At 38.1% G+C, this 121,896-nt stretch overlaps 1 protein-coding gene across 1 annotated transcript; it reads left to right on the forward strand.

Annotated features, from left to right (window-relative positions):
* The first annotated feature begins 77,339 nt into the window (after positions 1-77,339).
* Positions 77,340-118,323, forward strand: TRHR (thyrotropin releasing hormone receptor). The gene is made up of 3 exons (XM_005563929.5): positions 77,340-77,578; positions 78,124-79,000; positions 115,216-118,323. The coding sequence occupies exons 2-3, from the start codon at positions 78,212-78,214 to the stop codon at positions 115,621-115,623; spliced, it is 1,197 nt and encodes a 398-aa protein (XP_005563986.1). The 5' UTR covers positions 77,340-77,578; positions 78,124-78,211; the 3' UTR covers positions 115,624-118,323.
* Positions 118,324-121,896: the final 3,573 nt, after the last annotated feature.

The raw sequence follows: 121,896 nt of genomic DNA on the forward strand, positions 1-121,896 counted from the left end.
ACAAGAACCAATAAATTTAAAAAGCAAAAGACTGGGTGAGGTGGCTCATGCCTGTAATCCCAGGACTTTGAGAGGCCAAAACAGGAGGATCACTTGAAGCCAGGAGTTTAAGACCAGGCTAAGCAAAAACACAAAGCCCTGTCTCTACAAAAAGTTTAAAAAAAAAAAAAATTGAAGTGAAGAAAATTATGAAAAAAGATAGTCATTACAATACATTATCTGATGTTAAAATATTTCAAGGACACAATAATTATATGTGATATTACTTCGCGAATAACTGCAAAAACATCTCTTCTGGGTCTTGTCCTAAAATAAAAGAGGCACTATTCGCTTATACAACTGTGATCAAGTGCCTTGTCAGTGTCTCTTCTATTTTGGGCAAGAATAGTTTCTGCCTACCCACCTCGTGACACTCCCCACCCCATACAGTTACATCAGTTGGGGGTCCCAGCAGGAAACAGATGGCACAGTCAGCTGGGAACTTTGCAGAGATTGTCTAAAGAAGGGGCTGTGTATTAAAGTGTGGCAGGGTTAAGGGAACCAACGCGTGATTTTGAGGCACACAGGAACTAGCAGTATTTGGAAACTCTTCTGGTTCACAGGCTTGATAGGACTCTAGAGGGAAAGGTGTTAGAGACCCTCTGGGGGCTAGGGTCATGGAAGACAGGCTGCCTGACAGAAGTTGTAAATTATAGAGGGATATAGTCACTCCCAGAGCCATGGCAAAGCCAAGAGGAAATGGGGGAGGAAAGCCAATATCCAAAATGTTCTCCCCTCTTCTGTCTTCCAAGCTTCAATCAGTGGTTTTCCTTGGTCGATCCCAGTAAGGAGGCTGAGCCCAGGTGATAGAATTGGCAGAGGTCAGTCTCTCAGGGTACAGAGAAGGGCAGAGAATCATTGGGGAGAGGACTGTTCACAAAAGAGGATAAACATACACCCACCCTACCCACTTCCACCTCAAGAGCTACAGTGAGGAGTAATTGTCTAGGATCCTACCATGGTAATTATTTGGGATCATAACATGAAAACCCTTCTTCCTTGAAAATATTCTCAGAAATAATCTCCAAACCTTGCTTTCATTCCACTTCAGTCCCTCACTGCGTAGTCAGATGTACCCTAGAGCTTCTCATCTCCTGCAGCTGTGCCTTTTCTGCATATTGATCTCAAGCATTACACACTTTGACTTCCTTTCATAACCTAGTATCTCCACCTACACCCAGTTATTGCACTGTTAAAGCTCTCCAACAAACATACATGCATGCGTGTGCAGATTGATTATCCATTACACCTTCCTGTTCTCATTTTCCTTTTTTCAGATTAGATTCTATAATCCCAGCATTTTAATTTTTCCCTTAAAATACCTTCAATTACCTGACTTCTTGCTCCTTTTCTGGAGCTCATTGTCAAGGATTGGGAAGTATCTATTTTTACTCTATTTCCAAGCTAACAGGTTAGCCTGCCACAATTTCATGGATGCTGGCTGAAGCCAAGTCTCCTGGATCAGAAATAAAGAACAGTTTTATTACTCACAGCAGTAGTGGTAGCCAGAGGGTCAAATTTTTCCTCTGGCTCCCTCAGCTTCTGTTCCCACAGGGTAACACAAAGAGGATAAGATAATACAGTCCTTGGATTGCATCCCAGGAGAGGAGACCTACTCTTAGGGGACCTGCGTTGTGTATAATGAGCATTAGCATACCCATTGTAGTCAAGATATTATGTTTATTAAGCTAGACAGTAAAATCTAATATGTCAGCCCTTTATTCTGGAGGGAGACATCATTTCTATTTTCTGAGTCTGTTCACTGCACAAACATCTTTCAAAAGATAGTCCACAACAAAATAAACTAGTGCCCCTGCTTACAAGCTGTACAGAAACACCACAGTTCCATGAAAACTTTTCTCCCAGCCCTCATCCATGCCTGTGTCAAGCAATTAAGTCACCCAATTGTGTTGAGAGGTTTCACCCTCTTGCATCATGGCTCTCTCCCTTTCTACTGGATTATGACCATCAGCCTACAAATTCTTTCATTTCTCATTTTAAAAATAAAACCCCCAATTTCCTTCCATCTACCACACAACATCATTGCTCCTTTTCCAAGAAAAACTTCCTCCAAAAAGATTGATTATGCATCCTCTTCCTATTATAATTTGCTCTATGGACCTCTCTGTCCAATATTCTTCTTAATGACTCCTGTCAAATAAGCATGCTGTCAAATTCACAGATATTTCTCCTATTTCATCTGAACCTACCTAAACACATTCAAAATAATCAACATTCTTTCTCCTTAGAAATTCTTCTAATCTGGCTTTTGGGAGATCAGCATTCTCAGAAATTTAAGCCTCTGAATGCTTCTTCTCCATCTCCTTTACGGGATCTCCTTTCTGTATCCACAGTGCTGGTTTCATGAATGTGCAACCCACACAGTCACAACCCCCTCCCCAACCCCCCACACCACTTAGAAGGCCCTCAGGCTTTATTTAATGCCTCTCATTGCCATGTTGAAATTCTTGATAATTTTTCAACAAAGGACCCTGCATTTTCGTTTTGCACTGGTGTTCAGAAATTATGTAGCAGATCCTGTCTATCTACTTGATTTAATGTAGTGCTTTAAGTCTTCCCTTCACCCTTCAAATTCACTTTCTAGATAATTTCAACTAGTTCTATTGTTTTAAATACCATCTTTATTCTGGCAATTCCCATACATTTTTTCCACCATAAACTTCCTCCCTGAGTTCATTGTATATGTCATATATCTTCACCTGGATGATGAATACCTACTTCAAATTTTTACATAAAACTAAAAGCTCGTGATGTTCTCTTCTCTGCAAAATTTCCATCTCCAAATTTCCCCCATATAAATGACACTACCATTCATCAAGTTGCTGAAGGCCCAAACCCATGCCTCATCTTTTATGTCTCCCTTTTTTCACCCTTATGTCCCTTCTCTCATCCATAGTCAAGTCCTGTCAGTTCTATTTCCAATGTGTACCTTCAGTCTGTTTACATCTGGACATACCCACTTCCCACACATCCAATCCACGTCATGGCCATTTCTCCCCAGACCACTGGAATAACTTCTTAGATTTTCTTCTCCACTTTAATTTCCCTACAATCTATTCTTTGCAGAATAGCCAATATAATTCATTTTCTTAACTTCATATTTTAAAATGTTCAGAATTACATAAAAACCAAAAAAATAATTTTCATATCATTATTTCAGATTTCCCAAATAAGAACATTTTTACTACATTTACTGTATCATTCTTTCTCATATATATGTTAAATTTATGTTACATGCATACATTAATAGATACATAGAGTATATAGATACATATTGATATGATTTGGCTGTCACCTCCCAAATCTCATCTTGAATTCCCACATGTTGTGGAAGGGACTTGGTGGGAGATAATTGAATCATTGGGGCAGGTCTTTCTGGTGCTGTTCTTGTGATAGTGAGTAAGTCTCATGAGATCTGATGGTAATTATAAAGGGGAGTTTTCCTGCACAAGCTCTCTTTGCCTGCTACCATACATGTAAGATGTGACTTGCTCCTACCTGCCTTCTGCCATCACTGTGAGGTTTCCTCAGCCAAGCAGAACTGTAAGTCCAATTAAACCTCTTTCTTTTGTAAATTTCCCTCTCTGGGGTATGTCTTTATCAGCAGTGTGAAAACTGCTAATAATGCAGTAAATTGGTACCAGTAGAGTGGGGTACTGCTGAAAAGATAACCAAAAATGTAGAAGCAACTTTGGAACTGGGTAACAGGCAGAGGTTGGAACAGTTGGAGGGCTCAGAAGAAGACAGGAAAATGTGGGAAGGTTTCAAACTTCCTAGAGATTGTTGAATGACTTTGACTAAAAACCTGACAATGATATGGACAATAAGGTCCAGGCTGAGGTGGTCTCAGATGGAGATAAGGAACTTGTTGGGAACTGGAGCAAAGGTGACTCTTGTTATGTTTTAGCAAAGAGACTGGCAGTATTTTGCCCCTGCCCGAGGAATTTGTGCAACTTTGAACTTGAGAGAGATTATTTAGGGTATCTGGAGAAAGAAATTTCTAAGCAACAAAGCATTCAAGAGGTGACTTGGGTGCTGTTAAAGGCATTCCGTTTTATAAGGGAAGCAAAGCATAATAGTTTGGAAAATTTGCAGCCTAACAATGCAATGGAAAAGAAAATCCCATTTTCTGAGGAGAAATTCAAGCCGGCTGCAGAAATTTGCATTAGCAACGAGCAGTCAAATGTTAATTCCCAAACACAATAGGGAAAATATCTCCAGAGCATGTCAGAGGTCTTCATGGCAACCCCTCCCATCACAGGCCCAGAGGCCTAGGAGGAAAAAATTGTTTTGTAGGCCAGGCCCAGGGTACCCATGCTGTGTGCAACATAGGGACTTGGTGCCCTGTGTCCCAGCCATCCTAGCCGTGGCTGAAAGGGGCCAACATACAGCTTGGGCTGTGGCTTCAAAGAGTGCAAGCCTCAAGCTTTGGCAGCTTCCACATGGTATTGAACTTGCAGGTGCACAAAAGTCAAGAATTGGGGTTTGGGAACCTCTGCCCAGATTTCAGAGGATGTATGGAAATACCTGGATTCCCAGGCAGAAGACTGTTGCGGGGCAGAACCCTCATGGAGAACCTCTGCTAGGACAGTGCAGAAGGGAAATGTGGCATCAGAGCCCCCACACAGAGTCCCTGCTGGGGCACCACCTAGTGGAGCTGTGAGAAGAGGACCACCATCCTCCAGACCCCAGAATGGTGTAGATCCACCAACAGCTTGCACTGTGCACCTGAAAAAGCTGCAGACACTCAATGCCAGCCCATGAAAGCAGCTGGGAGGAAGGGCTATACCCTGAAAAGCCACAGGGGTAGAGGTTCCCAAGACCATAGGAACCCACCTCTTGCATCAGCATGACCTGAATATGAGACATAGAGTCAAAGGAGATCATTTTGGAGCTTTAAGATTTGACTGCCCCACTGGATTTCAGACTGGCATGGGGCCTTTAGCCCCTTTGTTTTGGCCAATGTCTCCCATTTGGAATGGCTGTATTTATCCAATGCCTGTACCCCCATTGTATCTAGGAAGTAACTAACTTGCTTTTGATTTTATAGGCTCATAGGTGGAAGGGACTTGTCTTATCTTGGATGAGACCAATGGACTATGGACTTTTGAGCTAGTGTGAAATGAGTTAAGGCTTTGCAGGACTGTTGGGAAGGCATGATTGGTTTTGAAATGTGAGGGCAAAAGATTTGGGAGGGGCCAGAGGCAGAATGATATGGTTTGGCTCTGTCCCCACCCAAATATCATCTTGAATTCCCAAGTTTTGTGGGAGGGACCTGGTGAGAGGTAACTGAATCATGGGGGCAGGTCTTTCTGGTGTTGTTCTTGTGATAGTAAGTCTCACGAGATCTGATGCTTATTATAAGGGGGAGTTTTCCTGCCTAAGCTCTCTTTGCCTGCTGCCATCCGTGTAAGACGTGACTTACTCCTCCTTGCCTTCCACCATGACTGTGAGACTTCCCCAGTCACGTGGAACTGTAAGTTCAATTAAACCTATTTCTTCTGTAAATTGCCCAGCTTGTGTATGTCTTTATCAACAGCATGAAAATGGACTTATATATATATATATATATAAAACTGTTACTGCTTAATAAATATCATTTGAGAATAAATTGAGGACATGAGATTCATGAGGCTTATTTACCCATAAACACAGCAGTGTACAGTTCCCTAAAACAAAATGTCCTTTTAGCTAAAGACAATCCAGAAGTTAACATTTTAATATTGATTAAAATTTTATTATCTAATCTACAGAACTTAAGTAAATTTGACAATTTGTTCTAATGATATCTTTCATAGGAAAATATTTTTCTTCTGGTCCAGGAACTAGGCCAGGATCCACTTTGCATTCCATTGCCATGATCTTTAGTTTTCTTTAATCCAGAACACCTTGTTCTGCCAAAAACTAAGGAAGTGCTCAGAATGATGGAGGCATGTCAAAGAGTGCAGGAGCCAGCTGAAGAGGTTACTAGTGGTCAAATCTCGGACAATTGCAGCATCAACACGACTCATTATAGTAATGGATTATAACCCATTGAATAAAATAAGCATCCATACTGATAAAAATAAACAAACCAGTAAATTTAAAAAATTGGAGAAAAGAGAAAGTCCTTCTGCAAGTAGGTCAATCACTAAATACAGAAGAAATAATGGAATTTGAAAATCAGCAACAAATGGAATACTATGTACTTGGTGCTGTGCTGAGTGCTGGGGTTACAACGCGTCTAAAAAACACACACCGTAACCTCATCATGGAGATGGTAAGGTAACATCCAAACTCCACAGGCATCACACATAGGCCCTGAGGCCTGGTGCCCATCAGGTTTCTCCAGTCTCAGTAACTTCCTCATGACTCTTTTCACTCCAGCCATGCTAATTAATTTCAGTTTCCTTCATGTGGCAAGCAATTTCACTCTCTCTATCCACACATTAACGGCTTCCTTACATTCATAGTTAACAACAACAGCATTACTTGTGGCTGGGCGCTATGGCTTACACCTATAATCCCAGCACTTTGGGATGCCGAGGCAGGTGGATTGCCTGAGGTCAGGAGTTCAAGACCAGTCTGGCCAACTTGGTGAAACCGCATCTCTACTAAACACACACACACACACACACACACACACACACACACAAGTTAGCCAGGCACGGTGGCATGTGCCTGTAATCTCAGCTACTCAGGAGGCTGAGGCAAGGGAATCGCTTGAACCCAGGAGGTAGAGGCTGCGGTGAGCTGAGGTCGTGCCACTGTGCTCCAGCCTGGGTGACAGAGCGAGACTCCATCTCAACAACAACAACAACAAAAATTAGCTGGGCCTGGTGGTGTATGCCTGTAGTCCCAGCTAAATGGGAGGCTGAGGCAGGAGAATCACTTGAATTCAGGAGGTGGAGGTTGCAGTGAGCTGAGATGGTGCCACCGCACTCCAGCCTGGGCAACAGAGCAAGACTCCATCTCAAACAAACAAACAAAACAAAATAAAAATAACACCAGCATCACCAGCATTACTTCTTCTAGAAACTCATCTTTATTTGTCCATACTCCTGCCACAAATCTCCATACTCCTGCCACAAAGAAGTGCAGTTGTAGATAATAATTTTTCTGGCTTACCTGGCAAAAGAAGCAGTAAGAACATGGGGTGGGGTAGTGAAAGCAGTCCCTATACCAAGCAAGTCCTGTGTCATTTTGAGGATTATCCTGCTCTTTCTACTCTTCTAATAACTATTGAGTTTCCAATATCCTGTAATAAATCTCTACTTAAATCAGTTAGAGTGGCTTCTGTTGTCTGCAAATGAGAAAGAACATATAACATGAAAGAGGTCTATTATGCATGAAATGTTTGTTTAGAATAAGTAGAAAATACACATGATTTAGCCTCAAAGGGTATATAACATTTGGATTTGGAAAAAGGGAAAAGAGCAGTCCAGGTGAAGCAAAGACACAGAAATAGGAAAGTGCAAAAGGCATGCAGGAAGAAATGAATTGTTTCATTTGGCCAAATTAACACGGATATGGACAAGTTGGAAAACATAATAAACAATTTGGAACCAGATTTATAGCATATTGAGTGGCAAAGTAAGAACTTCATTCTGAAATAAATTAACCACTCTTCCTTATGATAGGTATCTCTCATCTTTTTGGAATTACTCTTTTTCCATGTCATTGAAAGGAGGATGCAAAGCTTAGCTCCATCACTGATTTCTATTATAAATCTAATCTCACCAGGCAGTAAATAGCTTCTGTACTCTTTACTAAAGATTTGTTGTGTCACAGGAACAAATATAATGGAAGAACTGATATTTCAATTATCCCCATCCAACCACTGCTGAGCTATGTTCCATACCACCCATCTCCACTTTTTTTCCTCAGAAGTTTCAATTCTATACACATTATTTTTTATGAATTAATGTAACAGCCACTTTTTAAAGTATAAACATTGTCCTTCAGTCTGAACCCTTTCATATAATATGTCTATGAAGGCATTTCTTGAGAACAATAGATTGCAAATCTTATAATACCATGGTCTCCATCCTTTCACAGGTGTATTTAGCTCCTACTATTGATCAATAATTGGAGAGAAAAAAAATGAGTAGCAGTAATGACCATACAACTCTATGATTTTTATTATTGTTACCATAAACACTTCAGAAGCAATGACTATTTTTTCCATAAAGCAAATACCTTATTCACTTAATTATTAAAACATTGAAACCTCTCTGATCAAACGTGGGTGAATTTACCAGCATTGCTTTATAGAATATTTCATATTAACATGAAGCTTGGAATTATAGAAAAATTAGAGGTTCTTTTCTTTCCTCGGTCTTCAAAGGGTTAAAAATATCTGTTTGTCTTGCTTTGGAAAATAAGAAGCTTACCATTAGTATTACCACTTAAACTAAAATGCCTATCTATTCAAGCTAAAGAATGTTTCCTCTAAATAATTCAAAATGTGGGTAGCATACTTCTCATTCATGATGACTGGTACAACTCTTGATTTCCCAACTCTCAAGAGCAGGCAGTAAGAGCAGCACTGTGCTCGCCATTGGTATGAGAGTCTTAGAGAGGACTGACTCTCAATACAAAGCTTCCAGGAATGAGAGGTGGATTATACATGTGGTCCAGTCCACTGAAGTTAATGAGACTACCAAAGGGTAACTCTTTAAAAGAAAAATACTAAGATGTCCTGCTAATTTGAAACTTTCAGGGTTTTCTTTGAAATCTACTAGGTTTTCATGCATCTTTTTTAATCAAAATTTTTCTGCACATTCTCTGTAATTCAAATAGGTTCTTTATATTTATGTAATGTGTATACACACACACCTATATATGCATATATATACATATATATGCCTCTTTGTATTTTTTAGTATTTTTTATATTCTGACTCCTGTTATTTTGACTTTTGATGTGTCTGCAGTTTAAGTAGGAGGGATTGTGGAAGATCTTTTCAAATGACTGAGTCCTTATAAGCGAACCACTACCAAAAAGGACAATACATCCTCTGCTAACAACACTTCTCTTCCTTTTTTCACTTGCGTATTCTGCTTATGTAACCTCCTTTTGAGAGAATCAGAAGAGAATTCTGTCTAACACTCCACAATTTGATTCTCAGAACTTTCACATATTTAAGGATACTTTGAAGAACAAAAGAAAAAGAAGGAGGAAGCAGAGGAGGAAAGGCAGAGGAAGAAGAGGGAAAAGAAAGAAAGTTAAACAAAAATGTGTTTTTACCTTCAGAGTTCATATCCAAAATCTTTTCTAGGAAAGTCTCAAATATTCCTTGGAAGTGGCTATATATACATATCTACCATAGACAACAGCCAAGTTTGGCAAAAGTGGAAAATTGTGTGCTTTTCCCCCAATGATATCCTCATTCTGATTTCTGATGATCCATCTTATCCTGAGAGTGGTGATTTAGTACAATTGTAACAGAGCTCTGTTACATATATAAGTCCAATCCTGGCATGCTGCTGTTACATAGTTGTCCTTTATTTACAAGGATGAACCAAAGACTGTGAGTAAAGTGTGATCATAACTCATTGATTCCAAATGTTCTGTATAATCAATATCTCAGTTCCCTGAAAGGTTATTATATTTTCAAAACATGGAACCTGAGATAGTCGCATTAAAGTAAAGCAACAACTCTATTAAGAAAAGGATATGTTTAAATAACCTGTCTTTGACATTTCAAAAACGTGACAATATAATATAATATTGGAAGTTCAGAAATGCATTTTCGATTATCAGAAAGGCATTACATATGGTAAGAAGAAAGATTAAAAGTTCTTAAATGGAGAAGTAACAAGATCTGGACTATCCCAGGAAAAAATAGCATTTTTAATTTGGAAAAGGTATTTTTGGTGAGTACTTCAAATGGACTGATTTTTGAGAACCAAGGAAACCCTTTCGTCCTTTCCTAACACAGGGCGAACTCCCCACCTGACCACTAAGTGGAGGGAAGGAAAGTGTTTTGGTAGGCTAAATTAGTTCTCAACCCACACACTTCCTTTCAAGAATTTTCTGACCTAACTTGCCTAGAAGTCATAGCTATTCCTTGGATATGCAAAAGATCATTGACAAATATCCTAAAGATATTAAATTTTTTCCTAAAATATGGACTTTTTTAAAGGAGTCATAAATTTTACAGAAAATTGACAGAAGTGTTATTAGGCATTGGTCAGATCACTTAAAGTCATTTTGCCTTACCAAATATCAAATAGAAAACCAGTACTTGACTTGTTGACAACTCTGACTTTGTCAGGGAACCTGAAGAGATTTGTTGGTTTTAGAGAAGATACATCCTTTTCCCATCCCCAGAGTCTGGTCTAACTAATTCTAATATAATTCTCATTTTCCTGGTCTGAGTCTACCTCAGCTAATGTGACATAATGAAGTCTGCAGGAGAGAGCATCTATAAAAAGAAAAGACTTGTAAGAAAGAAACCTTTTACTCCTTACCCCCTTTTTCTGCCTGGCATTCTGAAGAGATGTCTGAAAGTACAGTAGCAACCAGTCACATGATCATGAGACAGTAAGCAGAGAAGAACCTATCTAGCAACCAGCTTTCTCTGGATTTTTTGTAATGTGAAAAAATTTGCTCCCACAAGCCACTATAAATCAGATTTTATATTATTTGCATTTGAAGGCATCCTGGACTGATATAAGAACCTTCAGGTAAACAATTATATTTTAATACCAGTGTTGGCCCACGTCAAAGACTGTCAGAAACACACATGTAGTCAAATAAAGATAAATTTATTGTCTTGTCGCAACAAGGGAGGCACACATCAGAGGGATCTCAGGGGTATTTTAATAAGAAAGTGTTGACAGGGACTTATTATAGGAGTTGGGTGTTTATTGGGCGATTTTGATAAGAGATTAAGGAAATGGGCATTTGCTGTAGATTGTCTGCTCTCAGAATATAGAGGTAATTCTGTGGTTGCATATTTTAACAAATCTTATCTAGGATATGGGGGAACAAAGTGAAGTTAGCCTGTAGTTAGTAATCAAGTAGTCTCTCATACTAGGCAGGAAAGGGGTTTCCTGATGTTTTCTGTGGTTTGTTCAGTGTTCCTCTGTTGGTCTCTAATTGGGCATGATTATGCAGAATTCTCATTTTTGTCTTATTTCATTGTGGTGTTCTGTGAAATGCTTTACGCTCAAAGGAGAAAACACCTTGACATGAATGCCAGCCCAACTGCTAGAAAGACTGAGACCTCGCTGAGAATGCTAGGCCAGCTCTGTGCACTCATACACACTGCTTTGTTCTTTATTATTTGATTTTTTGTATGATGTATAGTATTAATCCCCAACTATTTCTGCATGTTTAAAATGCAGTTGTACATATTTACTTAGGACTTTGTTTTTAACTCCAAAAACTCCAGATGTGAAGTAATGGGCATCTGAACTAAGGAGGTGACAAAGAAGGTAAATAATATATTTAGGTTTTGAAGTACATTTTTTATGAAGAATAATTGTAACAATAAAATAAATGTTTGTGACCGGTTAGATGCATGTAGAAAAGGGAAAACTGGGACTGACTTTAAGGTTTCTAGGCTGGGAGACTAGATAAATAGAAATGGCAGGAACCAGAATAGGAAGTATGAGCGATAAGAAGACCTGGGGCCAATATGTTAAGTTCTGCCTTAGAATGTAAAGGTTGCAATATTTTTAAAACCTCCAGGTGAAAATTCCCAAAAGGCTTTAGGAAACTGAGCCCTGACACACAAGCCAGAGGCTAGCACTAGAGAAAATCTGGGAGGAAACCGTGAGATTCTCAAGAAATGGCTTGTGGATTGCTGTGTGCATTCATCTGAATGTGCAATATACATCATAAATATCCTAGATTTTTCTTTATGGAAACACAATAATATACAAAAGGTTGAATTGTTTTGCCATCTTATTAACATGACAAGGAAAACTGTGCCAATACTCTCTCATTCTTGACCCTTATAGGAAACTTTACTAAACTAAAAAATGTTATCTTTGGTCGTGATGCCCATTAAATGCATTTACCTCTTGAACTGCATCAATGTTTATGTACATGTTTGTCTTTACTGGTTCTGTCTATGCCATTATCATTCAACATAAAATTTAATCTTCTACAGGAAATTAAACTCTGCTTATTTTTTCCCCTAAGGAAATGATTCCAAATGGATATTTCATCAAAGGCGCTTGGCATGCTTTTCACGGTAAGTAGCACAGCCAACAAGCATGTGAGTTCTTAGTAGTGGCTGGTGACTGTCCTATGTTTTGTTATTCAGGCCAAAGAAAACCTTATCATTTGTTACTTGTTTTGTTTTGTTTTGTTTTAATATTACTGCCAAACCAACAGGCCCCAACGTTATGACTGGGAACAAGTGCCTTACTGTGTTTCTGACGAGTTTTATCAAAAAGAGCATGATTCTTCTGTTAATCTCAATTACAGACAGACCTCATTTCTTTCTTCTCTTTGATTTGAAGTGGAATTTGAAAAGAGGTGACTCACACAGTTCTTGTTTTCAACTATACCTGCCATGTATCAATATTGGTGAGAATGATTTCTTAAAAACAGAAAGCTCTAAAATATTGGAGAATGTCAGAATTTGCAAATTCTTTTCTTGCAAAAACAATTTCTAACTGACCATGTAATAGAGAACCATATACCTGGAATGAACAGGCCAAATTCAACTTGCAGTCATCTTTCATTTGGGAAGTGTATTAGGCCATTCTTGTGTTATTGTAAAGAAATACCCGAGACTGGGTAATTTATAAAGAAGAGGTTTATTTGCTTCACAGTTCTGCAGGCTGTACAGGAAGTGTGGCACCAGCATCTGCTCAGTTTCTGAGGAGGCCTCAGGGAACTTTCACTCATGGAAGAAGGTGAGGTAGGAGCAGGCACATCACATAGCCAGAGCAAGAGAGAGGGGGGAGGTCCCAGACTTTTAAACAACCAGATATCCCATGAACTAATCAAGCAACATCTCACTATGACTAAGGGGATAGTGATAAAGTATTCATGGGAAATCCATGGCTGTGCTCCAACCACCTCTCACCATGCCCCACCTCCAAATTGGGGATTAGAATTCAACATAAGAATTAGCTGGGAGAACATTCAAATCATATCAGGAAGTGTAGTTTATTTCTAATTAACTTAGAAATTTATTTGAAGTAAACTTGATTATCTTCAGGTTGGATTTGAGCCCTTTAGTATGTCACAGTCCCCATCCTTCCTATTATTTTACAACTGGCTGCAGCATATATTTAGAGCTCCCTTGCAAACTTCCTTCCCTTTATTAGTAATGAGCAGATGAAGTCAGAAGTGCAACCATGATTCTAATTTCTGGAACTGATTATCTCCATTGATATCACTTGTGGCAGAATAAATCCTATACGTTAGATACCTTTGCTCAAGCAAAAATTATATCCAGAGCACTTAGCATAGTGTTACAGAGCATGCACCCAATATATATTTTTGAATGAATGACTTTATTTGGCTATTGAATAGCCTTTGGGTCTGGATGAACTTCTTATGTTACAGCCTAATTTGCATAGAAGATACCAGAGCCTTATGTTTGCTGATAGCTAAGGTGCCCTGATATGTTTGATGAATATTGAACTTAGATATACCTATCTTTGAAACTGACACTGTATCCTTTATATTGACGAGACCCCCTGTGAAGTGATAAAAATAATATGTAATCTATCTAAATGGTTACTCCTTGTCTATAAAGGTGTATTATATATTATCTCATTTAATGATAACAAAATCCTGCTTATATGCATTAATGTACCATTTTGTATTAGATAAAGGTGAAATTCAGAGATATTGAGGGTTTTTCTCAGTTCACACAATTCCCAAGTAACAAAATCAGACTTCAAACTCAAACAGGCATCTTGGTTTTTCCCCAGAAGCAGTTGTGCTCCTCTTGTTTCTATGATTAATTAGGACCGTTATGTCCAGGCTTTTTGTTAAGAGGACACATTTTAAGTGTTGTCCCTCCTCTTGGGATAAATGAGAATTGGGGAAGGGATGATCTACCCATCTTCCTATTCACTCCTCCATGTGTTCATCGCATAACAAGGTAGATGAGAATCTCTCTCCCAACTTCCATTTTACTCAACCTTCATTTATCTTTTTACTTATTCTTTATTTTCAGCTATTTTAATACACTTGCTTCTATACTAAACAAGTTTATGTACCAAATATTATAAGGAAGGTTGCAAGAGGGAGCACACAGGTGGTTCACTCCAGGCTCTGCTCCTTCTAAATATATCTCTGGAGGTCTTGTAAGATTCCAAACTCAAAGAATTTACTTGAATCCAGCAATATTAATCCTGCTCTAACCTGTTAGCTATATAATTTCTCCTAAACTGGGTTGCAGGTGAGTATCTGAATACCCTTTCAGGTCTACATGAATGTTATCTTAAACTATTCTTAAATGCAACTGATTTCCATGTATTTAGATTACTACCTAAAAAAAAAAAAACAAAGTGAAAGTATTAAATGTCAGGAAATAGATTCTTAAAGAGAACTTAATCTGTGCAGGCCAGAGAAAGCTAAGAGAAAAAAAATAAGAACTTGAGAACCCATGTTAAATTACTTTAGATATACCTGCTGGTAGCAAATCGGAGGGTGTAGAGGGGGCCTATTGGGTCTGTGGCTTTCCTGAAATGGAGCTTATTAAACTACATTTATGACTATTAAAGTCAGAATAACAGAGTTGATCTATGACAGCCTCTTTAGAAATATTAGATGTGAAACTTAGCAGAATAGGAAAATCTCATAGGATATTCCTGAAGATGAGATACAGACTAAATCTGAAGAGTGACTTCATAGCTGGTAGAACAATCATGCTCAAAATGTGACCACTGAGGCTTTTTCTCCCAGTCTTTCTACTCAGATGCATTTCACCACATGCTGTGCTTACCCCAGACAATCTCCTCCTAGATCCCAAAGAGGTAGCCTTGCAGAACTTAGCTATTATTTCCTCAAACACTTCATCATACATAGAAATAAGATTTGATCATTAAAACTATAAATATGTGTATATATATAATATACTTTATATATATATATAAATTCTTAAAGCAAGATGATCTGTCAAAATATCTCTGGCTTATTTTGCTTTTTCACTAAAACATACTATCTAAGCTATGCATTTATCAATATAACTTTGCTTCTATTCTACTACAGCAGGGTAACTGTAAGCCCAAACCTTCAGTACAAAGAATGAACCCTGTTTAACTTTCCCCAGAGCCTGATAAAAAGATCCTTCCTGGGCTGGGTGCGGTGGCTCATGCCTGGAATCCCAGCAATTTGGGAGGCTGAGGCAGGTGGATTCCCTGAGGTCAGGAGTTCAAGACCAGCCTGGCCAACATGGTGAAATCCATCTCTACTAAAAATACAAAAAATTAGCTGGACATGGTGGTGGACACCTGCAATCTCAGCTACTCGGGAGGCTGAGGCAGGAGAATCACTTGAACTCGGGAGGCAGAGGTTTCAGTGAGCAGAGATCACACCATTACACTCCAGCCTGGGCAATAGCGAAACTCTGTCTCTAAATAAATAAATAAATAAATAAATAAATAAATAAATAAAATCCTTGCTTTAAACAGGCTGATCCATTCCACAATGTCACCTATTCCAAACCAGCTTTTACTGAGTGCTTTCTGTAGACCAGCCACTGTAGTCAATGCTTTACATACAGTATTTCATTTAATCTTCACAACCACTCAATGAGTTAGGTATTATGTCCATTTCATAAATGTTGACAGTATGGCACAGAGAGAGTTAAATAGTTTTTACAGGATAACTCACAAAATAAGGGACAGAACTTGTTAGCTGAACATCGTGAAAGAGAAACCATGTACTTTTAACCATGAAGCTGTTATAATGTCTTAGAAGAAGAAATGTACACAGTGCCTGGGAAGCTATCAAGCACTTTGAAGATCCCCAAAAGGAAATGAAAGAACAGCTGATAATACTGTACTGTCATAGAAAAAGTCTTTAGCGAGGCATCTTGCTGGGTAACCAGATGTTAGATGTGACTTTTCCTGTGGAGTTGGAATATTGGCCCGGCTCCAAAGGCAAAAACAATAAGCAATAAGCACTGGACCATCTACACATGACCTGCCAAGAGAGTGACCTCAATTTTGTGATGCTTAGTCCATTGTCCATCTCCAGGCTATATAAGAGAGGTAGATAGGATGAAATTGGTTTTAAAATCTGTACAGATAATTTCTTTAGAGGAGAGTTGTGAGATTGTTGCCAGGCTTCACTGTCACTGATGTTCTCAAGCCATGTGAGGGTGATTTCAAAGGAGCCACCCCAAGACTGCCGCAGATCTCTGGAAAAATCAAAGTCCAAAGGTAGGGGGCTGGCCAATGGAGGCAAAATAAGTTTGCCTGGAGGCCTCTGAACTTCCTCAACAATGAGACTGGTGTGGACCCTATTAAAGGAGCTAGACTTGAATACCCTGGGAACTCCCTGAAGGATGTGGTGATCTAGCTAAGGTACAGGGCAGCCAGCAGCTGAGAAATCACTTTCATTAAGGAAACTGCTAGAGATGCCTCCAGAGGAAGAAGACACCTCCAAATATCTACAAACGTAACCATCAGAGAAAGAATGATTGGGTGTCTGACATCTTAGATGGCATAAACTGTACTCATAAAAACCTCCCTCCATCCCTTTCCCCTTCACTCTGCTGCCCTTACTCTTCCCCTATAGCCTTTGAAGCAGAATTATAAATGAGGGAGGAAAAGAGGCCAGGCAGTTTTAGAGAGAGGTGGAGAAGCCACTAACCCTGGCTTCTCTTCCACTACAGGTCCCTAACCTGAATCCAGGCTCATGAGGTGGGTTGGGGTGGGGATGAGGAGGAGTGTAGATGTTTATAGACTGAAAGAGGGTTTGGAGTTTTAATATTAGGCTACACTGGATTGTTTATTATCTTAACAATTGAGACTGTCTACGCAAATAATTTAGAATGAGCAGAGAAGCTGTGGAATCTACCTAAGCTTTCTTGCAGGAGCAGAGAAAGATAAGCCAATAGAGTGGGCTTGCAGAGGCAGTAGTGGAAAAGGGAGGCTATGATAAAATTTTACTCTTACAAACTATAGCTTACTTTAGAAAATGGCTATAGTTGAAACAAATCTTTAGTTAATTTTTCCTATACCAAGACCCCAGTTTTGCTCTTAGTTATTTGAACAGTTCTCACACCCACTAGACTTGATTCCTGACTCTATTGTGATCTTTTCCTTATCTTTTCTATTACTTTATATTTTCTTCATTTCCAGATTTGGTTTTCTGGCTCCTTTTCTGTTTCTGAATAAATCAACTTCTGCCTCTACTACTTGATGTCACTCATTTCAGAATTTAAGATGAAATCCAAAATAAAATTCCTTATTCTCATTATTGACTCATACCTAGAAGAGAGTCTAGTTCCTGGTCTCAGCTCCTTCACTTTTGCTGTGTCCTAATAAATTCACTAACTGAACTATTTCTAGACATCACAAAAATGGAATATGAGTGACTAATATGAACTGACCAAACCAGCACAATATTTGCTTAATCTTCGATCAATGAAGCATGTAAGTAATTCCTAAAGAGTGATTTTCTAATATATTTTCCCACTTGCTTTTCTTATTTGTATATTATTACATTGACACCATGAAAAGGGCTCCTCACATACCTTCAGATAAATGAATGGCTATTATTTATTTATTCCCTACAGTGGGCTCTGTACTATACCAATGCTTTAATATAGCTCCAGATTTTTCTGATCGAGAGAGCATTAGAATTTGGCAAAATCTTGATTACAGAAGCAATATGTAACAGATGTTGGGAGGAACAAAGTTGTTATAAGTCAAATTCCAAAAGTCATATTTAGGGATTCATGAAGAAGAGTAATTCAAAATGTTAACTGAGAAATGAGATGGATAAAGACAGACAGAGGAAGAGAGTTTGGCTTTGGCCAAGATCCAAACAGTGGAAACTGCCAGACACAATAAATTAAAGCCAACGCTTGGACTTGTCCCTGGTTGTAGACAAATATCTACTGTGGATCACTACTAGAGGGGTGGACTCCACTTAACTTGATGCCTGTATTGCTCTAACTGGCATCAGTTGGAACTTAAAGATTCATTATCTAACTGGGGATGACAGGATACATAGTCCAAAGCTCCCTTTCGAAACTTTGAGTGCTTGTACCACTGATAGATGAAGGGCACTTTGAAGGCTGGTAAGAAACACAGTTTTGCTTTCTTCTCACAGGCTGCTTGCTCTCTCAGCCATGTGCTTGCACTCGACCTCAGAACCTGGCTGGGGAGAACTCTGTAGGTCATTTTATGTTAACTGAACCTGGCTGGGGAGAACTCTGTAGGTCATTTTATGTTAACTGAGAATTTTACAAAATACATGAGCTTCTCAGTGTTGCATAGGATGTTTCTCTGTGGTTCCTAGAGATGGAGTTCACCAAACAGAAGCACTTTCTGCTCCAGCTGTGATTATTCTAAGGATGGGAGAGTGTGGTGTGGGTGGAAAAGAACATTCAGGAGTCCAGTGATACATTTGCAAGTTGTTTCTATGACTACCAAACATTTGTGATCCTATTTATGAATTCTGCAACAACTAATTTTATACCCATGATCTTTATAATCATTGACACTTATAATTCAGCAGTATCAGATATTAATTCAAAAGTATCTATTGGGCATGTAACATGAGTCAAGCGAGGTCCTGAGAGTATAAACGTGGGCAACATAGACACAAATCCTGAACCTCACAATCACCTTTCTGACTACCAAATGGAATTCAGCAGAATACTCATCCACTATAGATTCTGCTGGGTAATAACAGTAATAGTGAAAATGAACACTTACAATTGAGCAACAAAATAGTATTGGATCATAACCCAAAGTATAAAATAAATATCCATAGTGTACACTGATATAGATGATTGAATAAGTAAATAAGTGGGAGAGAATAGACAGATTTCCTGTGAACAAATTTCCAAATAAATTATACAAGTACTTTACCACTGAAGAGATGGAATATAACTTCCTACTACTTAAGTGTGGGATGTACATGGTGACTTCCTTTTAAGGAATACAGAATAATAAAAGGGGATGAAAAAGAGTAACTTTACAGTGGTGAAATCTGACAAACACTACATCAACTAGGTGATCAAGGTTCAAACCCACAGGGATAAGTCATGTTGATTGTATGTACCCTTTGTATAATGTAATAAAGATGGTACCTTACCTCTGTGGTCTTCCTTTCCAGAACACATAATTCCCATCTAATCCTGACAAATTCCAATGGAGGGACATTCTACAAAATAACCAACTAGTACTTCTCAAAACTGTCTAGGTCATCAAAAACAAGGAAAATCTGAGAAATGGTCATAGTCAAAATGAGCCTAAAGAGACATGATGACTAAATGTAATGTGGTTTCCTGGATGAGATTCTAAAACAAGGAACAAGAAAAAGGACATTAGGTGAAAACTAAGGAAATATGAAAAAGTATGGGTTCTAGTTAATAATAATGTGTTGATATTGGCTCAATAATTGTAGTGGATGTATCATACTAATGTCAGATGTTAATACTAGGGAAAGATGAGTAAATATTTTATGGAAACTCTTCATTCTCTTCATTCTATCATCACAAGTATATATTTTTTATAAATCTAAAAGTGTTCTAAAATAGAAAAATTTTATTTTAAAATAGTACCTTCAATTCCCTTTAGAATTTCCAGGAAACACTCATATTCATTAATATATTTTAATTTCATAAATTCATGAAGAATGGATCTCTCCATTGTGTCAAACACTTTTCTAGGCACACAGAAAAACACAGTGCCTAACCCCCAAAAGTTTATAACCTAGCGGAACATGGATAGGAAAATTGGCCTGGCAAGTATTATAATGCCCATTTTGTAGATGACTAAACAGTTGCTTAGAGAGACTGAGATTTGCCAAAGCTACATAGCTTGTAAGAGGCAGTACAAGAACTCAATAGTAGGTTTTATGACCACAAATTAGTTTTTTATTAAAATAAATGTATAACTGGGAGTAATACATTTTGCCTGAGAGACTTTATTCTAACATAGATTTCCAAGACCATGCTGTCTGCGTGCTGGTTTGTAAAAATAAGAAAATGTCTTTTATTGTGGGCCCTTGCCTCATAGGGAATTAGGCATGCTTTATCAGAGCCAGACCTCTGAAGTTCTTATTCCTGAAACTCCTTGATTGATGTAAAACAAAAAGAGTTGAATCTGGTGCAATAAGAGACTCCTAAGAACTGTGTACCTCCATCTTTTAATCGAATATTTCATCAGGTTGAATTCAGATAGCATCTGGAATTCATTTGCTTCAAGTCCTAGTTCTTAAAGAGCGAGCAGAGCAACTAGAATATGATGAATATACCACTGGCTTGGCATCAGAAGACATGGATTCTAATTCCAGCTCTGACACTGGCTAGTTTTATTAGATTGATTAAGTTAGTTAGTTTTATTAGATAGATTAAGGTGGCCAAATCTAACATATCAGGTAGCTAGGACTGCAAACAGATGTGTCCTCATTTCCTGTTATTTTTTATTTTTCTTTCATTGGCAATTTCTATATGAGTGCCAGGGTCAACCATAAAGTTTACTTGGATGTACTCAAAGCCCTTTGTGGTCCTTTGTAATATGTTTGAACTTGAGAATTTAATCTGACCTATGGTTTGAAGTGGTTGGAAACATTTAAGTCCCCTTATATGGCTGAATAATCCGTTAAAGCCTTTCTATCAAGAAAGCTGAGATGTAGAAAAAAACAATATAGTGGAAATGAGCATTATCTGACATTTTGCATCTCCTTAATTTGCTTGATTTTTGCCAAATCCTAGATTTATGTAGGGGGTGCATGGCAACATACTCAAGCTTATGTACATGGCACTTGAGGTCGGGGCATGGAAAAATACTGCAGCACTGTGTCTATGTTATTTGTAAATAAGAATGTTAACTCCTTGACCCTGAAAACAGGACAAGGAGTGGAGTGTGCAATAAGAAACGCTAAAAACAGCCTCCTAAAAATGTGGTTTGCATGCTTTTACAAGGCCATAGGCGTCTCATGACCCGATCTCAAAAAGTCACCTAGTGGATGTTTGTAGTTGAACAAGCCCTTTCAATAAATACTTGGCAGGTGGATTCTGGGGTGGCACTCTCTCAGAAGAGCTATCCGCCTCCCTGCTCAGCTGGAATTGTCTAAGAACTCATTCTTGGTGTTCACTGCAAGCTATAAGCTCTGCAGATTTATAGTATCCAAGCTTTCAGTTCATACACCAGCTAAATGGCTGCATCAAAATTACCTCATGTATAAACTAACAATACTGATATCCTGACCCTATAGCAAAGTACTGAACCAGGTCTTCCAGCAGTGGGACCCTGGGATCTACATATTTTCAACACTCAGACTATCAACTGGATTTGGGATTTACTAAGAAGGTTCTCTTTGACCCAAGATTTTTTTTTTTTTTTTTGAGACCGAGTCTGGCTCTGTCACCCAGGCTGGAGTGCAGTGGCGCAATCTCCCCTCACTGCAAGCTCTGCCTCCCAGGTCCACACCATTCTCCTGCCTCAGCCTCCCAAGTAGCTGGGACTACAGGCGCCCACCACCCTGCCCGGCTAATTTTTTGTATTTTTAGTAGAGATGGGGTTTCACCGTGTTAGCCAGGATGGTCTTGATCTCCTGACCTCGTGATCTGCCCACCTCGGCCTCCCAAAGTGTTGGGATTACAGACGTGAGCCACTGCGACCGGCCCAGATATTTCTAAGGTGTCTAATCCTGGCTCAAGTTACCACTGGTCTAGATTTTTCCCAAGGGCCAGTTTTGATCTACAGCAAGGTCATAGTACCACAGTAGAAATTGATGTTTAAATTATTTCAGTTTATCCTAGGAGTAATGCTAACTCCTAGAGACGGAGCAGGGCTAAAGGATAAAATGGAGAAAAGCACATCATTGGCAGCTTTTACATACCAGTCTATGTGGAGTTCCTCCATGTGTGAGATGAAAAAAATACAGATCATATGTAACTTATAATCCTCTTCTATCTCGTAAAGAAGATGCACCCTGGAGACTTGAGGATCCTTTGCAGACTGCAAAGAATGATGGATGGGGGATAAATGTTTGGAGAGAATAGATAAAGTTCAATGGGACTGCACAAAAAAGATGGAATAAGATGAAGGCATTAAACACAGTAAGGGAAAGACTGCAGCGTGCAAAGCCGAGCCCTGGAGGACAAGGGGAGAAAGGAGATCTGAGACCAGGAACTGGTCTCTGCATAATTAGAATACGGACTAAGCTGCTTTAACAAAAAGATCCCAAAATATAGTTACTTAAATGAGTTGGTTTATTTTGCTAGCATTTAGCAGTTTAAGAAGGAAGAGTCGGGAACTTAATCATTTCTAAAGTTGTTTCACTTGTCCCTACTTTTCAGAATATGAGATTTGGGGAAAAGAGTCTAAGATAAACAGCTTTAACTTTGACAGAATGACGGCAATTGCACACGTCATTGTTGTTCGTGGTTAGTCACATGGTTACATCGTTGCACCTGGATGCATGAGAGGCACAAATATTAAATCCCAAACTCATCATTCTCTTTAGGAGGGCAGCCATGTTCTCAGATAAAACTTGAGGCTTCTGTTACTGTTAGGAAGAAAAGCTGTATGGGCATATTATTACCATGAGCAGTCTCTGCCCACTCAACAGGAAATAACTAATTGAGAGTTTTGGAGTAAAATGCTATATACTGTGCCATGTGAAGACCCACCTTGAGCTTTCCTCCAAAACATTTAGTGAAATATATATTGTTCACTAACCTTTTGCAGTAGTTTCCTTCTAGTAAATGTGAGCAGCCAAGTTCTGCTTCAAGGTTGGCACAATGGCAATGACAAACGCTCTGCCCAGGGATGGGGAGAAATGAGTTGCACATGGATTATCTTGTTTTATTTTCATAATAGCCCCACTGAGGAACTATTGCCATCTCCTTATTAGAAGAGAGAATGGAGACTCAGAATGCAAATCACAACCTGGAGCCACACATCTGGGAAGTGATGAAGTTGGGATTCCAGCTGCAGGGCCCATGATCCCAAAGCCCTGTATCATATCATGATGCCCCTCTACTTGCGGCATGTTCTACCTTCTTTCCCAAGGAAAGGCAACAAGCCTAATTGGGCCCAAGGATGTGGGTGATTTCACTCCACCCCTGTACAACTATTCTTGCTTTAAGTTTTCCCAGCAACCAAACCCCTTATAAAGAAAATCCAAACCACCTTAAGCAAATGTTTTTAAATGAGATAAGAACATATTACTTAATTTGGAAACTTAGCCTTTAGATAGCCTTTATTCCCCCCAAAGATTTGACAATTAACCTTTAAAAACATTTTAATTCAACAAAGTGATAGGCAAAAATTGGTAGGTAATTAGTCAGTGTCTGTTCAGGGACATTTAAATGTGATGAATAATGACACAGTTACATGTTAAGTTTGCTTTCACAGCTAATTAGGAAACACATATATCATGTCACGGGGGTGAGCATAATCTAAGGTTTCCATGATTATACTGTATCCATTAGCTAAAGAACTACTTTTAAAATAATGAGCATGCTTCTTAGTGTAAATAACTTTGGCTCCAGGGTAACATTCTACCCAAAAGGGCATAACATTTCTCTTGACAAATCCAGAGTCCTTCTGCCCAATTAAAACTAGCCATTCTGTGGGAAGCCTGACTTGTCTTCCCAGTTATGTACAAGATTCCATTATGCTCTTATTTCCTCTGGTAAATGAACAAAGGTGAATATTTAATTGAAAGCTGGACACTATAGGCATAGACTAAGACTATGTAAGGCTTTAAAATTGTACATAGTGTCCTGATACTCTGCACAGAACTCTGAAAAAAATCTACTCTAACAAAGTCTTGCTGAAAACAGGAAACAGTCTCACCAGGGTCAAATATTAAGGTCATAGAAGAAATTATGAGAAACTCTAACAGAAAACTTTTTTTCTCAGTGATATTTGAAAGTTTCTGTTTCTCAGAAGAGAGAGGATTTATTTAGGTGGTGACTACATCACCATTGCCCTAAATAACGATGGAACACTAATCTCAAGAGGGTCTCAGAAAAGAAGATTTCTGTGGTTACGGTTGAGAATGTTCCATAGTCTACAAACTACTTGAGATATATAAGATTTATCAACATAATGACTCTGAAAAATTCCTTAATATTTACGTTACTTAATGTAGTATTTCCAAAACTTGTTTGACCACAAAAACCTTACAGAAAAAACTCTATTAATATCCTTCCCTTCATTCCCAATCCCCATATTTTCCAACTAACAATCACAGGGAGATTTTTATTTAAAGCATGAATCAGATCATGCCACTCCTTTGCTCAAAAATGACTCCAATGGCTTCATATCAACTCAGCATAAAAATCACAGTCCAAACCAAGATCCAAACCAAAATCCACAAAGCCCTACATTATCTGGTCTCTTACTTTGATCAATATCTGCCTCATGCATGCCTTCATGGGTCACGCTGACTACCTTGCTGCTTCTGGAATATGCCACACACCCTTTTGTCTTAGGGATGCTTCCCACTGCTATCCTTTTGCTTCACTCACTCTATTCTTAACTCTGCTGAAATGTCATTTTCCCACAATGTTTTTTTTTCCTTTCTAAAGAAAACATCCTATATAAAACGAACTCCTTCTTCATATGTTAACCTTTTACTCTCTCTTATTTTTCTTCACAGTACTATTAGCTACATGATATTTTATAGAATCACTTGTTTATTAGCTTATTTCTCGTCTCTCTTCTTAGAATGTAAACTTTTTGAGCAAAGATCTTTTCTGTTTTGTTTGCTCCTTTATCCCCACTGTCGATCCCTGACACATAGCAGGTGCCCAATATGTAAGCATTGAGTGCATGAGTGAATGAATGAGTATCCCACAGGACCAATAAGCATCCCATAGAATACATTCAGGAATTGATGGTTGTCATAATGCCAAAATGACAGATAGATTTGATTAATTCAAACAAGCAGGAAAAGAAAAAATTACAAAACCAGTTATTTGGTTGATAAAATTAATGCAGAAAAAATGTTTTTGCTAAATTTTTATACTGTGTGGAGTTCCATAACCATTCCACAAAACAGTTTCAATCTTTTTTTGTTGAAGTATATGATATTCTAACCCCTTAGAGGAATTTTCTACTGTTTTCATAGCTGGGAATTTTTCTGCTCACAAAAATGATGTAAAGTTCTATGAATTACAACCTGGCTTGATCTCTACCAGAGAATATTCAAAGATTCCATGACCTTCAGTGAGGAAAAATGCAAAAGTACTTTTCTGGCAACTGAAATCTACTAAGTAGGTAAAATGCCGAACTTTGTTGCTTTGCAGTTCCAGAAGTCTCACATCAAGAAATCAGTGGTCTAATTTCCCATTATTTGAATTATGATTCTAATGACATTGTGCACTCAAAATTATTAGAACCTTTGAGAAATCAGAGAAAAAGCAATTAAATAAAGATGTGTTTCCTTAAATATGTCACGAATTGAGAATGGAGTATTATTCACAAACATCATTAACATTATAAGAAATTACTGCCTTAGCTTCGAAAGAGTCACTATCACTGAAGAATTGTCTGCTTAAGAGTCAAAATAAAGAAACAAGCATTGAAAGTTACTACTAATTTCTTCCCTCAGAAAGCTTTGATTTCTAGCTGCCACTTAAAAAGAAAAATTGTTACCGCACTCTCTTTGCTTGGAAACCATTTAGATATTGCTTTTTCAAACACAGGCTTAGGGAAATTTGATGAAGAGACTCATTTTTCATAATTATGTGAGCTGTAGTTAGTGAGCAGGAAAGAGTAAAAGCTTTTATGTAAGAAAATGTCATCAGTATCCAAAATTTAGGTATGGATTGGTTCCTTCTTGATGGCAATGACGGGTTGGAATCCAAATCAGTCTAAGGACAGGAGAATAAAAGAGGTTATGAGGAAATAGGGTAAAGCAACAGGATACTAATTTAGAAGTTTCAACTGAGGCATAGAGAAATGCTATAAAATACCAATAGCATATAATGGGCCAGGTCCTCTTCTAAGAGTTTTTCTGACTTTAATTCTCACAATAAAAATATGAAGCAGGAACTTCTGTAAAACCTTCTATAGACGATGAAACTGAGGCACAGACAGGCCAAGTAACTTGTTCAGTGTCACACGGCTATTGTCATGAGTCTCAAATTCCAATTGAAACCCAGGCATTCTGGTTTAGAGTGAGGTCAAAAGTATTGCATAAGATACAGAGATCGCTCAAGACATAACCACATGCAGAAATTTATTAGGAATCAGCTTGCTGAACCCTCGTTTTTGCAAAAACAAAAACAAAAATTTATCTACAAAGGGGTGATGAGAGTTCCAAGAGAGCACAGTGAGGAAAAGGATTTTGTGAGGAAGATTTCTTCGGCATAGTCTACATTTTGAGCATCAACCCCTCTTTCTTCAGGTGAGAATGGTGGGTGGGTCCAGCCTTCTTAAGACAAGTCTAGTGATTGAGGGAGGGTTAGAGAGAGTGATTCAACAAGGCCACTTAGAGAGCCTTTGATATCAGAGACACAGTGGATCGAGCTCTGACCTCTGTCCATGGAAATCTGGAAGGCAACAGAGACAAGCACAGGAGTGCTTTGATGGTAGCAAGAAGGCCAGTTTCTGCAGCCTGGTGAAAGTGACTCCAATTGTTGAAAATGACCCCTTAAGGTGGGGTCACAAAGCTTGTGTGATTTTTTTTTTTCCTGTAAAACAAAAAATTAACCTGGAAAATACAGGTATTTGTTTTTTGTTTGTTTGTGCTGTTTTCCTAGTACCTAGGATAATGCTTGTTCTATTGTTTAGAACAGATGTTCAATAAACATTTATTGAAGGACTGGATGAATGAACAAAGCACTGTGGAAGGAGTGGCCAGCAAAAGGTGAGCCACTGCCACTTCACAGGAGATCAAGCTAGACATACTATAAAGGAGGCTCCAAAATACCCATTCCATCTTCAGTGGAAAAAGATTCAGCATTTGTATATCTATTACTCAGAAGGTTCCTTTTAGATTAAGACATTTGTGAGTATCATGTGATTTTTTTCCATCAATTGCACTCCCCATTCTACCCTGGTGAGTTACTCTACTCTCTCACTCTCTGTATTGCTGTTGAGATCTCTAAGGAGGAAGGCAAAGAGGAGATGGCCCTTTTCGCCAGTGATCTTGGCAGGCTGGACGAGACTGTGAGGAGACAACTCTTAATATCAGATCAATGTCAGGTTTTGACTATTTTTGGAGCCTTCTGACTCTAATTTCTGAATGGATATTCTTTGCACTTAAAGTAACTGCAGGACTGAAACTGAAGTTATAGGTCATGTTAGTGTTGCTGGAGCCTGGCAAGGGCCACTGGGCGTGTCTCTTCCCGGTTCTACCCACGTGCAGTGATGTCACACCAGTAGCTTGAAGTCAGTCGTGATGGGAGTATTTAACCATGGAAGTCATCAGGCACTACAAATTCACCACCCCACCCTCTTGGCCCTGACCGAGAGCCACATGCTATATATTTAGCAGTGTTCCATTGGTTACCCAAAGTTTATCCATGAGGAAAGAAGACAATCTATTATCAGAACAGTTTGTGGCAGACAGAAATGAAGTGGTATTTGATTATGGTTTCTCCTATAAGTTATCTGGAAATAAGTTATTTAAATTCCAAATATTTGTGGGTTTTGATATTTTTTGTTATAGATTTCTAGCATAATTTCTTTGTTAATGTAATCTAAATGGTATATATTCTTTGACATTTATTGATATCATAATCAATTTTTGTCAATATTCTACATGTACTTGAAAACATATATATGTGCATTCTGTAACTGTTGTTTGTAAAATACCATCTATGCCTGCAAAGTTAAATTTGTTATTCTACTGTTCATTCCTCTATATTCTTGCTAATTTTAAAAATCATCCTGACATGTCAATACTTGAGAGAGATATTTAATACCCCACTATGGTGGTAGAATTGTATATGTCTGTCTGAAATTCCTTCAAGTATGTACTTTTTAAATATGAACACACATATTTAGAATTTTTGTAGCTTTTTGGTGAATTGAAACTTTTATCAATATGTAGAGATCTTATCACTAAGAATGCTTTATATCTTACATTCTATTTTGCATAGTACTAATATAGTAATACACAGCTTTAAAAGCTTGTGTATTACTTGTTCAATATTTTATTTGTTCAATATTTTATTTGTTCAATAAATTATTTGTTCAATATTTACTTTTCTATTACTTTATTTTCAATGTTTTATGCTCTTATATTTTAGGTGAGTCTATAACTGAATGATTATAAAGATACTTGTTGAATTCAACAAAAGTCGTGCTTTGTGAAAAATTTTTAGCCTCAAATGAACATAAAAGAAGGGCTAAAAGTCTATGACCTAAGTATATAACTTAGGAAGTGAGTAAAATAACAAGTAAACCCAAAGATTTTTGAATGAAAATAGAATAAAAAAGAATAGAAATCAATGAAATACAAGAAATGTTTTTAAAAATGGCCAAGAAACCTCCAGATTCCTTGAAAAGACTAACAAAATGGACAAACTTCTGGCAAGGCATATAAATTGAGGAGCGGGACAAAGAAGAAACAAATAATGGTAAGAATCAAAAAGGCCAAAATAGTATCTATGAGTGAGTCTCAGCCAGGGATGATTGACTCTTCCAGAGGATAATTGACAATGTTGGAAGACATTTTTGACCATCATTATTTAGGGAGTGTTACTGGCATCTAGTGGGTAGAAGCCAGAGATGCTGCTAAACATCCTACAATGCACAGGGGAGCTTCCACACCAAAGAATTATGCAGCGCAAAATGTCGGTAGTGTCAAATTTGAAAAATCATGCAATCGCTATAGATTACAATGATATCTAATAAATAAATTAATCCCATCAACAACTATATGCCAACTTTGAACATTTAATTGAGAAAATTTCTAGGAAAACATAATTTTAAACGGACTTAATAAATGAAAACTCTAAATTATTCTTTAACAATTAAAAAGAACCAAAAATCTTTCCACAAAGAAATAACTAGATTCAGATAGTTTTGCAGGCAAGTAGAGTTAAATTTTCTAAGGCACCAATCTCCTACAAACTCTTTTAAGGAAGAGAAAGATGAAATATTCCTAAATTCCTCTGTGAAGAAAGCAAACGGGAGAGCCAAGCCAGACAAAGAAAAACAAGCTCAATTTCTCTCCTAATCATAAGTACAAAATATTCTACACCAAATAAGAATTGTTTCAGTTTACCAATACGTACAAGTGATGGTACATAACGAATAACTTGAGTACATTCCAGGGAGGTGGAAATGATTTATAAAATTTATAAATGTAATTAACTATGCTAACACATTACAGAAAAAGCCACAGTACCTTTTTCATAAACCCCTCTGATAAAAATAATAAAAATGAACCCAAATTCAGGATAAAACCCTCCATAAATTGCAATAATAAAGGATATCTTAACAACAATATACCCTACAGAACACATCACCCTAAATTGGAAAAAAAAAAATAGAAAATTGATGAGATGCCATTTTCACCATTTTTATTAGCATTTTATTGGAGGACTTAGCCAAAAAATTAAAGCAAGAAACAGTAAGGAAGTTTATAAGAAAGGTCACTGAAAATTCTTAAGAAAACATTTCTTTGCAGGCAACATTATCATTTACATAGGAAGTCCAAAAGAATCTACAGACAATTTATTAGAAATAATTAAAGAGGCTGGGCGCGGTGGCTCACGCCTGTAATCCCAGCACTTTGGGAGGCCGAGGTGTGTGGATCACGAGGTCAGGAGATTGAGACCATCCTGGCGAAGACGGTGAAACCCCGTCTCTACTAAAAATACAAAAAAAATTAGCTGGGCGTGGTGGAGGGCGCCTGTAGTCTCAGCTTCTTGGGAGACTGAGGCAGGAGAATGGCGTGAACCCGGGAGGTGACAGAGCTTACAGTGAGCCGAGATTGCGCCACTGCATTCCAGCCTAGGCAACAGAGGGAGACTCCATCTCAAAAAAAAAAAAAAAAAAAAAAAAAAAAAGAAATAATGAAAGAAGTTACTAAAGTGGCTCTCCATTTTTATACAATAGGAATGACTCTTAAAAGTCATTTTTTAAAAAACTTCGCTTTGAAATAATACCCCAAAAATAAAAGGTATAGAATTAAACTTAGCAAAATACTTGAAAAATATTTTGGGAAATGTATAGACCTTATTGAAAGACATTTTACAATACTAACAAAAGAGGTTAGCGTTTATGAGAGGTAGAGTTGATTTTAAAATAAATATGAAAGGAGAATGGGTCCAAAATATCTCAGACATTACTAAATAGCCAGGCTCATTTTGAAGCTATGGCAATTATATCTTGGTACAGAGACAGAAAAATTGGCCAGTGGAATATAGAATTCAGAGACATACCCAAACAACTGTGAAACTTTGGGCATGCCAGGTCATTTGGGGAGAAAGGCTGTTCAATAAATGGAATTAGAATGGATGCAGTGGCTCATGCCTGTAATCCCAGCACTTTGGGAGGCCAACGCGGGTGGATCACTGGAGGTCAGGAGTTCGAGACCAGGCTGGCCAACATGGTGAAACCCCGTCACTACTGAATAAAAAAATACAAAAATTAGCTGGGTGTGGTGGTGAGCATCTATAGTCCCAGCTACTTGGGAGGCTGAGGCAGGAGAATCGCTTGAACCCAGGAGGCAGAAGTTGCAGTGAGCCAAGATCGTGCCACTGCACTCTAACCTGGGCGACAGAGCAAGACTCCATCTCAAAAAATTAAAAAATAAAAAATAAATAGAATACAGTTATCAACAGGAAAACAGATAAAATCAAGTTCTTCTTTAAACCATACTCCAAAATTAACTCCAAACATCTCAGGATTTTAGACATCAGTTTGGCTTTGCCTAAAGTTGAAGATATGCAGAGCTTATGACCCAGAAATTTTTCTGCTAAGCATATACCTAAGAGAAGCTCTTGCACATATGTACCAGGAAATCTATACAAAGATGTTTATAGCAGCCCTGTTGCATGGTAGCAGAAACCTAGAAACAACTAAGTTCAAAGGAAAATGAATAAATAAATTCTGATATTGTGGTGCACATACATGCTAAAATGGAGCAGTCAAAACAAATGAACTAATCCTAGACACAAAGGCATGGATGACTCTTTGCAATATAATTTTAAGTGAAAAAATATGTCACAAAAGATTATGTGCATTATTCTACCTTTTCTTATAAAGTTAAAACAACTAAGGTTTTGGGTGACTAGATATAATAGAAATATATTATTTAAAAAGTGAACAAATGATAAGCACATTTGAGATAGTGGTGCCTTTACATAGAGGAGAGAAAGAGGGACGAGATGGGAAAGACACATATAGGGAGATATTAGCCATTATCAATATTCTAATTTTTTACATTTCTGGTGGTAGTTGTATAGGTGATTATCCTAGAGAAATGGTTAGGAAATGGCCTTATATGGACAATAATGAGCGTGGGCCATAAATCATGAATCATAATTAATTCAATTCTATGGATCTGAGACCCAGTTAAAAAGAAGAAACCTATGAAGGAGGCACTACCATGAAATCCTTGTTACAGGAGGGGGTCACTGAGACACAGAGATCTAGTAACATGATAATAAGCAGTGGAGCCAATGTTTTTAACCCAGGTGGTCCCATCTAAGGCCAATGCTCTTAGTCATATGCTCCAAAAAGAAGGAAATTGCTTCTTAACTCGTGGTAGTATTAATATCTGGTAGAATATGTAGGTATAAAAGAGAAAATTAAAGAAATAAAACAGAATATGAGTAGTAGCAGATATATCAGGAGCAGACAGTACCTTTCAATTGACATAGAAAGTCCTTGTACTATAATTACTAGACTCTGGGTAAACAAAAAGGGCATCAAAGAACCTATGCAACTCACAAGAAAGAGGAAGACTGAAGATTTGAGGATTTGGAATAAAGAGCAGCACAGGAGAAATTATTGGAAACCAGAAAACGGACCTTTGAGAAGAGAGATATTAACAATGCTTAGCAAGAAAGCACTGGGGGTAATAAATAAGCTACAACTGCAGAATATAAGTTACCTATTCTGAGTCATACATATGAATGAAATATCAACTGGAGTTACCCTATATACCAGTATTTAACTAAATTTTTATAAAACGCTGGATTTCCCTCCCGCCATATATACCAAATTCAAAAGAATTCTTGATAGCGCACATTTCTCCTATTGCCTACATTGTGAATTGCTGCACTCATGAATTCTCAAATTCACTCACCTCTTACTTCCCCGGACTATTCTCTTCTCTCTTTTCTTTGCCATCCCAGACACAGAACACACCTTCTTTTACATTATTTCTCCCAAAACTATCTTCATAAGGTATTTTGTATTTTACTTTAACACAATAACCAATTTAAAATTTAATATTCAACATCCCTGTTTAAAAGTCCTTTAGCTGGGTCAGGCATGGCGGCTCACACCTGTAATTCCAGCATTTTGGAAGGCCAGAGTGGGAGGATTGCTTGAGGCTTGGAGGTCAAGACCAGCCTGGACAACCTAGCAAGACCTCATCTCTACAAAATAAAAAATTAGCCAGGTGTGGTGGTACGTGTCTGTAGTCCTAGTAACTCAGGAGGCTAAGGTGAGAGGATTGCTTGAGCCCAGGAGTTTGAGGTTGCAGTGAACTGTGATGGCACCACTGCACTCCAGCCTAGGTGACAGAGTCAGACTCTGTAAGTCCTTTAGCTTTCATGCAACCAAGCATTCCTTACTGACTACCTTTCTCCATAGGTTCCAGCCAGTGACTGTTCATACTTACTCCCTATATTTTTCTTCCCCTCCCCTCTAACTTCTTCCTTACAAACTCAACTTCATGTTAACTTCTTAGAAAGCATATTTTAGCTACCTCTTCCTCCATTATTTAATAACATTGCCCACTCTGTCACAATATCCCATCAAGGTATTTTTTCTAAACAAAGACAATAACTTTCTTAAAGGCTTATCCTTGTACCATCTAATACATCTATACTGAGCTATACTAATAAATAGCTGCTACCAAGATCCCTTATTCCCCTCCTACAACTTTCCTGGATCCTCCACTGGAAGCACAGACCTCCTCACCACAATCCAGGAACTAAACAGATAAAATGCAGCACAGCAGACGACCTTGATCTTACTTTTCAACATTTAAACAATATTTTCAATGTCAACCAATTATATGTATGTGTGTGTGTGAGAGAGAGAGAGAGAGCAGCTATGATAAACATATAGATTGATAAACATATAGATAATATAGATGGATGGATAAATTGATGGATGGGTGGATGGATGATGAATGGGTGGATATATTTTGACATCTGTTTTGACATCTTAACATTCCTTGCTCCTTTCTGTTTGGAGATAGATCTTTACTCCATTATTTACAGTCTTCCTAGATGGTGCATCCAGGAGACTAAGGAAAAATATGTGACCCAAATTAAACAAATCAGACCCTGACTTTGACTTATTAGGATTGCCAAAGTAAAAATATTGCATGGAATATACTTATAAATTACATAATAAAAATTTAGCATAAGTTTATACTAAAATTATTGGCTGTTTATCTGAAGTTCAAATGTAACTATGTCTTGTATTTTTATTTGCTAAATCAGGCAATTCTACCCATAATTCAAGCCATAGCTGCTTGTCACAACCAGAAGCCTCCTGGAGTGCAGATACTCCTCTGCTGCTTTCTAAAGCAACTGGCCATTGGTTTTTGCCTCCAAGATTCCCTAGCACTGCCCAGGTTCTGTACTGCCTTGGATCTGGTTATTCTGCTATTCCTTTATTTTTATTTTTTATTGAGACAGAGTCTTGCTCTGTTGCCCAGACTGGAGTACAGTGGTGCAATCTCGGCTCACTGTAACCTCCACCAGCTGGGTTCAAGTGATTCTCTTGACTCAGCCTCCCGAGTAGCTGGAATTATAGGCACGCGCCACCATGCCTGGTTAATTTTTGTATTTTTAGTAGAGATGGGGTTTCACCATGTTGGTCAGGCTGGTCTCAAACTCCTGACCTTGCGATCCACCTGCCTCGATCTCCCAAAGTGCTGGGATTACAGGCGTGAGCCACCACTCCCAGTCTCTACTATTCCTATAATACGTTGAGTATCCTTTACTCCAGTTTTCTTCCAATAAATTTCTTCTTTCTTTTTTTTTTTTTTTTTTTTTTTGGTCTGGTATATCAAGCTTTGTTTTCTATGGTTTGTAAGTGAAAAACTCTAGGAAAAATCTTACAGCCCAGACACAAGTGGTAGCCCCACTCTGGAAACAGCCAGGTTTTTTTGGCCCAAAGAGGATATTTAAAACTGGATTTATTGCCACTAACATCTGACATAGGAATATTTACACTAAAAATCCATCATTCTGGCTTCTCCAAAACCTCCAATCTGGCAATATGAGTCTGCATTCCCACATGACAACTGGCTGGATTGGAACAGTTGTTTCCCTTAGATGGAGCATATATTCATTTACTTCTATTGTCTGCCAGACCCTGTAGGTATTGGAGTATTTGATCCATGCTATTTATAATGCCTTCATGCTCCCTGGTTTTTGTAGTTTGCCTGATTCATTCAGTTTAACTCAATAAATCTTTTCTTAGGACTTAAAGTCTACAGCATCAAAGAACCTCTTGGTCGAATAAAAATGACAGACATGTCAAAGGAAAGTTTCATAGGTAATGTGGTGAAAGAAACAATGGAGATAGCTACAGGGTAGTGTGGGAACTGGTAAGGAACATTTTGTTCCACGTGGAATCTCAGACAAGGTCCCTGAAGGATGAATTCCTGGCAGCAGAGTAAGTTGAACAAAGGGAAAAGGCATGAAACAACAGACAGAGTATGAATAAATACAAGTTTTATTTTTACTATCAGATGTAGCAATTTCTGATGCCACAGCTCCATTTAACCTCTGTTAACCTTTAACTTCCACTGACTAGACATTAGCCCTATTTGCTTATAGGTTTTCCCTCTACCTTAGCCTACTCCAAGATATACTTATTGGTTCTACCAGTCTTAATTTCCTATCCATCTTTTTAGTCACCCTCCAGGAAAGTGTGAGCCTCCCTCCCAAAGAAAAGCATCATGGCACCACCTCTAGGCCAATGACTTTTCAGGGGACCAAAGCCATTGAGTGAGTCAAATGCCATTAGGACTTATTTCTCATTTTTTCCTTGATCTACCTGACTCTGTACCTTGAAAGTCAGATGAGAGATCTATGATTTCCCTCCAATAAGTAACAAATCTCTTTAAAAATGCCTTGCACTTGTAGCATCAAACGTCATAGATAAGTATCAATGAGATAATATTGGTATACATTTGTTCCAGTTGTCTTCCAATGCTTAGAACCACGTACAATGATACAGGTCTTCTATAGTATCAAAAGGAAGGACCTTTGTCTTGTTCACTGCTGTATCCACAGTGCTGAGAAAAGTATTTGATGCATAGCAGTGCTTAACAAATAGCTACGTAGTTTAATAAATGACACAGCATTTTTCATGAGCAAAAATATGTAATTTTTTATACTTCCACTTGCACAGCTTTTAAAAATATAACTGCAATCATATTTGTCAAGCAAATAAAATTAGTGTGACTGAATGATTTAAATATAGACCATAAGCATTCCTTCTTTTTGATATTTAGAGAAGAATTTGCTTTAAATCACAGGCTTACTTTAAAAGACAGTGCATCAGTTGCAACAAAAATTCTTTCAATCTTTTTACGTGATGTAGAGATCCAAGCAACTACGTTCCTGTCTTTAAGTTGTGAGGTTTATCAAGTGGTAAGCTGGGAGTTGTTTTGTTGTGCTATTGTTAAGGATTTCAAGGAGAGAACCAAACAGCTATATTAGCATTTTACTCCCTTTTTTCCCTATGACCTATCTAGTTACAACCAATCTTGTTCTAGAAAGAATTGAATGTGGCTTGCAAAGTTACATAAAATACATTTAGCATAAATAAAAGCAGAGCAAAAGGAAGAAACAAAGGAAACAAAATCCTAGTAGGAATGATGTTACAGTGCATATAATAGAACTACATGATTGCTCTACACAATTTGACCCTAAGTATTCTACCAGATTCACTAGAAAATGGAAACCTGCGCAGTTACTCAAAGCACAGCATCCATAACATGGAAACAGCAATTTGTTAGGACAAGTACAATAATTATTGCACTAAAATCAGAAAGGAGAATGTGTTCAGTAATGTTCCTACATTTTACCTCAATATAAGCTGATGATCACAGTACAGCACAATTTAGTAAAAGCAATTCTATAAGGAGGAAATGCCTCCTGGTGGCTCGCCTCTTCCTATTTACCTGTCAGAATTGGCATGAGCAGCTGAGAATTATGCAGTAGCTGGAACAGTACCTTATATAGAATATTCCTACTGATTTTTGTTTTCAGATTACCTTTCATTTTTCATCAATGTATTTCTAAATATCAAGCACAGAAATAAAAAATAATTTTGTATCTTCAACAGTGCCATTCAAGAAAGAAAAACCACTAGTCTTGATTTACTTTATAAGTTTTTGTTTGCTGATATATAAAGATAACTATAAACTTTACCACTTAAAAACTCAGAAATACTCCACTACCTCCTTTCTATTTGTAGAAAAGTCTGTGGTATTCATCACTGCATTAAGTACAGCATTTAAAAATTCCTATTGTTATTTAATTATTTATGACAAAGATGCATAAAAGTTAAATTGTTTGACAAAATCATGATGAATAAGCAAATAACAATGTTTTTTAAAAAGAAATTTTACTTTTTGACATATAACAGTTTCAGCTTGTAAAAGTAAAATTAAAAATACAATAGCTCAGTTTTTAAACCAACTATCAGGAGAAGAGTGGAACTTTTAGGTTTAAATTTAATAAGCATTTGTCGTGCAATGCTATGTGCTAAGCACTGCACTAAAGATTTTCTTTCTTTGTTTTTCTTTGGCAGGGGGAGCGGAATGTAGTCTTGCTTTTTAACTCAGGCTGGAGTTTAGTGGTGTGATCTTGACTCACTGCAGCCTTGCCCTCACGGGTTCAAGCGATTCTCGTGCCTTAGCCTCCCAAGTAATTGGGATTACAGGTGCTCAGCACCACACCTGGCTAATTTTTGTATCTTTAGTAGAGACGAGGTTTTGCCATGTTGGCCAGACTGTTCTCAAATTCTTGGCCTCAAGTGATCCTCCCACCTTGGCCTCCCAAAGTGCTGGGATTATAGGTGTGTGCCACCACACCTGGCCTAAAGATATTCATACATATAAACATAGCAAGTATCCTGGCAATAACCCTGTACAGAGGGCACTATCATTCCTATTTTACAGATAAGGAAGCTGAGGCTCCAATGCAGAGGTCAGCAAACTTTTTAAATAAAGGGCCAGAGAGTGAATATTTTAGACCTTGTGTGTCATTTTGTCTCTGTCACAACTGCTCAACTCTGCTGTTGTAATGTAAGAGTGGCCATAGACAATACTTAAACTAATGGTTTTGGTTGTGTTCCTATAAAGCTATATTTACAAAACAGATGGCAGGTCCTTGGGCCATAGTTTGCATATGTATTAGTCTGTTTTCACACTGCTGATAAAGGCATACCCAAGACTGGGCAATTTACAAAAGAGGTTTAATTGGACTCACAGTTATACTTGGCTGGGGAGGCCTCACAATCATGGCAGAAGGCAGGGAGGAGCAAATCCTGTCCTACATGGAAGACAGCAGGCAAAGAGAGAATGAGGAAGACGCAAAAGTGGAAAACCCTGATAAAACCATTGGATCTGTTGAGACCTATTCACTACCACGAGAACAGCGTGGGGAAAACCACCCCCATGATTCAATTATCTCCCACTGAGTCCCTTCCACAACACATGGTAATTATGGGCGTACAATTCAAGATGAGATTTGGGTGGGGACACAGAGCCAAACCATATCATTCTGCCTCACCTCCTGCCAAATCTCATGTCTTCACATTTCAAAACCAATCATGCCTTCGCAACAGTCCCCCAAAGTCTCAACTCACTTCAGCATTAACTCAAAAGTCCACAGTCCCAAGTCTCATCCAAGACAAGGCAAGTCCCTTCTACTTTTGAGCCTGTAAAATCAAAAGCAAGTTAGTTACTTCCTAGATACAATGGGGGTTCAGGCATTGGATAAATACAGCCATTCCAAATGGGAGACATTGGCCAAAACAAAGGGGCTGCAGGCCCCATACAAGTCCAAAATCCAGTGGTGCAGTCAAATCTTAAAGCTCCAAAGTGATCTCCTTTGACTCCATGTCTCACATCCAGGTCATGCTGATGCAAGAGGTGAGTTCCCATTGTCTTGGGCAGCTCCACCCCTGTGGCTTTTCAGGGTGCAGTCTCCCTGCTGTCTGCTTTCATGGGCTGGCATTAGGTGCATGGTTCAAGCTGTCAGTGGATCTACCATTCTTAGGTCTAGAGAATGGTGGCCCTCTTCTCAGAACTCTACTAGTCAGTGCCCCAGTAAGGACTCTGGGGACTTCAACCCCACATTTTCCTTCTGCACTGCCCTAGCAGAAGTTCTCCAGGGGGGGCCCAAACCCTGTAGTAAACTTCTGCCTGTGCATCCAGGCATTTCCATATATCTTCTTAAATCTAAGTGGAGGTTCCCAAATCTCAATTCTTGACTTCTGTGCACCTACAGGCTCAACACCACATAGACGTTGACAAGGCTTGGGGCTTGCACCATCTGAGGTCATGGCCTGAGCCCTACATTGTCCTGTTCAGCCATGGCTGGAGTGGTTGGGATGCAGGGCACCAAGTCCCTAGGCTGCACAAAGCTCAAGGACCCTGGACCCGGCCCACAAAACCACTTTTTCCTCCTAGGCCTCTGGGCCTGTGATGGTGGGGTGGCAGTTGGGGCAGGGGCGGCACTACCATGAAGACCTCTGACTTTCCCTGGAGACATATTTCCCATTGTCTTGGGGATTAACATTTGGCTCCTTGTTACTTATGCAAATTTCTGTAGCTGGCTTGAATTTCTCCTCAGAAAATGGAATTTTCTTCTCTATTGCATTGTCATGCTGTAAATTTTTCAAACTTTTATGCTCTGCTTCCCTTTTAAAACTGAATGCTTTTAATATCACCCAAGTCACTTCTTGAATGCTTTGCTGCTTAGGAATTTCTTCCACCAGATACCCTAAATCACCTCTCTCAAGTTCAAAGTTCTGCAAATCTCTAGGGCAGGGGCAAAATACTGCCAGTCTCTTTGCTAAAACATAACGAGAGTCACCTTTGCTCCAGTTCCCAACAAGTTCCTCATGTCCATCTGAGATCACCTCAGCCTGGACCTTATTGTCCATATTGCTATCAGCATTTTGGGCAAAACCATTCAACAAGTCTCTAGAAAGTTCCAAACTTTCCCACATTTTTCTGTCTTCTTCTGAGCCCTACAAACTGTTCCAACATCTGCCTATTATCCAGTTCCAAAGTGGCTTCTACATTTTCAGGTATCTTTTCAGCAGTGTCCTACTCTACTGGTACCAGTTTACTGTATTCCTTTGTTTTCATGCTGCTGATAAAGACATACCTGAGACTGGGCAATTTACAAAAGAAAGAGGTTTAATTGGACTTACAGTTTTCCACATGGCTGGGAAAGCCTCACATTCATGGCAGAAAGCAAGGAGAAACAAGGCATGACTTACATAGATGACAGCAGGCAAAGAGAAAATTAGGAAGATGCAAAGTGGGAACCCCTGACAAAACCATCAAATCTCGTGAGACTTATTAACTACCTTGAGAGCAGTATGGGGGAAACCGCCCCCATGATTCAATTATATCCACTGGGTCCCTCCAACAGCATGTGGGAATTATGGGAATACAAGTCAAGATGAGATTATGAGATTTGGGTGGGGACACAGAGCCAAAGCATATCAGCATACCTTTGAAAGTCATAAGTAACTTGCTCAAGATCACTCAGCTAATCATTAAGGGAATCTGGATTCAATTTCAGTTTTTTTGCTTTGAAGACCAATGTTGTTTCTACTCTCCTAAAGCTTCTTCAGTACCTAGACACCCATTTAAAAACAAGTAGTTATTTGTGAATAACTTTTCATTAGTTGTTTTCAAATGTAGCCAAAATTATATACCAGCACACTTGTTAGAAAAGTGTTTTAACATATTCAAGCAATAATCTAGTAGTAGTTTTATTCACCTGACTGACTTTAACTATAAAGAGATGCATAGGTTAAAAGTTAAAATGATAGAAAAAGTGATACCATGCAAGCCCAAGCCCCCCCAAAAAGCTGGAATGGATATATTATTTTCAAAGTAGATTTAAGAATAAGGAATATTATCAGACATACAGAGGCACATTTGATAACAAAGAACTCACTTATGACAACCCTAAATATTCACCAACATTAGTAGAGCTTCAAAACAGATAAAGCAAAAAAACTGATACAACTAAAAAAAAAGAAATGGATACATTTACCAATTATAGCCAAAGATTTCAACAGTTCTCTCTCAGCAACTGATAGAACCGGTAGAAAGAAAATCAGTTAGGTTATTGAAGACCTGAACACTATCAACCAGCGTGGCCTACTTGACATTTATAAAACATTTCACTGAACAATTGAAGACCACACATTGTTTTCAAGTGTGCAGAAAACATTTGTCAAAATAGAACTCATCGTGGGTTACTTAACGTTCTCAAGAACTGTTAAAATAAAATTGAAATCCTGCAAAGTACACACTCTGAACACAAAAGAATTTAATCAGATAGCAATAACAGAAACATATCTTATAAATGCTTAACAATTTGGACATTAAACAACACAACTCCAAATAACATGCATGTCAAAGAAGAAATCTGACATAACATTTAAATATATTTTTAATTGAATGAAAATAAAAAACAGCATAAAATTTGTGTGACTGCCACTAAAGCAGTGCTTAGCAGAAAATTTCAAGCATTCAATGCTTATTTTATCAAATAAGAATTGTCTAAAGTCAATGACCTAAGCTTCCACATTAAGAAATAGAAGAAGAAGAGCAAATTAAACCTAAATAAAGCACAAGGGAAATTAGAAAGAGCAGAAATCAATGAAATAAAACATTTAAAATTTAGAGAATATCAATAAAACTGAAAGCTGACCAGATACAATAATAAAGTGGATAAACCTCTAGCCAGAGTGACTGTGAAAAAGAAGACTAAAAAGTGCCCTGACCCTTATTTCACACATTATAAATAAGTTAACTCAAAATGTATCATACCTTTAAGGCTGGGCATGGTGGCTCACGCCTGTAATCCCAGCACTTTGGGAAGCCAAGCAGGTGGGTCACCTGAGGTCAGGAGTTTGAGACCAGCCTGGTCAACATGAGAAACCCCATCTCGACTAAAACATACAAAAATTAGCCCAGTGTGGTGGGGCATGCATGTAATCTCAACTACTTGAGAGGCTGAGGCAGGAGAATCGCTTGAACCTGGGAGGCAGAGGTTGCAGTGAGCTGAGATGATGCCACTGCACTTTAGCCTGAGTGACAAAGCATGACTCCACCTCAAAAAAAAAAAAAAAAAGGATCGTATTTTTAAATTTAAGAACCAAACTATAAAGCGTCTAGAAGAAAACATAAGAGGAGATCTGTGACCTTGGGTTATACCATTTTCCTTAGATAGAATACAAAGAACCATAAAAAAGCTAATAAACTGAATTTTATCAAAATTTTAAAAACTTGTACTTCAAAAGACATCAAGAAAGTGGAAAAGTGCATTAGGAACAAATATTTACAAAATATATATCTGATAAAGTACTTGTTTCTAAAATACATTGTTTTTTCTTTCAACTGGAAAAGAAAGACAACCCAATTCCTTTTAATGACCATAAAGATTTGAATAGATACTTTACAAAAGAAGCTATAGGAATTAGCATCTGAAGGGTTCAAAAACTTTATTAGCCATTAGAAAAGTACAAGTTAAAAACACAACAAAATACCACTACACACATACTGGAATAGCTAAAACTAAAAAGACTGACAAAACCAAGTGTTGGTAAGGATGTGGAACAACTAAAACTCATACACTGATGTCAGAAATAAAAAATAGTATAGTCATTTTAGAAAAGTTGAGCAGTTTCTTATAAAATTAAACATACACTGATACTATGACCTAGCAATTCTACTCCTAGGTATTTTCCCAAAAGAAAATTAAAAACATATGAACACACAAAGTCTTATATTTGAATATTCATAACAGCTTTATTCACAAAGCCCCAAACTAGAAACTACTAAATGTCCATCAGCTGGTGAATAGATATCAACAAATTGCAGCATATTCGTACAGTGGAATATTGCTCAGCAATATAAAGGAACAAACTGCTGACACACAAAACACGAATGAATCTCAGAAGCATTATACTAAGTGGAAGAAGTCAAATACGAAAATGTGTATATTATATAATTCCATTTATATTAAATACTAGAAGGGCAAACCTGTAGCATAGAAAGCAAATCAGTGGTTGCCAGAGGCTGGGAATATATAATGTAGTCAATACTCATTGCGTGATGCATTTAACATGGATTAATTTTATTGTATGTAAATTATACCTCAATAGAGCTGATTTTTGAAATGTGTGCATACACGTTTACACACACATACAAATCTATACACAGCCAACCTATCTGCCATATCCTTACTAGAGTATTTATTGTAAAACTACAATACATTCTCCAATGACTCTTTGTTTTTTTAGAATTATATACAAGCCCCTTTTCCATGTTATTTACATAGGGTCCTTCATGTTCAGTTTTCTGTCTTTCTAAATAGCTGTGTTTCCCATTATTACTTTAATTTTTCCTACTCCCCATCTACACGATACTACTTATATTCTCAGAACCTGCTGTGGCGTCTTATGATTACACACTTCGGGACATACTGTTACCTTTTCCTATAATGTCCTTCAAAATTCTGCCTAAATATCAATTCATTTATGAAGTCTTCCCAGCTCAGCACACCACAGTTAATCTCTTTTCTATAGTGTTTTGTACATTAATTATGTGTTTTGCTTGATTGTAGTTTTCCTTATATGTGTCTGAATCATTTTTTGTTATTCATTTAAGTATTTTAAGTTAGACTCGCTACCACAGATAATCATTTATTAGATAGTAATGTTGCTAGTTCATTTCCAGAGTCACAGCATATGGTTGTGCAAATGCAGAATCCCATTCACACTATAATCTATGTAAATGGTGCCTCTGCAGCTGTGCAGCATGTTACCTTCACGGCCATAGCTAATGGCTGCTCTGGATCATTCATTAGTTATATTTATTGAGTGTCTGCTATGTGCTAAGCTCCAGATCAGTTTTTGAGAATACAAAAGTTGGTAGGGAACTTAGAACCTACTGGGGAAAATGGACAAAGGGACAGGTAATTACAATATATTATAGTTAGGGTAAAATGGTGTGCTAACTCCAGAGAGAGACTTCTAATTCAAAGACCAGATGAGCATCAGATATTTTCCTCTAACCTTTTTCTTCCACACTTGCTTTTTATGCCTCTGTCACCCACTCAGTGTTCCTGTTCCACAGAGGTGATAGTGGTCAAGGCAGGAATGGCCTTTCCGGGCCCCCCGTGCCCCCGCCACCGCTTCTTTTGTGAAGACGAGGCGGAACCCTTAGAGTCGTTGGCTTATTGGTTTCTTAGGTAAATTAATCTAGGAGGGAAAAGAGCCTTTTGTCTGTGACTATTGTAAGTCTTTCTAAACATATGGTCAAAGTTATTAGACTAACAAACTCATCCCATCAGGAGCAAAGCTAAGAAGAATCACAGTAAAGAAAAAGAATGTAGAAGCCACCCTCCATCAGAGTTGTAAATCCCCTAGGGGAGGAGCCACGAGTGTCTCATTCATTGCTATACCCCTCTCCCACCCACACTCTGTCCACACACTAGTGCTGGATCGTACTTGAATGTCCAAAGAATGAATGGATGATTGAATCACAGATGCACGTATTAGCCAGGGAATGTGGGCATTTCACTGAATGGGAGAAAATGTTTCCAGTAGAGAGAACAACATATGTGAAACCATACGCAAAAGAAAAAATAAAAGCTAGGAAAAATATGACAAGTTCTAGGAACTGCAAATAGACCACTCTGGCAAGAATTGAGAGTAAGGCGGTTAATAAATGATGGAAGCTAGAGGTATAATTCTGAGTCAGAGCTGGTCAACACAATCATCTGGCATCACAAAGTTATTGAGTAAACGGCTTCCTTTTCCACGGGGTGGGTTGGCATTCTTTAGCATGTTATAAAGTTGAGTTAATAAAGCATTAAGCCACCTTCTACATATAAGTATGTATTTATGGGGGTATCACAAGAACTATATCTATCATTTTGAATATATGCAAACATAATACTTTAAAACACATAACAATCTTAGGAACTTTTCCTAGCTGTCATGGTTGGGAAGCCCATAAAATCATCCTTTAATTTAAAAATACTGTTAGTCTGAAAATTAACATTTTCTTTCTTGTGCCTGCAGCAATGGCTTCTGAGAGTTTCATGTTAATTAAAAATGTCCAATTACAATAAATGCCTCTAATGAAGATGTAAAAGAACAAAAATAAAAGCAGAAGGAATGGGAACACCAAAAAAGAAAGGTTCTAAAGGGCAACCATTATTTAGTTTCTTGTAATTGCCCTTAGGAATTTACTATCTCCCTTAAAAGAAGGAAATTTGAATTATATAATTTATTGGTAATAATTGTACTTTAGGAGGATTTCCAGTGATTCACACAAATGGAAAAACAAGCATATACAAGGCCATGCATTTTCTTTGTCTGAATACTTAAGGGTAATAATATTAAGTTTAAAGTACACTAGAAAAAAAAGAGTTAATCCTTCCCTATTACTCTAGATCCCCATTGCCTTGTCCAGATACACTTGAGAAAGACGTACAAGAAGAGAAATTGTCACGTGTCAGCTCTTATTAATTTTAACCTATGAGCTTATATTTTAACTGCTGAAAAAGTTTTGAATTTCTCAGCTTTAATTCTTAATTACTAGAACATTAAAGCAGCCATCTCTGGATTCATGTGGTATATTTCCAGTGTCTATTTCCTGACCAGCTCTTAAGGAGCAATTGAAAGTCTTGGGCTCTGGCTGCACTTGAAATTACACAAGATTTGAATTAAAGTCTATTTGAATGAAACCTATAAGCACAACATTTTCTTTCAACATATTAACAGTTGTCTAAGAATGGAAGAGCACATTCAAATTGATGGTCTGTATAAGCAGACATTTAAATTCAGAGGCAGGGAAAACTTTAATAAATGTGTCCTTACTAATAACAATCGGTTTTTTGGTCTATTTTTGCCCATAAGGAAATCTAGAGCTGTTAGGAAACATATTGACAGGAAGTCAATGTAATAAACATATGCCTACTATTTGTTTACTGTATGTTAGTTTTTTTTTTAGTTCCATGATATAATTATCACACTACTATAAGTTAGATAGATTGGTAAAAATTCAAGTATATCTAACTCCAAAGCTTCTGCTTTCTCCTCTATACCCACAAGTGCCAAGCCTATGTAAGCTATAAAACATGCAATTAATGGTTTTGAATATGCATCAACTTTATTCCTAGTACCCAAATGTCAGTACCTTTCTTTCTTTCATAATAAAAAAAGATACTTCATTGTCATTGGAAAAGTCTGAAATAATCCATCCCTATTTAAAAAGCCCATTAAAATATTCTGAAGAGAAAAGACCAAGAATGAATATTTCTCTTAAAGTGTGTGACTGCATAGTTGAAGTATACTCTGTGTACTACAGCTCTTATGCAAATATCCTGTAAAAATAAATTGACGCCTGTAGCTCTCAGTACGAGCAATCATGGAGAACATTCGTCTCCATCTTGAATATCAAAAATTATAAAGAACCTTTCTAAATGAGCATCGCTATAATAAATCAGACATTAACTCTCATATTCCAATAATGAAAAATCTACCTCAGCAAAATTCCATTTAAGAAAGAAAAATGATACAGAATGAACCACAGATTTCCTCAGGAAAACTGTGTGTACAGAGGGGAAAGGAATAGCTCTACAGATTTGACATTTTCTTTCCTTCAAATCTTATTTAGGTATTTTAAGGAGGTAAAGGTAAAGGAAACTAGAAGACTGCTATGGAAGGTAGGACCCTACCTGATAAGAACACAAGGAAAAAGGGATAACAATGCATTTAAGATGCCATTAATAATGCAACAGTCAGTATTCCTTCCAAGATTTCACCTCTAACCTTCCTCCTCCTTCTGCTCCTTCCCTCTCCCTTACTTCTTACACAGTTGGAAGTGATTTTGTTATTAGGAAGTGTGGTAATGTTCAGTTTTTGTTTAATTTGGAAGAAAGAATTTAGTTGAGAGATGTATAGTACATGTTGTTTTGGGAAGTCTCTTTGGGCACACATGTTCTGTGGTTGTACATGTTAGTACCCATGTCACATGTCCCATTAGCATCTAAAATCTCCACCCACGGGTGTGTTTTTTACTATTATAATGAGCAAAAGTCTACTCAAGGGCAAGGTTTTGGAGGAGTGTGCATGGTTATCTCCGACTCGGACCTAATAAATCTCCTTTAAGACTTAAAAGAAAACCCAACCACAAGTAGCCAGTATAGCAAAAGCCAGTATAGCCCATTGCCTTTTTTTACTGCCAGTGAACACTACTATCAGAAGACAATGTCTCCAAGACTTCTTTTCCCAGAAGACTCCCCTGCCTACTCATGTCTGATTATTTGACCACTCTATTTCAAAGAGAGAGCCATCCATAAACAGATGTACCCTCACTTCCTGCCACACCCTTGACTGGATGCAGCATAGAAACTGAGCACATCGAATCTAGAACTATTTGGCTTAATTTGTATTAAAGCTTTGCCATAGACTTGCCTGTTTCCCCATGTATTATATAAATGGGAATAAGAATCTTCTTCACAAAGTTGTGGTGAGAATCGAATGTGAAACATTTACAGTGCCTGGGACTTGCACTGTAGGCTTGCAAACAATGTTAGCTAATATTTTGAAAGAGTTGTAAAGTTAATTCGCCAACTCAATATGGATGTAATTATAGAATTGCATTCATCCTTTCAATTTAATTCTAAAAAAGTGGTTTTGTTCCAAGCTTCATCAGATTCCCACTAAATAATCAGGAAAAACATCACACCTGTCTCTGAACAATACTTCAAACCTCACTGGTCACTAACTTCCCTTCCCTTAAAGCTTTTCCATCCTTCTAGACTTTATGATCCTGTGTTTATAATCTGTTGAAAAGGGAGCATTTATACTTTGCCATCTTTATTTCTTCCAGCTCTTCTTGGGAATAATATTATCATCTACTTATTAATTCATGCTCAGTCACAATCTACCTAATAGCATGCTAATCTTTTCATGGTTTCTTAATACACGCACATGGCCATTGCAACCAACAATTGTTTTGCTTTGTTTCTTATGTCAAGTAAACAATCAGGTTTACAGAAGGTGATGCATTCATCCCAGTTTTCTGGGAATTTTCTAGATTTAAGAACTGAAAGTCCCACATCAAGAGAACCTCTTAGGTCCTACCCAAACTGGAACAGTTGATCTTTCTCCATGATTCATATTGGACAAATTTATTCCAATTTTGTCTATAAAATATCCAAATCATTAGAATATGAAGCAAAGTGAAAACGGCATTGGACTGTTAATTCCTAATTTCTGGTTTCAGATAATGTCCTGGCTTTGCCTTTCACTCTGCCTAAGTTTAGCAGGTCAGTCAAATATGAAAGGTTTTCATTTATAAACTAAAATAGGAAATGTTAGTCCTTACACAGCAGGGCTGTTGTGAAAATCCAAAGTAATAATGGCCATGCAGACAAAGTGTTAATAAAGACAAAGCTTCACATGTGATCTCTGCTGATCTTAAAACTCAGTACAAATTTGCCAAATGGTGCTCCTATCAATTCATGGTGGTAACTAAAACTATGAAGTTAAAATCAAGTATTTTATGTGAACGTTTTGTTCTTTTTCACAAATATTTCATGTCCAACCATATCCATAAGCAACTTTATTTTATATTTAGTCAATAATAAAAATTCATACCCCGTGTGGTATTCCAATATTCTCTGCCATATCTCCAATATTCCAATATCTCCAATATTCCAACATTCTCTGCCATATCTCCAATATTCCAATATCTCCAATATTCCAATATTCTCTGCCATATCTCCAATATTCCAATATCTCCAATATTCCAACATTCTCTGCCATATCTCCAATATTCCAATATCTCCAATATTCCAATATTCTCCGCCATATCTCCAATATTCCAATATCTCCAATATTCCAATATTCTCCACCATATCTCCAATATTCCAATATCTCCAATATTCCAACATTCTCTGCCATAAAAGAACATCCGATCCCTCCCTTAAGCATCTGTAGTACAGATGTCTTCTCAGTTCACAGGTGACAAGAATACATCATTTTAAGTGTTAGTTTCACAAGTGGGCATTTTCTCACATAGTTTTAAAGATATTGTTTTTCTAGGATAACCATTTTAAATAAGTGGTACAATGTGCTGATATGCACCTGTCTTGTAAAAGCAAACCTCTGGTTGTCCCTTTATGAACTATGTGACTCTGAGTTAGTTGTGGAACTTCACTGTGCCTATATTTCTGCTCTGCAAAAGAGAAATAATAATAGCATCTACCAAATATGAGTGTTGTGAGGACTACATGAATGGATACAGGTGAAAAGTCTAGAGCAGCACCTGGGATATGAACAGACACTTCTCAAAAGAAGACATTTATGTGTCCAGTGAACGTATGAAAAAAAAAAACTCATCATCACTAACCATTAGAGAAATGCAAATCAAAACCACAGTGAAATACCATCTCACGCCAGTTAAAACGGCAGTCATTAAAAAGTCAGGAAATGATCGATGCTGGTGAGGCTATAGAGAAATAGGAATGTTTTTATACTGTTGGGAGTGTAAATTAGTTCAACCATTGTAGAAGAGAGTGTGGCAATTCCTCAAGGATCTAGAACTAGAAATACCATTTGACCCAGCAATCCCATTACTGGATATATACCCAAAGGATTACAAATCATTCCACTATAAAGACACATGCACACGTGTGTTTATTGCAGCACTATTTACAATAGCAAAGACATGGAACCAAACCAAATGCCCATCAGTGATAGACTGGATAAAGAAAATATGGCACATATACACCATGGAATACTATGCAGCCAAAAACAGAATGAGTTCATGTCCTTTGCAGGGACACGGATGAAGCTGGAAGCCATCATTCTCAGCAAACTAACAGAGGAACACAAAACCAAGTACCGTATGTTCTCACTCATAAGTGGGAGTTGAACAATGAAATCACATGGACAGGAACATCACACACCTGGGCCTGTCAGGGGATGGGGGGCTAGGGGAGGGAGAGCATTAGGACAAATACCTAATGGATACGAGGTTTAAAACCTAGATGATGGATTGACAGGTGCAGCAAACCACCATGCAACATGGATACCTATGTAACAAACCTTCACATTCTGCACATGTATTCCAGAACATAAAGTAACATTTTTTTTAAAAAAGCAAGTATTTTATCATTCTTCCTGCTTTGAGCCAATCACTGCTGTAGATTCCAAGATGTTGAATAAGATTGATTACTGCCTTCAGAGAGCAGTATCTGAGGATTATAAATGTTTTGGTGGAGGTGATCCTGGGTCACAGTGTCAAGCAAGGCTTTCATAAAATTACCATGCTTAGTCTCTCCATTTACCTTCAAAAGAGGCTTACCTTTCTATGCATTCGTTTCCCCATAAGCTTCATAGAATCTCCTGTTGAAAACCTTAACCTCAAATTACGTCCAGGTTTCAAATATGTTTAATCTTCAATAACTTCTCTACCAAAATAAGATATCAGGACTTTTGACATTTCTGGTATACACCAGAGTAAAAAAAAAAAAAAAAAAAAAAAAAAATAGCTTTTGTTTATATCTCAATGCCTTATTTTCTAAATATTTTTTGTTAATAATGTGCTTCCTTAGTGCCTCAAATCAAAAGATTTTGTGTTTTCATCTTAACGTTTTCAGAGATTGTTTTCTGCAAGGAAATGTTGCCAGAACATCAATATTTGTCTCATTAGAAAACTAAATAATTGGTTTCCACATAATACAGTAAAAATGTGAATACAATCAAGGATGTCTCACTTAGCCAGCTAAGCTGAAATGTCCTCTGTAGTTACCTGAGGTCATGGTGACCATCTGGTCAGACACAGCACTCCTCACCTCCACATGGCCTCTGCTGGGGCTGCCTTCTCACCCTCTATGCAGCACCTCATGAATTCTTCAGCGTGGCTCACCCTCATCACACAAAGGGAGATGAACAGTGACTTGCAGCTGTTCAAGGTGAATAACGTGCAGTTAGTCAAGGCGGAATGATTATTTCCAGCTGAAATGAAGCCCATTCTATCTCAATTGGCCTTATTAACTGCTAAACTTTTTCTTTCATGCCCTTAACAACATGGAACATACTACTCAGTTTTCTTCATTGGAAATTATAAAGGAGACTTGAAGATAATAATCAGATCTTTTACTTTTTTCTACCTTGTATTATGTGTTTAATCATGAAGGACAAATGGGAACGGCAATCTTAGGACTGTGCAGGGGCTTCAAGGAGGTTTACTCAGCAGATGCAAGGCTTGGTGCCCACCTCCATTTCCACTGACCGACCAGTAGCCAAAATGACTGTTCAGTTGAGCCCCATCACACCCCAGGCTGCCTCCTCAATTTCCTTTGTGATCTGGTCCAGGAACCAGCAGAAACTATCACCTGAGAATCTGATGATCATGAAGTTATACAGGCTTGGAGCTGTGTCCCTCTAAGCAAAAGACACTAAAGCAGTCCATTTTCTACCTTGTTTAAATCTCTCATTAGAGCTCTTCACAGATACAGATTCGGTAACGTACGTAGGGTTTTACCACATGGATGCTCTCCTGTTCCCCCTTATGCTCATTTACACTCTTTCCTGACACATTTCAGGCTGCCTTATCTTGTCTGGCTCTCCCAGTAAAGTTTTCTTTTACTCTCTCATCAATATGTAGAATAACGCCTTCGTTTCGTTTAATTTTCTCATATTGTAGAGGCTAGAATTCAACAAAAGTCATCAGTTACTGAATTCTAATGATTCCTCCTCTACGGAATTTTACCACATCTTCCTCCTCTTTTTCATCCCTTTGCCACAATCCTAATAAAAACAATAATGACTGTAGTTTTTGGAAGATCTACCCTGAGTCAGGCACTTTGCACATATCATCTAGAAATCCTTGCTACTACCATGCAATGTAGGGGTTATTCCTTCTACTTGATTTTTCTTTATTTCATTTATAGTCTGATGTGTACATATCATATATAATTCTTTTTTTTTTTTTTGGAGACAGTCTCGCTCTTGTTGTCCAGGCTGGAGTGCAGTGGTGCAATCTTGGGTCACTGCAACCTCAGCCTTCCAAGTTCAAGCTATTCTCCTGCCTCAGCCTTCTGAGTATCTGAGATTACATGCGTGTGCCACCAAGCCCAGATAGTTTTTGTATTTTTAGTTGAGACGGGGTTTCGCCTTGTTGGCCAGGCTTGCCTTGAACTCCTAACCTCAGGCGATCCGCCCGCCTTGGCCTCCCAAAGTGCTAGGATTACAGGCGTTAGCCACCGCACCAGCCTATAGATGTTTACTGAATGTCTCAACCAACTAGAATGTTGGTTGAGAACTAGAATGCCTCCATGGGGGCATTTGTTTTGTACATTACTGTATGCCCAATACCCAGCACAATAAACACCAGGTTGGAAAGACCAAATCTATTGTCCATCATTTAAATTTCAGTGCATAGCACAATGTCTTACATTTATTATCCAATAAATATTTGTTGAATTAAATAATCATGTAGGAAGGTCAAAAATGACAGAGGACTCCTGCTTTTCCACTCTGTCTAGTTCTATTTTATTTTGGGCATTTTATCCCTAATTGGCACACCTTACATTTATTTATTCCTCTTCAACTTCAAACTATTTTGGAAGGGTGCATTGTATCAGTTAGGATGCAACCACAAAAGCAGAACAACTAGAGCAACCTATAATGTTTTGAAAGAACTTGTCTCAGGGATTTGACCTTTTGCAATTGTGCAAGTTGGCAAAGTGGTCTCTGTAAGGGTTTATTCTTTGTACTTGGTAACAGAGCTTGAAGTTCACTCATGCATTAGTCAGGAAAAAAAAAGATGAAGGTAAAGTGAGTGTGTTAGGTTATTCTTGCATTGCTATAAAGAAACACCTGAGACTGGGTAATTTATAAGAAAATAAGTTTAATTGGCTTATGGTTCTGCAGGCTGTACAGAAAGCATAGTGGCATCAGCTTCTGGGGAGGCCTCAGGAAGCTTCCAATCACGGCAGAAGACAAATGGGGAGCTGGTTGGGCGTGGTGGCTCACACCTGTAATCCCAGCACTTTGGGAGGCTGAGGCGGGCAGAGCACAAGGTCAAGAAATCAAGACCATCCTGGCCAACATGGTGAAACCTCATCTCTACTAAAAATACAAAAAATTAGCCGGGCGTGGACCTGTAGTTACAGCGGCTCGGGAGGCTGAGGCAGGAGAACTGAACTGCTTGAACCCAGGAGGCAGAGGTTGCAGTGAGCCGAGATTGCGCCACTGCACTCCAGCCTGACGACAGAGTGAAACTCTGTCTCAAACAGCAACAACAACAACAGCAGCAACAAAACCGACAAAGGGGAAGCAAGAACAACATCACATAGTGAGAATGAGAGCAAGAGAGAGAGAATGGGGCAGGGAGGTGTCACATACTTTTAAAGGACCAGATCTCAGATCTTGTGAGAACTCACTATTGCGAAGACAGCACCAAGCCAGGAGGGATCCATCCCCATGACCTAAACACCAGGCCCCACTGCCTGCATTGGGGATTACAATTCAACATGAGATTTGGGTGGGGACAAGTATTCAAACTATGTCAATCAATCAGGGAAAGCAAGAAAAAGCTAGAATCCCTAGATAAGGGCTGGAGTCCACAAAGACAGACTGAAATCCATGTCAGTTCCTGTTGCCTCTGACCTTGATGATGTGGTTGTCTACAGAAATCCCAGCCTTTCAGCATGGCGTTAAGCACACACATGTGGTCCAGGATTCCAAAAAGCTGAAGGAGGATCCAGAGGAAGGTGGAGTAGTTGCAGGTCTGGCTGCTGCCTCACACTAACAAGATGACCCCGTGATATGCAACAACATTGTGTAAGCTACAAAATCCCCAAAGCTTTGCTTCTGCTTTCCAAATATTCTAAGAGATCTTTCTCATGGCCCACTCTCTCTGTAAACACACAGGCAAGGGAATTCTGAGAACTGCTGTTCAGCCTAGGCCAGCTGACCTTTCTCAAAGCTGTCCCCCACATCTTCCAGTTGGTCATGACAACTTTGTGTTACATTCTTTCTTGTCAGTTGTTAAAAATTCACCCTAATTTAGACTAGAAACTTGAAGAACAATGTTTCATTCTTTTAGAAGAAAATTCTTATTAACATCTTAACTATACCAAACCATTAAACATTTGATTGAATATTCACTTAAATCAACTGCCCTTTGGTTAGAACTGAGTTTGTCTGTAAACAGCATTAAGCCAAAAAGATGAAAAAAGAAAGCAAAACAATTTAATAGCCTTAAACAAAATAGAAATATATTTGTTTCTCACACAAAAGAAATAAAGAAATAGGAAGGCTAGGATAGGTCTGCCTATGAACATCAGGGACTTGGTTTCTTCTATCAAGATAAGTCTCAGCATCTTCAGAGTTACGTCACGCTCCATGAATAGCTGTTAGATCTCCAGCCACCACACCTGCTCCCCAGGGAAAGAGAAAATCCGAAGAGCTCACTTCCTAGCTTACTGCTTCCTTTAAGCCCTTCTGGAAGTCCCAAAGAGCAACTTCTATTTACATCTCAGAGCTTAAAAAGAAGCTGGGAATTATAGCCGAGAGGCATGCCTGTTGCTTAAGGGAAAATGAATACTGGGAGGCAGATAGCAACATTTGCCAGGAATAAAGACTGTCTACACAAATCGTACTTACCAAGATGAAACATTGCTTTCTTTCCTAGAGACGAAAATGTTATCAAATATAATGATGAGCTTTACACAAGTTAATTTTGTGACAGGTGGCTTCATTTAACATTGCCGACAAATACTTTTGAAGCTCTGCACTTATAATGGGAATGTTATAAAGCCCTCAAACTTTTAAGCTGAAGCAGTGGGAATAAAAGATACCCAAATTTTGCAATCAAAGGCATGAAATTACTGTAAACGTTGTGCAGAGTGTTATAAAAGCTCGGTGGGACTCTGGATGCTGGTTAGCTGAGAGTAGCAACCACATGAACTAGAGATTCATTCAAAGAGGAGCTTCAATAGGGCCAAGGCTGGCACATTGCAATCCACAAGAAACAATCATAATTTGAACCAGATTGTGGAGAGTGCAGGGGCCAAACAAGGGTTCATTCATTTATCTGAAGGCATTTCTGCATTTAAAAGAAAGAAAGATCCCTAAGAAAAGAAACTTGACAGGAATCCTGGGGACCTACAGAAATAGAGGGAGCTATGTAGAATTTACTTTGACCACAGAGCTACTATGTTTTATATCACAGCATGTGAGCCTGAACTACCCATTATTCGTCTGTGGATATTAAAGATAATTATTCATTCTACCATCACAACATTTTCCTAGAAGCATAATCTTAATGAAACCAATACAGTGCTCCATCTTTGCTTTTACTTCCTTCCTTCTTTAGCATTAAAAAAAGAAAATTAGTTGGTTGACATTAGCTTGTCACTTAGCCATGTTGATTACTATATAGAGCATGTGACCACAATGTAATGGGGCTAACATCTTACAAATGTAGTGGCATCTATGCACCCTAATGAACACTACAAAATAGCTATGAGGGAAAAAGACACAGCTAAGGTGGTTACCATGGTTCAAAACATTTGGGAGCTCATCTTTTAGAATTCCACTGAGACTGCGGCATTTTTTGGCACTCAACATGTGTGCTTCCTTTTTCCCCTCATGCTTGGTCAATGAGAAATAAATGGCTAAAGGAGTTGGAGGGATTTCGGAATGAGTCTCTTCTATACTGTAGGCATCCAGGAGACCCCAAGCATCAAGACCAAGAGTAGAGGCTCCAAGGATAAAGCATGCAAGTTCAAATCCCAGCTCTGCTCCATGCTAACTGGGCAATGCTGGGGGAATTTCTTACCACCCGCTTGCCTCAGTTTCCTCTTCTGCAAAATGAGATACTAAGAATAGCCCTACAGCATAGGGTCTGAGGTAGGGCTTAGGTTTCCGGTAGGGTTAAAGTTTTTTTAGCTCTCAGGTTAAGGTCCCTGGGAGTGACAAGAAGAGAAATATGGTATCGGTGAACAAATATATACAAATGCTAAACTTCTGATTTTTTTCTCACAAAATATTCTTAAGCAATTAAGTCTGAACAACCAAGTATGTGCTGTTAAAAGAAAAGTGGAGCACCTTTATAATTCATTGTCTTAAATATTTTTAAAATCGCAAGTTCCCAATAATGTAAAGAAAGAGCAGAACAGGGCATTTCTAAACTCACACTGCTGCTTTGAAGACAAATTAAAAGTAACTGAAATATTAAGGGGCAGTCTCTAGTTCCTCTTTTCTTTCCTTCAAGACTGTGCAACCCAAGCTCTATGCTCTGGAATGATTTTGCTGCCTTTCTTCAATAATTCAATGTACATGGAGCTGTGTCAACCTGACAGGTCAAATTTAGTTTGAGGGAACAAATTAGAAAAATAGAATCAGTTATTGGATAGTTTTAAAGACCTTTAACTCATTTAATTACAGGCTTTACTAAGGTTATTAAATCCATCTTTATTCTCTATTAAGAACTGAATGATTATCCCCAAACCGCCACGTACAAATAGTCCTGCCATCTGCTTTAGTTATGAAGCCCTGGTTTAGATAAATCCCTCAGGACAGAAGAGTGACTAAGCATGCCTGCCAGCGTCGCATGGGTCTTGCCATGAAACTGTTCACGTGCTTTAGAAATGTTAATTTGCATTTGAGGTTTTGCAGGAATATGTGAATGCACTTTTTGGGGGGTGGCTATAAAAACAACAGTTTAGATCAAAAGCGTTTGTTTGTTCGAATTCCTAGGTAGACCTGGATTTGAAAAAATTTCCACGTGGACTCCTGATGATCTGTGTAAGCACTTTACAACTCATGGCCATGGGTAGCATGTTCTGGTAGCTGACCTTGGCCATTGCCATTTCATTCATTATTCAAAAAGATACATTTGCTTTCAGGCAACATATCCTTGCCTATACAACATGAATAGTTATGGTTATGAACATATCTTTCTGGTTATGAACATTGTACAAGCATTACCTGAAAGTGAGCTTGAAGCAGACAGAGGGGAAATCTTTATTAATGCACAAAACAGGATTCTTTCAAATCTGAGATGAAAGACTGTTGGGAAGTATATATTTGCAATGGATTTCAACTATCACATTTTTTCTCATTATTTGCTCTTTTTTTTCAATTTCAAAGTGTTAATCTGATGGTTTGAGAAAGATTTCCTTTAAAAAATATTTTAAGATGTTCATGATTAACTCACTGTAGGCAGTTCAAAAGAAAATCTCTAGTACTCCTTTAAGGTCTAGAAAATAGGAAGAACATGTTTGTGTCTGGCACGATATTATATTTTGACCTTTAGAACACCAGCAGGGATGTTGCTAAGAGGCAATGCAGCAGACTTACATGAGTGTTAGATGAGAGTATAAAAAGATCAAGCATTGAGCATCGTTTTCCAAGATGAGTTCTACTGGACAAAGGCAAAGAATAACACACACACACACACATACACACACACAGAGAGAGAGAGAGAGCAAAAAAAAGTGGGAGGGGAGAGAGAGAGGGAGTACCATGATCAAATAAACCTGAGAAATTCTCATGCTCTATCCCTGCCAAGAGACACCCAATACACTTTACTATCTTAAAAGAGTATGAGGTGCTGTGCAGTAAATAAATCTGTAATCCTTATCACTTAAGATTAGCAGGATTTATATTTTGATTTTTTTTTTTTTTTTTTTTTTTTTTAAGGCAGAGTCTCATTCTGTCAGCCAGGCTGGAGTGCAGTGGGGCGATCACAGTTCACTGGAGCCTCAACCTCCTGGGCTTAAGCAATCCTTCCGCCTCAGCCTCCTGATTAGCTAGGACTACAGATGCATGCCACCATGCCCAACTAATTTTTTTACGTTTTGTAGTGACAGGGTCTCACTATGTTGCCCAGGATGGTCTCAAACTCCTGGGCTCAAGCCATCTTCCAGTCTTGACCTCCCAAAGTGTTGGGATTACAGGCGTGAGCCACCGCATCCGGCCAGGACTTTGTGTTTTTGATAAAAACACTTTGGGAAATATTCTCTTAATAATCAACAGTTGATTCTTGTATCAAGGATTAGAAAATGCAATAATTACATATATGGGGCTTTTTAATAGTGAATTTTATTTTTAAAGAGATTTTAGGTCCACAGCAAAACTGTGAGGCCAGTCCAGAGATATTCCACATAGGTCTTGCACCGTCACATGCACAGCCTCCCCTATTATCAACATCCCGCCTCCCCAGAGTGGAACATTTGTTACAATTGATAAACCTACATTGGCGCACCATTATTATCCAGAGTCCATAGTTTTACATTAGGATTTACTCTTGGTGATATGCATGTTACAAATTTGCACAAATGTATAATGATGCGTATCCACCACTGTAGTAGCACATAGAATAGTTTCACTGCCCTAAAAATCATCTGTGTTCCATCTATTTACCCCTCCCACCTCCCGAACTCTGGGAATCGCTGACCTTTCTACTGTCTAGGCTTGCCTTTTCCAGAATGTCATACGGTTGGAATCATATAGTATATAACCTTTTCAGGTTGGCTTCTTTCACTTAATAATATGCATTTAAGTTTTCTTTATGGCGTTTCATAGCTTTGTAGCTCATTTATTTTAAACACAGACTATTATTCTATTGTCTGAATGTACCACCATTTATTTATTCATGCACCTACTGAAAGAAATCTTGGTTGCTTCCAAATTTTGACAATTATAAATAAAGCTACTATAAATATCTGCATGCGGATTTTGGGGAACATAAGTTTTTAGTTCCTTTGGGTAAATACCAAGGAGCATGATTTCTGGATCGTATGGTAAGAGGATGTTTAGTTTTATCAGAAACTGTCAAACTGTTTTCCAAAGTAGCTATGTCATTTTACATTCCCACCCACAGTGAATAAGAGTACCTGTTGTGCCACACCCTCGTGAGCATTTGATGTTGTCAGTGTTCTGGACTTTGGACATTCTAACAGGTAGTTAGTGTAGATAGTGGCATCTCACTGTTGTTTTCATTTGCATTTCCCAGATGATGTATGATGTGGAACATCTTTACATATGCTTATTTACGAGCTGTATATCTTTTGTTGGGGAAGTGTCCATTCAGGTCTTTTTTGGAGCCCGTTTTTAATTGGGTTGTTTGTGTTCTTATTGTTTAGTTTTAAGAATTCTTTGTATATTATGGACAATTTTTTTTTTTTTGAGATGGAGTCTCACTCTGTCACTCAGGCTAGAGTGCAGTGGTGCGATCTCAGCTCACTGCAGCCTCTGCCTCCTGACTTCAAGCAATTCTCATCCCTCATCCCCCCCGAGTAGCTGGCATTACAGGTGTGTGCACTCTGCATGGCTAATTTTTGTATTTTTAGTAGAGACAGGCTTTTGCCATGTTGGCCAGGCTGGTCTTGAACTCCTGACCTCAGGTGATCCGCCCCCCCTCTTGGCCTCCCAAAGTGCTGGGATTACAGGTGTGAACCACTGTGCCCAGCCTCTTATGGACCATATTCTTTTATCAGGTATGTATTTTGCAAATATTTCCTCCCTGTCTGTGGCTTGTCTTTTCATACTCCTGACAGTGACTCTTGCAGCACAGAAACTTTTAATTTTAATGAAGCTCAGGTTGTCAACTCTTTCATGGATTGTGCCTTTGATGCTGCAACTAAAACATCATCACCAAACCTAAGGTCATCTAGATGTTTTCCTATGTTATCTTCTAGATTTTACACATTTGCATTTTACATCTAAGTCTGTGTTCCATTTTGAGTTAATTTTTGTGAAGGGTGTAGAATTTGTGTCTACATTAATTTTTTTCACATTCAATTATCTCCGTAAGTTTACGACAGTAGAATGTTTAAGTTTTGTCTACAGAGACCAAGAGACAAGGCCTTATTTTTGTTACCTTCAACGAAGGACTATCTGTACACACCTCTGTCATCACAATGATCGCACTCTGGCTTAATGATCTCATTTACCAGTTTGTGAGTGGACAATGACAGCAGCTGTTCCCTGAAACCCAGAACTTACTACAGGGCCTTGGCAAATTACAAACATAATAATAGCTAACAGTTACTGAACAATTACTATGTGTCAGTCCTTGATGTAAATGCTTTAAATGTATTAGCACATTTTCTCCTCACACCAACACCATTAGGTAAGTTCTTATTATCCTCATGTTACAGATGAGAAGCTTGAGTTTCAGGGAGGTTGAGCAACTTGCCCAAGGTCACACAGCTAGTAAATAAAAAGGGCCAATGCCTGAGCATTATGAGACACACGAAGTCAAGGCTAAATGAATAAATGAATGAAAAGAGATAACATTTACTAAATGCTTACTCTGTGCTAGGCACAATTCTAGGAGTGCTATGTCTATTATCACTTTTATTCTTCACAATATTTGTATGAGGTGGGTGCAATTATTACCCTCTTATTTCCTTCAAAGGAGGAAACTGAGCAAAGAGAGTTTAAACTTACCCCAAACCACAAAACTAGTAAGTGATGGGGCCAGGATTAGAATCGACTCCCAAAGTCATGTTTTTATGCTTTGAATAAATAAATAAGTGTTAAAAAATGAATTATAATATAACTTAGTAGGGAATCACACATCTAAAAAAGTTTTCATAGGAATCACAACCCTATGAAAACAACTAATCTCAGAAAATGACAAAACTTTCAAGCAGCAATACAAAGTATGGTTAGTGGTCTCCACTATGAAATTCTCCAAATACATGTATGTGTGGCCTAAATTGGAGATAATATTTTGGTGCATGCTTTCTTTTTGTGGCTGGTATCTCTAAAGAAAAAATCCATTTGGTTTGGCCTCTCTTGGGAAAACAGATTTGAAAGATTTTAAATCAATTATGTACAAAAAAGAAAGTAAATCATCATAGAAAAAACTCTAGATAATTTTCAAAATGCTTCACAAATAGAACATTCCTATCCTACATCCTCCACACTTCCCTCTTCAAAAATATTCCTCAGCTACAAACTTCCCTGAAGGAGCAGGAGCCAGAAATAAATGGATAAATGGGAGCAGTTAAATGAGGAGAGAAAACAACAAGCATCATAAAAAAAAAAAAAAAAAAAAAAAAAAAAAAAAAAAAACCAACTTTGTATTTTCATCAACAGCACTGAGAGGGCAGTTCTCTGCTTCCCAACAGCTGCATAATGTTCAACAAAATTTTGCCTGTCTGGATTTATGAAGTATAAAAAATGACCATCATAAGATCTGAAAATGATGAGACTAGTTCTGAAATCACCGTGTCAACATTCAGAAATTGCAGTGGAAAGAAAATAAAAATGATTAAATTTTTTTGTGGCAGAAGGTGCCGGCACGCAGAGCACAAGCAGCCGTTTCCACAGGGAAGCATTCGTCTTAAGTGCGCCATAGATGGCGGCCAGGAACAGGCGGTTGGGGCAGATGGGTGAAAGAAAGCTTGCATTACTTTGGTGCCTGCAGAAGAAGGGAAGGGTGATTATATCCTCACTCTAAGTTACATTAGCTCTTTCCATGAACGTCAAATCTTGCTATCTCAGTTAGTCCCAGGGTGATCAAGCATCTTCTACAGTCAACAGAGGCACTCTGTGGGTAATAATTACGCCTATTAGTGAGCACACCATGTTAAGAACAATTCTGTTCAGCTGATATATTCCCTTATTTAATTTCCAAAAACTCTGAGTAGGTACTATTATCAACTTCATTGTATACATGAGGAAACCAAGACACAGGTAAATTAATTGTCCACAGTAAAACAGGTAGAAAGGAAAAGTCTGGGATTAAACGAGAGACAATCTGACTCCAGATACCATAGATACCACCCCCTCCTTTTTTTTTTTTTTCTTTCGAGACAGGGTCTTTCTCTGTTGCTAAGGCTAGAGAGCAGTGACACAATCATAGCTCACTGCAGCCTCAATCTCCTAGGCTCAAGCAGTCCTCTTGCCTCAGTCTCCTTAGTAGCTGAGACTACAGGCATATGCCACTACGTCTGGCTAATTTTTTTAATGTTTTGTAGATATGGGGTCTTGAAATGTTTCCCAGGTTGGTCTCAAACTCCTGACCTCCAACAATCCTTCTGCCTCCCATCTTGCTGAGATTAAAAGTGTGAACTACCGTGCCCAGCTGAAATCCACCCTTCTAACATTCTATGCCAGAGGATTGCAAACAGCAACAGGCTGACCAAATCAGTTCACTGCCTCTTATTCCAGTGACCCATGAATTAAGAATAGTTTTTACATTACTGGTTGGGGGGAAAAATAAACAGAAGAATATTTTGTGATACATGAAAATCATGTAAGTTTCACATTTCATTGTTAATACATAAAGTTTCATTGGAACATGCTGTCTATGAGTGCTTCTGTGCTACAGTGGCAGAACTGAGTAGTTACAACAGGTGGAGGGCCTGCAAAACCAACAGTATTTCTTCTTTGGATCATCACAGGAAAAGTTTTCTGAGGCCTTGTTTGTGCAATACTGAGCAAGGGGCTGAGGAGGATATTTCAAATACGTAGTACCCGAGTGATGATCTGTCCTTCCACTGCTGTCCGGTTGAACCTTCTATTCCACCTACTTCCATCTATCTCATTTTCCTATCTTTGCTCTTGTGAGAGAATGTGGGACAACAAATTTCTGACCCACTCCTCATAAGTTGGCTTATTTTGTCTTGAAACATATGGAGAGGAATATAACTATGATACACTAGCAAAGATGAATGAGGACATTCCATGCAAAATTGAATTAGAAAGCCAAATCTCCCAACTACAGTTATTGTGACTTGAAAAAATACTCAGACCATTGTTCAAGGTGGAAAGGAGGCATAAGCATCCAAAATTTTACTCTAATTAGATTTCTCTCATCAAAGAATAAAAGGTTAAGCTCTTGCCCAGAGAAGGCAGTCTCTTTAGCTGATCCAGTCACTTAACTACCTTCGCTGTAGCTCAGCAATTCTCATCTGAGAATAAGAAAATGCAAGTGAGTCACTCTTGCTGAAGACACCTGTGTACATAAAACAGCAATCAACAAGGAAAAGGAAAAGGTAATTGGGAAAGTAGTGCTTCAGCTTCCCGGATGGCTGTATTTTAAATATTTTAATACATAAATTAAGTCCACATTTAATTTAAACATTAGTTTGATAAAAAATTCAGCTGAATACTTCATGCATGACTTTTATCGCCCCGAAATCACTATAGCAACAGCACAGGAGACTGACTCAGCATTTCCTTAACCACAGTTAAGTGGGTAACCAATCAAAGATGTGAACTCTATGAAAAGACTGTAAAATATACATCATTAAACTGGTAAAGCTCTGGTTTTCTCTTGAATTAATATGCATTCCATAAGAACAGGAAGCAAATGGGTAAATATTATTATCTCCAAAGAGGAACTATTACCCTGCGCTCTCAAGGGGACTCATCTGAATATGTACAGTGGATTGAAAGGTCCACAAGAGCTTGATTCTTTGACATCATGTGGGTTTTTCTCTCTGTTCCTTTGTGCAGCTCTTAACCTCCACAGACTCTCTACTAGCTAGTGGCATTAAGTCTTCTATACAAAAGGTTTTTCCATGATGGAGGTAAAGCAGCAAAGGAGAAGTCAAATAGAGCAGCCTTGTAGGCTGCCAGTAACGTAGGTAGTGCAGTTTTACAGATATGATGACATCCCAGGGGCAACACCAGAGGGTCTAACTTCACATTCTTGACCCAGAATATAGCTAAGTCTATCAAGAGAAGAAACTGGCTTCTATTCTGGTTCCTTCAAAATAATTAAATAGGAGATACGGTGTAGCATGACTGTGAGCTATCTGAACCTTTGATGGCTTTTTCTTTTGGTTCTCAAGAAGAGTCTAAGATGCCCGCAAAATCAAACATTTAAAAATCGAACAACCTCATTTTATAGATGAGGAAACTGAGGCTGTAAGAATTGAAGTACATGTCCAGGTCCACCCAGCTGATTTATGGGAGAGTGACGTTTTTATGGAGCCTCCAAGTATTTCATTTCCATTACATATACCACCCTGACTCCCTATTCTTCCAAGCATGGAGCCAATTGTTTCAAAAGATGATGCTGGATCACTATGCATTCTACTGAACTCTGGGTTGCCAAAAGCTAGCACTGCTTATTGAAACACATGGTTAAAAACATGTGTCTAGAACAGGAGAAGACATTCTCATGGCTTGTTCTGTCCTGGAGAAGCAGTGAACACTCAATTTATATAATCGAGACAAGTGAGACAAGTTTAAAGTTGCTGCCTATGGCATCACCCTTGAAAAGCAGTGAATTAATCAGTAGAAAGTGTTTTGATCTTTGAAGTACACTAACACTTTAGGTAAGCTAATTCAGCAGAATCTATTAGGAACAGGCATAATATGGTAGACATTTTCTTTTGAACTACAATAGTATTCCATTATACACACTCAATAGAGTCTAGGAGAAAACAGTTGTTTTGGCAGGGTTCAGTATTTCTTCAGTTATTAGGATGTTATAGAAAAATAGGGAATGTTTATTTGCAAAGTCATTCTCATTACTAGGAAATATGGCAGGAGGGGCTAAGTTGGAATAAATCCATAGTTGCATAAACATGCCCTGCCCTCCCACTCCTTTACTTCATTGCACACATTCCTTCCACAGCCTGAAAAAAAATCTCACTCTTCTTTCTACTTTCAAGATTCAAGTCAAGGACTGGCTCTTCCAGGAGCTTTTTAGATCTTCCAAACTGAGTTGGTGGCTACTCATGTACAACTGAAGACCTCGGTGCATTTCTTCAGATTTCTGTCACTGAATTTACAAGGTTATATTGTGACTCTTATTTTGTGTTTGTTTCTCTCTCCTATTAGACTATAAACTACTTGAGAACAAAGGACTCAATTTTATTTACGATTGCTCCCCATAATACTTAGAATACGTAGGTGCGGCCAGGCACAGTGGCTCACGCCCGTAATTCCAGCACTTTGGGAAGCCAATGTGGGTGGATCATGAGGTCAGGAGATCGAGATCATCCTGGCTAACATGGTGCAACCCCGTCTCTACTAAAAATACAAAAAATTAGCCGGGTGTGGTGGCGGGCGCCTGTAGCCCCAGCTACTCGGGAGGCTGAGGCAGGAGAATCTCTTGAACCTGGGAGGTGGAGGTTGCAGTGAGCCGAGATCATGTCACTGCACTCCAGCCTGGGCGACAGAGCAAGACTCCATCCCAAACAACAACAATAAAAAACAAGTAGGTGCACGGTAAATGTTCATTATTTCAAATAATGTTTTGTGAATGATACTAATTTTTTATTGTGGGCACGTTCTAGCAGTTCACCAATCTCTTTCCTAAAGGCATGCCCTTGAAGACTTTGATATTTTGTTCTTTCACATACATTGACATTATTCTTTCATTCTTAAATGGACTAAATCATTTTGCTAAAATTCAGAGGTAGCCTGAATGCTGAAGCTGGCTGTGATCATCCAGCACGTTGAAGGTCTCCAAAAGTAGTGCACTTTGCTAGGGATGCTGGGGTGGTGAGAGTTGCATATGTGTTCTTCATCATAGTGGTTTTCCAACTCTTTCGACCCAGATCCACAGTAAGACATACATGTTACGTTATAACCATGTAGTTCATAGCTTTAGAACCAGGCTTCTGGGTTTGTGCCCTGGATCTAGAATTTACCAACTCTTTGTCCTTGGGAAGTTGTTTAACCCCTTGGTTTACTCATTTGCAAGTTTGGGTTGGTAATAAGATCTATCTCTTAGGACTGTTATGAGTATTCACTGAGTTACTATACAAAAGTTCTGACAACAATGTTGGGCACTACCTCAGTGTCAATCATTATATTATTCCTTATTTGCATAAGTGAAACTAGAAGTTTATAAAATAATACCCATATTATCTGAAATCTAAAAAAAAAGCATTTGTCATAAAACTTTAAATTGATTTTACAACCCAACATTGAGTGTCAACTTCCAATTTGAAAATAACAATGCTTATCAATTTCTCATCAAATTTCCAATTTGAAATTAATAACACTTATCCTTCTTAGTATATTCATTTTGCTAGAGTTTGGTAAAAACTCATTTTGTCATAGAATGGGCATAGAGACTATAAAATTTCAGTCAGAAAGAGACAATAAGAGTGGGTGCTTTCATCTCCCTGACTTATTTCAAGTATTTGATGAGCAAAAAAGGAGTTAAGGAGCTGGGTGCGATGGCCCTGCCTATAATACCAGTACTTTGCGGGGGTTTAGGTGGGGGAATTGCTTAAAGCCAGTAGTTTGAAACTAGCCTGGGCTACATAGTAAGACCTTGTCTCTACACAAAGTAAAAAATTAGCTGGGCCTGGTGGCGCATGCCTGTAATCCAAGTTACTCAGGAAGCTGAGGTGGGAAGATCACTTGAGCCCAGGAGTTTAAGGCTGCAGTGAGATGTGATCACACCACAACATTCCAGCCTGGGCAACAGAGTGAGATCTTATTTAAAAAAAAAAAAAAAAAAGTTACCCTGTTAATTCCCTTCATCATTGAATAGATTTGAATTCTGTCTTTTCCCTGTCACTTCTCTGCAATACGATGAGCATGTAACTTTCTGTAGATAGCCCTGCCACTGTTTTTTTTTTTTTTTTTTTTTTTGAGACGGAGTCTTTCTGTGTCGCCCAGGCTGGAGTGGAGTGACGCGATCTCGGCTCACTGCAAGCTCCGTCTCCCGGGTTCATGCCATTCTCCTGCCTCAGCCTCCCGAATAGCTGGGACTACAGGTGTCCACCACCACGCCCGGCTAATTTTTTGTAGTAGAGACGGAGCTTCACCGTGTTAGCCAGGATGGTCTCAATCTCCTGACGTAGTGATCCACCCACCTCAGCCTCCCAAAATCCCTGCCGCTTCTTGAAACCATTTATGAAGTAGGTACAACTTCAGAAGGCTATGCCTCAAAAATTAGAAGAATTAGAAAACTGTTATTTTCTTCTACTATAATTATAGTAACTGCTAACATTCACTCAGTACCTTCCTTGTGTGAGTTTAGTTCTAATAATTTTAATTCATATTATTCTACTTAATCCTAGAAAAAAAAACACACAACCCTATGAGATAGCTACTATTATTATTTACTTTACAATGGAAGAAATTGGGGTACAGAAAAGCTAAATGACTTACCAAGTCACACAGATAGTAGGGAGTGCTCTAGGACTGACCAATGACCACTCAGCCTGAATCAGTAACCGTGGGCTTAGCATGTGTCTCTGCAGTAGGGCTCTGTGCCCAAGGAGGACTCAGGCCCTGCATGGGACATTCTCAGAGAAAGACAAGGCACCTACTGCTGTGTCCTCTGAATTTTCTCTGATGGTACCTTTCCTCTACCCCAACTGGTTGATCAGGGGCTATTTATCCAACCCATTAATGTTTTTCTAAATCCTGGGCCTGGTCCTGTTGACCTTTTCTCTGGTCTTGCGAAATTACGCTGTACCATTTCACATGGAATTAGTCACTTTTAACCCTATACACCCTTGAAAATATGTACATACCTCAATTACAGGAGCTGACACCCTGCAGTATAATTGGCACTCTGTATAAGTCACCCACGCCAGGCTGGGGACTCCTCTGTGCTGTTCATATTCACATTTCTATCTGCAGTGTCTGGTATAGAGCCTGTGAAATAATTGGCCCTCAATAAGTAAGCACTGAACAAGCATGAATAGACAAACAGTTGACTCTTCACAGCGAAGGTGGGAAATCACTCTGTAATATCTCCTCATTCTTATTTCCCACCACTCTTCTTCACAGAGGCTTTGCCAGTGGACTGGAAAGTTTATGAGAATAGCTAATAAAATATTTCAGAATTTTCTTGCTTTGAAGGAAATGACTGTGATGATGTTACAAACTGAAGTGTTTTCCACACTAATGTCTCTTTTTCATTTTTTAATCATTTCCAATATTAAAGTGGTTTCCGATTCTCTTAAGATGTTATACTTTTGACTTAGGCAGATCTTGCTTACCTCCTTCAAATAAATCATCATTTCCTGTCATTGGCAGTCTCAACAAGTTCCCACCCCACCCACCTTCTCTGTGGGTGTGAGCCACTTCTGAGACTGTCAGAAAACATTTCCTCATGAAGATGTGGTGTGTTCTGCACATCAGTGCTAGAATAATCTCATCAATAAACCCAAATATTCAACTACTATTAACAACCTAAAAATTAAGTGACTAAATTTCTATCTGTAACTACTGTCCTTTTCTCTTTCAAAAAAATATATCCAGCTTCAATATTCTGCATTCTCCTTTCTATCTTAAGATACTACTTAAGCCAACAATTCTTAACAACTCAAACAAATATTTTATAAAGGTTTTCTATCACAATTATAATTTCAAAAACATCGGGGCTGGGCACAGTGGCTCATGCCTGTAATCCCAGCACTTTGGGAGGCTGAGGCGGGCAGATCACGAGGTCAGGAGTTCGAGACCAGCCCTGGCCAACCTAGTGAAACCCCATCTCTACTAAAAATACAAAAATTAGCCGAGCATGGTGGCGGGCACTTGTAATTCCAGCTACTCAGGAGGCTGAGGCAGGAGAATTGCTCGAACCCAGGAAGTGGAGGTTGCAGTGAGCCGAGATCACGCTATTGTACTCCAGCCCGGGCAACAGAGTGAGACTCCATCTCAAAAACAAAACAAAACAAAACACAAGAACAATAGTTAGAAATGCAATTCTACAAATGCCCTCATTTGTCATAATTAGGGTGAACAAATTCTTACATTTTTATTACTTTTTAGTTCACGAATTTACTGAGGCTTGAAAACATTTAATGTTATACATTTGATTAACTCAGTTTTAGAAGAATAAGTGTATACAGTCAATAATATGACACTGGGATCTTCGTAAAGATGTATCATACCCAAACCACCAAAAAACCCAGCAAGTTTAATCATATTATTTTTCATGATCCAAATGTGTTTATACAGTCATAAATGTATTAAGCTTTTATTATGTGCCAAGTGCTGTACTAAGTGCCTGAGATGTATATGTCATGTACACACTACTCTATGGATTGTATTTTAAGTCAGTCACTTCAGAAAACCAATTCACTCATTTATACAACATTTTGTACTATACACAAACCACTTTCTTTGTGTGGCGATGTGCTCTGTTACATGCTGGAGAACACACACAATACATTAAGGAAAGTTTGCCCTAAACACAAAGAGTTACTTTCTGCTTTGAATTCTTTATATGTGGTCCTTATGTAGATTTGTATGAAAACAAATTTGAGTTTTCTGAACTATAATTTCAAATGGCCTGGATAGCCTTTTGGGTGAAAAAACAATCTGATGTATAGAACTGCAGTGTGACTCGTTGGGACACAGTAGAACAAATTAAGTGTACAGATTTTGGTGGCTTTTAATTCCTGCTCTGCCACTCATCAGCTATATAGTGTCAAAGAAATTGTTTAACCTTAATGTCTCAATTTCCTTATCTGAAATATGGACAATAATAATTCCTTTGTGGTGTCAGGCTTAAAAGGTTATCAGGCTTAAAAGTATAGTGCTGGCCGGGTGCGGTGGCTCATGCCTGTAATTCCAGCACTTTGAGAGACTGAGACAAACAGATCACAAGGTCAGGAGACCGAAACAATCCTGACTAACATGGTGAAACCCCATCTCTGCTAAAAATACAAAAAATTAGCCAGGCATGGCGGCACATGCCTGTAATCCCAGCTACTCGGGAGGCTGAGGCAGGAGAATCGTTTGAACCCAGGAGATGAACGTTGCAGTGAGCTGAGATCATACCACTGTACTCCAGCCTGGGTGACAGAGAGAGACTCTGTCTCAAAAAAAAAAAAAAGTATAATGCTTATACAGTGCTTAAGACTTAATAAGTGCTTAATAATCAACAGCTGTTCTTGATCATGATCATCATTATTAGAGCTAATATTAATAAAAATAGAACAAAAAAAAAGTTGACAAAGTATGCTAACACCTTAAAAAATAACAGTCTTTCTGTTGACACTGTATTGTACTTTTACCAATGTTATCTTTTTAAATACAAGCATATCAGTAAAAGATAAGTTGAGATCTGTATCTTAAATCAAAATAGATGCCAGATGAATTAAAGAATTAAATTTTAAAATGAAATTGCTGAAATATTAGGAAATAAGATTCGAGGTTTGTAGTGATAGAAGAAAAGATTAAAATTTTACACTATGTAATATTAAAAAGCTCTGTATGTAAGAAGACAATGATGTAAAACCACAGATACATTGAATGGATAATTTAATGGATATATCTTTTATATAATGAGTTCAAACAAATAAGAAAAACACTAGCTTCAAAAGGTAAACATGTACAAATACTTCACATAAAATATTTCTAAAGCATTAAAAATGTGAAGTTAAGTTGATTTCAATATTATTTTGTCTATTGAAGAAAGATATTTAAGAAGGGAATGCTTTGTGCAGGAAAGGATACAGCATATGAGGAAATAAATATAAAATAAGTAGCCACATAATAGATTTAAACCTAACCCCAGTGATAACTAGATTAAGTGAAAATGATTTAAACACTTTGATTGAAAGTCACATGTTATAAGATTGAGTAAAAAAGTAATATTCAACTATGTTATTACAAGAACCCATTTAGAGTAAATATACAGAAAGGTAAAAGGATAGAAAGGAATACAAATGAGGAAACTAATTATAAGTAAGCTAGAGTGACTACACCAATACCAGGTAAATAAACTTCAAAATAAGTTATATTAGGGATAAAGAGAAACATTTCATAATAGTAAAGGGGACAATTAATCAAGGAGACATCGAATAACAAAGTTTCACAGGACGTGGTTCAAGAAGTGACAGAAGTGAAAATAAGAAATAGGAAACTCCACAGTTATCTTTGAATACTTTTGCACAATATCTCTGTAATTGATAAAACAAGTGAACAGAAAAATCAATAGCGATATAGAATACTTAGCCCTACAATCCATCTTGAACAAATCGACATTACAGAATGCTCTACTCAGCCAAAGCAGAACATATGGAGAATTCATCAAGATAGACTATATGATAGTCTATAAAATAAATCTCCATAAGTGGAAAAGGATTGACATCATGCAGAGTATATCTTTTGTCCACAATAGAATTAAAGTTGAAATCAATAACAAAACCCTATATGGAAAATCTGCAAATATATGAAAGTTAAATGGCACACTTCTAAAGACTAAAAGATGATATAAAAGGAAAACTGGAAAATATATTTAACTGAATGAAAATAAAAATACAACATATCAAAATTAATGGAACTTAAAGTAATATTGGGAGGGAAATGTATAGTCCTAAATGCTTACATTTTAAAATGAGAGTTATAAATCAGTGATCTAAGCTTTTACCATAAGAAGCAAATGGGAGGGTGGTCAGGGGAGGAGAGGATCAGACAAGATAACCATTGGGTAATAGGCTTAATATCTGGGTGATGAAATAATCTGTGCAACAAACCCCTGTGACACAAGTTTACCTGTGCAACAAACCTCCACTTGTACCCCTGAGCTGAAAAGTTAAAAAGGAAAACAGTCCCCTTAAAATAATTATTTCTTATACCTTTTCTACATGTATGCATAATAAACCATGTCTTCCTCATTTTATATTTGTGTGTTTTGTGAACCAAATATTTTATAATTATTTTTAAAAGAAGCAAATTGAAGCCAAAGTAAGAAGAAGAGAAATAATAATAGAGAAAATAGTAAACAATTAAACTAAAGGTTGATCATTTGTAAATGTCAATAAAATAAATAAACCTATAACTAGAGTTATCATGAAAATAAGGAGATTGCATGAATTTCCAATAGAAAAAATAAGAGTGAACATCACTATACATTGAGCAGATATTATAAAGAGGGAAATACTCTGAAAACTTAATGCAAATAAAATAGATAACATTAGCTAAACAGGATAAATTCATTGAAAGACAAAGTAATCACAACTACTTAAGAAGACATAGATAACATGAATAGCTCCAAATAAAAATCACATTTCTAATTAAAAACCTTTCAACAAAGAGAACTCCATGTTCATATGATTTCACTGATGAACTCTACCACATACTTAAACAGGAAATGATACTAATCCTATGAAAAATATTTCAAAATATATAGGAAATGGGAAGACTTATCAACTTACTTTATCAGGTCAGTGTTGACTTGTTAAAAAAACAGACAAATCCCAGCACTTTGGGAGGCCGAGGCGGGCGGATCACAAGGTCAGGAGATCGATACCACAGTGAAACCCCGTCTCTACTAAAAATACAAAAAATTAGCCGGGCGCGGTGCCGGGCGCCTGTAGTCCTAGCTACTCAGGAGGCTGAGGCAGGAGAATGGCGTGAACCCAGGAGGCGGAGCTTGCAGTGAGCCGAGATCGCGCCACTGCACTCCATCCTGGGCAACAGCGTGAGACTCCGTCTCGAAAAAAAAAAAAAAAAAAAAAAAACAGACAAAGACTTCATAAAAAAAGAACTACCTGAAACTGTGTAATTTATAAAGAAAAGTTGAATTGACTCACAGTTCCACATGGCTGGGGAGGTCTCAAGAAACTGACAATCATGGAGGAAGGTGAAAGGGAAGCAGGCACCTTCTTCACAAGGTGGCAGGAGAGACAGAGTGAGAGGGGAAGTGCCACACATTCAAACCATCAGATCTCATGAGAACTCACTGTCATGAAAACAGCATGGGGTAAATCCATCCTCATGATCCAATCATCTCCCACCAGGTCCCTCCCCTGATGTATGAGGATTAGAATTCGACATGAGATTTGGGTGGAGACACAGAGTCAAACCATATTATTCTGTGCCTGGCCCCTCCCAAATCTCATGTCCTTCTCATATTTCAATATGCAACTATTCCTTCCCAACAGTCCCCCAAAGTCTTAACTCATTCCAACATTAAATCAAAAGTCCAAGTCCAAACTCTCATCAGAGATAAGGCAAACCCCTTCTGCCTATGAGCCTGTATAATCAAAAACAAGTTAGTTACTTCCAAGATACAATGGGGATACAGGCATTGGGTAAATGCTCTTGTTCCAAATGGGAGAAATTGGCCAAAACAAAAGGGCTGCAGGCCTCATGCAAATGGAAAATCTAGAAGGACAGCCATTAAATCTTAAAGCTCCAAAATAATCTCCTCTGACTCCATGTCTCACAGCCAGGGAATGCTGATGCAAGAGGTGTGTTCCCAAGACCTTGGGCAGATCCACCTCTGTGACTCTGCAGGGTGCAGCCCCTGCAGCTGCCTTCATGGACAGGCATTGAGTGCCTGTGGCTTTTCCGGGTGCACACTGCAAACTATCAGTGGATCTATCATTCCGGGGTCTGGAGGACGGTGGCCCTCTTCTCACAGCTCCACTAGGCAGTGCCACAGTGGGGACTCTGTGTGGGGGCTCCAACTCCATATTTCCCCTCTGCACTGCTGCAGTAGAGGCTCTCCATGAAGGCTCTGCCCCTGTAGCAGACTTCTGCCTGGATTTTCAGACTTCCACACATCCTCTGAAATCTAGGTAGAGTTTCCAAACCTCAGTTCTGGCCTTCTACACACCTGCAGGTTCAACATCAATGGAAGTTGCCAAGACTTTACATATTGATTCCAGTGACCAAATCTTTGCCGTGGTTTCTGTGTCTGAATCTTGACTCACTCAATACACTGCACCACATTCAGCACTTCTAAACCCAGAAACCCGAATAGTTATTTCTCACAGGAACCAGAGTCTCAGGCCAGGGCTCTCTGTTGCCAAATTTTCTACAGCTGTCACCTTTCTGAATGTTGCTGGTTACTTAAGACCCCATTTATTTCAGCTGCCTGGCCCTCCCGCAGCCTGGATTAGCCCACGCCACCAATTTCCCATCTCCAGACACCAAATTTTATTGGCATGGTTCAGTGGTTCTCAAACATCATTGTACACACCAAAGCTCCGGCCTCACTTTATGGCTAATTAGATAAGAATGTCTGCAAGAGGGACCCACATTTCTGTAATTTTAAAAACTCTCCAGTTGATTCTGAAATTCAGCCAGGGATGAGAAGCCTGAGAATAGAATCAGGTAAGTGACGGCACAAAGTGCTGGGAGCTCCAAAAAACTCAGCCATCAAGATAACATTTGTACTATTAAAATACCTTTAAAAATCAAAATCATTGGAAAAGAATCCATAATAAACAAAATATCAAAAATGTAAGTAAGGGATTAGTACTTGGAGCCTGAGGCAAAAGGCAAAATTCATAATACTGATCCTGCCTTTTAGAAAAAGAAATGTTCTCCCATTTTTGTGCAGTTATTTGCACATAGGGAGCATTTATTAGATATTATCTGAGTTTACAAATAGAAAACCTACCTTATGAAATCACGCTTTGAAAATATAATTTTGCAAAAAGCATGAAGTTGATTGGAAGTTTATTGAGAAGAAGAAAGTTGACTGATAGTACTGTACTGAATAGGCAAGTTTGGGGTGGTAAACTCAGAAACGTAGCCTCTCCAGAGTTGAAAGAACAAGTTTAGGGCTAGAAGGAAGCGGGACCAAGGACAGTCTGAGTCAGTGCACAAGGGAGAATGCCATATTAGAAAACCTGCCTGGTGGTCATCGGACGGTTGTCTCATCACAAGCTCAAATGCCTCATGGCCAAAGCTGCGTCATAAAATCACACTCCTGTCTCCCCAAATCCCTGGCCATTTTACACAGCTGACTCTTGTCATCTATTACTCCTAGTCAGAATGTCTTCACTTTCCCTACCTTTCAAAGGAAAGCTGTGCTTTCCTTCAAGACTGTTCTCAGGTGTTACGTTGCCTCAGAAGCCCTCTCTGTGCCTCAGTTGACTGCCCTGACCACCCACAAATGCCTTCCCTTCATAGTCCAAACCCTGTGAGTGCACATTTTTAGTGCATATCTCACTGTAACTGTTTACAAACCTGCTGCTCCCAATAGACCACAACCTACTTGGAGGTAAAAACAAAATTTTATGTACTAACTGCCTGACACATAGTAGGAGCTTAATAATTATGTGTTTAAAAAAAAAAAAAAACCAGAGACACAGAAAAGAGACTCTGAATAATGGCCTTGCCTGTAAGTGTTGAAGAATGGCAATAAGAAAAGAATTGGAGTGTAGGTGGAATCGAGACATTCCACAGGTATGTCTTATATGGGTTCTCTCCTCTCATCTTGAAAACTCAACTATAAGACTTGAAGTAAGCTGTTTTTAGGAGGCCTGAAGGCTAACTAAACTCCTTGGGGGAACAAGATGGGAAGATGGGCTTTACGAAGTAAGACTTTTTGAGAAGAATTTTGGTTTGGAAGTGGTGGGGGTAGGGTGCAGTAAGGAGGAAACACCTTCATTTTAGGAAGCATTTTTCATTCTGAAAAGCAGGAGGCTAGACAAGAGACAAGCTTTTCAGAGTAATCTCTGTCGTCTAGGCCAGGGAGAAAGGCATAGGGGATATCCATTGTCCAGCGTGCTAAACCAGGTGGAGGAGAAAACTAGAACTCAGACAAAAATCCTGCTTGGGATAAAAGAATGTGCATTTGGATGGTGCCCTCCCCTGTCTCTCTCAGGAACTTGGGTTTGAGGCAGGGATCAGAACTCAAATGGTGGCAGAGGGCAGGGATGCATGACTGAGAGATGCTGGAGGTAGTGTGGAGTGAGGAACAGGACACATGTCCTGCATCAGGGACCCCTATAAACTCCTGACCACAACACCCACTCAGCCATAAATGATTATTTCTGTGAGGAAATGCAAGCCCCCCTCATTGCCAGACCTTTCAAATGTTTATGATAACAATCCCAATTTAACATTCAATTTCTCTATTTTGAAAGGTAAAAAATAATAAACTATGTTAAATCCCTTGGGCCTACCCTGTACAGACCAAACAATACATGTCTGAAGGCTGAATGTGGGCTCACATGTCATTAATTTGTAACTACAAATAATTGGGAAGGAGAAATGGATATTCAAGGATTCCTCAGTGGTTCAATGGGTCAAAGTCATTCAGTATCATCCAGAACTTCACCTTTACCTTCATCTCATTATTACCCAGATTTGGGCATGTTTTTGATATCCCTATGGTCCTGTCTACTCAAAATAGACTCTTCTATTGACCTCTTCTAGAGGGTTTTGTTATTTTATTTTATCTTTTTATTTTTTGAGATGGAGTTTTGCTCTTGTCACCCAGACTGGAGTACAATGGCATGATCTCGGCTCACTGCAACCTCTGCCTCCCAAGTTCAAGCAATTCTCCTGCCTCAGCCTCCCGAGTAGTTAGGATTACAGGCACGTGCCACCAAGCCCAGCTAATTTTTGTATTTTTGGTAGAGACGGGGATTCGCTGTGTTGGCAAGGTTGGTCTCAAACTCCTGACCTCTGGTGATCCACCCACCTCAGCCTCCCAAAATACTGGTGGGATCACAGGTGTAAGTCACCATGCCCGGCCTACAGGTCTATTCTTAATCCACCAGATACCTTACAGGAAATTTAGCTAAGGGTATTTTTTCATTGTCAGTTAATAAAATAAAAGTGGAGAAGCATTCGCATTTGATGTATTCAGTTGTTATCTTGAGAAAAGACGCATGTTTTCCGAGCTTCCATTAAAAAAATACAGATTTAAGACCAGGCATAGTGCCTCACACCTGTAATCCCAGCACTTCAGAAGGCTGAGGTGGGTGGGTCATTGGAGCCCAGAAGTTCAAGACCAGCCTGGGCAAAATAACAAAACGCCATCTCTACAAAAGAATACAAAAATTAGCTGAGCGCGGTGGTGTGTGCCTGTAGTCTCTGCTACACGGGAGGCTGAGCTGGGAGGATCACTTGAGCCCGGGAGGTCAAGGCTGCAGTGAGCTGTGATCATGCCACTGTGCTCCAGTCTGGGTGACAGAGTGAGATCCTGTCTTTAAAATAAAAAAAAAGTATAGATTTGCCCACTGGCTACTTTAGAGAAATAATAAAGCTGAAGCGTACTTTTCTTCAAAAGATGTGTCTATAAATTTTCATTTCAGAGGTTTGGTAACAGAATGGCACTGGTATAGATTTTTACTAGATGATTTTTCCACCTAGAAATAAACTGAGACAAAACATTGCTAGGCGGTTCATGTGATTGGAAATCCAGAGGACAGGCGAAGGGGAAAAGCACCCAGGGCCGATAGATTCTATAAAGTGGTCCAGAAATAGGAGTTGAAAAACTTAACAGACCCTACGCAGTTTAAATTGATGTTCCTAGCTCAAAGAGGCCTTTTAAAAATAATTGTTATAAGCATCAGCAGATTGCAGCTGAAATGGTTTGAAATCAATTTTAACTCATTTTCCATTCACAAAATATGAGAGGAGGAAGCCAATGGTACTGATTCACTTGAGAAACAGTACAAGGGTTTTCATAGTAGAGAAATAGGTTGATTTCAGTTCAGACAGATATTTCAAGCTTCAAGGGCCGTGTCTAGACTGAGAAGGATTTGCTAACCCCAAAGTCCTATCAAACAAGGAGTGTAAATGTATTTCAGAGCAGCTTAGGTACTGGCGTTTCTGCAGAACTTAGACGATCAACAACGACAAGGCCAGCTGCTTCTAGACCCCTGGCTTATGATTTCAGCTTTCCAAATTAAAGACGGTCTCATCAGCACATTTAATAGTAAATCCTCCAAGAGCAGAAGACTCTGAGTCAGTGAGGACTGACTGGCATTTGTGAGTGTGTGTGTGTGTGTGTGTCTGTGTGTGAGAGAGCGAGCGAGCGAGCGTGTATGTTCTCATTAGGGGACGATCTATGATTTGACAGCCTCACTGCTGCTGCTCCTGCTGCTGCTCCTGCTTCTGCTGCGGCTGTATGGTTTGTCATTAGTTGGAAAGCGCTGTGAGGCTTTGGAGAAACTGCAGTTTTAAAGACTGAGCACTGCTAAGTGGTCTCCCTCTCAAATAGAGTAGATGAGATTTTCCGAAAGATTAGAAACTTGGAACTATTACCACTTCATCTACCCAGAAAATCAGGCAGTGCTACAGAGGATAAGGTAAGAGAAGGAATTGTCCTCTCTTGTATCTGTGGGGCAGGGGGCATGGGGAAATGTCATCGCAAAGGCTTTCTATTTTATACCAAAGACATCTCACCCTCTGAGAGCAAAAGAGGCAACAGCTAAATTTGTAACAAGCTTGATTATCGAGCTTCTTGGCTTTTTCCTCTGGTATCTTTTTCTTCTTCATCATACTTTTGCCAGGCATCTAAGAGGTGTATTAGTATTTATTTTTCAGTTAGCAGATATTATTTAATTTTTTTTCAATCGGGCATTGTTTCAAAACAAGGAGTTTTTACTGTTTCTCTTTTCTTAAGCATTTTTCTCTGTTAAGAGGGAACTGATCCCTCTTAATGTGAGCTGGTCAAAACAGTTACTCCATTCTACACTAGAGATGCAATAAAGGAAGTTTTAAGAAGTACACATGAGCCCTATTCCCACAGAAAAATAGGAAGTGAAAGGAGTGGAAGTGAGGGTTATTTGTGATTGGGACTTGATCAGAAATTGTAACACTATTAATGAATATGTACTATGACCCTTCACAGGGAGATGGAACTGCTGCAATAAAGGTGAGCGCTGGAAAGAAGATGTTTTGAGAAGTCAGTGTTTCTGAGAAACTTTAAGCCACTAAAGATGGAAAACGAGACAGTCAGTGAACTGAACCAAACACAGCTTCAGCCACGAGCAGCGGTGGCCTTAGAATACCAGGTGGTCACCATCTTACTCGTGCTCATTATTTGTGGCCTGGGCATTGTAGGCAACATCATGGTAGTCCTGGTTGTCATGAGAACCAAGCACATGAGGACCCCCACAAACTGCTACCTGGTGAGCCTGGCAGTAGCTGATCTCATGGTTTTGGTGGCCGCAGGCCTCCCCAACATAACAGACAGCATCTATGGTTCCTGGGTCTATGGCTATGTTGGATGCCTCTGCATTACTTACCTCCAGTATTTGGGAATTAATGCATCCTCTTGTTCAATAACAGCCTTTACCATTGAGAGGTATATAGCAATCTGTCACCCCATCAAAGCCCAGTTTCTCTGCACGTTTTCCAGAGCCAAAAAGATTATCATCTTTGTCTGGGCTTTCACATCTATTTACTGTATGCTCTGGTTCTTCTTGCTGGATCTCAATATTAGCACCTACAAAGATGCTATTGTGATATCCTGTGGCTACAAGATCTCCAGGAATTACTACTCACCTATTTACCTAATGGACTTTGGTGTCTTTTATGTTGTGCCAATGATCCTGGCTACCGTCCTCTATGGATTCATAGCTAGAATCCTTTTCCTAAATCCCATTCCTTCAGATCCTAAAGAAAACTCTAAGACGTGGAAAAATGACTCAACCCATCAGAACACAAATTTGAATTTAAATACCTCTAATAGATGTTTCAACAGCACAGTATCTTCAAGGAAGCAGGTAAGCAAAACCCAAACTCCAAGTCAATAGAGGAAATGTGGGATAGAGTTCCTTGGAGATGGGAACAACTTTGCCCTGTTTAACTGATGGCAAAACCGAAATACAATCATGCAAATGTTTCACAGTGTAAGCTTCTGCCTAACATATTAAATCCATCTCTAAAGCAACTGGAGATCTAAAAATAGATAGGGAAAATTGGATAGCACATCAGCAGGTATCAGTTCAGGTGCTATTAAGATACAAAGAAATATAAACAGAAACTCTGGAAATTTACCTTTAATATGTTTGTGCCTCTCTGGAAATGTTATCAGAATATTTGGACAATTTCTGGCTTCTGTAGGAAAGAATTCTATTGCATGATAAAGAATTATCTTAAAAATTCATTGCACAACAAATATTTGACAGGACAGTTTGAAAACAGGTTAGTTAAAAAATAAATGAAACTTTCTTTGCCATTCTACAGTTACTCACAATGGAGACATATACCTGGCAAAGGTTCTTGGACTTATTTGTGGTAGGCTTAGTGGGGGAAGATTCTATCACCCTCTCCTCCAGATCCTTGCACAGTGTCCCAGCATGCAGAAGCTGAAAATGCACTTTGCTCAGGAAATGTTCTAATAAAAAAGACAACATCAAGCTCAATTTTTCAGAAAGAATGACTCAATTTTTTAAAAAAATCTGTTTTTTTTTCCTAAAAATTCTTTTATGCTTTTAGATCACCTGAATGCCCATATAATTAGTTGAATAGTGGTTTCATTAGTGAACCAAGTGCAAAACTTTATTGCAGTACATATGATTTATGAAATGATATAGGAATAAAATACTTTTATATCATTTACACATTTATCTATGTTTATACACCTCTTCTAAGTTACTTATAAACTTAGCTTTAAGTTTCTTTTCCTTGTTTGGTAAATATAATGAACAGATGATAAATATTTATTCTCATAGTTAAAAAAGAAAGCTAAACTTGAAATCAACATGCTGATTCTTTTAAATGGGTTGAATTTTCTCATATTTCTTGCAAGGAATATAGTTCTCTCTGTGTACCTAGTTAGAAACTGAGCGTACTTTGTAAAAAAGTATATATATGAATCATTCCCACTGTTACTTCATAAATTCTAGTTGATATATGCATTGTAACCAGACACAGCGAAATAAACTGCTAAAAAATTTAAGAGTTTTAGATATGCATGAAATGAATAATGAGCCATAACTTAAAGGAAACATATACTGCATTTTAAATGTTGCTGTAATACCTGGTTTATATAGTACTTATTATTTAAGATAACTAGATGATAGGAGAGATGACCTAAGCAACTATTGCCAGCTCTTAGATTTCTTTTGCCTTGGATCTAGCAGTGCTACCTACTCTAAGGCTTATTTGGCCATTTATTACCCAAAATTTGATTAATGGAAATTTAGAGATCTATTGACTATCTTCCAAGACAAACGTTGACAATATAATAAGAAAGTAAAGAATATGTACATCTCAATTAGACACCAAACATGGGTTAATGTCAGCAGCGAGGAAGGTCAGGGAGTAAATTCATTCATTAGACTCCAATTTGCATTCCTGTTATAAATTTTTAAAACTTGTTTGTCTTGCCTAATGTCCTTTCTTTCCATTACAGTCATTAGTACCTATCAGCATTAATATGTTTTAATTTGCTAATTGTGTTACATATTCACATTCTTATTTCAAAACTGTTACCGATAAGCTGTCTTTACAGAGGCTGTATGATAGAAGAAAAAGCCAAAGCTTTGGCTCCAAACTTGGGCTTAAATGCCAGGATTCCATTCAAACTCTATAACCTTGGATAAGCAGAACTCTGTGAGCCTTAGTTTTGTCATCTATAAAACGAGATAAGTAGCAATATCCAAGATCCGTGTGAGGACCCATGAAATACCTCCTGAAAGATGCTTAAAGTGGAGTGGTGATTAATGCCTGAGTGTTAACTAGGCTCCTTCTTAATTTTAAAAATTTTGGCAACTGTGAGGGAACTACAGGTTTTTCCTTAAAAATCCACATTCACTGCTTTAACAAAGATTACTTGTTGAACAAATATGTATATGACATGGTAACTTCTTTACGGAGTTTGTTTTAATAATTAGAGCATTTGGAAATACATTCTGAGCATTTGGGGTTGTCACATTAACACCACTGTCAGCCTCCAAGAATAAGGAATGAAGTTCCCTTGTTGCAAACACCAATAACACCCTAACTGAGAAACATGGAGTGACATATAAGCCAAGAGGAGTGTATTTAAGCAATGTGCCTTGTAATTCAACCCTCATTATAGATGGGATGGGAGTTCAGAGAAAAGAAGGAAAATTACTGGGCTATAGGAATCAGAGAAGTCTTCAAGGAAGAGGTGGCTTTTGAGATGGCTCCGGAAGGATGAAGATAATTTGAAAAGTAGAAGTCAAGGACAGTATCCCATGCATAAAGCACAAGACATAGTGGCTGGGATGAGAATGGCGTGGGTTTGGAGAGGGGCCAAGTAGGGGCATATCGAGTGGAACTTATGGGATGGAGCGGCTTAGTTGTCTGAAATGAATGATGTATATAGGGGAGTAGTAAAAAGTAAGACTGGACTGATAGAAGTGTATGAGAGTGAAAGAAGAGAAAGAGACAGAGAGAGAAGGCTGTGGAGGATCCAGACAATCGGGCAAAGAAAGGAATTTGAACTTAATGCAGAGGCGACAAAGAATGTGAGTGATGAGCAGGGAGCAGCGATGATGAAATGGTATTTAGGGATGAGAAATCTGACAGCTCTTGGGGAGGCAGATTTGAAGAGAGAGAGATCGGTGGCAGAGAGACCACTTTGGAAGTTGTTAGTAGCGATACAGGCATGAGGCAGTAAGATCATCTATCAGGAGAATTTAAAGTAAAGAGTAAACCAGAAAGATGTTTCAAAGAAAGAAACGGTGTGAGGTAAACATATCCGACATAAAGGATGAAGAAAGGACAATTCAGCATGGCCCCAGGATTCTGAGTCTAGAAGAATGTGGTGCCCCTGATCAATAGAAATGAGAACAGTGAAGGGGAACCAGTTTTGTACAAAATTAGTGACCTGCTTTTTTCTTCTTCTAAAATACTTATTTTGTTAAATCTTTGAAAGGTTCAAACCTCCACCTTCTATAGCCAAAGGACTTTCATTTTAATATTTTCTCTGCATTTTTTTCTTTTAGGCAAGTTTAATTTACAGTTTAATAAATACTCATCTGGGTCAGGTCTTTCTAACCAAGTTCTTACATTCAAATGTGCATAGCCTAAAAGAGTCACATTTATAAAGGAAGTAAAAGAGCATTTACATGTAAAGGACAAATGTGAGTTTTTTCCTTGCTTATGTGTTTTTAACTTAACATTCTCTATGCAGAAAATCCAGGCCAGAATATTTTTCTTTTTTTCCAGAGATTCAATTATGTTTTAGGAAACCATCGAAATGTTGGGTAAATTAAGTAAGATAAATTACCCAAACTTATGGCTTGGAATTGTGTAAACCAAAAGGATTATCTCATTGACTAAATACATTGCTTTTATAGTTGGTTGTTTTAATATAAAAGAGGCATTGTTTAAATTTTCATATTTGCCTCATTTCAGCTCTATCTACACAATGCCTCCAGAGTCCCTCATTTCAGTCAATTCAGGGGTTCCACATTATGTAGATACAATATCTCTATTATTGACTCTGTATTTCTATGTAATTGATTGGATTTCTGGTATTTTGAAAGCACAGAAACACCTGAACATCTTAGTAAAATGTAATATCAATAAACACATTCAATTCAAATATGTACTTTCTACAGAATGCAGAAATATTCAGAATATTTTATAGATTTATAAAACAGGCTACCAGTTTTATTTTCAATGGAGTTACTTTAATATTTTTTTCTTAATTCTTACAGAATACCTAGTAGAGAAACCATGTAACATAGTCTTAATAGAAGCTCTAAGAGTAATGGCAGAATTCTTACTATGGAATTCACTTGACTCATCAAGCCTTAAAAATATCAGTCTTTGTTTCCAGGAAACTATTAAATATCTAGAAGGAATATTGGTAACCCAAGAAACAAAAACAACTTTCCTTTTTATTATTTATTTATTTATTTATTTATTTTTATTTATTTATTTTTGAGATCGAGTCTCCCTCTAGTCCAGGCTGGAATGCACTGGCGGTATCTCAGCTCACTGCAACCTCCGCCCCCAGAGTTCTAGAGATTCTTCTGCCTCAACCCCCTGAATAGCTGGGATTACAAGTGTGCACCAACACACCTGGCTAATGTTTTGCATTTTTAGTAGAGACAAGGTTTCACCATGTTGGCCAGGCTGGTCCTGAACTCCTGACCTCAGTTGATCCACCAGTCTCTGCCTCCCAAAGTGCTGGGATTACAGGCTTGAGCCATCGTGCCTGGCACAACTTTCCTTTTTAAAGTAATGCACACCTTTTGCTGTTATTGGTGGTGATGACACTGATGCTATAAAAGCAATCATGTGTATTATGGAAAATATAGAAAACTAGAATAGGAAAAAGCCACCTCTTACCTCCTGACCCCACCTCTCAAGGACCAAAATCATCATCATTTTGTTATATTGCTTTTCTTATGTTTTCACTGGATCTTTTTTTTTAACACAATTATAGTCAAATGTATATGTAGTTTTGGCTTCCAGGTTTTCCATATAAAGTTTTGGGAATAATATTCTCAAAGGGAAAGCACAAGGCAAAGCAAAAGAAAATGATCAGGATTGAGTTCGTTTCTCTGAGCCTCAGTTTTCTCATCAATAAGATAAGAAAAACAATGACCTCATAGTGCTGTTGCTGAAGTCATATGAGATATAACAGACAAAATTCAGGTTTGCTTTCCTCCCACCTGTCCAGCCACCTACTCTTCCCTCTCTCCTATGCGTCTCAGTGATCCCCACCTCACTGGGCACCCTCCCGACCCTCTCTTAAGCACACCTCAGTCATACAATGCTCATGGAAAATGAAGACACTCAGATAAAGAACTGGCTTCCATGTGTCTTCCCTCTTCTCCCCTGCCTTGCTCCAACTCCTACCTCTAGTGCTATTTACATTTTCTTTCTTTGTTTTTTTTTTTTTTTTTTTTTTTTTGAGACAGAGTCTCGCCCTGTCACCAGGCTAGAGTGCAGTGGCACGATCTCGGCTCACTGCAACCTCCTACTCCTAGGTTCAAGTGAATCTCCTGCCTCAGCCTCCCGAGTAGCTGGGATTACAGGCATGCGCCACCATGGCCAGCTAATTTTTGTATTTTTAGTAGAGATGGGGTTTCACCATGTTGGCCAGGATGGTCTTGATCTCCTGACCTCATGATCCGCCTGCCTTGGCCTCCCGAAGTGCTGGGATTACAGGCATGAGCCACCATGCCCGGCCTATTTACTTTTTAAAGAATACATATTTTGGGGTGTGAATGAATGTTTAATTAAATTGGGGGAAGATACTGAACAATAATGACCTACTGCAAAATTTTACTTAATGTTGACCCAGCTCTAGCTTTAGAACTTTGGCTTTCCCTCCAACTCATTAAAAAAAAAAAAAAAAAAAAAAAAAAGTAAAGGAGACTAAGAAGATAGTTACTGACCAGCCTTCACCTGTCTGGTGCTTGGATACCCCAAGGTTGCATTTTGAAGAATTCATGAGAGGCTATGTAAAACCTGCAAGACACATAGGAAAGGAGGCACATTGTTGGAATGTCAGGCAGTAGGGCTGACATTTGGAACCATAAAATCTCATAAATTATAAACGTAAGCAACTGCCAGTTCCACCTACATCTAAGAGAACCTTTACTCAACAGATTCATTCTTCTCCCCAGGTAGCTTAATCAATGATTAAGCTCACAGGGCAAATTAATGATATTAAACTCTTCAGTATTAGGCCTAAATTAGAGGTTTCCCAAGAGTACTGAGGCTACAGACTCATCTTTCATTTTATTTTTTTAATTTTTTCATTTTTCAATTTTTCTTTTTTTAGAGATGGGGACCTTGCTCTGTCATGCAGGCTGGAGTGTAGTGGTGCAATCATAGCTCACTGAAACCTCTACCTCCTGAGTTCAAGAAATCATCCTGCTTCAGTCTCCCAAGTAGCTGGGACTACAGGTGCACACCGTTGTGCCCTGTTCATCTTTCATTTTTAATTGTTTTATTTATTCCAATGTCTGGGTTCAACTATATGCTTAATAGTGTAAGTATCTCTAAGTTCAGGAGAAAAATGTATAATTTTTGTGACAGCTTACAGCTAAGTGTGCCATTTTATTTTTATTAAAGAATAGTTATCTATTTTCTGATTCACATCCTGTGTAAGAAAAGATTTCGTACATATCCTATAAATTATCTCCTAAAGTTGTGTGTTTTGTGTGCTTTGATTTAGATAAATACACATTGGTTATTCCTAATTTTATATTTGCATAAAAACTGCAAATATAAAATTAGGAATAAATAATGTGTATTTATGAATAATTGAGCCATAAGTTCACTAGCAGAGAAAAATAAATTATTCTATATGCCTACAAAAAAGAAAGACCAATGCTCCTATAGAATTCAATCTGTTCACACAAGAAACATCATAAAATCAGCTAAACTTGAAGATGACAAACTACTTTATACTTCTTTACATAGCCTCTCATGAATTCTTCAACATGCACACAGATACTCCAAGTTCTAGACACATGAAGTCTGGTTGGTAAGTATGTTCTTAGTTTCCTTTAGGTTTTTTTTTTTTTTAATGAGTTGGGGGAAAAAGCAAAAGTTATAATGCTTGAGCTGGGTCAGTGTTGAGCAAAAGTTTTGCAACAGGTCATTCTTATTTGATATGTTCCCTAATTTAATTAAACATTCGTTCACATCCAAAAAGCCCCTAGCACTATCCTAGGTATAGAGGCTACAGGGATCTATAAATACAAACTCTTTATCTTCAAGGAGCTTAATATGGGCCATGTACACAAATAATTCTGAGTATACCACTAAATTCTATGAGAGAAAACATGGCAGCCATGAAAGGAGAAGGAAAATGGGGGAAGGCTTTTGGAGTACATAGTATTTGAACTGGACCTATAAAGGTGGGATGAATGCCTGCAAGCAGCAGTAAAGTCAGAGAGAAAAGAAGGAAAGTTCAACAGAAAGGGGGAAGTAAATGGGAGAAGACTGGGTGTGTTCAGAGTGGGAATAATCTGGTATTGTTGAAGCAAGCTATGGAAGGCAAGTGCCTGGAGAAGGAAGTCTGAGCCAGATTGTGGTCCTGCTACATCTAATTCCCACCTCTCCTCCCCATCCTGTCCCTTGTCATTCTACATGCTTTCTTCTATGCCCATGCTTACGACTTTCACCTGAGTCTTCGGTGTATAGCTTCAGAAAAGACATCTCCCTACCCATAAATACAATTGCTTTTTGGACATCACATAATTACATCAAATCCGATAGGTCTAAAACAAAACACATTATTTTGCCTTATAAACCTCTACCTCTTTATTTCTTTCCTACGTTAGATTCCCAAACCAGAAACCTGGGGGTCCTTCTAAGGGCCTTCTTCTCCTGTTATCCCCCTGCTCCCCATAGCTAAGCAATAACCATGTCCTAGTGATTCCAGCTCATTATTCTCCTGCTGACCTACTTCTCCACTTGCACCACTGCTGCCCTGGTTCACCGCCTCTCACTGCCCTATTTCACTGCACACCTTACCAGCTTCTCTTGCTCCCATGGCACTCTCCTCCAAATCATTCTGCACATTACTCACTAAGGGATCTCTCTAACACAGAAATACTATCAGCATAATTTTTACAGTCCCCTGAGCGCTGGAGTTTTAACTCCTTAGAATCACAAATAAGAACTTGTCCCTTTCCTACATTTTCGGCTTCCTCTCACGTGGCTCTCGCAACTTACACATTATGCTCCAGCAATTCTGAATTATTTGTAGTTCTCTGAACTTGCTGCATTCTCTCAGCTGGAACACCCTTCATCTGGCAAACCCCCAATTATCTTTCAAGTCATAAATCAAAAATGATACCCAACCGCCCCATCAAACCTTAACTGAATTTCTCAGGTAGATTTATATAGCTACATTCCTAACTACATATATGTTAGGTGTTCTTCCTATGTTTCCACAGTACTTTGCATACACATATGCTTTAGTAATTCTTTGTCCTCATAATTGGTAGCATGTCTTCCCACTCTCACTCACATCCCGAAGAATAGGGCCTTGTATTCTGGTACCCTCAGCCCTGTGTTTGGCATACAGTAGGTTCCCAAAAGTGTACACACTCAGTGGTGTGTAGCTGCCAAGGAGTACAGGCTTTGCAAGAGCAGGTGATTAGTCTCACTCCCCAACTCCGCATTCGGTGCCATCACACTGGTGGCTTAAAATTGGTCATGGTTGAATTACTTTACAAAATCAGCAAATATGACAAGCCAGGGTCCCCTCTTTTTTTGTGGAGAGATGATTGTTAAATACTTATCAGCACACTTTTGTGTTTGTGTGTGCATGTATATATAAAAACATATATGTGTATATATATAAAATATGTAATTTTACAAATGTAGTAAAAGAAAGTATGAAAGAATACATTCATACAGACTTAGGGGCTCGGTCAAGTCCAAAACTCTATTTTGCTTCCTGAAAAATTATCCTTTACATGTGACATATTCTTCTCTGATTTTAATTAAAATCTCCTTGTCTTTTATTAAATCCTTTTTGAATTCCCAAAATAACAAAAGTGCAACTAGCCAGCACAATGGTGATTGTGTTAGTAGAGAAGATGTTTTAGGAAGATTTTCCCCTCCAAATAGGACAGGCTGATTTGGAAACATGGCACACTCAGATAATTGACTTCATTGTACAACAACCTGTTGGCTTTCCCATGAACCTTTAAATTCCTTCCACAATAAGATAGCTACCTCGGACAGAAGGCATAGAGAGGCAGAGAAATGACAGCCCAGGGAAGGGAAACAAAATGAACAGAGGTATAGAGATGAGAACAAATCCATCTGAGTGCTCCTATGTGACTAATTTTCCTTAAACAGTTTTCACACATTTATCTCCTAAAAAAAAAAAATATATATATATATATATCCCAGCTTCTCTGAGGGCTTTCAATACCCTTTAAAATATGACCCTTTCATCACTTTTCTTTCTTCATCCATTATCTCTTCAATTCAATTAACATTTATTAAGCACCAATTTTATGCCAAATACTGTCTAAAGAACCAATAATACTCTCTTCTGGAACATTCAGTAGAATATGAAAGATCTACATTAAAAACAAGGTTAAGCTGTGCAGTGTACAGAAGAGACAAGAAAATGGTACTTATTGTGCGTAAGGTTGAAGGCAAGCCCCCAATGGGATACAAGTCACACTCAGGCTTGAATAATGAGTAGGCATTCACCAGGCCAACATGAAATACAAGACCTTCCAATCTGCAGAAGTAGTCAATGAGGCCAGAAAAACAAAACCCAAGACCACCATCAACACCTGCCTTCTCAGTTTTCTCTTCAAGCTATTGAGCAATGCCAGAGAATATCACATTCTACAGACAGTGGCTTCTTCACCCTTGGAGTTTCCATTCCAAATGGGCCTTCAGGGATTTCTGTCTATCCATGTGCAGAACCATAACCAGTTTCCTCTTTTTATGTCTTAAATGCCTATTTCAAAATTCCCTACTGTTCTTGTGTCATTTTACATAGAATTCTTTACTCTGAAATTTCTCATACACCCAATATCTCCCTTCTATTGTTATGACGGCAGTTCCAGTCCCATTGTGTCCTCTCTGCACTGTAGGCAAGAAGGCTGATCTCCTGCCTTGCCACATATGAAGAAGCTTCCTTCCAATCCCCCTCCCTCTTTTTTTTTTTTTTTAATTTATTTATTACTATTATACTTTAAGTTGTAGGGTACATGTGCATAACGTGCAGGTTTGTTACATAAGTATACTTGTGCCATGTTGGTGTGCTGCACCCATAAACTCGTCATTTACATCAGGTATAACTCCCAGTGCAATCCCTCCACCCTCCCCCCTCAACATGATAGGCCCCGGTGTGTGATGTTCCCCTTCCTGAGTCCAAGTGATCTCATTGTTCAGTTCCCACCTATGAGTGAGAACATGCGGTGTTTGGTTTTCTGTTCTTGTGATAGTTTGCTAAGAATGATGGTTTCCAGCTGCATCCATGTCCCTACAAAGGACACAAACTCATCCTTTTTTATGGCTGCATAGTATTCCATGGTGTATATGTGCCACATTTTCTTAATCCAATCTGTCACTGATGGACATTTGGGTTGATTCCAAGTCTTTGCTATTGTGAATAGTGCCGCAATAAACATACGTGTGCATGTGTCTTTATAGCAGCATAATTTATAATCCTTTGGGTATATACCCAGTAATGGGATGGCTGGGTCATATGGTACATCTAGTTCTAGATCCTTGAGGAATCGCCATACTGTTTTCCATAATGGTTGAACTAGTTTACAATCCCACCAACAGTGTAAAAGTGTTCCTATTTCTCCACATCCTCTCCAGCACCTGTTGTTTCCTGACTTTTTAATGATCGCCATTCTAACTGGTGTGAGATGGTATCTCATTGTGGTTTTGATTTGCATTTCTCTGATGGCCAGTGATGATGAGCATTTTTTCATGTGTCTGTTGGCTGTATGAATGTCTTCTTTTGAGAAATGTCTGTTCATATCCTTTGCCCACTTTTTGATGGGGTTGTTTGTTTTTTTCTTGTAAATTTGTTTGAGTTCTTTGTAGGTTCTGGATATTAGCCCTTTGTCAGATGAGTAGATTGCAAAAATTTTCTCCCATTCTGTAGGTTGCCTGTTCACTCTGATGGTAGTTTCTTTTGCTGTGAAGAAGCTCTTTAGTTTAATGAGATCCCATTTGTCAATTTTGGCTTTTGCTGCCGTTGCTTTTGGTGTTTTAGACATGAAGTCTTTGCCCATGCCTATGTCCTGAATGGTACTACCTAGGTTTTCCTCTAGGGTTTTTATGGTATTAGGTCTAACATTTAAGTCTCTAATCCATCTTGAATTAATTTTCGTATAAGGAGTATGGAAAGGATCCAGTTTCAGCTTTCTACTTATGGCTAGCCAATTTTCCCAGCACCATTTATTAAATAGGGAATCCTTTCCCCATTTCTTGTTTTTGTCAGGTTTGTCAAAGATCAGATGGCTGTATATGTGTGGTATTATTTCTGAGGACTCTGTTCTGTTCCATTGGTCTATATCTCTGTTTTGGTACCAGTACCATGCTGTTTTGGTTACTGTAACCTTGTAGTATAGTTTGAAGTCAGGTAGCGTGATGCCTCTAGCTTTGTTCTTTTGACTTAGGATTGTCTTGGAGATGCGGGCTCTTTTTTGGTTCCATATGAACTTTAAAGCAGTTTTTTCCAATTCTGTGAAGAAACTCATTGGTAGCTTGATGGGGATGGCATTGAATCTATAAATTACCTTGGGCAGTATGGCCATTTTCACGATATTGATTCTTCCTATCCATGAGCATGGTATGTTCTTCCATTTGTTTGTGTCCTCTTTTATTTCACTGAGCAGTGGTTTGTAGTTCTCCTTGAAGAGGTCCTTTACATCCCTTGTCAGTTGGATTCCTAGGTATTTGATTCTCTTTGAAGCAATTGTGAATGGAAGTTCATTCCTGATTTGGCTCTCTGTTTGTCTGTTACTGGTGTATAAGAATGCTTGTGATTTTTGCACATTAATTTTGTATCCTGAGACTTTGCTGAAGTTGCTTATCAGCTTAAGGAGATTTTGGGCTGAGACAATGGGGTTTTCTAAATATACAATCATGTCATCTGCAAACAGGGACAATTTGACTTCTTCTTTTCCTCACTGAATACCCTTGATTTCTTTCTCTTGCCTAATTGCCCTAGCCAGAACTTCCAACACTATGTTGAATAGGAGTGGTGAGAGAGGGCATCCCTGTCTTGTGCCAGTTTTCAAAGGGAATTTTTCCAGTTTTTGCCCATTCAGTATGATATTGGCTATGGGTTTGTCATAAATAGCTCTTATTATTTTGAGGTACGTTCCATCGATACTAAATTTATTGAGCGTTTTTAGCATGAAGGGCTGTTGAATTTTGTCAAAAGCCTTTTCTGCATCTATTGAGATAATCATGTGGTTCTTGTCTTTGGTTCTGTTTATATGCTGGATTATGTTTATTGATTTGCAAATGTTGAACCAGCCTTGCATCCCAGGGATGAAGCCCACTTGATCATGGTGGATAAGCTTTTTGATGTGTTGCTGAATCCGGTTTGCCAGTATTTTATTGAGGATTTTTGCATCGATGTTCATCAGGGATATTGGTCTAAAGTTCTCTTTTTTTGTTGTGTCTCTGCCAGGCTTTGGTATCAGGATGATGTTGGCCTCATAAAATGAGTTAGGGAGGATTCCCTCTTTTTCTATTGATTGGAATAGTTTCAGAAGGAATGGTACCAACTCCTCCTTGTACCTCTGGTAGAATTCAGCTGTGAATCCATCTGGTCCTGGACTTTTTTTGGTTGGTAGGCTATTAATTATTGCCTCAATTTCAGAGCCTGCTATTGGTCTATTCAGGGATTCAACTTCTTCCTGGTTTAGTCTTGGAAGAGTGTAAGTGTCCAGGAAATTATCCATTTCTTCTAGATTTTCTAGTTTATTTGCATAGAGGTGTTTATAGTATTCTCTGATGGTAGTTTGTATTTCTGTGGGGTCGGTGGTGATATCCCCTTTATCATTTTTAATTGCGTCGATTTGATTCCTCTCTCTTTTCTTCTTTATTAGTCTTGCTAGCGGTCTGTCAATTTTGTTGATCTTTTCAAAAAACCAACTCCTGGATTCATTGATTTTTTGGAGAGTTTTTTGTGTCTGTATCTCCTTCAGTTCTGCTCTGATCTTAGTTATTTCTTGCCTTCTGCTAGCTTTCAAATGTGTTTGCTCTTGCTTCTCTAGTTCTTTTAATTGCGATGTTAGAGTGTCAATTTTAGATCTTTCCTGCTTTCTCTTGTGGGCATTTAGTGCTATAAATTTCCCTCTACACACTGCTTTAAATGTGTCCCAGAGATTCTGGTATGTTGTATCTTTGTTCTCATTGGTTTCAAAGAACATCTTTATTTCTGCCTTCATTTCGTTATGTACCCAGTAGTCATTCAGGAGCAGGTTGTTCAGTTTCCATGTAGTTGAGCGGTTTTGATTGAGTTTCTTAGTCCTGAGTTCTAGTTTGATTGCACTGTGGTCTGAGAGACAGTTTGTTATAATTTCTGTTCTTGTACATTTGTTGAGGAGTGCTTTACTTCCAATTACGTGGTCGATTTTGGAGTAAGTACAATGTGGTGCTGAGGAGAATGTATATTCTGTTGATTTGGGGTGGAGAGTTCCATAGATGTCTATTAGGTCTGCTTGCTGCAGAGATGAGTTCAATTCCTGGATATCCTTGTTGACTTTCTGTCTCGTTGATCTGTCTAATGTTGACAGTGGAGTGTTGAAGTCTCCCATTATTATTGTATGGGAGTCTAAGTCTCTTTGTAAGTCTCTAAGGACTTGCTTTATGAATCTGGGTGCTCCTGTATTGGGTGCATATATATTTAGGATAGTTAGCTCTTCCTGTTGAATTGATCCCTTTACCATTATGTAATGGCCTTCTTTGTCTCTTTTGATCTTTGATGGTTTAAAGTCTGTTTTATCAGAGACTAGTATTGCAACCCCCACTTTTTTTTGTTCTCCATTTGCTTGGTAAATCTTCCTCCATCCCTTTATTTTGAGCCTATGTATGTCTCTGCGTGTGAGATGGGTCTCCTGAATACAGCAGACTGATGGGTCTTGACTCTTTATCCAGTTTGCCAGTCTGTGTCTTTTAATTGGAGCATTTAGCCCATTTACATTTAAGGTTAAGATTGTTATGTGTGAACTTGATCCTGCCATTATGATATTAACTGGTTATTTTGCTCGTTAGTTGATGCAGTTTCTTCCTAGCCTCGATGGTCTTTACATTTTGGCATGTTTTTGCAATGGCTGGTACCAGTTGTTCCTTTCCATGTTTAGTGCTTCCTTCAGGGTCTCTTGTAAGGCAGGCCTAGTGGTGACAAAATCTCTAAGCATTTGCTTATCTGTAAAGGATTTTATTTCTCCTTCACTTATGAAACTTAGTTTGGCTGGATATGAAATTCTGGGTTTAAAATTCTTTTCTTTAAGAATGTTGAATATTGGCCCCCACTCTCTTCTGGCTTGGAGAGTTTCTGCCGAGAGATCTGCTGTTAGTCTGATGGGCTTCCCTTTGTGGGTAACCCAACCTTTCTCTCTGGCTGCCCTTAAGATTTTTTCCTTCATTTCAACTTTGGTGAATCTGGCAATTATGTGTCTTGGAGTTGCTCTTCTCGAGGAGTATCTTTGTGGCGTTCTCTGTATTTCCTGGATTTGAATGTTGGCCTGCCCTACTAGGTTGGGGAAGTTCTCCTGGATGATATCCTGAAGAGTGTTTTCCAACTTGGTTCCATTTTCCCCCTCACTTTCAGGCACCCCAATCAGACGTAGATTTGGTCTTTTTACATAATCCCATACTTCTTGCAGGCTTTGTTCATTTCTTTTTCTTCTTTTTTCTTTTGGTTTCTCTTCTCGCTTCATTTCATTCATTTGATCCTCAATCGCTGATACTCTTTCTTCCAGTTGATCGAGTCGGTTACTGAAGCTTGTGCATTTGTCACGTATTTCTCGTGTCATGGTTTTCATCTCTTTCATTTCGTTTATGACCTTCTCTGCATTAATTACTCTAGCCATCAATTCTTCCACTTTTTTTTTCAAGATTTTTAGTTTCTTTGCGCTGGGTACGTAATTCCTCCTTTAGCTCTGAGAAATTTGATGGACTGAAGCCTTCTTCTCTCATCTCGTCAAAGTCATTCTCCGTCCAGCTTTGATCTGTTGCTGGCGATGAGCTGCGCTCCTTTGCCGGGGAAGATGCGCTCTTATTTTTTGAAATTCCAGCTTTTCTGCCCTGCTTTTTCCCCATCTTTGTGGTTTTATCTGCCTCTGGTCTTTGATGATGGTGATGTACTGATGGGGTTTCGGTGTAGGTGTCCTTCCTGTTTGATAGTTTTCCTTCTAACAGTCAGGACCCTCAGCTGTAGGTCTGTTGGAGATTGCTTGAGGTCCACTCCAGACCCTGTTTGCCTGGGTATCAGCAGCAGAGGCTGCAGAAGATAGAATATTTCTGAACAGCGAGTGTACCTGTCTGATTCTTGCTTTGGAAGCTTCCTCTCAGGGGTGTACTCCACCCTGTGAGGTGTGGGGTGTCAGACTGCCCCTAGTGGGGGATGTCTCCCAGTTAGGCTACTCAGGGGTCAGGGACCCACTTGAGCAGGGAGTCTGTCCCTTCTCAGATCTCAACCTCCGTGTTGGGAGATCCACTGCTCTCTTCAAAGCTGTCAGACAGAGTCGTTTGCGTCTGCAGAGGTTTCGGCTGCGTTTGTTATTGCCTTGTCCCCAGAGGTGGAGTCTACAGAAACAGGCAGGTTTCCTTGAGCTGCTGTGAGCTCCACCCAGTTCGAGCTTCCCAGCAGCTTTGTTTACCTACTTAAGCCTCAGCAATGGCGGGCGCCCCTCCCCCAGCCTCGCTGCTGCCTTGCCAGTAGATCACAGACTGCTGTGCCAGCAATGAGGGAGGCTCTGTGGGTGTGGGACCCTCCCGGCCAGGTGTGGGATATGATCTCCTGGTGTGCCTGTTTGCTTAAAGCGCAGTATTGGGGTGGGAGTTACCCGATTTTCCAGGTGTTGTGTGTCTCAGTTCCCCTGGCTAGGAAAAGGGATTCCCTTCCCCCTTGCGCTTCCCAGGTGAGGCAATGCCTCGCCCTGCTTCAGCTCTCACTGGTCGGGCTGCAGCAGCTGACCAGCACCGATCGTCCGGCACTCCCCAGTGAGATGAACCCAGTACCTCAGTTGAAAATGCAGAAATCACCGGTCTTCTGTGTTGCTCGCGCTGGGAGTTGGAGACTGGAGCTGTTCCTATTCAGCCATCTTGCTCCGCCCCCCTTTTTTTTTTTTTTTTTTTTCTTTGAGACAGTCTTGCTTTGTCACTCAGGCTGGGGTGCAGTGGTTTGATCTCAGCCTCAACTTCCTGAGCTCAAGCAATCCTCCAACATCAGCCTCCTGAATAGCTGGGACTACAGGTGTGTGCCACCATGCCTGTCTAATTCTGTTCATTTTTGTACAAAGACGAGGTCTCACTATGTTGCCCAGGCTGCTCTCAAACTCCTGGGCTCAAGGGATCCTCCTACCTTGCCCTCCCAAAGTGCTAGGATTACAGCCATCAGCCATCACGTCCCCCAACCCGCACCCTGCCTCCTGATTGCCCTCCTCCAGTTCTTCTTCCAGGGTGCTTGCTGCTAGAATAATCTAAAATGTAAACTTGATACCATTGCTATGCTGCCTGAAATCCTTCAATCTTCCCATTTTCTATATGCTGAAATCCCAAGTCACTGTATTGGCATATTAGGACATTTATGATCTGCTCACTGCTTACTTTCCCAAACTCATCTGCCCTCTGTTCCCCAACACACCATCATACAGGCAGCTTCCCTCATTGTTACACTCTCTCATGCCTGCCAACCGGCATGCAGACTCCTCCAGGCTTGAGCACTCAGTAGACCCTTATTTGACCTGTTTCTTTCTATCCTCCCTGTGGTAGGTGACCTCTCAGAGCAGGCTTTCCTGACCACCACTGGCAGGGTTTGGTGTTTCTCCCTTCCCTTTGTATCATTTTATGCATTCATCTGTGTGGTTCACCATTTTGCTGTTAATAATTTTTTCCAATGCCCCTTTCTCTCAGCAGACTGTGCATCGCACAGTGGCAGAAACATGATCCTATTTATTGTTGTGTCCACGGTGCCTCCATGGTGCCTAGGGACATATTGATAAATGACTAAACTAGTAAAGCCTGGATATACAGGATAAGAACGTGGAAGAATCAAATATGACTCTAAAGATGTTTTTCAGGAAACAGAAAATGGTAGAATTATTGAAAGAAATGGTAAGCGAGAGATATTAAACAGAGAGATATTAAGAGGAGGAGTTTTATGGAGGATTTGGAAATATGGGATTGGAAATGAGTGGTCAGGATCACATAAAGTAGATTTGTGAATCAATATAATAATAGAAAGAAGGTGTGGTGGGGGTTGAATTTAAAGCCTGAAGAACAGACTGACAAACACTGAGGTCTAGAAGAATGTTTACAAATAGGAGGCTAAAATGGGATAGGAGACTTAGCTAGAAATAAAAAGACCTATTTTCTCCTCTTGGACATGGCTAGAGGGCCAAAGACATGTTTTAGTGGATTCTGTCAGTTGGGAGAAAAATTAAAGAAACGAAAATGAGCCAATGAGCAAGCGAAAACGCAGTTAAAAGAATAAGTGTATTTATCTAAAACAGAAGTCACGGTCTTGCCACTGGAGTCAAACGCCACACTTGAGAGCTGCATGGAAGTACATGAGAAGAACTTGAATAAATTTAAAGCTAAATTAGCTCTGAAAATTAAACAAGGCCACATACATATGCACATGGATTAGGATGCATAATGTGAAACACTTGACAGCCATATTCAGTTGAAATAAAAATAGATAACATTTCAAAAAAGAAAACACTGCACCCTTTCATAAAAAACACTGGTGACTTTTGGCTATAACCCTTGGATAGATTGCTCTGAACATAATTATATAGTAGCTGCAAGAAAGTAAAGCATCCTATGCCTCTCCATTCTGGGCCTTTGTTGTTTGAGTTTTATGAGGATTTATGACTATGGGGAAACTCAGCATATTTTCTGTGGGCAACAGCTCTTAGCTTAGAAAATAAGGAAGTGGCTCAGTGAGAGAGGTGGCACCACTGTGAGAGTGAGAGAGGACAGCGGCAGGGTGAATGCAGAGCACCCCATGAATTTTTAAAGATCATTTTTGTATAGTTAAGTGACTCAAGCCCCTGGCAATGTGCAGAACTGACACCCTGCCACGTTTCCTCTGATAGCAGTTCAGCTTTGTGACTAATTTTACTTGACAAACATTTGAAAGATTATGCACACATAAAATTCAGTAGGGGAGGGCAGGAGAAAGTAATTCACTGGTAGATTTTCTGTTTTACTAGGAAAAATAGGAATAGGCTCAGATTCAGAGTATATTTACAGGAGAAATATTTAACTAGAGATTATAAGGGGCTAGGATGGACCTCCAGGGATTTCTTTAGGAATCTGTTGGAAATCTCTCTGAATAAGTTAAAAGCAATCGAATCGATACATTGGCATAAAGCAACTGCAGTACACAGTAGAAGTGCTATCCTGGAATTAAGCATGGTCTGTTTCTGAATTCCAAAATAGCAATTCTATTGTTACAATCCCTTCCAGCATGTTATATTACATGGGACAGGAAAATGGTGAAATTAAGGAACAGATAGATTCGGACAGATTTGCATCTCCTCACCTATGATAGATTTAAAAACATATTAAATGTCAGGGATTTTGTTAGCCATTAGGATACAAAAATGATTAAAACAAAGCTTATGCTCACAAAATGTTCACAGTCTAATACAGAAGACAGAATAGTAAACTGATAAAGTCATAAAGAAACAAATGTTATCATAGTGAAAACACATAGATTAGTGGCACCTGATCTACATGGCTTGGGGAGAGGTGGGCACCAGAAAGGCTTTCTGGAAATGAACACTCCTAAGCTGAGCATTGTGGATTCATAGGCATTTTGTAGGTGAAGGGAAGGAAGATGGTTTATGTACTAGGAACTACACAGGTGAAGACCAGAAATCTAGAAATAACACAATCAGTCCATATTATGGCAAGTAGCTCCTTAAGTCTGGGCAACAAAAGACGAGACTAGTGAGGTAAGCAGAGATCAGGAAATAAGGCCTTTATTTAGTATATATATGAAGGATTTGGGCAAGCTTCTAAAGGCTATGGAAAGATATTGGGAGATTACAAGGCAAAGAGTGTTATAATCAGAGTTAAGCGTGGGGAAGACCACTCTGTCTTTAATGTGGCCAAATAATTGAACCAAAGTCAAAGCCATTAGTTAGGAGAGGACTGGAACAATATGGGCAAGATATGAATCAATCTCCAAGGGCCTAACAGAATAAGGTAAATAGCATTTAGGATAGGGAAGAAAATGATACATTTGGAATAGAATCAATAGATTTGGTGTGAGTAGATGTGTAGAAAGTGGAATCGAAAGGAGTCAAAGTGACTTTACTTGAACCATGGAGAGAGAAAGTGGTGTGACTGTTGATAGCCTGAATTCCAGTTTCACCCCTTGGAGTGAGAGCCAGGGTTGGCTGCTGACTATGTGATGTGAACAAGTTAACTTACAACCTTGAGCCTCGGTTTGCATATCTGTAAAAAGAATAACAGTACCTATCTCACAAGGTAGTTATTAGTGTTGAGTGCAAAATTTCATATACAGTACTTCTCACAGTGCCTGCAACATGGAAATAATAAATGTTAGCTATTGTTATTATTAATTGAATAGTGTAACTTATGTAAATGTTGACAACAGTAGAGAAGAAACATATTTCAGTAGGGTAAGCATGTCAGGTTTAGTTTTGTCCATGTTGTACTTGAAGTGTCTATAAAATACCAGGATACAAATAGAAATATAAATTTGAGGCTCAGAAGAAACATATAGACTGGAGATATAGCTTTGGGAGTAATTAGTATACAGATGGTTTGTTGAAGACACCAGAGTAGATGTAATCACTAGAGGAAATTTTGTAACGTAGAAAAGAAACCCTGGCATAGCTAGAATTCTAGGAGAATGAGATGAAGAGCCTTTGAAATAAACAGAGAAGGAATATTCAGAGAGGGAGGAGGAAAACCAGGAGAAAGAGTCACAGAAATCAAAGAAGGAGACTATTTCAGTAGTGGTCAATGATACATGTAAAGATAAGGACTGAAAAGCACCCAGTTTGTGAATGCAGCTTCCATAAGGTGTTGGGGAAATAAATAAGATTGCATGATGTTGGTGAATGATGAATGGAGGAAAAACTAAAAAGAGGGTAATAATATACTACTGTTTTAACAAATTTGATTATGAGAGAGAACAGTAATAACATGAAGAAACAAGGCAAGGTATTTTGTTTGCTGTATTTTGCTTTACTTCTTAAGATAGAAGAAATCTACGTCTGTTTAAATTTTGATGGGAAAGAGCTAGTAGAGTGGAAGGAATTATTTGTAGATGCACAAGCAAGACTTGATATTGATGGCGCATGGTTCCTGAGGAGGCAAAAAGGAATAGGATAGCGCTCATCTTTCTTTTTCTTGTCAGAAAGGATTGTGTCTAATTCACTGATCTGTCTGCAGCACCTAGCACAGTATCTGGTACATGGACGTATCCAATACATGTTTGTCCAATAAATAGATAAATGAGTGAATTAAAGAATAAATGAATGAGATGCAAAGAAAAGAAATAAGGATGACTATGGTTGCAGATTAATTTTAAGTAATGAGGAAGAAAGTTGTGAGTTTAGCAAGCTGGGCTCTATTTTTTCAGTTAGGTAGAATGGAAAGTCATTGATTGAGAATGAGGGTAATGGCAAGGAGAAAAGGCATGGCTGTTAATTGTGGGAAATGGGAGAAGTAGGGATGGGTAGACTGCTAACAAATTAAGTTTCATTCATTTATAAAAAAAGTGAATTGGTATGGTAGTAAATTACAGCTGATCTGAATTTCTTTGTGACATCTAAACACTTTCCAGTAAGTCTGTTCTGGGACTCATTCCCAATAAACCATATTTAGAGGAGCCATTTTATTAGCCAGTAGCTAGCTGGCAAGGTCCTCAAGGTTGTTTCCTTTGCTGTTGCAGCCAGTGACACACCCACAACAGGTATGATCTCATATTTAGCACTCTATTCCCCTTCACTGAAGCAAGGATCTTATAATTAAAGGCCAGACTGAATCACACTGGATGCATATCCACAGGGCAGGGATTTCTTCATTTGCCAAAAAATTCCATCTAAAGCCCTAATTCCCAATCAATAGAAGCCAAGTGTCTCAGTACATCCCTTATTCAAAAACACGTGAACAAGGCCAACTTACGAGTAATAGCTCTATCTTCACAATCTTAAACCAGGTCTTTCCTTTATCAGCATTCCCTGATGATATGTCTTATGTTCATAGTCCACTTTTTTTCTTCCCCTCAAATATCTTGGCTGTTTCCACTTTATCTTTAAAGAATTCTAGAAACACATTTAGAAGCAATTCAATTAGCCTTGTGATAAAAGCAGCACACTCCCTTTTGCGCACAGTTCTTGACTTTACTTCGCTACTGCCTTAACCTCAAAGGAATGTGATAGTGTGAGGTACAAATGCTCTTAATAAACAGGATCAATCAAGGGTGCTTGACTCTTCTTTTCATGTGCAAGTATACTAGGTTTTTTGTGCCTCACCAAAACCATCAAGAGTACTAACGGCAAAAGCCAGAAAGGCTTTCTCTATCAACCATCTTCACATTTGAGCATCATGCAGAATGTTTGGTTGTTTCTTAGGGGAGCTCTCCCAACTGAAGAAGCCTGGGTCAGCCACTCAAAATGCAATGCAAACCCAAAATTGAGACAGGTAGAAAACTGCCTGATTATAGCTTTTAAGCTAATGAATAACAGTTTCTGTCGCTGGCTCCTCCTCAACTCCATCCACTTCCTCAGGATAATCAATCGGGAAAGGTTATTAAATCACACCAGGCACATTGTTCCCATCATCAACATGTTTTAAATCAGACCAATGCCCATGCATATACCACAAGTAGAGAAAACAATCTTGATTTTTTTTAAAAAAAAAAAAACATGAACACTGAGGCACCAGAAGAAAGAAAATTCATGTTCTTATATGCCTTGTTAATCAAAAAACAGAAACTTCTGGGTTGTGATGAAATGAATTATCAACTCAAATAATGTTTAGTGCTCATTAAAAAGATCTTGGTAGCCTTTAAGGAAGGTAGACTAAATTTTTGCAAATTGATTCCTACATGTAAGCCCACTGCCAGGTAGCCCACTATGTTTAAAGCGTTACAGTAGAAAATTATTACTGTCGGAATTCTACATATTCAGTAAGATCATGTTTCTTCTTCAGCTAAAGTGACCAAACACAATTCCAAAAATTAATGCTAGAGAGTCAGGTTGCTTAGTAACACTGAGCAATATAAAATATTCTTTCAAAAGCACCAAAAATGTATCATAAAGACAACTTGAAAAACGATGATTAGCAAGAACAAAATTCACAAAACCATTTTTCCCAAAGAGAAATAGAAATGTCTACATTCAGAAGTAAAACATCTCGGTAAACTGTTATGTAGTACTGCTAGGGGAAATGCTATGCACAAAAGCCTTTGGAATGAGTGGTGATTTCCTTGTGTACTACCTGGCCAATATTTTATATTTATTGCCATGTGACAGTCATTATGAAGATTTGAATGTATTGTATTTTAATATAATACCTTGTAAATTTATATATTACAACTTTGTTGTTGTCAACATTTATTTCACCCCAAAACCCTGAAGAACAGGACATTTTCCAGTCAGTAGCAGAGGTACATCCCAAGACAAATTCTAAAGATGAGGCAACATTGCAGACTCTCCAGAAAGCATGGAGAGTTTTGAAACTCCCCTCAAGTGATTTCTACAACCCTCACAAAACTTCCCCATCCCAGTTCAATAACCACTGTTTAAATATTCTAGCTTAAATTCTTCAGTTAATATCACATTTGGTAACTGAGCACCGGGGCTCATGCCTGTAATCCCAGCTACTTGGAAAGCTGAGGTGGGAGGGAGGATCGCTTGAGCCCAGGAGTTCAAGGGCAGCCTGAGCAACATAGAAATACCCATCTCTTGAATAAATATATTTAATGCAACAGATTACATGTCTGATTATCTTTCTAACAATATAATCCAGAAAATAATCTGTCCCATTTGCATATGTGTCCATCATTAGTTAACCTTTATAATAGATAATATTGCTGAGCTGTTATATGTGCCAGGCATGGTGGTGCTCAGGGATTTTCACACATCATCTCATTTGTATCTATGACATAAGTGTAATTTATCCTGTGATTTTTAAAGATGAGTGCTATAAGATTTAGTGATATTAAGCTCATGGTCACCCATTCAAAAAATGGAAGAGCAAGTCTAATTCCTAGACTCTAATCCAAAGTCTTTGATGGCAACATTATTCTCCTCTTCCTCACACACTTGCCAACGGTATAAGCATCACAGAAATGAGGTGCAGAGATAGAGGATATATCTGCCCAAGAAAAAGGGAGCATTATCTTATATGTGTGAAAATTAAATTCATTCATTCGTTCCACAAAAATATGTTGAATACTTGCACATTTCTGAATCCCGAGCACTCTTTTAGACCTTGGGAACACAGCAATGAACAAATATGACAAACATCCCTGTTGCATGGAGCTTTCTAAGGAGAAACGGGGAAACAGGGAATAAAAAACAAATGCTCATATTATATCAATTTGTGACCTGTCTGATGGTGGAGAAAAATCGAGCAAATAAGGAAAATAATTAAATGCTGAAATGAGATGGGTCTAATTTAAATAGGGCAGTCAGCGATATTAAATAAACAGCCCATTTTCAGAGCATGTTGTTGTACTGAATCCATATTCAGGCACTGGTGAATGTCATTTATACATCAATACCTGAAACTCATACATTAAAACCTGAGTCTTTCCGATTGATGCAATGTTAAGACACCAGGCTGGCCTACATAAGTCATCTGGCTTCTATGTGCAACAAATATAGCATTAGCGATACTATTTAATTATATTTTATAATACTTATTCTAAAAGAAAAAACATTCTACATTCTAATTCAAAACTGCAACAACATTTCCCAGTGGTGGAATAAGAACCTTTCAGTAGGTCAGTAATTAAGAGAAGTTTGTGATAGATGTTCCTTTATTCAAATAGGTCTTAGCTCTCTTCATTTTTGTAAGAGGAAGTATGGCAATCTCTATCCAGTTTTTCTCACCTGGGAATAAGAAATACTTACCTTTCTAGGGGCAGATTGAACAAGAGACTCTTCTGCCTGGTTCAAATCTCATTTTACCATTTGTAAGTGGTGTATGAGTTTCTTCATTTGTAAAATGAAGATAATACTATCTTCCTTGTAGTGTTATTGTGGAGATTAAATGAGTTAATATATATGAAATACTTAGAACGGAACTTGGTGCATGGTAAATAATGGATGTTTTCTATTATTAGTTTCAAAAATAGTTTTACTTTTCTCAAATTTGCTATGTTGCCAGCACTAGCATAAGCACTTAGCACATTTATTCACACAGCAACCCTGTGAGGCTTTTGAAAATTTCTGTCACCATTTTACTGAAGAAAAAACTGAAACTCCCAAACAGTAATGGGCCCAAGGCCTAACAACTGGTGAGTGCTGGAACCAGGATACCCAGAGGGACTGCCATAAAAAAGGAGAGTCTTTTATATTGGTAAACTAAGACAATCTGATACAAAATCCAAGGGACTGGCTTGCTGTGGGCCCAGAGGGCCAACTACCATCAATTTGCACATGCATCTTCTCCAAGAGGTTTCCGCATGGGTTTCTACAATACATTTTGATTTAAACATGCATGAGAGCACATATCTTCTGGAAAAGAGCCCTCACGATCATTAAAAGTATAATGATACCACAATTCTTTTAGGTGTTGGTAGAGAGATAATGCAAATTATGATTCTGTCACAAGAGAAATAAAATTCTAAATCAAAACTTTGGTTCACAAGCTAAGAGCCACCATAATATTGTTCATATTACTCATGGGCTATGTTGATAATTAAGAATTTGAAAAAAGTTAGCCATAAATATCAACAGTAGTTTGAAACAGATGATATGCATTTGTCTGTTGTATTAAAAGTGTTCAACTACTCCACTGTTTGGCAAACTGCGATCATGGAGCAAAAGCAGTTCTACTGCTTGTTTTCCCAATTAAATTTTTAGTAGAACTTAAAAAGCCATGCCTGTTGCCTTATTTATTGACCATGGCTGCTTTCTCACTACACTGGCAGAGCTGAGTAGTTGTGACAGAGATTGCATGGCCCACAGAGGCTAAAATATTTACTATCTAGCCCTTTACAGTAAAAGCTTGCTGACTTCTGAGCCATTCCTACTTAAGAATTTATTTGTGAAAATAATTATATACTTAGTACATGTACTGGTGTTTGATAATTGCTCAATAGATAAATTATAAATACACATTAAATAAATATTTTTGCATTGCACAAAATTGCCAAATACAGGAAAGATCAAGCTTATCACAGGCAGCCTAAACTGGCAGCTAGTTCATCCCCTGCCTTCATTTTAACTCTTTATCTCCTAAAAAAAAAAAATGCTTTCTGTGTTATGTTAGAGCCTGCTTATTTCAACAGGCCCTAAAAATACCAATTTATAATCTAAAGATGCAGAATGGCATCATGAGAAATAGCCTTCTACAACTTCATGAGTGAAGGAGGAGCAACAAAAGATTGAATGTGACAGCTGACAGATAGAACAGAGCAAGAATACCTGTCAAAGCGAGCTTTGTATCGTTTGGAGGCAAATCCCATTTTAGGTTGGTATATATTAACATAGTGCTGATCAATATTCAGTAATAGGAAATGAACTTAGCATAAATCATATTGAGTTAGCATTCCCTCAGCTCTTTATTTTTCCTAAGTTCTTCATAACAGTATAGCCAGTAATTCTTTATTTCTACAGAATAACAGACTGTTCCCCGAAAAAATTTTCTTCACTGTAATTGCATTCTGATCTATCAGTCATGTCCTTTTCTGAGAAGGAATCTTTACACATTGATTCTAATTTTTAAATGCAAGAATTTTTGATGCCAAACTTGTTTTAGAAGTTAGAGATAAAAATATGCAATACATATCCTGCCCTCTTATATACCAGGAAAGAAACCAGACACAATATAATAATGACATTTGTGATTAGGAATGGAAATGTCAAATGGCAACATGGAACTCCAGAGGCAGAAGCACTTAGACTAGCATTCATGAACTGTTTTTTCATTTGTTTATTCATTCATTTCCTGAATGTTTATTGCACCTACTAAGTGCCAGAGCCTCATGTTGCCCCTTGAGTGGCAACCCTCAAGGAGGCATCATTCTATGGAATAATGAGAGACAATATATAAGTAAACAAGTGAAGGAACAGGATCCTTTCAGGTTGTGAATATTAGCACAAATGAATACACAGGGAGACATGAGGGAAAGTAACTTGAAGAAGGATTAATATTTACCACTCTCCAGAATTATTAATGTCTCAGAATCTGTTTTTCTTCATTTTTATAATAAAAAGACTAGAATACCTGCCTCATAAATACTATAAAAATTAAATAATTCAATAAAGTCCCTGGTTCTATGTTTAAAATAGAAAGTGTTCAATAGGATATTATTATTATTATTTATTATCAAAGGCTTCATCTGTCATTTGGTTAAATACTACACATTTACCTAGTGATGGGAAATCTCATTCCCTTAAATTATGGAAAATTAGCTGTATTTTATTGAGAACCATACCCTATGCTGGTGCATTACCTAAACTACCTCATTTATTCTTCATATCTCTTTGTATTTCTCAGACATATATACTGAGGCTTACAAGGGTGCAATATCTTGTCCGGTGCCATACAGATAGTAAGTGGCAGAACTAGACTTAGATTCCAGCTGTCTGCCTCCATAGCCTGTTCGCGTCATCACTATACTAATACTACAAACCAACTCTGACCATATCATCCAAAAGAGACTCTGATGCAGTAGTAATCTGTGTTGAATGGTTGGAACTCATAGCCAGGGCCAGCATGGTTTGTAGGCTCAAATCATGTTTTTAGTCAAGTAGTGAAGAAGCAGATAAGTGCAAGGAAACTCCATTCAGTCTGTTAGGTTAACACAGAATGATAAAGCTGGCACCTCTTATCAAGGATGCAGATTTCAAGACAAGATAAAGAATATAACAGTCCCTTATATTAGAAAGGTATAGCACATATTACAATGTGTTTTTATGAATCCTCATTCATATATTTTCACACATTAAATGCAGAGGTTAAGGCTCAAAAATCTTTGAGTAGCAATGGTTTGTAAAGCTGAAATTTAAAACCAAGGCTTCTGATTTTGAATACCATGTTTAATTCATCAGAAAGCTGAAATCAGTGGAAAATGTTGAATGTATGGTTTGCTGAAGGAAAGAAAATGTGCCTACCCCTTGGCTGACTCTGTGAGATCTTCTAGGACAGCTAGGAAATTAGCTCTGTAACTCCAGGCCTGAGCATAGTACAGGCTATCTCCCTGGGGGAGCCTCCCAGGTGCTCCCAGCTCTACAATGAGGGACTTTGTCTAAGATTTTTAGAAGCAAGACAACTAAGTGCCCTCTGAAAAATCTGGCAGCTCTGAGAATTTTACTTCTATTTAAGGATCACCATCATCTCTCTCCTTCTCCATCATTTGCATTCTACATTTTAAAATATCCCCTTTGATTTCCCAGCCCCTACTGGGTAAGCAGCTGAGGAATCATTTTCTGTGTTTCTGTTTACAATGTCACCCTTAACAGACTGTATAGCCAGGGAAGCACAAGGAAGAAAAGAGGCTGTGAAATATCTCCCTTGGGAAAGATTGGTGTCTTCAGGGAAGTGCTACAGCTAGCAGCTCAGAGCCAGCCAAGATGCCCAGTTAGAATTCCTAAAAACTAGTTCCAGATGAAAATATAACCAGGAGAGGTAACCATACCCTAGAGAGCAAAGTTCAGAAAATTAAAGCAAGCTATATTAGGGCAGACTTTTCCAAAGGCTTAGCTATTTACCAGTAATTTACCTAGAAGAGAGATACTTAGAAAAGGCTAAACAGCAAACTCAGCCCATGGCAGATCAACTGTAGCATTTTTCCACGGTGGCTCATAAAAGAATTCACAATGACATTTTATTTTCTAAATTTAGATGTTATTGTAAGTTGAATCAAATTCTGCCAGTTGAGTTTTTCTTTCTCAGCGTGCTTCCAAATCTTCACCTCCTGTGAACAAGAAAACATCCCAGCAATAAAGACCAACTTCTCATCATTCATGATTACCAGACTCCGTAATCAATACTGAAATCTCACCACTACAATAGTTGCTAGTATTGCAGAAAGTGTTACATCTAATCCTTAAGTCTAGATGCAAATCTTACCTAGCACACAGCTGTTTTCCATTCTTCGAAGAAGAACCCTGAAATCAGAAACATTTTAAAAATATGTTCCATAAGGTCTTAGTATCACAGTGTGAATAGGAATATCTTTGTTAGGTGCAATATGCATAAACTGTTGTGTAGAAATAAGAGTTAGTTTTTCATTCTCCCTGCTCCCCTCCCACATACGACCTCCACCAATTCCAACCTTTAAGCCCAAGTTTTGTTTTTAGGTTTTCAAATTTCAGGAAAAAAATCCTTCCCAAAATTTAATTCATAACAGTAAAGAGAAAAAGATGATGTTGGAGTCCAATATATCACTTTGATATACCAATGCATCAAAAGTGTGGCTGTTGATCACCAGCATATAAACCTTCTGACATCAGTCTTATCCTCAGTAAAAAGGAGGTCCATTATGAAGAATATACCTTGCCTGGTGCATACTAAGTATTTCATATATTTTAATTATCTTGTCTTTTAATCTGCAAATTCCTATTACTTAGATTAGAATACCTTCAATTTTCATCTAGTTTTTTCCATTCTAGATTAAAAGATGTTCGGAAAGCACTGCATAGTTCCCATCTCACATAGACTGTCATTGATTCTCAGAAAGCAAGGCTCACTATCACTTGGAGCCTCTCACACTGAGAAATGTTGGTGCAACTTAGCATTGAACCCCAGTTCCACTAACCAGGACAGCTCAAAGTCCCATCACTTCCCACTCTTCATGTGTGTGTGCCTCTCTCTAACTTTCTTCTTGAAAGAATGTACAAGGCTTTGAGGGTTCATCCCACATCTGAGTGAGAAGCAGAGCTCTGTTGATTTTCCGCCGGAAGTACCTTCACATTTGCATTTGGTGATGCTAAGTTATTTTCCTAGAGAACTGAAGGTGTCACAGAGGAAGGGTCATGTCACGTTCTACCTAGCTTTATGTCATCCTGTAACTCCTACTGTCATCTGGGCTCTGAGATCCTCCAGATGACAGTGTCAACTCATGGCCCTACTGGTGCATGCAGCCCCACGCCCAGATATAAAGTATAGTTTCCTTTCCCCCTCAAATGTCTTGCTCATAAAAGAACTCCGCCTTTCTCAGCACACTCTAGAATTGTGAAGAAAAAACTTTTTTCCTCACCTATAATCCCAACACTTTGGGAGACCAAGATGGGGAGATTGCTTGAGCCTAGGAGTTCATGTTTACAGTGAGCTATGATTACACCATTGTACTCCAGCCTGGGTGACATCAATACCTTGTCTGTGAGAAAAACAATAAAAATCCTGTGTCACTTTTTTTTCCTCTTTAGCCCTTCTTCTCTTTCCTCAAGCCTTATCAGATACAACCAAAGTTTCTCTATTGTGAATCCCTGCTAATATTTTCTTGAGCATTTTTCATCAGAATAGAGCCCAGAAAACACTCCATAATGCTTGCCAGAAAGGCTATTCTGAATGAAACATTTAGGTTCAGTACTTGACAAGTGAAGTCAAGAACCTATGCATTAGCAAGCCTGGGTGTCTTCTTGGAAGAAATCCATAAGTAATGCACAACACAGAGTATGTCAGTCCACGGTCTCTCCACCATGAATTATCACTCAGCCTTTATTCACTTTTATTACACAGTAACTGACAAGTTGATGTCAAGACCTTTTGTGGCCCCATCATTCAACTTTTAAGCCCCATCAATGATCTCACTCCATGATATGTAGCACCCACATTGATTATACCTGTCTTTTAAAAACTGAATGTCAGTTGGGTGTGGTGGCTCACACCTGTAATCCCAGCACTTTGGGAGGCCAAGGCAGGTGAATCACTTGAGATCCAGAGTTCAAGACCAGCCTGGCCAATATGATAAAACCCCATCTCTACTAAAAATACAAAAATTAGCCGACATGGTGGTGCACGCATATAATCCCAGCTACTTGAGAGGTGACGCAGGAGAATCACTTGAACCCAGGAGGCGGAGTTTGCAGTGAGCTGAGATCACGCCACTGCACTCCAGCCTGGGCAATAGAGTAAAACTCCATCTCAAAAAAAAAAAAAAAAGAAAAAAAAACCTGAATGTCCAGAGATAAGTCAAAACAAAGCAAAATAATCTGCAAGAAGAAATTCCCAGAGCTTCCAATTAGTGTGGAAGCTTGGCAAAATTCAGATTTGTTTAATTATCATGTCAAGTTCATTCAGCTGGCCCAATTATTGTAACAAAATTTAAATAGTCATTGATCACTTTGCTGAGGGCCATCTGAGAGTAAAATATTCCCAGTTACAGGACACTTTGTTAATATGCAGAAATACTGGAGAACATGGGCAGAGTCCAAGCACAGAATGTATTGTTACCCTCAGAAGAATGGCATTAGAATATTAAAGACTAAATGTTTTATATTCATTAACAAGAAAATATTTCCAGAAAGAAGTATATTTCTGAAAAGGAGAGTATTCCAGCCAGAAGAAATACAAGAACTAGAGTGTTTTTGTTAATTTAAAGAATTCTAAATTGATGCATAACTTCATAATTATAACATTTGTGAAAAATAAGTATTTACTCAGTAATAATTTAACTGTGCTTTGAGTACTTACGTGCCAGGCGTATGTACTAAAGACTTCTCCCTACCTTTTGTGCAGTAGAGATGAAGTGAAGGTTTTTTGTTGATTTACTTTGTGAATGAAGTCAAAAAAGGGTTTTGGCATTATACAAAGTCGGATCCAAAATTGATAAAGAGTCTATTCACAAATTAAAGTTATCTGCTTGTAATACCCTTAAAAATCACTCATTATAAAATAAATAGTCTTCAAATACAAGTTTAATGATAAAATTGTGACCATCTCGTATATGACTTTGCTTTTTAGTACTAACAGAGCTTTTTCACAACTTAAGATTGCCCTGGAATTTAGATAAGGTTCAGACAAAAGTCATATGACCTGCCCAGTGTCTTCAGAGGCAGAATAGGACTGTGAATCCAAGATGCTGAATGCGAATTCCAACTCTTTCTTCCATACCTACTACCTATTGTCATTCAATAACACAGAGAAGGACAAAGCCACAGTCTTTATCTCCAAAGCAAGAGTATCCAGATACTAGCAAGACCCATGTGCATGCACAAATTTTTTTCTGAATCAGTACAAAAATTTCGACTAAAACTTCTAGGGAATTGAGGTATGAATCAAATCCTTATGACTCCCTAGGCAAACTAATAAGCTAATCTCTGACAAATAATCAAAATGATGCCAGATATTATGTAACCAGACCCTAACAAATGGCATACTATTAACTGGGCTATGGCTATTACTATCGCTAACTTCACATCTTCTCCCATTCTGGCAAGCCTGTTTGGAGCAGGTTCAAGAGGCATGTCACTCCAGTGGCCTTCCTCTCAAAAATTCATAACCTCAGTCTAACCATGAGAAAAACATCAGCCAACCTCAACTTAAAGTGCATTCTATACAATACCTAATGTATTCCTCAAAACCATCAAGACCATCAAAACGACGAAGTCAGAGAAACTGTCTCAGCCCAGAGGAACCTAAGGAGCTGTGACAACTAAAGATAATGTGGTATTCTGGATGTGAAAAGGGACAGAAAAGGGACTTTGGGGAAAATGTAAGGAAATCTGAATAAAGCATGGAGCTAACTAACTCCATATAAAAATTATTGACATGGATTTGTTAATTGTGACTAATCTGCCATACTAATGCAAGGGGTGAATAATAGAAGGACTTTGGTGTGGGGTATATAGACACTCTCTGCATTGTGTTTACAACTCTTCTATAAATCTAATACTATTCTAAAAACAAAAAGGCAATATACAGATGTTAGCTAATCATTTCAGAACTTGCAGTAAGAGTCATAGCAGCAGTTACAATGATAGTAGTGAGTAATAGAAGATTCGTAAGCATGCTAGAAAAGAGAACTCAATTAGCCTGTTTCTTCCATGCAGCACATATACACAGGATTGAACTGCATATATAGCCCACTTGAGGAACTATAATCTTAATTTTAACAATAAGACAGAAATCTGTCCAATTCACATTTATAAAAGATAACTCCCTGAATAGGACCCTCATCTAGAGACTTTATAAAGATGACAAAAGGTTGTGTTGAGGACTGAATCCAAATTTTGTGAGAGATTTATGCCACTTATTCTACATATTTAAATACAGTGAAGACTGAAAGACATATAGCAGAGTTTGGTATCAAAATTTCCAGCTGATATTCACAAAGAAGATAACATTTAGCTAGGGTGGTCAAGGACAAGCCACCAAGCCTAGACCCTCCTGTTCTCATCTGCCCTTCTCCTCAGCTATCTCTGCCGGCAAGCTCACTCTCTAAATACTAAAAATTAATCCATTAATTTTTGCAATCTCTTTTGCTTGCTTTCAATACACTCTACAAAAATGGCTGCCTACTTCTATGTTAACTAAAATGACTCCACAGAGCCGACATTTTCAGAACTCAATATGCCTGTACCGCTTTTGGCAGCTGTATCTCTCTTTCTGTAGGGAAGACAGAAGGAATGGAAGGCAAGCACTCCATGGAGTGTGACGTCACTTCATCACATAAAAGTAATGGCTTTGTAGTGGTTTCCACAAGATACCTAGAAAAAGAGATAGATCGTGCCACTTCATTACATGGTCTGCAATTGGAATTTGCATACTAAATTACTTCTAGTCCCATGATATACCCACTATTACACTTCCAGATTGTCATGCATACTTAATCTCCACAAGAACAGTCTCTCATCTCTCTTTATTTTAAGATTTTGACTGCACCAGAAAGCCCCTGCTAATGACCTCTCAACCCCAAGTTTATATCAAGGGTTCTCTTAGAACCAGAACATTCCTCTGTATTAGCAGTTGTCAGATTGTATTATAATTGTTCATCAGATTTAAGGTACATGAATGCATTGCCATGTCTCTCTGGATCACTGTCAAATCATCAAGAGCCAGAATATTGACTGATACACAGTAGGGATGCAAATGCATAACTTAGAATGGATGGATAGATTCCTTCCCAATCAAAAGTGTAGTATAAGATCATTTTCACTCAAAGATTGTGTCATGATATTTCTCAAGGACCTTTAAATCTTAGGGCAGAGGCTGTTGTAAAGAAGCTGTCTTTCGTATCACCATGCATCCTATGTGCTACTCTGTCAAAAACATAAATGCTTAAAAACAATGAGGTTTTTAAGATGTATTTCAAATCTACATTTATGTCACATTTTCAGGATAAGGAATAATAGCGGAAATAAAATTTCAAAAACCACAGTGAAATTACATGAGTATAAAAGACGATTTCAGGATATTTCTTTTCTAGGTGTTTGTTCTTATATTGAATAAGAGCTATTAAAATCCAAGCTATAGCTACAGTAAAAACTTGTGAACATTTTAAAAAGTGATTAAACTAAATCAAAAATTTGAACTTAACTAAAGAAAGGTGTGGGTAGGATTAAAGATAGTCTCTGTCATCTCACTGGAGGTATACTTTCCTCTGGGTTAATCCTAGAAACGTCATTATATTTGTTCCTTTTCACATCTCCTTAACATTTCAAAAATACATTTTAAACAAAAAATTGAAATGTATTAAAGACTCATTTTACTAATTGACCTCATCTCCATTTAAGAGAGTTTAAAAATTATTAAATAATATATTCTTGCAAAAACTCTCTAACAATATAGCAGAGTATTAATGCACAGTAAATGATCATGGTTACATATTTTAAAATGATTCCTCCCATGCCAAAATGTATTCAAGTTTTTCTTAGGGCCACTTTATGTCACATAGTGCACTAAATCCGTGAGAGTAGGGAAATGAAGAAATTTACCCATGCCCTGAAGAAGTTTACTGTCTATTGGAGAGATGAACAAGTATAGGTCACTGCAATGAAATGTTTGGGAATGATGTCAAAGTATGCCTGGAGGCACTGTGGAAATGCACGGCAGAGACACTAACCTTGAAACAGGTTGCTCTTCTCCAACACAATGAAAGTTGCTCCCTTCACTGACATTCAGTGAAAAGAGGCAGGTAGATGTTACTTGTGGATTCAGTATTTTACCTGACAGTTGTAGGGAAAGATAAAGGTAGATGAAATTCAACCTTTCTTCTGAAATTTAGCAGTAGTAAGTGTTGTTGGGTTTATACATTGAAGAAGTTAAGTGTTTGGGTGATCATAATGGAAATAACACAGTAGAAATGTTATTGAAAATACAAGAAACTTTCATGGAAAGGGCAAAGTATAAAGGAAGGAGCATGTCCTTTGTCTTAAGTAGACAGATTTGAATCACAGCTCCGTCATTTACTACTCATGTGTCTGTAGACAAATCATATAAATTACCTAAACCTCAATTTCTTCATATGCAAAATGAAATGAATACTAGCTTACTCATGGAATTACTATAAGCATTAAATAAGATAATGTTTATATGGCACTTTTCAGATTACCTGGGCCATCTTAAAGGACTAAAATGTGATGGTATAGATCTAATTATAAATTAAACTAGGTATTTCAGTGTAGGATGCTTTACCCCTGACAGGGAGTGGGAGAATGTTGACAAGTGTGAAGCAGTGATCTGATTTCAGAGAGCCTGGGGTACCAAGCAGAGAATAAAGGCAGGGATGTGGTTCATAATGATGAAGATCATGGCGATGATGACAGTGAAGATGATAATCACTACCTCTCCTTCCAAAGCTTACAACATTTATCACTTTGATTTCCTATGACCAATTAAAATATTTACTTATATGTTTTTTCAAGTCTACTTAGGAAAAATTATGTTTCAGTTAACCCCTTTGCTAAGTAGACCCTCCTTGGCTCTAAAAGAAGTCAGAATCTCTGGAATGTCTTACTTGGTATTATATGAACCAATGTGAAATCACATATTTTCACTGAACAATTTTTCTACTCCTAGTGGTAAAATATGTAGCCTTAGTATCCTACATGCATAGAATCAGAATGAAGTTCAGTGAGCAGTGAGCAATGTGGGATATTGACTTCATCCCTATTGTCTTACTTCCTGTGCATTGCTTATACTTAAGAGTGGCTTCCACATTAGGTAAAATTCCAGCATTTGCTTTCTCTCTCTTTCATTTCCCTTTAACCTGAAAGAGTGCAAAAGCTTTGAATTCAAGCTCACTTGGATACTAATCCTGGCCCCGAGATTCCACAGCTTCCACCAAAGTACTTAATAGCCTCTGTATCTGTTTTCTAATTTGAAAAAGTATTGGATACAATACCCATTTTAGGAGGTTTAAAATTTTTAAACATGATAACAAATAACAAACACCTTGGATAGTGTCTGGCACATAGCAGTCACTAAACATTCAATAAACACTGGCTTTTATTGCATTATTCTTTTCATCCACTGTTACCTCATTTGATTTAGGAGGACAATGTTGGCTCCATTTTACAGATGAGCTATAAGATAGGTTAAGATAATTTCTTAGGCCACACATAGGGTAAGCAAAGAAGAGGTTTGACCCTAAGTCTCCTAATGCTTGTCACAGACACTCTTGGTGCCCTGTGCTAATATCCTCTTACAAGACTCTGATTTCAGCCATACCTGCAGTAGGTGGTTCCTGCAGCAGGAAATATCCCACTTCAGGCATCCACTGTACCATTTGTCTCTCTTCTACTTGGCCTCAAGTGTCTCTCTAAAGGCTCTAGGAGTTTTCAGGCAAGAGAATCCTGGAAGTACACAGGAGTTAAAGTCCTTAACGATACCTTTTAATGAATGGACACTGTCTTTCATTCTCTTACTTCTGACAGACAATTCTCAATTGCATTACTTGAGCCAGAGTTGGCTATAGGGGGAGCTATCTCAATAACACACCCTACTTTGGCTTTTCCTTGTCAATTGCATTCTCTTCTAATTAATAACCCTTAATCTTGTTTCCTGGGATCACCTCCACAATAAATGACTTGCACCTACCTCCTTGTCTCAGACTACATTTTGGGAACTAAAGGTTTGGGTGAGAGAAGAAAAGGTGTTTTGTTTTGTTTTCATTTGTGTTTGTACAGCATTTCTCTCTATTTCTCCATAGGTCACCAAGATGCTGGCGGTGGTTGTAATTCTGTTTGCCCTTTTATGGATGCCCTACAGGACTCTTGTGGTTGTCAACTCATTTCTCTCCAGTCCTTTCCAAGAAAATTGGTTTTTGCTCTTTTGCAGAATTTGCATTTATCTCAACAGTGCCATCAACCCAGTGATTTACAATCTCATGTCCCAGAAGTTCCGTGCGGCCTTCAGAAAGCTCTGCAACTGCAAGCAGAAGCCAACAGAGAAACCTGCTAACTACAGTGTGGCCCTAAATTACAGTGTCATCAAGGAGTCAGACCATTTCAGCACAGAGCTTGATGATATCACTGTCACTGACACTTACCTGTCTGCCACAAAAGTGTCTTTTGATGACACCTGCTTGGCTTCTGAGGTATCCTTTAGCCAAAGTTGATTCATGAATTAGAAGAAAATGGACCACAAAGAAAATGAGAATCTGTACAGCCATCAGCAAAAGGGAGAACATGGCCAATAGTCATATGTGAAGACAGAGCAGATCAGTCTTTGTCAATGCTCTAACAAGTCCTGACCCTAGATACTGTAACCCATGAAGATGATTCAGACTTTCCTTCTTACAAACTAGTATCACTAAAAATGGAGCAGATCTGTGAAATAGCTAAATGATGGAAACTTAAAGTTTAGCCCTTTTCGTTTAACTTAAGAAATTCACTATATTTTCTGGGCTTACAGAGTTTGAATAAAATCTAGACATCAATCTACATTATTCATAGTAACCATATCAAATGTCACTTTTCAACCCCCCAGGTTATTTATACATTCGATAATTTGACAAGGCACAGATTTTTAAATGTTTGCATTTAGTATTCATTTTAACATAGTACAGGGCTAGTTCATGAATATCTGAAAGTAAAGGGGAAAATATTACAGAAACATTGTATTGAGTAAAAATAAGATTTTGGACATACATGTTAACTGTATTTTAAAAATTGCCATAATGTTTATAAAATTCTGAGATGATTTTTATATCTTAGAAGGTAGAAAATCATCATTCAACTTTAATGGAAAATAAACTTCAAAATATCTGAAATTATTAATTAAGGAGAAATGTAGACTTTAAGATAAATCCAACTCTTATCAACTCTTCCAGCCTCCCACATGATGTATGGAACAAGGTAAAAAACCAGATTAAGTAACTGTGAAGATACAAACTAACGTACAATTAATTTTCAAAAGTATAGCCAAGACAAAAGCAAGTATTTATAATGAGATTTTGCTTCTTCTCTGAAGCTTTTAAGCAAGAAAGTCTTTTTGAACATTCTTGTTTATAAACTACTCAGCCATGTCAAGCAAATCATTCAAGCAAAATCTAGCTCAAAAGTCTGAAACATTTTCAAACGTTCATTGTTATTCTAAGTCAGCCAAAATCCTGGTATCCCTCTTCCAGATGAAGACCTTCCACTGAGAATTGTAGTCTGTGGATTTTACCTTGGCTGCAATTGTCTTTCCTTCCTGCTTGTCGTTTGTAGGTTCTTTTTTTGTTCTTCTCAAATGCTAGTGATATTTTGTTTACAGATTCTAAAAGCAATGCAAAATTCTGTTGGCTTTATTTTCAGCAGAGTTAAAACTGATTTCATCATATTATCAATATATCATCTTTATATTTATGACTGATATCTGCTATGCCAGTGATTATTAGAGACTTGTGAATGAATCTGTCCAAGACACTTGTCAGCTCCTACCTGAATCTCCTACCTACTAGATTTGGCCAACCAGAATTTCCAAGGGCAAAAATTGCCCTTGGTGATGGTTCAGTCATCACTGATTTTTTAATGACTAGATCAAAAATACCCATACCTGTACATGCCCCATAGGCTGGCATTTTCCCTCTCCAGCCTATATCCCTATTTTATGGACTTTTCTAGAACCTAATTGCTAATGATAATTACACCTCCCACCTTCTTAATAAAGAATATACCATTTTACTTTTGAAACTTGTTTTTAAGTGCTGTTTCATGGAGACTCTGCTGTCCAGAACCTTATTCTAGAGTATGCTTTTTTTGAAAATTGGCCTTATCTACTCCAGCAAGACATTTTTATCCTGTTACTATAACAGTAAACGAATGCAAGCAAATATTTGCAGGAAATACCCTAAAACCAGACCTGCATGACAGTAAGCAATCTATGTTAACTGACTTTTCATTCTGGTATACATATTAATCTTGGCATCGTATAAATAGAGCACCAGAGTGACGCAACCCCAAATCACACAAGCACATGTGTAAATGTTTATAAACACATACCCACATGTTCATAAATTGGTGAAAAAGGGGATTGTAATATGTGAGATTTTTTCATTACGGAAAGGAAATAATAGCATTGAGCATCTACTATGTCTCAGGTATGCTGGTAGGTAGTCAATCAACATTATCTTCATCACAATTTCACTACAGCTGCGATTTCTCTGACGATAAGACCAGTATTCCTGTGACCTAATTCCTAATTAATAAAAAGTTATGGATTTTGCAGAATGATCATATCAAGTGTTAAAAAATACAATTAGTTTAACATGATATACACAGAATACAAAGATGCCCTTCTTATCTTTGGAAATTTAATGTATGGGCTGAATTCTTCTACTCTAATTTTTAAAAAGTTATTTGCCAATAATCTGTTAGTTTTAGACCACATGGGAAATTCATAAGAACTCAGTTCACAGTGTTTTAACTCTAAAGCAAATGCCATTTTAAAATTAAATGTTCCTGTGTAATGTCCGATAGATATTTGAATTTACACAGAAGAGACATAACTTTTTAAAATGTTCTTTATCACACTATACTCAATCATAAAATATTTCCATAAATAATCAAAACTTAATATACCACTAAATGAGAAATAAAGAGCTAGATTAAAATTTGCTGGTGAAATGATGTTATTAAGAGCCCTCCTTAATAAAAATTCCCTGTGTTCTTTTGTAACTTCCAATTTCATTAATTGCTGAGGGTCTTTGGTTAGATCTCACACCTGAGGTAATTGAGTAAAGGGCACAGATCATGAATAAAATCAACAAACATAAATTCCCTCTTAGGAACTAAGGGCTGTGAGTATATTTCTAGACCTTAACATTCAAGGCAAATATTCTAAATGCTGAAGAAAAATAAGAAAAGTCCAAACTCTATAGTCATTCTTAAAACAAAATTGAATGTACAGAACAACACACCTTGATAATATACCAAAATCAATGGCTGATTTGGCTAAACAATTAGCAATGTCAAAGGAAAAGCTACAGTCATAAAACTTAGTTTAGTGCAACTAAGTCTTAATGGATATTTGAAGTGTTTTATTTTCAGAAGATTATGTTGGAATAATAAGAACAATATGTCTTAGTAAAAGCTGGGTCGACATAGTTTTGGTTGGCTCTTAAAGAATACAAGAATTTATATCATCCTAAACTATGTTAAATCTGTAAACATGATAAAGAGAAAACATTAACTTTCTGAAGGAAAAGATTTTATGTGGCTAACCCACCAATGTATGAATTCTATAAATATTATATTTAATATCATCTTCCATTTGCAATTAAAACAGGAATTGGAATATTTATATATGAAGTAGGGAAACTCAATGTGAATGAGAGTACACCTAAGAGGAACTAGTCAGTTCCAGAGTCAATACAAAATGTTTCCAAATGTTTTAAGTCACTCATTCCCCTAGGGGGAAGCAAACATGAATATCTCTTATGTATCCGCAATTTATTTCTTATGTATCCGTAGCTGTTTACAATAAATAGCCATCAAAACCAAGATTTGACTGAGTCAACACAAGCTTTCAGAATAATACACATTAAGGAATCTTACAGAGCTCTGTGGCCATAAGTATTTTTCTCTCTTTTCCCTCTCCCCATCAAACTCTCATCACTCCACAATCATCACTTTCCTCATAGGAGGAGGATTCATCTAACTTCATTCAAGACTAAACCTGGATATGACATACCTTAAGTAAAAATACAAATGTTCTTTCAAACATATTTATGTATAAAAGTATGCCGTTATTTTGCAAACTTTCATTTTCATGAAATCACTTTTAAACATAGAAAAACTGATGCTTTAAATTAGAGTTCTCTTTATGTCCTCATTGACATGGTAGGAATCATGTATAGATTTGAAAAGTTTAATATGGCTTTTTCCCTCACAGAAGAAAGTACAAGCTTGGCATTTTGGAGGTTTTGGTCAGAAACTAATCAAAGAACACTCAATATGTGCAAAATTGCTGCAGAAATTTGTTTCAGCAGACAAAAGACTCTTCCCATTCTTGTGAAGCTCACAATCCTACGAGAAGAAGAAGACCAACATGTCATCACCTGAAGATATAACTGTTCGGCAGTATTTAGAATACAAATCTGAGATGTCAAGAAATATAATTTAAAGAAGCAATTGTTAATGGTCCATTTGAAATATCATAAGATGACTTTTAATATAAGGATCAATTTTACATGTTCTCATTCTACTTTATGGACTCTAATGAGAAGTATCTGTTAATTCTTCACTGATTACACAGGAAAATAAGTTCAGATAAGACCCTGTACTATTTTTCTGATATGTTTAGTCTATAAGTATAATCTCATTACTCAGCAGCAAACCTCATTTACAGGAGTTTCATATTGGAGAACAATTTTGTTACTGACATGGTTAACACCAAATGATGACATTGCTGACATAAACTAAGTCTACAGGGTTCTGCTTCTAATATTCAAACACAGTGCTCCTCCATGTCCTCCGGGGATCCATTTCAAGACCCCTAGTGGATGCCTGAAACCATGGATAGTACCAAACTCTGTATATACTATGTTTTTTCGATCTGATAACCAAGATGGCTACTAAATGACTAGCAGCAGGCAGGCAGAGTGCACAGCATGAATACACTGGACAGAGATGATTCACGTTATGGGTGGGATGGCACAAGATTTTATCATGCCACTCAGAATGCCTCTCAATTTAAAACTTATACATTGTTTATTTCTGGAATTTTCCATGCAATATTTTTGTGTAGAGGTTGACTGCAGGTAACTGACACCGCAGAAAACCTAACCAAACTGTGTATAAGGGGCAACTACTGTAACCTCTTTTGAAAAGAGGGATCAGGAATGTTTGTGTACAATATCGTCGGGCCTATTTACATTCTTCTACACCAAGCACATTCATGATAAAGCCAACATAAAGTTATTAATTCATATTTTGGAAGTGACATCTGGAAAAATAAAAGAGCTAAATGAAATAATACAGCTAAGACGGTACATTGTCCAGAATTTTCAAACCTGGATCCAGCAAGGAAACAAAGGATAGTTTTAATGGCCGATAAACAGTGAATTCACACTGATTGCCTGCCTGGCCTCATGAAGAAGCATCTGGGTTAAGTCCATACTACAGGCTCTCAACTGGAATAATGGAAATGAAAGTACTTTGCAAATTATGAAAGTTAAAAGAGTGGGATAAAGAGGAGTCAGCTGGAGCTCTTTCAGTGTATTTGAGCCCTGAAGCAGCACCTGTAAGTGGTTGTTTCATTCCTCACAGAATAATGAACTTAATTCTTATGCATGTGTCTGTTCTCTGACTTCCAGAAAAGAGAGTATGAACTTCCTCAAAAATGCTATGGACTGATATTGATAAAGGCTGAGTTTTGTAAGAAAAAAAAAAAAAAAGAAATAAATACAAGGCAGCAGAGTAAGACTCCATTTAATCAGAGTTCTGAATTCAGAAGTCAATAAGAACATTGTATTCCTGAAATGGCACAAGATGCTGTAGTAAGGAGGCCAAATATTTTAATCCCTAGCGAAGAATCATAAAACATTCCTGCTTTCATATACATAAGAGTTACCTGGGAGCTTATCTTAAAATGCACTTTCTTTTGGTCTTGCCCTAAGAAATTCTCATTTATTAGATGATTTTGATACCTATAGTCTTCTGAGTACACCTTGAAAATCACTGAGTTCAGGCCCTTAGATAGAGCCTTCAAGGCTCTTGCTTATCACATAATTCTTAATAAGCAACTAAATGGAAAAATCCTTGAGGGTAAGTCTATTTCATCTTCATATTCTACAGATTATCTAAACTATTATTTAGTTACTTATTTATTATCTATTGGATGATGTCCCTAAATATCTGTAGAATGAATGAATAAATCAATCCCAGCTCAGAAATACATTCTAAACTTTTGATAATATCCAGTTTGCCTATAGCTCTATCTTCATAATCAGATAACTCATTGTGCTTGTTTTATTTTTTAGATAGTTCTCCTGGCTCATTGAAAGGCACTGCATGAAGTGTGCCAGACGATGGTCAGAACAATTCCTTATGTATGTAACATGCATGACAATTTCAATGGTACTCTCATGTCCATCATCCAATTTAATGAGAAAAAGGAAGACTAAAACATTGTTTCTGCTTTCAAGGAGATTACAATTTAGTGATAACATATTAACACAGAAATATGCCAGAAAAAGTATAACACATAATTGGAAGCCAAATTATATTATTTCAGACTATAAACACTCGAGTTCTTCAGAGGGAAGGGGGCATCCATGGGGCTTGGAGTCGTTAAGGAGGGCTTTGTAGAGAAGGTAGGATGTCCTTCAAGGATAGATTTGATTTAGACAGTTAAAGATGAGCCATGTGAGAAAAATAAGATGAGTAAAGGAAAGGAGACATAAATA

Source organism: Macaca fascicularis, chromosome 8 (genome assembly GCF_037993035.2).
Source record: "Macaca fascicularis isolate 582-1 chromosome 8, T2T-MFA8v1.1".
In the NCBI taxonomy this organism is placed as follows: Eukaryota; Metazoa; Chordata; class Mammalia; order Primates; family Cercopithecidae; genus Macaca; species Macaca fascicularis.

Bases quoted from the DNA above. Each gene is read 5' to 3' on its own strand.
- TRHR (XM_005563929.5), top strand. From the start codon at position 78,212: ATGGAAAACGAGACAGTCAGTGAACTGAACCAAACACAGCTTCAGCCA. The intron at 79,001-115,215 runs GTAAGCAAAACC...ATTTCTCCATAG, and splicing joins CAGTATCTTCAAGGAAGCAG to GTCACCAAGATGCTGGCGGT.